This window comes from Nelumbo nucifera, chromosome 3 (assembly GCF_055504915.1).
Source record: "Nelumbo nucifera cultivar China Antique chromosome 3, China Antique-T2T, whole genome shotgun sequence".
NCBI lineage: Eukaryota > Viridiplantae > Streptophyta > Magnoliopsida > Proteales > Nelumbonaceae > Nelumbo > Nelumbo nucifera.
The window spans coordinates 103,788,258-103,917,888 of record NC_142651.1 but is presented as its reverse complement, the minus strand read 5'-3'; the positions used below and the strand labels follow the sequence as shown (position 1 = coordinate 103,917,888).

The 129,631-nt window shown below is 40.5% G+C and overlaps 2 protein-coding genes across 3 annotated transcripts; one reads left to right on the top strand and one right to left on the bottom strand.

Moving 5' to 3' along the window:
• The first annotated feature begins 30,584 nt into the window (after positions 1-30,584).
• Positions 30,585-33,258, top strand: LOC104599058 (MATE efflux family protein). Its single transcript, XM_010261427.2, has 2 exons — positions 30,585-31,142; positions 31,275-33,258. Exons 1-2 carry the CDS (start codon positions 31,095-31,097, stop codon positions 32,712-32,714), a joined length of 1,488 nt encoding a protein of 495 aa, XP_010259729.2. The 5' UTR covers positions 30,585-31,094; the 3' UTR covers positions 32,715-33,258.
• Positions 33,259-36,454: 3,196 nt separating this feature from the next.
• Positions 36,455-101,384, bottom strand: LOC104598905 (uncharacterized). 2 transcript variants are annotated; one of them, XM_010261194.3, is made up of 8 exons: positions 101,121-101,384; positions 91,585-91,705; positions 91,380-91,447; positions 40,861-40,958; positions 40,333-40,469; positions 40,036-40,103; positions 39,281-39,344; positions 36,455-36,763 (listed from the first exon to the last, which is right to left on the bottom strand). In XM_010261194.3, exons 1-8 carry the CDS (start codon positions 101,129-101,131, stop codon positions 36,746-36,748), a joined length of 585 nt encoding a protein of 194 aa, XP_010259496.1. In that variant the 5' UTR covers positions 101,132-101,384; the 3' UTR covers positions 36,455-36,745. The 2 variants fall into 2 exon arrangements, with proteins under 2 accessions (XP_010259496.1, XP_010259498.1); XM_010261196.3 differs by having other exon boundaries at positions 91,624-91,705; positions 101,121-101,380.
• Positions 101,385-129,631: the final 28,247 nt, after the last annotated feature.

Here is a 129,631-nt window from a genome sequence, read left to right as displayed (position 1 = left end):
AATGTGCTATGGGCAAAAACTCTACACACTCTAAAAGCATGGGAATCCATTTGCACATTGGGAACATCTCCTTATTAATTTAACATGCATCTAGGGAGATATTTCCAATGTGTGGCTAGATGCTATGTGAGTAGAGTTTTTGCTTATAGGAAATTTGAGCTTTGTGTTGTGAGGAGCAAATTTGAATTTGTTTCTTTAAGGCATTTCCTCCATGTTAGCATCATGTAGGTGTTTCTTGTATCTTTTATTTGGTTGAGCATAGTAGTTTTTACAAGCAATAGTCTCAGCTGAGACTATGTACATACAATTTTTGAGAAAAATGTCAACATGAAGTTTCCTGAATTGAAGAAAACATTTTCTTCTTTTTGACTATGTGGTGCCTAATAATGCTTGGTTGGCACCATATAACATAGGGGGTGCAACTTGGGCAGGCCCAACCTAAGCCCCCACTAACCTAACCTACAATTTTATATAGGTTGGGCTTGGACTTTTGGTCCTTGTGCTAGGCCTAGGCCCAAAAGTTTGGGCTTTTTATTTTTTTAGGTTGGGCCTAGACCTAGTCCTTAGGTAGCCCAAATTTGGCCCAAGCCTGACCATATCCTAACCTAAGCCTGGCTGACTATGTACAAACATATATGCATCAATAAACATGTACACATTTACTTGTATGCATATGCAAACACATATTTGTATGCATACATGTATTTGTGTACTTTTTCTTATATATATGCATACATTTATATTGAATTTTATTTTGGGCTCATTGACCAACCTGAACCCAGCCTGGGCCTGAGGGCATCAAATTTTAGTTCAGCTGGGCCTAGGTTGGACAGTTTGGGCTTGACCAAGGGCTTGGGCCTAAGTTACTGGCTGACCTTAAACCTGCCCAGACCACCTGATTTGTACCTCTAATATAATATTAAAAAAGTGCACATAACGGAAGTGTAGAATCAAATCTTGGGGTGATTGTTGATTGAGTGGTGAAAAAAAATAAATATGGCCCAAAAAGAATCTTGGGATGATCATGAGCTAGACTGTGTCCAAGCTGGGTCAAGTGGTAGAGTCCGGATCTCCTGCCCACGTCTGCCCACAACACACTACCCCCCGTAGTGGGCAGGAGATCCGGACTCAAGTAGTAAGTCTGCATTGACTCAGACCTATCGAGTTAAGATCGGATCAGCCTAATTCAACTCTCGAGTAGTAATTTTGGATGATTTAAACAAGTAAACTGTTTTTTTTTGGGTCCATCCCCTGACGCATAACCTCCCAACTTTGGTGCATGCAGGACCAACCAACCAGTTGGCACCTTGCTAATCAAGTAAGATGTTAAATCATTTTGGAATATATAATATCAAGGATTTAATTCATTAAGATGTTCATCCAAATACCTAATTGTCTCAATAAAGTCTTCGCCTCTTGGGCTGATTGTAGCCAAATTCTAAGAATTTTCCATCTTAGAGTATATGAAAAAAATTCTTATCCTAAACATTTTACACGAATTAAGGCTGCGTTTGGTTACAATGTATTTAGCACAAATATACATTCTAGTCGAATTTGAGAGCATTATGATGGATAATACGGTGGGATTTGTATTTTTTTAACAGATTTTCCTCGTATAGGCTCCATTTGGAAGGATTATAAATACAAATATGTATTGTGCAAATATATACAAAATACAAGGTTTTGCGCTTTACATATTTGTATTTGTACTCCTTCCAAACTGAGCTTAAATGATAGCAAAATAGATGCAAAATTTGCATTCTAAATTGAGACGAGGTAAACAATAAGACAACCTGTTGCTTCAATTTTTTGAGAGTGCATATCCTTTTTGCCGTTGGTGGAACCATTGCCATTCTCACATTGGTAAGCTCCCTTCTTCTAAATCTGTCCATGAGGATGAGTGATCTTTATCAGTTTTAAAATAATATCTCTTCTATGGAGTTTAACTCAACTTCTTCTCCCAGATTTTGTGAGTGTGTAGTCTCCAACAGCAACTGTAAGCAGGTGGACCATTGAAGGTTTAAACTCAGATCGTCTTGAGAGAGAACTACAACAGGGTTCGATTTAGTTCGGCTTTGCAACAATCATTTTCCAAAACCTGTAAATCTAGATCCACATACAGATAGTGATAGTTGATGTGCAAAAAACATCGTTTCTAAGAAATAGTATGGAACTATTGACAAACGTACTACCACCTCTCAGTTGTTGCAGAGGAAATTGCAGCATTTGCAACATCACTATACTACCACCTCTTCTTTTAGTTCTCTCGAATGTCTTCGTCTTGGAAGAAAAGGAATTCTTGTTTCAGAAGAGAAGTGTCACTGATAGTTCTATGTAGACCTGGTAAAAAGTTGACCTAATCTGTGAATCCGATTCAACCCAATTCGAAAAAGCAGGGTTAGGGTCTCATATTTAGTTACTTGAATGTGAGAATGACCTGACCTAACCCAATTCAAAAAAAACTGGGTTGGATTGGGTTGGGTCATGGGTTAACCCGCTGACCCGATTGTCAAGTCTAATTGGGATTATTTATGCATTGTTAGAAGTTTCTACTCTTTAATTTTTTCTATTCAGTCTTTACTCTTTATTGTTTACTCTTTAAATTGTTAAATGTTCATTTTTTTTATTTTATATTTGGAATTTTAAGGTTAATTTTTTTAATTTCGGCATTTTTGCGTATAGTTTTTCTTTTTCTTTTTTTAATTTCAGTTATTTTTAGGGATGGCTGAAATTGACCCATGGGTCAACCCTAACCCGGATATTTAAGGTTAAGGTCTAATATTTGAAAATCCAATCCGAAATTCAACCCATTCCAAAATCAACCCAAAAGGTCCCAATCCGAACCCGACCCACCCAACCCAATTGCCAGGTCTAGTTCTATGTAATTGCAGACGAGAAGACGGCCTGTAAAATTTCAGTCTATGTACTATTGATAGCTTGTCTCAATCCGTTCAAATGCTCACAAATTTACAACCTAAATTGCCATGTTCGAAACCAAATGAAATCAAGTGCAAAGTGGGAATGGAAATCTAGGCCCACTTTGCATTTAATTGAACCGGATACTTTTGCACCGTAAGTCCGTAACTGTACTAATGCATTTGCACTACTGGAATCAAATGCCGCATAACCTTTTTTTTCCTAGGTATATCCCATATGACAATTCTTACCAATCCCGATCAAAATTTGGGATTCCCAATAGAATTACAATTTGGGTAGGCTTTACACAGATTGAGCTTGAATGCTTGGGCTCCAAACCACTTAGCAGCACTCAGCCGAGTAATGTCAGGTCTTAGTGTTGGTCCAGGACTGGGCCAAGGTCTAGGTCTTAGTGTTGGTCCTAGACCCGCCCAACCCATCCAAGTTTCAAACTCCTAAGTTCTAACATGGGTCCTCTCAAAGAACCCTAGCTTCAACCTAAAAGCTTAAGCCTTGAACTTGTAGGTGAAATCTCTCAATAGGTTATTTATATATGTCCCATTGAGCACTAGACCATTTGATCAGATAGGTTCTGATGTCATCTTAAAAAATCATTCAACTTAAAAGCTTAAGATATTAAGTAAAATCCCCATATAAATTATTGTTTTCTATAATAGGCCCTACAATAAGTCGACTGATATTGAAGGGTAATTTGCAAGGGGCGCTCTAGCCTGGACGTAGGATACTCCTAGTCCTAAAGTAAAAATACATACATATCAAAGATTTAAAACGTAGCTTCATATTAGTTGCATTTGGAATGGTAAACTATTGAAAATTGAGACGTTTCAAGCTAAGAGCATAATTAGTGAACATGTAAACAAAGTGCTAGATCACCATTGGCCAGGTGGTTGATATGATAATCTCATTGGACAATAATCATATGATCCATTCTCAACAGTATCGATGGTTCATGGGTTATCTACCTAATTAATTTCATATCCCCATATCTCACTTTTCTTCAAATCAAGCTGTTCTGTTTCTTGGACCTGAGATATACTTGTATTTGTAGAGCAACACTTCTCTATGTTAATTTACATACAAATACATGCATACAAGTTCATTTTTCTATTTTGGTATTACCTGTTATACATTAAAGGGGATTAAGAGGTGGGGACAAAATAGGATATATGTGAGGTCATCTTACCATGGATAGCTATACAGATTTGATCTCACACCTGCATTTAGAAAGACACCAAATAATATAACTAGGGTTGTAAATGGATCGAATTCGAATCGAATAAGGTAATATTCGAATTCGAATCCGATTAGAAAATCCGATATTTGAATTTGATTTGATATCTGACAGATATTGAAAATTAATATTCGAATTCGAATCTGATTAAATGTTTGAATATTCGATTCGATTTGAATTCGATTAATTAATTATTTTATATAATTAATTAATATATAAAATAACTATTTTATTGATATAAAGTATATAAATATATAAATTATTTATATAACTTACTTATTATATATAAATTATTTATATATTATATATATGAATTAAATAATCGATCGAATTCAGATATTTTTCGAATCGAATAAGGATATATCCGAATTCGAATCGAATAAGGATATATCCGAATTCGAATCTGATTAACTATTCGGTAAGAATAGGACATCCAAATTCGACTGATTAAATATTCAAATTATCTGAATTCGAATTCAATTATACCCAATATCGAATTCAAAATCAGATTTTCGAGGACCGTTGACACCCCTAAATATAACTCAACTGTGGGTCATCGACAAATAAAATATTTAGGCCCCATTTGCCTTGCAGGAATAGAGGTCTGGAATCGGAACCGGAATGGGCTATTCTCATTCCAACTATTTGGTTGGACAGCATCAAAATCTTAATCCCATTTTTGTTGGAATGGCATTCCCCCATTTGAGGGAATGGCCATTCCCTACCCCTTCCTTGGGAATGAAATCTCATTCCTGTTGATTTCAATTCCCATTTTCATTCTTGTTTGAACCAAACAGACTATGGGAATAGGCCATTCCGATTTTGATTTTGAAGGATTTCGATTTCGATTCCGATTCTTATTCCAATTATGAACGAAATGAACCCTTAATTTCTGCATGATTAATCATGTACTTATATGCGGTTAATACTATACTAGAGGGTGGCATGTCTATGCTGCACACGAGTACATGGGAAAAGAATTGTATTGGTAATTGTCTTGAGCTTAGGGGTGCTCACAATTAAGTTAACCTAACTATGGACACTTTTTTAAAACCGAACCAATACCACTGATTTTTGAAAAACCATGAATCAAAACTGAACTGAAACCAATTGGTAATATAATATATAATATATGTATATTAATAAGAGTAAATTGTAGATTAATACCCTAGGGCTAGTCTCACTTTAGTATCCAAACTTTAAAACATACCATTGCATTACCTAGACTCCTGAAAACTACCAGTTTAAGCCCTGCCATTAGCATTCCGTCAATTATTTAATGCATATGATGTCACGTGCAATTTGAAATATTTCAAAATTCCAAAGTTACCCTTTAAAAGCACAATTTATTGTCTTTTTCCTTGATATTAAACCAGAGCAATGATGAATAGAATCCTAAATCCATCATTGATTACAATCATTACCTAAAAATGTTTTTTTCCGTGAATTTTAATATGATTTTTTAGCTCTTGTCATTTTCAAATAAATAAATTTATTAAAAAATAAAAAATAAAATTTATTCATTAATCACAAGGGCCAATTACAAGGCTTACTTTTGAAAGAGGAACAAAAAAACTGCTCACGTAGTGAGAGAATTCCATCAACAGGGAAATATTTAGAATGAGGGAGGGGCTGTTTGTTCTTGCAGCTGCAAGGACTGGTGCTGGAAAGACCCTTGCTGAAATACACATGTCATGTATTAATACACAACGCATAGTTGGATACATGTGTCACGTGTTGACCTCAGTTGGCTAAAGTGTCAGTTGAACTGCTCATTTGAACTGGATCTTTTCTATTTAGGCCCAAACAAGGCCCAAAATTTTATTTACAATTTCTAAAGGATTCGATATGATATGGAAAAGATATGATATCCGAAAAATAACTGACCAATAAATTGGAATCATAAACATTGCAGCGAATCAGGTGCTATTTATCAAAATTCATGGTTTTAATTGGTCAAAACTCTTTTCATATCATATCTTTTCCGTATCATAGATTTTCCCTTTTATAAAAAGATAAAATTATTTGAGAAAGGATTAGCTGAATTTAATAGCTGTTTTATGGGTTGTGGGATCAATCATTTTGCTCCAAACCAGCCATGCTTATGTATGGATCATAACCATTCAATCTCTCGCTTGCTTGTATGGTTAGTGTGGAGTAAAGTAATTGATCCCACAGACCAAACAATTATCAAATTCAGCTAATCCGCTGATTCCGCTCTCAGTTTATTAATCATTAGGTCTGTTTGTTTAGAATCTGGATTAATTGCACTTGATGACTGTATTAGATGCTTTGGAAGCCCATAATATGGCTTGGAACTTCAGAGAGTCTCCTATCATTATCGAAGGCGACTCCAAGCTCGTTATTTCTTGCCTCAACCAGAAAATAGTCCCTCCTTGGAGTATAACTAATAATATCAAAGAGGTTCATTTAGATGAAAAATATGTTTGACAAAGAGTTCATTTTGCTCCAAACCAGTCATGCTTATGTATGGATCATAACTGATGAATCGATTTTTGGTGGAGTGTCAATTTTGTGGCTAAGTACCTCGTCATTTGGTTTGCTTCCAAGTGGCCGATGACTCAGGCCGAAGTGGAGCTGCCTGGTGGCGAGCTGCCTAGGGGCAAGCTGCCTGGTGGCGAGCTGCCTAGTGCCGTGCTGCCTGGTGGTGAACTGCCTAGTGCCGAGCTGCCTGGTGGTGAGCTGGATTGATGAGCTTCATTGCTCTTTAGAGACCTGCAAGGAACCAAATGTCAGAGGATCCGGGGTGGCTAACCCGACGAGGTCGCTCCGATGCTTAAGTCAGTACTCTCATAGTAGACTGCGAGCTAAAAATCACAAAGTGTGAGAGATAGAATTTGCTTACTTGCTTACTTGCTTTGGGGGTTGGTGCCTTTATATAGGCATTGTTTGGCGTGGGCTTCACGCACCATATCCGAGATTTCTGCGAGATCGTCTAAGTGGTTCGAGATTCCTGGAGGTAACCGCCATGCACATTGACCACCCTCTGGATCGTTCAGCACGTGGGCCAACTTCCAAGGATCGTGGGAGTGTTAGGATATGCATGCTGAATTTTTTGGTGAGCACGTCTCGCAGGTCGCCAGGTCAGCGCCTGTGCCAGGCCGCTAGGTCGCGCCAGTGCCAGGTTGCCAACTCGTGCCTGTGCCAGGTTGCCAGCTCATGCCTATGCCAGGTTGCCAGGTCGTGCCAGGGCCAGGCTGCCAGGTTGCGCCTGTGCCAGGCCGCCAGGTGGAACACCATCAACTTGGCTAAGGCAAGTTGTTGCCAAAGTGGTTCCGAGTGTCACCTAGTTGTTCTGAGGTGCCATGTGTCATAATATCATTGGAGGGTCAAATCCGCCCTCATCATTTGTCCCCCCACTCCCGAGCTGAAAGTAACTCGATAAAGGGAGTAGATTTCTCCTTTTGGCTCGGAATGAATTATTCGATGAGCTCGTAAGCGTCGATTCAATTCCTTAGGCTCTGGGAGCGACTCACAGTCCGCTCCTTGATTTTGCCCATGCCGAAGAGGCGACTGGGTCTTATGTGGTGAGGAAGTCTTCGCTAGTTCGGTATTTCGGCCCTTAGGCTCCTTGATCTTGCCCATGACGAAGAGGCGACTGGGTCTTTGTGGTATTTTAGCCCTTAGGCTTTGGGAGTGACTCGTAGTCCACTCTCCTTGATCTTTGATTTTGCCCATGCTGAAGAGGCGACTGGGTCTTATATGGTGAAGAAGTCTTTTATCAATTCGTCAGTCCGCGCCTGGGCCAGGCCGCCAGGTCGAGCCTGTGCTAGGCCGCCAGGTCACGCCTGGGCCAGGCCGCCAGATCGTGCCTGGACCAGGCCTCCAACTCACACCTGTGCCAGGCTGCCAGGTCGCGCCAGGGCCAGGCTGCCAGCTCGTGCCTGTGCCAGGCTGCCAGGTCGCGCCAGGGCCAGGTTGCGCCAGCTCGCGCTTGTGCCTGCCCACACCAGGCCACGCCAGGCCGTGTCTAGGCTGCCAGGTTGACGCCTTAGAGCTATGACTGTGCTGTATCAGCCTCGTTAGTGACGTCGGTTATCCACTCCTGCAAGTAGCTACTAGGAGCTCGACTTACGGGGGCAACACTATTGACTTTAGGTCACCAGCTCGCACAAGAGCCTTGGAAGGCTCGACCGACAGGGGCGTCCATGCAGTCTGTTGGCCGCCTACTCCCGCGGAAGCCATGTAGAGCTCATCTTTGTAGAGGGTACCTCGCGAAGGGGACTGATGAGGTTTTATCTGAGTTGAAATAAAGTTGGTAGAGATGCTTAGTCTGTTGGCCATCAACTTCCTACATAGTCTTTTCATAAAAAATGAAAACTATAAAGCGAGAGATTTAGTTTCTAAAAAGTGAGGACTTAGCTTTTTGGAAGAAGAGGACTTAGCCTTTTAGAGGATGAGAACTTAGCATTTTGTAGTGTTTCCCACAAACGACGCCAATTGATGAATCAATTTTTGGTGGAGTGTCAATTTTGTGGCTAAGTACCTCGTCATTTGGTCTACTTCCAAGTGGCCGATGACTCAGGCCGAAGTGGAGCTGCCTGGTGGCAAGCTACCTAGGGGCAAGCTGCCTGGTGGCGAGCTGCCTAGGGGCAAGCTGCCTGGTGGTGAGCTGCTTAGTGCCGAGCTGACCAGGTGTCAAGATGCCTGGTGGCGAGCTGGATCGATGAGCTTCATTGCTCTTTAGAGACCTGCTAGGAACCAAATGTCAGAGGACCCGGGGTGGCTAACCCAGCGAGGTCACTCCGATGCTTAAGTCAGTACTCTCATAGTAGACTGCAAGCAAAAAATCACAAAGTGTGAGAGCAAGAATTTGCTTTCTTGCTTACTTGCCTACTTGCTTACTTGCTTACTTGCTTTTGGGGTTGGTGCCTTTATATAGGCATTTTTTGGCGTGGGCTTCACGCACCATATTCGAGATTTCTGCGAGGTCGTCTTAGTGGTTCGAGATTTCTGGAGGTAACCGCCATGCACGTTGACCACCCTCCGGATCGTTCGGCACGTGGGCCAACTTCCAAGGATCGTGGGAGTGTTAGGATATGCATGCTGAATTTGTCGGTGAGCACGTCTCGCAGGTCCCCAGGTTGGCACCTGTGCCAAGCCGCTAGGTCGCGCCTGGGCCAGGCTGGCAGTTCGCGTTAGGGCCAGGTTGCGCCAGATCCTGGCTTCCAGCTCGTGCCTGTGCCAGCTGCCAGGCTACCAGCTCATGCTTGTGCCAGGCTGCCAGCTCGCGCCAGGGCCAGGCCGCCAGCTCGCACCTGTGCTAGGCCGCCAAGTGGGACACCATCAACTTGGCTAAGGCAAGTTGTTGCCAAAGTGGTTCCAAGTGTCACTTAGTTGTTCTGAGGTGCTATGTGTCACAATATCATTGGAGGGCCAAATCCGCCCTCATCAATAACCATTCAATCTCTCGCTTGCTTGTATGGCTAGTGTGGAGTAAAGTAATTGATCCCACAGACCAAACAATTATCAAATTCAGCTAATCCGCTGATTCCGCTCTCAGCTTCTTAATCATTAGGTTTGTTTGTTTAGAATCCAGATTAATTGCACTTGATGGCTGTATTAGATGCTTGGGAAGCCCATAATATGGCTTGGAACTTCAGAGAGTCTCCTATCATTATCGAAGGCAACTCCAAGCTCGTTATTTCTTGCCTCAACCAAAAAATAGTCCCTCCTTGGAGTATAACTAATAATATCAAAGAGTTCATTTAGATGAAAAATATGTTTGACAAAGGGTTGAGGTACAGGCAAGTGTATCGGGAGGCTAATCAGGCTACAGATTGGTTGGCTTGTGAGGCGGTTTCTTTTTCTTCAACTTCTTTGTTTTTTAATCTTTCTTCCCTCCCCTCTCTTCTTTCTTTTATTTGTTTTGCTGATTTTTGGAGACGTGCTAACCCCCGTCTTGTGTAGCTCCTTCTGTTATCTTCAAAAAAGGGTAAATTTCTTAAACTACCCTTATGGTTTATCTAATTGACTAAGTATACCCTTACTGTTTGAAAATTGACTAACGCAATCCCTATCGTTTCTGACAATTGACTAAGTCTACCCTTACCATTAACTTTCCGTTACATATAATATCATGTGACTAATATATTGATAAAAATTCCAAAAACACCCTCCCACCTCCATTCCTAAAAATACTCTCTCTAGTTGTTGTTGGAGTACTGAACTCAGGTTTCTGCCCATCTTTGCAGTTGAAACAAACAACAAAGAAGCTTCTAGTTTAATTGAAATTTCAAAGCACAGATGCAATTTGTGGCATAAAGAACTGAAAGAATGAGGTGGGTTTGTATAGAAATCAAATGTGGATCTTTTGGAGAAAAAAATTGAGAAAATTAAGCTGATGGGTTCTTCAAGAAATCCAATTACAGAATCTCGATTCATTTCACTATTGTTTCTTTTCAAAGATTTTCCCACATGGATGAGTTCTTGTTCGTCGACGTGAGCGAGTTCTTGTTGTCGAAGCTGAGACTTTGAGAAGAGGTGGTGCCATTGATTCCACCGGTGAGTGCGAAGATAAAGACGATGTCGTGGCCGGAGAGTTGGTTGTTGTTTGGAGCAATGAAGAAGATGAAGGATCGCAGACATGTTGGGGGCCTCGTAGGTGTAATGCTCGACCAATGGTAAAGGCAGCAACTTTTCGTGCCAAATCCACCACTACAACTTGTAGCGGCAGTGGCGGAACAGGGATGGTGAAAGAGGAGGGGAGAGAGAAATAGCAAGAAGAGAGAGAGAGAGAGAGAAAATTGGAGATAGGGAGACGAGAAGTGGTGAGAGAGTACCAAATCCGCGGTGGTGGCGGAAATAGAGATAGTGAAAGAGGAGGGGAGAGAGAAAAAGCGAGATGGAGAGAGAAATAGTGAGAAGAGAGAGAGAATGAAAGATAGGGAGAAGAGAGGTGGCGAGAGACATCCATCATATGGATGTTGTTTAACCAATAAGGGTAGTTTAAGAAATTTACCAAAAAAAGGTTGTATTAGTATCAGATGTTGTTTAACCAATAATAAAGTTCTCTCATACGCATCAAATGCATACGCCCCACGTGAAGGGATGAAACATCCATCATATGGATGGCCGAATCCTACAAGAAGGTTGGGCGAAATTTCAAAAATTTCTTTCTCCCATGTGGGAATCACATTCTCTATTTTAGAAAACTGCATTTTCAATGATCAATCTTGAATCCAAACCAGGCCAGATTTGAAACCAAAAGGGAGTGGAGGGTTATACCTGATACGAAGTAACAATAACCTCCAATGAAGGTGTTCATGCCCAAGGAAAGATCCAAAGATTGCTTCCACCGAAGATGACACAATGCAAGATGAAGCAGAATCAACAGGATGGTTCTTCAGCAAGAACCCGATTCTTCAGCAAGAATTTGATGGAGGGCTGGTGAGCATGACTTTAGATTACATTTTTTGCCAAAAGGTAATATCAAGAACCCTTCTTGATCGCTCCCACAGGTGGAGATCGAACTGGTATGCCGGCAAGAGCAGGAGAGAGCAAGAGTAGAAGACAGAAGCAGTCAAATTGTATGTTGTCTTCTCTCTTAAAACAGTAGACTATTGGATAAACTGGAGGTTCGCCCTGCTCTTCTATTTATAGCCTTAAAGAGAGGTTCTCCTAATCCCATTAGGAATTTCCTAATCCAAATCTTGTATTTGGATATGGACTTTCTTTAAGAGATAAGGATAATCCCCTTATCTTATCTGTAGATAAAGATCAACCCTCCTAATCTAATTAAGAGTTTCCTGATCCAAATCCTTATGTGGATCTAGACTCTTTGAGTGGATAGGGATAATCCCTTATCCTATTTGCTGATATAAATCCCAAAACCGCCCTTATTTAATTAATCTCATTAAGCTAGTTCAAATTAGCTTTAGGCTCATTAAGTCCATCTTCTCACTTACCCTCCAAACTGCTATCCAGTTGGATATCATTGTATGGTGTGGGACCCAAACATTGATCTATACATCAGCCACATGGGTTCAGCCCAACCTCTGTTACAAGGCCTAGCTGAATTCACTGTAAGAGATAGTGAACCCTTGAGTCCATCACCATGGGCTTTTAAGGACTCAACATTTACACTAAATGGTCTCTAGGTCAAGCCACGTTATAAAAATCCAAGGACTGTGGGCAGATGCAAGATTAGCCTATCAGGTATTACCCTCAATGGTCTTACACTTAACCTCTTAGCCCATAATGATCAAACACTGCCCGACAAGAGATGACCTCTCCCTCGGCTGCAAGGTACAATGCTGCACTCTCTACTCACATGGATCCTGGGAATTAAAACCTTTTGCAAATATTTTGAAACCATAATATATATATATATATATATTATATTATATTAAAATATATATTAAAACCTTGATCATTCACTTTGTCCGACAAAGGGGCTGATCTTGTCACTATGATCACCCACTCAGATGAATTCTCGGACTGTCCCAACATACCCAGGTTTTGACCCCCTCTAAGGATCTCACTGATTGACATATCAAAGATAGCCCAATCCGACACCTAGTGCAGTATCATAATCAAGTGTAGGGGTTTGGTGTAACATTCTAGTTTTACCCATCTATCTCAAAGGTCCAGGGCAATACTGGAATTCTGGTTCGGTTCAGGGTTTCAAGAAAACCCACACTGCATGTACCTCAGGTCTCACCCTAGCAACTAAGACAAGCCACCCCAACCAACTTGGCAGCACATCAGTGTTAGTCTTGGTAGGATAAATCTCCCTAGATCTATCCAACGGCTATAAAGATTCTAAACTAACAAGAGTCTCATATGGGTATTACATTGAAACACACCATGATAACATGAATTAAATATGTACTTTATTCATTTACACTAGATGTCATAATGTACGTCATTCTGATTGGAGCTAAGGGCATACGCTGTCTAACAGTTCCCACTTGCACTTAGGTCCAATTTGGTATAAGCCGGAGTCCCATGCTTTCCACGTGTTTCTCAAACACTTTATGTGTCAGTGGCTTAGTCAATGGGTCTGCTACATTTTCCGCTGATGCTACCTTCTGAATTATGATGTCCCCTCTTCCAACTATCTCCCATAGTACATGGTAATTCATTTTGATGTGCTTTGACTTCGAGTGGGCTCGTGGCTCCTCAGCCTGAGCAATGGCTCCAGTGTTGTCACAGAACAATGGAATGGGTGATGTGTTGGATGGAACTACTCCCAATTCGTGAATGAACTTCTTCATCCATACGGCTTGTTTGGCTGCTTCACTTGCGGCAATGTATTCGGCTTCAGTTGTGAAATCCATCGTGGACCCCTGTTTGCTGCTTTTTTGGCAAATAGTACATGATCCTATTGTGAAAATATAACAAGATGTAGGCTTTCTATCATCTGAATTTGACTGGAAGCCGGCATCAGTATACCCCTGGATTTGTAGTGAACTACCATCGAATACTAAATAAAACTCTTATGTCTTTTGAAGGTATTTTAGTATGTTTTTCACAGTAGTCCAATGCTCCTACCCTGTGTTTGACTGGAATCTACTTACCACACTCACTGCCTGAGAGATGTTAGGATGAGTGCACAGCATGGCATACATGATGCTCCCTACGGCCGAGGCATAGGGAACGTCCATCATGCCCTCAATCTCTTCGGGAGTCTTGGGAGACATACCCTTGGAGAGAGTGACTCCATGCCTGAAATGAACATTTCCTTTCTTGGAGTTCTCCATGCTGTATCTCTTGACTATTTTGTTAATGTAAGTAGATTGGGATAATCTTATTATCCTCTTTGATCTATCTCTATAGACCCGAAGACCCAGTATGTGGGAGGCTTCTCCAAGATCTTTCATGGAGAATTGCTGTGAAAGCCACACTTTCACCGTATTCAACATTCCTACATCATTCCCAATGAGTAGAATGCCATATACATACAAAACCAAGAACGTAACCTTATCCCCACTGGATTTCCTTTAAACATAGATCTCATCCAGATTTTGCTCAAAGTCAAACTGTTTGACGGTAGAGTCAAACCGGATGTTCCAACTCCTAGAAGCTTGCTTAAGTCCATATATGGATCGATTTAGTTTACATACCATGTGTTCCTGACCCGCAGCTATGAAACCTTGCGGTTGCTGCAAATAGATATCTTCACTAAGATCTCCATTCAGGAACACAATTTTGACATCCATTTGCCAAATCTCGTAATCATGGTACGCTGCTACAGCTAGCAGGATTCTAATGGATTTAAGCATGGCCATCGGCGAGAAGGTTTCCTCATAATTGATTCATTCTTTTTGAGTGTACCCTTTCACCACAAGACGAGCCTTGTAGGTCTCAACCTTACCATCGGAGCCCTTCTTCCTCTTATAGATCCATTTGCAACCAATTGCTTTTACCCCAAGGGGCGGATCTACCAGAGTCCAGACTCCATTGATCTCCATTCAGTCTATCTCAGCTCTCATGGCATCTACCCACTTTAAGGAATCTATGTCCAACATAGCTTCTGTATAAGTCACGGGATCCTCCTCACTAGTGGTGGCTTCCACCAAGTAACTCTCTTGGTCATAGCTGAAATGGATTGGAGGCCTGAAAACCCGAGTAGATCTCCTAGGTTGGTCATTAATTGGAGCTTGTGGAACATCTCCCACTACCCCTGAGCTCTTCTCATCAAGAACAACTTCTTGACGATGATTGTTCAGGATGTAATCATCTTCCAAGAAATGGGCATTTCGACTATAGAACACATTCTATTCTCCTAGGTCATAGAATAAGTAACCCATAGAGCCTTTGGGGAAGCCTATGAATAGGCAATGACTGATCTTGGATTCCAATTTGTCCGTACTCGTTCTTTTAACATGTGCCAGAAAACCCCAAATTTTCAAGTGCCTCACACTTGGTTTCTTACCGGTCCAAAGCTCATAGGGAGTCTTCAGAAATGATTTGGTTGGAACTCGGTTCAGCACGTATATCGCAGTCTCTAATGCGTAACCCCAAAAGGATGTGGGTAATTCTGAGTGTACGAGAAGTGATCGGACCATATCCAATAAAGTCCGGTTCCTCCTCTCCGACACACCGTTTAGCTGTGGTGTAGTAGGAGGAGTTAGTTGTGATACTATTCCATTGACCTTTAAGTAGTCCATGAATTCGTTAGAGAGATACTCGCCACCTTGATCTGATCGAAGGGTCTTAATTTCTCTCCCTAACTGTTTCTCGACCTCTTATTCCTTGAGCTTTTCAAAAGATTTAGACTTATGTCTCATTAGGTACACGTAACCATACCGTGAATAATCATTGGTAAATGTTATGAAGTAAACGTGTTGGTTACGTGTCCTAACATTTATGGGACCACATACATCAGTATGTATAAAGTCAAGTGTGTCTGTCGATCTTTTAGGCTTATCGTTAAATGGCCGTTTCGTCATCTTACCCTGAAGGCAAGGTTCACAGGTTGGAAGATCTTCTATGGTTAGAAAATCCAAAGGACCATCCTTTACCAACCTTGTGATACAATTTATGTTAATATGGCCAAGTCGGTAATGCCACAGGCACATGAGATTGACTGTATCATGGGTTCTTTTCTTGGGGATATTATCTGACGTAGTTTCGGTTATGTTTGTTTCCAGAGAAGGATGGAGAACATAGAGACCATCCTCAAGTTCTCCGTATGCGAGGAATTTGTTATTTCTTTTAATAGTAATCATATTACTAAAGAGAACTGAATATCCATCCGCACACAATTTTGAAACAGAAATCAAAATTTTTCTCAAAGTGGGTACATAAAGAAAATCTTTTAATGTAATTAATCATTATCTGAAATACAACTCTACAGTCCCTATGGCTATAGCTGCAACACTTGCAGAAGTCCCCAAGTAAAGAATCACCTCTCCGCCACTCAGTCTTCTGCTTGTCCTGAACCCCTGTAGTGAGTTACACGCATGAGTTGAAGCTCTAGTCAATATACCAGGAAGAAGAAGTTACCAACAAATTGGTTTCTATGACAAAGGATTCAAAATTACCTTGTTTCTTGGTCTCCAGGTACTGAGGATAATTCCTCTTCTAGTGGTCGGCCTACTTGCAGAAGTGACAAGCATCTGATGCTTTGTCCTTCCTCTACCTTTTGGTCTTGCTAACTCTCTTCTGAGGCTTCTTCTTTGCCTTCCTATTCTTCTTGCCCGATTTTCCAACTTCAACAAGCATGGCAATGGGTTCATCCTTCTTTATCAGTTCCTCGGCCCTCTACAACATATTGCTGAGTTCCTGGATGCTAACATTTGGCTTATTCATGTTATAGTTCATGATGAACTGATTGAAGGAAAAAGGCAAAGAATTTAGGATGGCATCAACCTTGGTGACATGATCAAGCCCGGATCCAAGAGCCTTAAGTTCATTGATGTATCCCATCATTTTAAGACAATGGTCATGAACTTGTTGGTTCTTGGACATCTGCGCGTTCATGAAATGTTTCAAGACCTTCTAATAAGTAGAACGATTCTACTCCTCATACATCGTCCTTAGACTATCCAAGATATCCTTAGACAATTCGATCTGATTGAACTGTCACTGTATCGGATTATCTAAGGAGGCTATGATGTAGCAACGGGTAAGGGAATTTTTCGCTTCCCATTCTTGATAATCCCTCCTACGGGCCTCAGAAGCCCTATCACCCAGACGTTCCGGGGCAGGGTTTTTAGCTACCTTGTCCAATTTCTCGGACGTCAAGACCAACATAAGGTTACAGTACTAGTTAGCGTAATTTGGGCCCTTAAGTTTGTTGTCGTCCAACAATTTAGCGAATTGTCCGTTTGCCATTTTTGACAAAAAGCAAATATCAGTCCACAACCTTATTTGATTCATGTTATCTACATAAATATAACTTTTAATCTATGTTCCATTTCCATTTATTCATCTCTGAGATTTCCCTCCTATCTCAGTGATGGAGACTGCGAATTATGTCTCTGGAAATGTGGGAAATCACACAGGGTGCATGAAGCCAACTGTTTTAGCTGCATAACCCCACCACCTTTCTATGAAGAATCATATTCGCTCATCTTATGAGCTTTCCCTTTAGCCTCTGCCAGACAAGGTTCATTGTCATTTCATGTTAAACCTTTCTGTCTACTGAGTGCTCACCCATCATATTCGCGAATGCTAAGGTACTGTGAGAGAGTCTTCCATTTTAAGATAGGCCCCTCCCACATCGGTCTATGACGCCCCTATCATCTTATGAAATAATCAAACAGATACAATAGCAAATGGATAACCCAATTTTATGGTGTGTTTCCTCATTACTGAAGGACCCATCTTCATGCTAATGATAGAAGGCCTTTAGAGAGTTCATCATATAAATCTCCCTATCACATGCACTCATATTTCAGGAGGGAACGAGTATTACGCCGTAGTTTAATTTAAGTCAAACCAAAGTGGCTCCCACTGACTTTCATAAAGCCAGATTTAGATGGGCCCTAAACATCTAGGGTTCCGCACGGTTCCTCTTGGGAGGAAGCTGGTTTGGGGCCCACCACGAAGAGAGATCATCCAATGATCTTAAGGACACCATGGCAATGATGTGCATTCAGCCATTGTATGCGCAAGAGCCACTATCATATCAACATGGGCCAAGTACTTATGGCCCATGAACGTTGCACATCACATGTCCATACATCACATGCAGGAAAATCATAATTGATCCAATCAATTAAATAACTGTAAAACCCATAATTAAAGCCCATAAATTTTCATAATATTACTGATTAATATTATCTAGGTATATGGGCTGAATTGCAAAGAGCACTTCGGCCCATATAGCTTTTATGCTGAAATGGGCTAAAGCAGTTTTAACATATTAAAATTGGGTTTTACAGGTGTTGGCTGAATTGCATCTTGCAATTAACCATCAACTCTTGGACCCGTGAGTGAAAAATTAGGGCTGAGAACAACCCCCATCGAACCACAGATTTGGTCCAATCTGGTTCGAATGGGTCTAGGGTTTGATTTTTAATTCAAGAATATGATTTGAAATTAAATTACTGAAACAAGACATTCAAGAATCAGTAGGAGGGTTGTTCGTAGGACTACTACCATGCAAAACAAAAGTTAGATCGCAGCATGCAGTTCCAAAACTGCAAATCCCAGATAGCCGAACCCTAATCTACGAAAATCTCCTCCTTGCGCTTTCTGCTTCAACTTTGAATGGAATAAAAAAGAAAACCTAATTTCTATTAATATTACATTAAAATTGAATTCCTATACATTCCATCTAAAAATTAAAAATAATTAATTATAGACCAAGAATGAAAAAGAATAGCAGGTGCGCAGATTTCCTACGCCATTAAAGATTTCAATCACCATCATACGAACAACCAAAAAATGAAGAAAAATATGTAGAACAATTCTAAATATAATTCAGATTTATAAATATTTAATTTTAGATCAATCGCCCAAAATATATGAACAAATTTCCCAGAAAACGCTAATCTGTGCAAATTTGGTAGAATGCCTTCTGCCCATTTGCGCAGTTCTAGATCTAGTTAATTTTGGTTCAAGATTTAAACCTGGCTCTGATACCACTGAAGGGATGAGACATCCATCATATGGATGACCGAACCCTACAGGAAGGTTGGGCGAAATTTCAAAAATTTCTCTCTCCCATGTAGGAATCACATTCCCTATTTTAGAAAACTGCATTTTCAAGGATCAATCTTGAACCCAAACCAAACCAGATCTGAAACCAAAAGGGAGTGGAGGGTTATACCTGATACGAAGTAACAATAACCTCCAATGAAGGTGTTCACGCCCAAGGAAAGATCCAAAGACTGCTTCCACCGAATATGACACGGTACAGGATGAAGCAGAATCAACATGATGGTTCTTCTGCAAGAACCCGATTCTTCAGCAAGAATCTAATGGAGGGCTGGTGAACACGACTTCAAATTACCTTTTCCACCAAAAGGTAATATCAAGAACCCTTCTTGATCGCTCCCACAAGTGGAGATCGAACTAGTATACCGGCAAGAGCAGAAGATAGAAGTAGTCAAACTGTATGTTGTCTTTTCTCTTAAAACAATAGACTGTTGGATGAACTGGAGGTTCGCCCTTCTCTTCTATTTATAGCCTTAAAGAGAGGTTCTCCTAATCCCATTAGGAGTTTCCTAATCCAAATCTTGTATTTGGATATGGACTTTCTTTAAGAGATAAGGATAATCCCTTATCTTATCTACAGATAAAGATCAACCCTCCTAATCTAATTAGGAGTTTCCTGATACAAATCTTTATTTGGATTTGGACTCTCTGAGTGGATAGGGATAATTCCTTATCCTATCTGCTAATCTAAATCCCAAAACCCCCCTTATTTAATTAATCTCATTAAGCCAGTTCGAATTGGGCTTTAGGCCCATTAAGTCCATCTACTCACTTACCCTCCAAATTATTACCCAGTTGGATATCCTTGTATGGCGTGGGATCCAAACATTGATCTACACATCAGCCACATGGGTTCATCCCAGCCTCTGTTATAAGGCCTGGCCGAATTCACTGTAGGAGACAGTGAACCCCTGAGTCCATCACCATGGGCTCGTAATGGGCCCAACATTTACACTAAATGGTCCCTAGGTCAAGCCACCTTATAAAAACCCAAGGACTGTGGGCAGATGCAAGATTAGCCCATCAAGTATTACCCTCAATGGTCTTACACTTAACCTCTCAGCCCATAATGATCAAACACTGCCCGACAAGAGATGACCTCTCTCTCAGCTGCAAGGTACAATGCTGCACTCTCTACTCACATGGATCCCGGGAATTAAAACCTTTTGCAAACATTTTGAAACCATAATATATATATATATATATATATATATATATATATATATATGTGTGTGTGTGTGTGTATGTGTGTGTGTGTGTGTATGTATATCTCTATATAAATATATTTTGCAAAACAAATTTCAACGGTTGAAATCAACTACTGGCAGTTTTGGTTTCCATCAGAGAGAGTGTATCCCCGATCATTCACTTTGTCTGGCAAAGGGACTGATCCTATCATTATGATCACCCATTCAGATGAATTCTCGGACTATCCCAACATACCTAGGTTTTGACCCCCTCTAAGGATCTCACTGATTGGCATATCAAAGACAGCCTAATCAAACACCTAGTGCAATATCATAATCGAGTCTAGGGGTTAGGTGTAACATTCCAGTTTTATCCATCTATCTCCAAGGTCTAGGGCAACACTGTAATTCTGGTCCGGTTCAGGGTTTCAAGAAAACCCACACTGCAAGTACCTCAGGTCTCACCCTAGCAGCTGAGACAAGCTACCCAAACCAACTTGGCAGCACATCAGTGTCAGCCTTGGCAGGATAAATCTCCCCAGATCTATCCAACGACTGTGAAGATTCTAAACTAACACGAGTCTCATATGTGTCCAATTTAAGGGTATTACACAGAAACACACCATGATAACATGAATCAAATATGTACTTTATTCATTTACACTAAATGTCATAATGTACATCATTCTGATTGGAGCTAAGGGCATACACTGCGTAACACCATGACCACCCATAATCTTTCATTTTGCATGTATAGCTAATGGCTGACATGTGAGTGGTATAGTAGATTTGCTTGTTTTATAGGAAGGCTAACATCAAAGATCCATCCTTTTAGGCGATGTTTGGGATCGATGTTGTTTTCTCAAAAAATAGTACTATATAAACATTTTTTCAGATTTTCTATATAGTACCATTGCTTGGGGATGTCAATGGTTCGGGGTCCTACCTGATGAACCCGAACCGATTGGGCTGGTTCTGGTTCCAGGAACTGGAACTGATAGGTCAGCTTTGGGTTCTAATATAGTGTTCCGATTATTATCGGTTTGGAACCGGTTCCTGTAGTCCCAAACTGATTCAGATCCGACCCGATTGTCTTTGAGAACTGATAAGTTTGGTTCTAGGTCTAAGAATTACAGACCCTATTAGGTCTGGGTCAGTTCCAGTTCTAGCTGGTCCCAACCCAGACCTGACCCGCTGATAGCCCTACCATTGCTGTTGCTGCCACATAGACATTTTTTAATGCCACATCAGCACACCATTGCTAGTAACAACAGAAAAACAAGAGAACACCAAAAAGAGCATTTTCTCAAGCCACACCTTTCCCGATCTCCAAGGTGTGGTTTGAGAAAATATTTTTTGTAAAACCGGGCAACTAAACATAAGGAATTTTCTTAGAAAACAGATTTCTGATGTGGCACCATGAAGAAACGACATCGATCCAAAACACCTACTTAATCACAAAAAACAAAAAATCTAAACAGGGATTTCTCAGTAAAGGTAATTTTTCAACAGGGATATATTTCTGTGCAAATGCAAATTATGGAGTTAGTGGATCTTCATCAATTTTTTACATTGCTTGGCTGAATTGGCTAGCCTTTATGGTTTGGAGATGAAGACCAGGCACACATGTTGATTCATCTATTATCTCGATGATAGGCTCCCAACTTAGAGCCCATTTGGGAGGGCTTGTGCATTGGAGGCGAGCCGTGGTGGTTGAATATGTGAATGTGCAGGGTATGGCTGTGTACATCTGTCCCTCCCTAGATCATGTCTCGTGTTGCGGCATTGACAGGAGCCTCATGCACTGGGCTGCCCTTTCTAGTGTCGTCAGCTTTCCGGATTTTCACCAAGCACAATTCATGGCATTCTGAATTCTAATATTCTCATAAGGGGCCCAACTTGGAACGCCAGAAGCTGCGCCCTAAAAAGTAAAAACCCTCCCAAACAGGCACTTACTCTTGCACATGGCGTGTTAATAAGTGTTACTACTGCTAACCAACTTTTGAAGGACAAAATTCATCAAATGTCGCCGACTGTATAGCATGCTTCCTTGCTTTCCGTCAGGCTCCATTAATCTTCACATTAGGGATAGGGATCAGCCCTATGTGTACCAAATTCCTTGGTTTTGTATATTGGGTAGTAAACAAATGGAGGTATTCTGAAAAAAATGCATGCATGCATTTATGGGTCAACTTAACACAGTCTTGTGTGTGCCTTAATATATATAAATTAAAGCCCCACTCCACATGTTTGATGATTTGGCCCTTTCAAAATTGCTATAAACGTTTGTTTGGTTGGATGTAGTTGGATGCTTTATTTGCTAGTAGTAGGAGATAATGCAGATCTTCCACCACATCACCTCAACTAAAGTCATATATCGTGTTGGGAGTTGGGACCTACACCACCAAGATTATCCAGTCTCCTTCATCACAATTAATTTGCTTCTCTGAAATGGATCCCCATGTTTGTTTTAGAGCAATCAGAAATCCATTATCCCTTGTGTTCATTGTGATTATAAGGGAAATACGTTTGTTCCTCTTCTTCTTTTGTCAAATTCTAATCACTTATTTATTTAAAAGAGGAAGCAAGATGATCAGTCAGTTTAGCTGTTTCTTACTCTGTCTGATATGTTCATGCCCGACTGGGCGGGCATATGAAGAAGAAAGGGAACACCCAGCACGTCTGCTAGTGGTTCACCAACTCGGCGCAACATGTTCAGTTGGGCCCCAAGGAGAGCCCCATCTGCTAGGTATCTCTCTACTCTCTGTTTATGGGTGAGAGGTTCATTCAACCCATAATAGTTCTAAGCCGGCCACTTTCCTCAATGAAAACTGAATCTTTGGATGGATGCATGCCCATAGTTATACTACCCAGCAAAACTCACCCATATAGGGAGACATGAAGCCTTGTAACTCACCCTTAGCTATAGGGGTGTTCATGTAGACAAACATGGCCAATCTAGGGCTTCCACTATTTCTTAGATGGTCTGGACTGGTAACATCACTTCTAGGGGGTGTTCACGGTTTGGGTGGGCTCTTTTTTTAAACCAAACCAAACCGATACCACTGGTTCTGCTTGACTGATTATTTCGTTTTTTATATATTTATCATATATTATAATAGAAATATATATTTTTATATTTATATATAATATAGATAATATATGATATGTATGAAAAATATATATAATATACATAAAAATATATCTACTAATCAATTCAGTTAACCAATTTTTTTTTTCTGATTTAGGCTAACCGAAAATCAAATTGGTTCTTTAATTTTTTAAAAATACTGAACCGATCGATTCGATTAATTAACTGCATTTTTTCGATTTAGTCTTTTTTTCCTATGAAAAAAAGAAAGAGGTGGTTGCATTAGGATTCAAGAAATCATCCAAGAATTTGCTATAGTATATCAAGAAAGAAGGGTTTAATTAAACCTATGCAGATCAGGGAGTGTTTTGCCGATATGTATGATTATGTATTTGAAAACAAAAACAAAAGCAACTGATGTGACCGTCGTTTCGGCGAAAACCCCTTGGTTGGCATGGACGACCTTGTTAAAGCTATATGTTTCTGTTATTGGAGAGTTTCGTATCCTTAGATTGTCTTGTGTTTTGGAACATCTGTTTTAATTAAGAAATGGGATATCGCATTCTCCTGTCTATCCTTCCATTTAGGGGAAACTAATTCAGATAAAAGTTTGTTAATGAGATCAGCTGTGTAGCTTTAATGGATGACAGAATAAGATAGTATATATATGTAGCGATACTAATAAGCTATATATGATGTTGTGCAAGTTAATATAATCAAGAGGTCTAAGTAGGCATGAATTAACAGGTTAATTATATTATTAAACAAGAGGTATCTATATATACCAAACAGTTGGACTTAGGCTGAGATGATGATGATGATTTCAAGTTAGTTCTAGCCATCCATTTAATCTATCTTTTACTGGAATCAAAGAAGAGAATTTAATATTTACTTGAATGAGCAAAAGAACAAGCAATTACGTGAATAATGACATTCATCTTCACACTATAGTAGTGTGGTATTATATATAATACTCATATATTTTTCAAAGGCATGGTAATTTAATGGGGTGGGCAGAAAGGTCAGAAGGTGAAAGGTACTGGCCCTCGGAGGCATTTGGGAGGACTGAAGCTTTGATTGAGCCATTGAGCTGCTTTCACTGAGCTGTTTTAGAGAAGTCACTATAAGAAATTTCATCTTAAATCCCTATTCCTAGCTGGCTACATTCTGCAAGAATGTAAATCCAACCGTACATTGAGAACATCTTCCCATGATGATTCGAACAGTTCAATCGGCTGGATCAATGGTGGATTAAAAACATTACATAAACATTGTGACTGGATGCCAGATGAGTGGAGTTTTTACTTGTGGGAGATCCAGGCTTTTTTTGCCTGAAAGACAGATATAGGGTTTTTCACCGAACAGAACTTATAGACTATTTGAGTGGGATCTACTTCATAAAGCCAGATGTCAGTGCATGAAAACCCTGCCAAATGGGTACTTAGAGACCATTTGGGAGGGCAGACCTGAACATTCAGTTAAGCTGGTTCAGCTGTTTCAAGGTGCGCTGGATAAGCTACCTAAAAGAGGCTTAAGCTAACAGCTAATTTGGGATCTCCAAATTTTTCACCAAACAAGCTTAAAGTCTCTGTATAGGGCCCATCTTGGAAAACTAGAAGCCGCTGTGCTTCAGCCTTCCCAAACGGGCACTTAATGTGATGAGTAGCCCACCAATTCCGGGTAAAGTGAACTAGATGATAGATATATTGGAAGGAAGGAGATATTTGGTTCGAATTCAAACAGCTGAAAACTTTTGTTATTAAGACGAAAAGAACTTAGGCCCCATTTGATTCGTGGGAACAAGGGTCTAGAATCGGAATTGGAATGGGCTATTTTGATTCCAATTGTTTGGTTGGTTAGAATTGGAATCCCATTCTCATTTCTACTGGAATTCCATTTGAGGGAATGGTCATTCCTTACCCCTCCCTTGAGAATGAAATCTCATTCCTAATGATTTTAATTCTCATTTCCATTCCTATCTGAACCAAACAAATTATGGGAATTGACCATTTTGATTCCGATTCTGAAGGATTTTGATTCCGATTACAAACCAAAAGGACCCTTAGTATTGTGTCAAGGGATAGGAAAGAGAGTCCTAATTAACCAGGGATTAATATCTTTTGGCTAAATACACATTTTTAGGTTGTTCTTGGCTATGATTTCATTGGTATTGAAGGAGCAAAAGGCTTCTTAATTCTAATGGCTATTGGTGAATGACAAGAAAAATACTTGGCTCCTACCCTAGTCAGAGGATATGCATCCGACCAAAACTATCTTATGCTTTAGCTTTAGGGTTTTAAGATTTAGAGTTGAAATGTTAGGATTTACAGTTTTAAGGTTTAGATCTGAAAATCAAGAGGTGGCGGTTGCTCATGTTTGAAAGAGCCCTGTTGCCCACGTTTGAGAGATGGAATCTTCTAGATATATATAAACCTTTCGGTGCATGCTAACATGGGTTACAAAGTAAGCAAAAGTGAATCCCTGTTGACACAGTATGGTTTAATTTTCACCAAATTAAAGAACACATAAACCAAAAAGCAAACAGGCCCTGTGTGTGACATGAAAGGGAACATAATCTAACTAGCTAATGTCAACTTTTCCGGCGTGTTGGTGGTGGTCGCATGATTAGTTTGCATTAGATTACAAAAATGAGATTCATAATATTATATTATTTCTATTGGGCATTGATGGTTGGATTTTCTTCTCCCACCCATTAATGTGAAGCATTGGCCATGCAGCTTTGACATGAGAGAGAGTGAGAGAGTATTGGTTTTAGTTCTTAATACTCAGTCACAGTTTCTTTATATTTGGTTTGATAGCTCAACTTCCTGATTCTCTCTTATTTAATACTCAGTCACAGTTCTTAATACTCAGTCACAGTTTCTTTATATTTTGTTCCTTCTGATCATCAAGTAGAAGGTGTTATTGCAATTAAGAGAGAGAGAGAGAGGTCTGTGACGACAGAGATGATTTCATAATACACTACAGGTTGGCATTGATGAAAGATTTCATGCATGGAGCAAAGGTCATCAGGATATAAGCAACCTCCCCAACAGCGCCCTCCCTATTCCTTCTACTACATCTATGACGATTATAGGTTAGATGAGTTGATTTTCGCTCCTTTCACTAAAAAAGAACTGGTCCTATTCACAGAAGATGTTAAAATCCAAATGCAAAAGTAGAAAAATTTTAAGAAATAAGGTGTATTTAGGGGTCGATTTGAGTGGAGCCGAGCTGAATATCTTGTTATTCGAGTTTGGCTTATAGAAAAATATGAGGTTTAAGTTTGAGTTTGAGGCCAGTTCAAGTTAGATAACTGAATTCAAATTTGGCTCAACTCAAAAATTTATATATTTAATTTCACTCTGCTTGAATTTAATAGTGAGCCAAATTTCCTAAAAAAAATGAAAAATTATACATAAAAAAGTTAAAAATATCATGGTTTTTAAAACCGAACTGATCAGGGGTTCGATTACCGGTTCAAACGGTTTGATTATTCGACCCGAACAGCTGGCCTGTTCTGACAAAAAAATAAAAAAAATTGAAAAACGGTCAAAACCATTTGAATGGTTCAAATGGTTAATTGATCAGTTCAGCGGTTTTCTGACCAAAATCAACGGTTTTGGGGAAAAACAAAATCGGTCAGGTGACCGGTTCCTGGTTTTTCCGGTCCGGTCCGATTTTGAAAACCATGAAAAATATTATATATAATATAAACTTAATTAAATCCAACTCATGCAAAGGTAGAGAAATTTTAAGAAACAATATGTATATAGGGGTGAATTCATGGTTTTTAAAACCGAACCGGTCAAGGGTCCAGTTACCGGTCCGAATGGTCCGACTATTCGACCCAAACGACTAGCCTGCTCAGACCAAAAAAATAAAAAAATTGAAAAACGGTCAAAACCATTTGAACGATTCAAACGGTTAACCAGCCGGTTCAGTGATTTGCTGACCAAAATCAACAGTTTTGGTGAAAAACGAAACCAGTCAAATGACTGATTCCAGATTTTTCCGATCCGACCGTGAGGTCCGATCTGATTTTGAAAACCATAGGTGAATTTGATTCGAACCGACCTGAATATCTTTTTATTGGAGTTTGGCTTATAGAGAAATATGAGGTTCAAGTTTGAGCTTGAGGTCAGTTCAAGCTAAACAAATATAGTTTAACTCAAAATTTCATATATTTAAGTTCAATCCGTTTGAACTTAATAGTGAGACAAACTTTATAAAAAAAATAAAAAAGTCATAGATATAAAAATTAAAAATATTATATATAATATAAACTTAATTATGATAAAATAGTTGGTGAAAAGCTAGGTCCGTGTGGACTTATTAATCACCGTGAATAAAAACCATTTAATCTTTTCTGAAAGAAACCAAAGTTTGATATTGAGGTGAAGCAAATGCAAAGGAAGCACGTGGATCGATGGCTCGTGTTACAGGTTCTTAGTCAGACTTCCACTATTGGACCCATTCGAATATCTCTTTTAACGACAAAATTAGAACTTGCTTACACAGTTCTAGGGTTTCTTGGCCTTGATGACGGCAAATTCCTCTTCCATCTAAAGTAATGTATCGATTTTGTCCACTAAAAGGAAGAAAAAAGAATATATCATAATAATAAATGACAATTACCATAAACTTGCACCTGTTTCTCTATGAATTGGACGGAATTTTTTTTTAGAGTGAAATATTTCAACTATTGTTTTCGCCCCTTTTTATAGCTAAAACTTTATTTTCTGTCCCTTTTACTTTGTTTAGACGTAAATGGTAAGAAAAACAAAGATTTCAATTCAACACAAAAGAGAAGGAAATACTATTCAAAAATATTTAATGTTGAAAGTTGAAAGTTGAAAGAAACACCATGTTAGTAATTAAGGTTCAAAGTATCGATATGTATTGGCTTGCATTGGCTTATACATATTGTTTTGGGACCCCTCCGATACACCCCTATAGTGGGTGTATTGGGGGGTCTGACCGGTTCATGGGGTGGAGGAGTCCTAAACCACCCCCCTGAACCGGTTTCAAAAAAATAAAAAAAATGTAAAAAAAAAGGGTATTGATTCATCAGATACACTCCTATCGACGTATCAGGCGAATCGATATTTTGAACCTTATTAGTAATAGCCCCCGTTCTCTGCCTTTGAAATATCAGATTCATGGTGGAAGTTACCAAATCATGCGACCAAGTGTTTTATTGCCCATTATCATCATTATCATTATCATTATCATCATTAACATCATCTAAGCCTTATCCTTAGCATATGGGGTCCGCTACATGAACCCCACTTTGTTATTCCATTAATAGGATCCATTGTTAGAACTCCAATAGAAGTGCATCTTCAACAGGACAGAGTGCATAAATAATGCAACAATCTGTTCTGATACGTTTGAAGGTGTCTTGCTATTGAGGATTCGCTAGATTATGCTTATAGATTCTTTAATTACCAAAAAGGAAGAAAAAAAAAGATCATGCTGGTAGGTAACCAGCTGATATGGAGTGTTGAGGCAGGATGTGCTTCCAAGCTTTATAAGCATGCAATTTATGGAGGATGAGGTGGAGAGAACTGCCGATTGGCATGTCATGCATTAAATATTCTGAAGCTATCTTAGAAATTAGCTTTGAATCATTTCAAGGTTAGGTAGTAGGCTTCGTTAGATTAGATAATCCACCCCCCCACAACAAAAAAAAAAAAAACAAACCCGGTGACTTATCCTGATAAATGCATTTATTTATATTCTTTTATTTTTTAGATAAATAAGATAATAGAAATTTTATAAAAAAAAATTACTAAAATGAACAATTTTGTTTCATCAATGTTTTCACAACTTTACCCCAAGTGAGAAAGTTATTGAGAGAAAAAATAATTATAGACCCACATTAATCTGAAGAAAGAACATGTGTATCTTGGTTAATGGATTTTCCCCTTTCTCAAAATCCTCAAAATCCAGAAAAAAGAACATGCCCAACATGTACAAACATGGTTTTTAAAAATGAACCGGTGACTGAACTAGTCAGGGGTCCGGTTATCAGTTCGAATGGTCTAACTACTCGACCTGAACGACGGGCCCGATTTGACAAAAAAATAAGAAGTTTAAAAAATTGGAAAACGGTCAAAATCATTCAAACGGTTTGAACGATTAACCGGTTGGTTCAGCGGTTTGCTGACCAAAATCAACAGTTTTGGGGAAAAAGCAATTTTGGAGGAAAACAGAACCAATCAGGTGATCGGTTCCCGGTTTTTCCAGTCCGACCGTCCAGTCCGATCCGGTTTTGAAAACAATGTGTACAACAGAACAACATTTAAATATTAAGCTCTTAATTGGATTAGCTTTGGCTTTTGAACTTTGGGCTGTGAACCACAAACCTGAGATAAAAGTGTTTTGAGAATTTGGTAAGAATTGCTTTATAAAAACACTATCTGAAGCCAAAACACTTTTAAGCCCTGCATGGGATTTAAAAGTACAAATTCTAAAGATTATCCAAACATAGCCTAACTAAACCAAACATTCCACAAATTGTGTGAAGGTGGTTTGATTATTATTTGTGCGTGGCGGAAATCAAGGGCACCTCCCAAGCAAGTTTCAAAGTATCGACATGTATTGGCTCATCATATTGGGAGCTTCCTGATATGCCCCTACAGAGGGTGTATTAGGGTTTTGACCGGTTCAGGGGGTGGATGGACTTTAAACCAGCCCCTCTAAATCAGACTTGAAAAAAAAAACTACCGATACAGCCCGATAGGCCTCTATTGGCATATCAGGTGTATCGATATTTTGAACCTTGCTCCCAAGTTTCCATGTCTACTTCCTTGCCCAATGCCAAGCTATGGCCCGACCATTAGTGTTCTCATCCACATCCCCCACAAGGACTGAAGCAGGAACAATCGAATATAGAGAAAGGAATCGAAAGCCCTGTACTGAAGATATAGAATAGACCAACCATAAATCAGAATCGTTTTGATCATCGGTTTTCTTGTTTGACAATCCGGTTCGAACAGACGGCTCATTCTGATAAAAAAAAATAATTAAAATAAAAAACAGCCAAAAAACATTGAATGAATCAACGGTTCAATCACCTAAGTTATTGGGTTATTAACCAATTCAACAATTTTTTTATCAAAGACCAAGTTTGAGATAAAACAAAACCAATTGCTGGACGTTTACCAGGACGTTTACCAGGCCGAAGGATCCGACCGTCCAGGGTCAATGGCGGTTCGAAAACATTGTGTCAAACTATAAGTGGTCTGTGGCCCAGATTGTTCTTCTTAACGAAAGTTTGTACAATTCTGGTCGTTCCACATTATATATTTCAGTTATGATAATTGACTTGTCATCATATGCCAGAAGAATATATGATATCATGACAGGGATCTGTTCATGTAGCTTAGCGCTTCTGTGTGTTCCCTTGCTGGAAAAAAAAAATGATATTGCCAGAAAGGTTTCGTTCCAATGGTGTTTGATATACTGTCCATTAAAGCAGAATCTTTCTCTGGTTATATAAAAAACATGCATGGCAATAGTGAGTACATCGGCCTTTAATTTCACAAAAACAAGTAGCTCAGTTAAGGACGGAAACCACACCCCCAGCAATAGTAGTGGTGGTGCTGTCTAGGGTTTATTTTTGGGTTACAATTAAGATTCGTTAGTTTTTTGTGAAATCTCAAAATATTATTTTACATGGAAATAAAAAATAAGCATGAAGCATGCATTAATTTCTTTGGGTAAACGACGAAACTTAAATAGAGTAGATGGAGACTAGAGAGGCAACCCTGGTTTTTATCTCACATGGTTAAGACATGATTTGTGCATGCTCCATTGCTCCCAGTCCCAGCCTTATATATATATAAGTCTTCCTAGCTAGCTAGTTCCCATACTGTAAGGCTCACTGCATTCACTACCCTCTAGATCTCTCCCCTCAACCCCACTGTACTCCCCACCTCCCAAAGATCTCTTCTCTCCACCTCCTGTTCTATCCAGACAAAAAGAAAGGAGGAAAAAGAAGTAGGAGATGTTTGCAGGAAATCAAATAATCCAAAAGTGCCCGACAATGGCAGAGGTACAAATTAAACCTTTAAGCTCCAAGAGTAGTCTCTTCAGTCTTCACCACCCACTAAATTTAATCTAATAAATGTGCATTGTTGTTCTCCATTCTGACATGATCGATGATCGTCATTTTACTTTTTGGTAGGTTATAGAAGAGCTAAAGAGAACCAAGGACATAGCCCTCCCAATAGCTGCCATAGCCTTGGTTGGTTACCTTAAGAACATGATCTCAGTGGTGTGCATGGGGAGACTGGGCGCACTGGAGATGGCTGGAGGTGCGCTTGCCATCGGTTTCACCAACATCACCGGATACTCAATCCTCTCAGGCCTTGCCATGGGGATGGAGCCCATCTGCAGCCAGGGTTTCGGCTCTCACAACCTCTCCCTAGTAGTCATCACCCTGCTAAGAACTATTCTCATGCTGTTATGTGCCTCTATCCCCATCGGATTTCTCTGGGTTAACCTCGAACCCATCATGCTTAAGCTTCATCAGAACCCAGAAATCTCACAAGTTGCTGGTCTCTACTGCCACTTTGCCCTCCCAGACCTTATACTGAATAGCTTTCTTCATCCACTGCGGATCTACTTACGTAGTAAAGGTACAACCTGGCCATTAATGTGGTGCACTCTACCAGCAGTCCTTCTGCACCCACCCATTACCATCTTCTTAGCATTCAACCTCGGCCTCGGAGTGTCTGGAATTGCAATAGCCACGATCATCACCAACTTCAACACCCTTCTCCTCCTCGTATGCTACATGTTCTGCACTCGCACCTCCGACGAACCTCTGTACGCGCCACTGCTGTCACCTGCAGCATCTCCGCCTCCAACAATCTCACTGGTGGGAGGGGAATGGGGGAAGCTGCTTCGACTCTCTCTGCCGAGTTGTCTTGCTGTTTGTCTAGAGTGGTGGTGGTACGAGTTCATGACCCTCGTAGCCGGATATCTCTACAACCCTCGAGTAAGCCTAGCGACGTCAGCTATTGTAATACAAACAACATCTCTCATGTACACATTGCCTACCGCCGTCGGTGCCTCAGCCTCAACGCGCGTGGGCAACGAGCTCGGCGCAGGCAGAGCGAACAAGGCTCGTCTAGCAACAATAGTGTCCATGGCGCTGGCTGTTGCAGTTTCCGTCGTGGGGTTTCTGTGGTGCAGTCTGGGCAGAGAAGCATGGGGGAGAGTGTTCACCCAAGATGCACAGGTTCTAGAGCTGACCATGGTGGCCTTACCCATAATTGGTCTCTGTGAATTGGGGAATTGCCCTCAGACAACGGGCTGCGGCGTGCTCCGAGGAAGCGCCAGGCCCACGGTCGGTGCCGCAATAAACTTCTACGCCTTCTACTTGGTGGGCACACCCGTGGCCCTGGTGTTGACCTTCGTCTTGGAAATGGGTTTTACTGGTCTGTGCTATGGCCTTCTAGCGGCTCAAATTGTGTGTGCCTTGTCAATTGTCACAGTGATCTGCAGGACGGATTGGGACAGAGAGTCATCCAACGCCAGGGACCTAGTTGGGACACATGAAGACCAGACAACAACTTCCAGAGAACAAGATGCGTTTCTTAAACTAGCTTGTCTGACGTGAATGCATACAGAAAATGTAACGTTAATAATATAATATAGGTTGAGAAGAAAGGATCGATGATTCAGGATCTTCCACAAACCGGTCGTGTACAGTGGGCCACGTAACGTAATGTACACAATCAAGAGTGGATAACTTGGTTGGTTGGGTTACGTACCCCCATTGTACAGCTCTTGTTTGTAGCATATCCCACCGTAGCGAGAAGTACAACACCTCGTTTTTTGTAGTTCATATCAAATATCATGTATGTGGATATATCTTGCCTTTTGAAACTATTGCCACTCTCCCTCCATCCATATCAAATATCATGTTCATATCAACCCCATTGTACAGCTCTTCTTTGAACTTAATTGGGGCTGTAAAGAGTATCCATTTGTGTGAATTCAAATTCATCGCATCTGATTTAAACAACCTAAACTTGATCCACCAAAATGACTCCACTCCACCTATGTGCCCAAATATCAAATGTCAGGTTCACAATCAGAATTAAAAATTTTGTCAAACTGCTATCTATGAACATTGATCTTGAATCGTCATTTTAGTGAACAGAACAGAGTGGAACAGTGGAGCAAGAAGATATATCATATATGTAGTAGTTGGGATAATGCTTATTATATGATAATGATAATGATGACCAGAGTTTTTAAAATATCGCAACATATCACTGTGTATCGTACAATACATATTGATTTTAAGGGTCACGGGTACATGCAATACTTAGTTAGGTCGGTTTAATAGATTTAAATAGTAATAATTGCCTAACTGCACATATTTGCAAACTATCAAACCTAACAAGTAAAAATAAAAAGCAAAAAAAAAAAAAAAATTATCAATCTGTTTACACGTGAGAAGTGGACATTTTGAACATTGATGATGATGATGATGGATTGTTATCCAGTTATCCACCCAATCTAATCCTGATCTAACAATATTTTAAATAATAACAATGATAATATAAATATATACATAAAAGTAATATGCAATTATTTCTGAATATTGTATTTTTACTAAAGAGTGATAGCTGATAGGCTCAAGTCGCATAAAAATTATTTAAATCAATTTATTCACGATATTAATATTAAAAATCACTTTTGGTTTATTTTATTAACAATATAATAATTTTGTTAGTTTAACTTATTAATGATGCATCCAAATCTTGAACCCAATAGATTTAAATAGAATCTTATCCAAGTCGTTAATTTTATTCTGTGCCCATATAAAATTAATGCGGGATCGGTGATTTATGGGTTTGGACGTTTGGTTTGAAGGAGACTGTTTCCCTTTTGACTTGCCTACACTCCAAATATGAAACAACCAACGAGGAAGGTTCAATAGCGACTTGGGTTAATGGTATACCAAGGTCAAAAGGTATCGACTTATTTTATTTAGCTTTTGGGTCTCTCTCTCTCCTGTGTCTTTGCGTATGGAGAAATGTAAAGAGGTATTAGGAGTTGGGAGAGGACTATTGTAGTGGAAAGAGATGTGGGTTACCTTTTATGGAAATTCTTGTGGATTTGGCTTTTCTCCAAATGAAGATACAAGGCATAACCCCAACAAAATGAGTCGGAATGATGAGTAGAGGACAAATAAGCTTGCGTTCTCCAGAGTTTTGGATGTAAATGTGGATGGATTCAAGCACAAGCACAGTCCATATCTGCTGTTCTCTGCTCACGTATTGTCAACATTTATGTACGTTGCGTCTCCCTTTTGTTTGTCCACCAAAATCCACTCGCAGCTACGTACGGGTCTCTAATACTGAGACGCTTTATAAATTACAATGACAACTCACTTCACCAAATGAAAAAGTATTTTGCAACCAAACGTACTTACCAAAATTCAAATAATGATAAAGTCCCAAGTAGAAGATGAGAACCGAAACACTACCAAAGCATGTATCGACAAGGCAATTTATATTTTAAGAAGTTCCTCACTGCCTCAACAGATTTAGTTGTATGTTACACTCAATAGTATTTACTATTTAGTGTTACTCGTATTATGTACAATTGTTCACCGTCAAGTTCAGAACTTCAGAATTCAGATCCCATTGTGCACTGGGTTATCCCCAGTAGAGACTAGAGACGTTGACACCCCAGTTAGAAGAATCTAACAACAGCAAGATAGAGACAGCAAGGATTTGGTCGTAGCCACCTAGTTGGTTTAATGGAGCATCAAGCAACTATGGGTGATAGGACCAACCACTATGGTGCTAGGTTGTGAAGATCTAGCTTTACTAGAGGAGCTTCTGTGTCTCTTCTTGATTAGTAACATGCCCACAAGAAGGGGTAGCATGGGATGTTGCATGTGCAGGAAACTTGACCAAGATGCCAGGCAGTTCATGAAAGTGATTCTATATACCTAGTAGTTTTCTGACTTCCCCCTTCTTCCTTGCAAATTATTATAAGAATACTGAGATTTTTCAACCTGTGCAACCTGGAAAAAGTACCTAAAAACGATTGTTCACTTGAACTCGAGCAAAATACAAATCTCCTCCTGTGCACCTGTACTGGAACTCTGTAAGGTAGGCGGATGGGGTTGTAGCCTCGGTGCATCTACATATCTAAGCCTCTTGTCCTTCAGTGCTATGACAGTTACGAGCCACTAATGGTTTTCGGGAAAATAGTCTAACAGAAAGCATTGACTAGACAGGACTGAATCCTCTAAAACCTGTCCAGCCGAACAACAGATCTGTCCAACAAAGCATTGACCAAGACTACACATTGCTGCAGTTTGCATGGATAAAACAATAAAAAAGGTTAGGCAAATACTAGCCCGTGGAGAAACTTGCACCTAATAGCCTAATAAAATGCTTGTTGAAAACATCAGAAACCCAGACAAACTTGATTCATAAGCAGATATCACAAAAGTAATCATTGTGTTTTATGAACATTCTGGCTTACCAAACTTACTGTTAAGCCATGTTTTCTCATAGGAAAGCATAGCCATGTGCTACCCTAGGACCTATTCACAACCTGATCAAAACTAGATATGCTTATTCAGTAGGGTGCTTATTCAATGGAGAAATTACGCCCACTACTTTGTTGGGACAGTATGGATTCCCAGTTCCCTGCACGGTTAGGTTGATCCAGTTGATATCCCATTTGGGTGTGATTAATCTTAATTCTCTAATTTTACTCATTTATTTTACCATATTTATTATATTAGCCAGGCCACAATTTTGAACATTAAAAAGACCTCGTAGGACTGTCCATGGTTCCCCACCCAACCCCACATGCATTAGACAAGAGCTAGATGTCAAACAGTTTACCTTTATTTGAAAATGCACTATCAAAAAAGAATATTAACTCACCATTATAAACTCTTCTCATATCCAATAATCAATACTTTTAATCATCGGGGTTTGGCTGCAGAATAGGACATGGCTTTTTTGGACATATGGCTGATTCTCAAGGGAAATACAGGCTGCCAACTCCCATTACTGCATCATGTAGCAACTTCCCTCAATAGGAAGATGGATTTGGTAGTATTTCAGAAACATGAGATGAAGTTATTGCAATATGAAGTCTGTACATGGTTAGTTTTCCTATTTGTTGACTGGTCACAATCTACTTCAACCAAATTGAACCCATCCATTCAGCAAGCTAGGTGAAGAGCTAAAAATATAGTTCAGCCAGCCACAGCATTCAAAATACACAACCTTTGTATAGGAAATCAATGAAAGCTCATTTTGAAGATGAAATTATACTAATAAAGCTCTTTCAAATGTATACAGAATTAAAAGGACCTCAAAGAAAATTTAACTGTACCACTAATATTGAAGCAAAGAACGAACTGTACAAAGAGAAACCCATTCAAATATCTTCACCTTTTTCTATTTTTCTACCATAAAAAGATGGTCAAAAATCAACGTGGGTGTTTCAACATCTCTATTCTGTGTGACAAAATATCTGGATACTTGCTTAACAAGACAACACCACAAGCGTGTAGTAATCAAGTATATCTAATACAAAGACACCTGATTCTTAACAGTGGAGAAGTAGCCATTAATGCATTTTTTATCAGTGGCCAATGCACTTTTACTCCAGTCGCTCCATCTGCAAAATGACAAATGGCAATTTATACATCTAAGCTTCTAATTCCTTCATGATAATTTCAACTTATCGTTCCATTTTTTTGTATATGTAACTAAAATTTATTTGGGCAATGCTGAAACCATTTATAGCATATGAAGGGTGGAGAATTCAATTGGATGCAGGTGGGATACCCCGGTGAGCCTGGGGGGACCGTTTGATGCCTCCACATTCAGATGGCCAAAAAGAAGAGGAAGAACTCTATGGAGATGCACACACAGAATTTTTTAAGGGAAGAAAAGGTGTAAGGATCTACTGATAGAAGGGATTATGATTAAAGTAAGTTCATGGGTGAAATCTATGGACTTTTTTTCAGACTTTACTATGGATGATATAATCAGGAATTGGTAGACTGTAGCATCCTTGTCATCTGCAAAAAAGAAGGAAGTAAGAAGTTGGGTTCCTCCTGAATCAGGACTCCTTAAATTAAACTTTGATGGGAGCAGCTATGGCAACCCGGGTATGGCTGGAACTGGTGGGGTTATAAGAGATGACAGGGGGACAGTAGTGGGGCTGTACTTGGGCCCTATTGGTTGGGGAGACTCCATTACAGCTGAACTAAAGGCAGTGGTCTTCGGAATACAAAAAGCCATGGAGATAGGGATCAGGAAGTTGGCTGTAGAAGGTGACTCCAAAGTAGTTATCAGTTGGCTAAAGCAAAATGGGAAGACTCCTTGGGTATTCAGAAACAAGATCAAGAAACTTAATCATATTACAAAGGATATGCAGATATCATACCAGTGGACTCCAAGAGAAGCAAATGGATTTGCGGACCAGCTAGCGAAACAAAGGGCTAATAGGGAACACTGTTTCTGGGCTCAGTTGTAAGGATGTAAAACAAATCTTAGATGGATTCTTAAAGGAAAATGGGGTAACCGAGGCTACTCAATCTCTGTACTAATGTTCATATCTCTTTATTAATAAAAGCACTTTTACTGATAAACAAAGGGTGGAGAATTCAATGAGAACCTCACAAAAGTGGGAAGTCGGGAAATGTTCTAACATCTGATCAAATTCTGATAAAAAAGGAAAGATAAGTTAGACTGTGATCCTAAAACACCAAACCCAACCTTGTATTGTCATATGTCCCATCTGACACCAATATATTAGTGAAAGATTCCTTCTCATGCGACATATCCTTATTAGACCATGATCCTATATGAACTCCAACAAATTGATCCCATAAAATCTTGAAGTGGGTTGAGAGAGGTATACCTACTCAGAGTCTCAGACATGACTGGACATGACTGAACATGACTGAACTTATGATCATTAATTTCTCAACCAAGGTAGACAACAGACAGGAATTTACTTTTACAAAGATGAGAAGGTTTAAACTATTAGTACTGTTTCATTTGTGATGTGACAAAAGAAGGTATGGATGATCATAATGATGCTAATAATGATTTTTTTAATAATAAGAATAAGGTAAGGAGTCCTTTACACTATCATTTGTCCTAACAACAACAATAATAATTGTAATACATATATGGTAGACATAGTGATAAACCAAACATTGCTTCGTGCTACAGTAAAATCTTGGGCTGACAAAATTGAGAACATAGGATTAAAACTGAGATTGATCATTTTTATGCAAGAAAATGCAGAAGGTTAGGTCCATTTCCAGTCCAGCCCTCCCCAAATCCTAGATAGCTAGGATTAATACCACCATTGGGTAGTGATCCTTTTTATGCACTTAAGATTACAATCACATCTTCCCATACTGATATATGGTATACTTTTTTGTTTTCCTTTCTAACAGCATACACTTAGGAATGGCAACGGGGAGCCACTCCCCATCCCCATCCCCATGAAAATCCCTATTCCCGTCCCTGTCCTCGCTAGCGGGGACAAGGTTATCCCCATCCCCATGGGGATCCCCACTCCCCGTGATTTTTTTAAGATGTTAATCATTTTGGTTTATTTTTTTTTATTTCATTTAAAAAATTAAAATTAAAATTAAAATAGTTAAAATTTACAATCCTATTAAAAAAGATCCAAATATATTCAAACATATCCAATCATATTTTTTTAAAAAATATGTGTATACATAGATAGATATATAAGCGCAGATCCCCACGGGGCGGGGTGTACTCTCCCCATCCCCGCCCCATTCAGGGTGGCTCCCTGCAGGGATTGGGGAAATGGGTAAATTTTCCATCCCTACAGATAACACCCTCAGCTTGCAATTCAAAGAAGCAAAGCAGCTAATGGAAGCTCAAATTTCTACCAAAAAAAATGGAAGTTCACATTCTTAAATATTATACATATATTTTTTATTGATAACCATCAAATTTTGTTGATTATGAAAGAAAATAACTTAAATGTATATGTATTTGCAAGTGGCTATTGTAACCTATCAAGCTAAATTGAATTTCCACTACAAGATATTGTGTAAGACATTCTAAAGAGTAACCAAATGAGACTTGACAAATGCTCATACACTAATGTATATGTAATAGGTATTTGCCATGGAGTTACCTTCCAAAGACCATCATTGAGATAATGCATGTTGTCCACACCAATTCCTTTGTTGATGGTTCTTCTGCAATAAAAAGAAGACAAATTATCTCACAAATACTTTGTGGTTTGAAGGAGCTAGCCAAAAAATAGGAAGTTTCATATGGTCATATGGTCAAACGTTCAAGTGGATCCTATTTGCTCTAAACTAGATATACTTCTCCTTTGTGAGGACTGGGAAGACCACTGGACAGGCCTCCTATGCATAGCTCTACCTAGACCAATATTATATCATTGCTCCATCTTAGTTCCTCAAAGAGTTCTGCCACAAGACAATCTCCCTTTAAATTTGTGAACATGTGGCTAGACGGAAGGGTTACAAATTTTGCAAGGAGTTACAAGAACTGAAAACAAAACTGGAGGGTTGGAACAAAGAAGTGTAAGAAAAGAATGAACAAAGGAACTTATTATCTTGTCAATTAAAGAGTTGGACTAAAAGGTTTAGTTGCTGATTGGAAGTGTTTTATTTTTCCCCCAGTTTGATTATTGGATTCGTATGTTTGAGGAATGATTGTTTGTGCTACTGCTGTTTTAAGTAGTGTCAAGTAGGCTGTATTGAGGTCTGAGTCTTTTTATCTGGTTGTCTGTGTTCTTGTTGTGCATTGATGATTAATGAAATATTCCTCTTACCAAAAAAGATTATTACCGAAAAAATATGCAATAATACTTCCTAAAAGGATAGGAAACCAGTCACAACCAAAGTAAAGAGAACTTACATGTCTTTTGCTGACATTTTTGTAAAACCAATGGCAAGAGCATGCTTTTTCCCTTCAGCCATAATAGCCTGAAGAAAAAATATTTATGATTCTAGAAATCAACAAAACTGGGAAATATAAGTTTCAGTTTCCTTCAAAAACTTCCTGAACAGAAATGAAGTAGCTAAGGTAACTACAACAAAACAACTCTACACTCCAAAAAATGGTGAGGGAATCCATATACAAGTCTGGCCTAATAAACACATGAACTTATCATTATTCAATTGTAATAAATGGAAAAAATGCAAAAGCTTGTACCACAGGAGTTTCCTGCAGAACATCATCATCCAAGGCACCACCAGGAGATGTAAGGCCAGGACACATTATGTTTGCACCAGCAAGGACAAATTTAATTGCACCCCTATCCACTTGTAACCTTTTCATTATATCAGGATCTGAAAAACAAAGAGAGCATAAGATCAAGAAAGTGGCAAATATGAACTATTTCTCAATATCAACTTCCTTGGTCATTAACCAAAAGCCTCTTCATAGCTTCTAACATCCAATTGTTACAATTAAAGCCTTGCTAATATAGTATTCCAGGGAAAATCACCAGATCCTATATTGTGTGTGTCCAACTTCAACCGTTTAAGACATCCAAAATGGAATCTATGAGTTTTTCCTATCTAGAAACATGAGAATCAAGCTACTACTGCTCACGTATGAACTTATCATCCCAGTGTAGATTTCAGAACAAAAACAGCAATTCAGTAATTAAAGCTTAAAGAATGTTTAATATATAACATACTATTTATAAATAAGAGGTTAGCCAAAGGAATAAATTACATTGATGAAGAAGTCGCAATGTTGGCATGTAGGGGCCATCACGAACATTGAAAAATAAAGGCACATTGTTCAACAGAATCAGATTCAGGTGGTTTTGACTGGAAAAATTAAAATGGAGTCATATGAGCACAAACAATGTAAACATACAGAATGCAAAGGAAAACATAAAAATAATAAAAAAAAATAGAAACAGAAGATATCACAAGTCTAGACTACAACACTCTTAACAATCAGTTGTAGCATGTCAAGGGTGGAAGGAGTTCAAGATTTTACAAAGGTCAGACATGCTTTCTTTTCAAACTTTAGACCCTAAATTATGTTTTATACAGAACAATAAAGTAAAGCTCAAGAGCTGTAAACTGCGGTCTTGATCTGCTACACAGTTGCTGTACACAATCATTGTGAGACATATGTCTGGCAACCATGTTTAAAGACCTATATGTGCAAGCCAAAAGCACCTTACTTTTTTATTTTCAATGTTGAATATATATGTATATGCAACAAGAACAAATAGGTGATTGTGGTGCGACTGGTGCTGTTCAGCTTCTAGTTGAGAGCCTCAACAGGCACAGCAAGAAAGTCATTATTATAGGAAGGTATAATTAGGGTGCAACTTGGGTTGGATTGGGAATTTCTCAAGTTTTCAATTGGCCTGAACCACCCTAACCCAACCTCAATGTAATTGAAGTTCTTCAAGTCAGACAACCCAATCTGCAGCCCTAGGTATAGTAGCATACAAGCCAACCTTGATGCATTGATACAGTCCACAACCTCTCAGTTGCTTCACCTGGTGTAGTGTTTCCCATTGTCCAGCTCATATAGCTAGCTCTGATAAGGCACCCAAGTTGGCCGAGAAAGTGTTGCAGTTACTTGAAACATCACTTCATCACCAGAGGCTGCAATTGATGAGATTGCCAGTACCTGAATGGGGATCCTGGCACTTGTGGAGGCAGTTGAGGGGGATTCCCAGAAGAGAATGAAGAACATAGAGAACATGCTTCTATCAATGTGTAGCACCTATAGGGAAAAGTACAGAGGATAAATTTTGAGAAAAGGACCAAAACATGGTCTACTTCTGTTGTGCATTGAAAGAACTACGATACTCAAGGATATGGCTCAAGATTTGTTGTTTCTGCAAGGAATTCAAATTCCCATGACCATTGTTTTAGAACAAAAGTGCCTCAGAATGGCTTTTTGAGCAGACTTTTGAAGATATTGATTAGTGTTGAACAAGAGAAAGGGAGAGAGGAGAGGCGAGAGGACTGAGAGCCCAAAAAGAATTCCTGCAGGCGTGCAGTATGTTATTATTTATACTAGGATGGCCGTACAACTTAAAGAATGAAGAAATTACAAAAGTACCCTTGCAGTACCAAACATATATACAACAACATCTGTCAACACTCCCCCTCAAGTTGGAGCATAGATATCAATCATGCCCAACTTGTCACAAAGATCATGATGTCTTGAGTGGTGTAGTCCTTTTGTAAAGATGTCTGCAAGTTGGTTCTCAGAGCTGACATAGGGAGTACACACTTCGCCTGTGATGACTTTCTCTCTGATAAAATGCTTGTCAACTTTGATGTGTTTTGTTCTATCATGTAGCACTGGGTTAGCAGCAATGTTTATGGCTGCTTTGTTATCACATAATAGAGTCATAGGCTTGTCCACTGGGAAACCCAACTCACCCAACAAATTCTTTATCCACATACTTTCAGCTGCTCCGTGAACCATTGCATGACATTCAACTTCAGCACTGGATCTAGCCACCACATTTTGCTTTTTACTTCTCCAAGTAACAAGGTTCCCTCCTATAAAGGTGCAATATCCACTAGTAGACTTTCTGTCATTTTGAGATCCAGCCCAATCTGCATCTGTATACACTTCAACTTTCAAATGCCCGTGTCTTTGAAATAACAAGCCAGCACCAGGAAACCTTTTTAGATATCGGAGGATTCTTTCTGCTGCTTCAAGATGAGTGGACCTAGGTGCATGCATGAATTGGCTAAGGACACCAACAGCATAAGCAATGTCTGGGCGGGTCATAGACAGATATAACAATCTCCCTACAAGTCTCTGAAACTGTTTCACATCCTTGAGAGGTTCACCTTGGCTATCACCTAATTTATGGTTGGGATCAATGGGAGAGTCAACTGGCTTCACTCCCATCTTTCCAGTGTCCTGAAGTAAATCTAGGACATATTTCCTTTGGGAAATGAAGATACCCCTTTTTGAGCGGGCAACTTCAATTCCAAGGAAGTATCTGGGAGGCCCTAGATCCTTCACTTCAAACTGAGTGGCAAGGAAACTCTTCAACCTCTAGATTTCATCCTTCCAGTCACCAGTAACAATTATATCATCAACATATACTATTAAAGCAGCCATTTTACCTTCTCCTATTTTCACAAACAGTGTGTGATCTGATTGACATTGCTTGTATCCTTTCTGCTAAACCGCAACATGGAATTTGCTGAACCAAGCTCTTGGTGATTGTTTCAACCCGTATAAAGACTTCTTCAACTTGCACACCTTCTATTCATTGCCTTGAGCTTGGAAACCAGGAGGTTGTATCATGTAAACTTCATCTTCAAGATCACCATTCAACAATGCATTCCTGATATCAAGCTGATGTAGATCCCAATCTAGATTAGCAACAAGAGAGAATAGAACTCTAATGAAGTTCATCTTGGCAACAGGAGCAAAAGTTTCCGCATAATCAACTCCGTACACTTGAGTAAACCCCTTTGCCACTAAGCGAGCTTTATACCTCTCCACCGTTCCATCAGCCCTATGTTTGACAGTGAACACCCATTTACATCCAACTGGATCCTTTCCCTTGGGAAGATCTACAAGTTCCCATGTGCCATTTTTATGAAGGGCATTAATTTCTTCCTTCATGGCATCTGTCCATTCAGGTACTGAAAGAGCTTCTGCCACATTCTTGGGGATAGGGACACTGTCAATAGAGGTAAGAAAAGCACGAAAAAGATGGTGAAATGTTCTCATAGGAAACAAAGGTGGAAATGGGGTGTTTAGTGGTGCACAATCTAACACCTTTCCTGTGAGCAATAGGGAGGTCAAGGTCATTAGCAGCAGAGGTATCAATTTCAATAGAATCAGGAACATCATTGGGAGACAAGTTACCTGAGTGGATATGATCCTCCCCCGAGGAGTTTGATGGCACTGGAGGTACAACTTCTAGATTCTCCATAGCTCTTGAATTTGGTTGGCCTTTGCGACGACGGAAGAAGACACGAAAGGGAGGAGGATCAGAAAGAGGAGGGAGCTGAACCAGTTTCTCCTCATGCCTATATTCCCCCTGAGGAGAAACAAGAAAGAAAGGCCCATCCTCAAAGAAAGAAACATCCATGGAGACATAGAATTTCCGAGAAACATGATCAAAACAACGGTATCCCTTTTGAGTGAAGGAGTACCCAAGGAATATGCAAGGAATAGCACGAGAATCCAATTTCCCACGAGTGGGAGACAAATTTTGGACAAAGCACCGACAACCAAATACACAAGGAGGAATGGGAAGAAGGGGGGCCTTAGGAAAGAGAAGCTGATGTGGGGCTTTGTACTCTAACCAACGAGAGGGCATACGGTTAATGAGGTAGGTAGAGCAAAGAACAACCTCAAGCCAAAAACGTTTGGGGACATTCATATGGAGTAGTAAACCCCGAGTCACTTCAAGGAGATGTCGGTTCTTCCGTTCAGCCACACCATTTTGTTGCGGTGTTCGGGCACAAGAGCTACGGTGAAGTGAACCACGCGAAGAAAAGAACTCCGTGAGATCACTATGAAAAAACTCTTACGCATTGTCTGACTGAAAAATTTGGATTTCAGTCTGAAATTGAGTGAAGACCATCTGCTGAAAATCTTGGATAATTTTTGGTACTTCCTCCCTTGTTCGCATAGGATATACCCAAGTATATCTAGAATAATCATCAATGAGGGTAATAAAATACTTGTAACCACTCTCAGATGGTAAAGTAACAAGGCCCCATACATCAGAATGAACAATGTGAAAAGGAAATTCAGATTTACTATTTTTTTGAAGAAAATGAGTTCTACAATGTTTACTTAACTGACACGTTTGACAAGAGAAATCTGAAACGGACATTGACTTAAACAGTTCTGGAAACACAACTTTTAAAGACTCAAAAGACAAATGACCAAGGCGACAATGCCATAAATAAACTTGACTCTTACAGGACTGACTCATAGACTCTGTAAAATGAAGACCAGCCTTATTCTCCAGCATGTAAAGTCCATCAACCATACGTTCCCTACCAATCGTCCTCCCCGAGGCCAGATCCTGAATCACACAATGAGAAGGGAAAATGGTCACTGAGCAGTTTAAGGAATTAGTAACACTACTAACAGAGAACAAATTAATGGAAAATTTTGGAACATGTAGGACATCAGAGAGGGTAAGGCCAAGGGGAAGAGAGATGGTTCCTTGACCAGCTATGGAAGTGTATGATCCATCAGCTAGTCTCACCTTGTCTCTTCCAGAAAGAAGGTGATAGATTTGAAAGTAAGAGGACGTACCAGTCATGTGTTTTGACGCTCCAGAATCAATGATCCATGGAGAGCCAAGGGTGTGAGAAGCAACATGGAAAGTTGTGGCAGAGTTACCTGACGTAGATGCAAATGAGGTTGAGGGAGGAGCATCCATCTGACGAATTGCTCTACCATAGAGCTCTAAATGGTCACGGAAGGAATTCATAATATCCTCCCTTGGGTCAGATCCAGAGAGATGTGTCTGAGTCACAATATGGATGGAGGGCTGATTCTCCCGAGTAGCCATGTTGGCCATAATGTATTTCTTTGGGCCTTGCTGTCCTGACCCTTTTATTCACATCTGAACCTTGCTTCTTATTCAGATCTTGAGCCCATTTTGGTTTCCCATGAAGATACCAGCATGTATCTTTGGTGTGTCGGGGTTTCTGGCAATGAGTACATCACAATTTGTCTTTATCCTCTATTTTTTTCTGGAGATCTCCTTTCCTGGAAGAATTTCCCACACTAGTAGAGACACCCCCTTTTGCTGCCAACACAACTGCATCTCCATCAGGGCTGTTCATCAAATTCCTTCTGCTCTCTTCAGATTGTACAAGAGCATAAACTTCTTGAACTGATGGAAGATCCTTAGAACTGAGAATCTGGACTCTGATAGATTCATATATAGGGTTCAAACCATGTAAGAAAGCAAACACTCTCTGCTGGGAGACAAGTTTCTTGTACAGTTTTGCATCCTCGTCACACTTCCAATTCACATTCTGGTAATGGTCCAACTCCTTCCAGACAGAAGTCAAGTCAGAGTAATATACCGATAAACACCTCTCCCCCTGTTTACAAGTAGACGATTCTGCCTGTAGTTGATAGATCTTGGCATAGTGTCGCAGTTCTAAATATGTAGATTTTGCTTGTTCCCAAATCTCATATGCTGTTTCAGCCCACATGCAATTCTTCCTTATTTGAGGTTGCATGGAGACTAAGAGCCAAGACATAACCATGCTGTTCTCCTGATTCCATCTATTATATTCAGCACTCCCAGAGTGTGGTTCTTTAATTCTCCCATTAATATAGCCTATCTTCCCCCTTGCAGTGATGTACAACTTGATCCCTCTTGACCACTCTAGGTAATTTAAACCATCAAGAGGGACAACAGCCATGGGAAAGGATAGGTCACCACCCCCACTCATTCCATTCAGTATTGAGGAAACTCCAGATGTGGCAGAATCTTCACCACTCATGATTTCAGATTTAAAAACAACACCCAAAGGAGGAGCACTGCCTCAAAAAAAAAAGACTGTTGTTGCAGCACACAAACAGGTCCTTATGACCTACGGTTTCATAGGGATCCAAAAACAAACACTGTTGTTGCAACACATAAACAGGTCCTTATGACCTACGGTTTTACAGGGATCATACGACCCCACAACAGAATGGAAGGAGAAAGGTGAAGTTCACCACACACCTAATCGGCAGACCTGGTACAGATCCAACTTCAAGGCAGCCGAACAGTCAAATGAGAGCAAAGTAAAAAAGGTTACTTCAGTCCATCAACAGGGGAGCCGAATAGTCAATGAGAACTAAGTAACAAAAAAAAGGTACTTCAGTCGAATACCAGGGCAGCCGAACAGCAGATGAACAGTAGATGAACAACAGATAATACCTTCGTGAACATCAGATGATAGCCTCTGAAAGTTTCAATCGAACATCAGGGGATGAAAACAAAACTTCTCCATGAAAGTTTCAGTCGAGCATCAGATGGAAATTTCTCCATAAAACAGAACCTTCTCCACGCTGGAAGATGAAAAGTCAGACAGACTTCTACTTGCTGAAAGCCGAACAACAGATGGACACAACTGGAAGATGAAGGAACAGACTGCTCGACTTTGGAAGATGAAAAAAATCAGACTGCTCGACATCACCCTTCAGGCCTGGACGACCTGCTTTGATACCATGTTGAACAAGAGAAAGGGAGAGAGGAGAGGCAAGAGGGCAGAGAGCCCAAAAATAATTCCTGCAGGCGTGCAATATGTTATTATTTATACTAGGATGGCCGTACAACTTAAAGAATGAAGAAATTACAAAAGTACCCTTGTGGTACCAAACATATATACAACAACATCTGTCAACAATTAGAAAATGAGAAGGATGCCTTGCAGCAATAACATCACTCGAAAAGGTGATCACAAAGTTTTTTGGAGAATGATCTTAGATCAGCTTTTGAGGAGTTCCACAGGAGGGGTGTAATAAACCCAGGCTTGAACTCAACTTTCATTGCTTTAGTCCCAAAGAAGAAAGATGCTTCTCAACCAAAGGATTTTAGACCTATTAGTCTGGTGACTAGCTTGTACAAAATCATTGCAAAGGTGTTGTCTCTCAGGATAAAGAAGGTGCTCCCCTCTATTATTGCACCCAACCAAGGTGCTTTTGTGGAGGGAAGACAGATCACCGATCAGATTCTCATTGCAAATGAGAGCTTGGAGAGCTTTAGGAAGTCAAAGAAGAAGGGAGTGGTTTGCAAATTGGATTTGGAGAAGGCTTATGACTTGGTTGATTGGTCTTTCTTGATGGAGGTGTTCAGGAGTTTTGGTTTTGGAGACAGGTGGTGTAAGTGGATTTGGGGCTGTGTTAGGACTTGTCATTATTCTATCCTGGTGAATGGGGCTGTGCTTGACTTCTTTCCTGCGTTGAGAGGTCTAAGACAAGGAGATCCTCTTTCCCCATTTCTTTTCACCCTGATTGTTGATGTGCTTGGGAGATTGACCATAGAGCAGACTCGAGGAATTTGATAAGAGGGTGGAGAGTACGAAGGGAGGTTCCCTTAACACTTCTACAGTTTGCAGATGATACTATCATTTTCTGTGAAGGAGGGAACATCAATTGGATCCGGAATCTAAAGTTGGCAATACAACTCTTTGAGCAGATATCTAACCTCAAGGTAAACTTTGATAAGAGTTGTGTGGCGGGAGTGAATGTGAACGAAAGGGACGTAAGGGAATTTGCAGGTGAGCTAGGTTGTGCAATTTCGGACTGGCCCCTGACATATTTGGGCCTCCCTTTAGGAGATAATCCTAAGAGTGTTAGCTTTTGGGCTCCGGTAGTGGAGAGGTTTGAGAAGAGGCTGGCGGCCTGGAAGAGAAATTATCTTTCTTTAGGTGGGAGAGTCTCTCATTAGGTCTACCCTAGCTAACCTACCTGTCTACTATCTGTCAGTGTTTAAGATCCCCTCAAAGGTTTCAAATCTTTTGGAAAAAATAACAAGGAACTTTCTCTGGGAGCCTGGAGAGGAGAAGAGAGATCATAGGGTGAGTTGGGAGGTGGTCACTAGGTGTAAAAAACTAGGAGGTCTTGGGATTGGTAATTTCAAGAAAAGGAATATGGCTCTACTGGGGAAGTGGTTGTGGAGGTTTTCATTGAAAAGGGATAAATTGTGGACTAAGATTGTGGCTAGCATTCATGGGCTGGAAGACAATGGCTGGGATTCTGGAATCTTGGCAAGGGCTTCAGCTGCTTCTCCTTCGAAATCCATTCACAATCTGCTTCCAGTTTTCTCCCCTTGGATCAGGTATGGTCTAAACTCTAGTAACCGAATAAAATTCTGGGAACAACTTTGGGTCGAGGATTCTCCTCTGAAGGACCAATTCCCTTCTTGTATGCTCTATCAGACTTGAAAAATGAACCCATATCTTCTTTCTTGGTCCCTTTAGCCTCCACTTCTGGCTTTGGATGGAACCTTGGCCTGTGTAGGGCAATTAGGGATACAAACTTGGATAGCTTGGTAACTTTGCTAGCCTCCCTTGAGATTGTCTTCCTAAACCTTGCTAAGGAAGACACCAGATTTTGGACCCTTTCTAGCTCTGGTACCTTTTCTTGTGCTTCTTTCTTTGAAACCTTAATTCAGCCTCCTATCCCCTTTGGGTTGTCCTTTCCAGTTAAGGAAATATGGAGCAGGCCTATTCCTCATCGAATTGTTTTTTTTTGTTGGGAAATTTTCCTGGAAAGAATCAACACTTTAGACTTACTTCAGAGAAAGAGACCCAACTATTGTCTACTTTCTAATAGATGTGCTCTTTGTAAGCTGATGGGGAATCTGGCTACCACCTCATGGTCTCTTGTAAGGCTGCTAAAACTGTTTGGGAGTGGGTTTTCTCCCGTTTTGGGTGTTCTTGGTATCCTCCGAAGATTGTCCAAGGTTTGTTTTCTCCTCCTTTTTTCAGTTGGCCTAGGAAGCGAGGGAAGACTATGTGGAGGTGTATTAGGGCAGCGGTATGCTGGTCTTTGTGGGAAGAAACTCATGCATTTTTTCCGACAAGGAAAGAACATTGGAAGAATTGTTAGATCGAATCCTTTTAAGGGTTGTCCACTGGCTAAAATCTATGGAGTTGTTTTCAGATTTTCCTGTGGATGACTTGCTAAGAAACTGGAAAGAGATTGCTTCCATTGCTAGATGCAAGAGGACTCTTTGTCCGTTTTGGTCTCCTCCCCCCTCGGGCTTTATAAAGCTGAATTTTGATGGCAGCAGTGTAAGGAATCCAGGGCCCTCTGGGATTGGAGGAATCTTCAGGAATGAGGAAGGGATTGTTATTGCTTTATTCTCTGGCCCTATTGGAGAAGGTGACTCTCTTAGGGCTGAGATCATTGCAGCGCTTGAAGAAATTCGAAGAGAAAAGGAATTAAATATCAGCCGTTTGATCCTGGAAGGTGATTCAAAGGTGGTGGTCAGTTGGTTGAAGACAGAGGACAAGGGTTTGTGGAACTTTAACAATGAAAAAAAACAGTTCTTATGGCTGGGTAGGGACATTGAGATTCAGTACAGGTGGGTGACGAGGAGTGCCAACTCATTTGCGAATGGGTTGGCCAAGCAAGGAGTGAATAGGGAGTCTGTTTTTTGGGCTAGTTTTTAATCTTTCTTCTTTGCATTCCCTTTGTTTTCTGTTTTTGGGGAGCTAAGTTATTTTGTCTCCCCTTTTGTATCCATATTCCCTCTTTTCTTTTAATTTAACAAAGATGGTGTTATTGATCAAAAAAAAAAAGGTGATCACAAAACTCATCTTACTCATCTAGTCTTTTCCTTCTTAATGATGGTGATGAATGTAGTAGCAAAGCCCAGGTCTTTGTGTGTGAACGGGCACACTTCAATCTTATCATTGTGAAGACACTTTCCTGTAATATGGTTTATGCATACACAAATATAGTAACCATGAGTTTGGGCACTTTCACTTTGTTGACAGATGTTATTGTATGTACTGTACACAGATTTAGTGCCCGTAGGGGTATTTTTGTAATTTCTGTACCACTTGTGTTGTACGACCAGTATAGTATAAATACAAATGCTTCACTCGCATGAAGCAAGTTCTTTTGAGGCATTAAATCCGCCAGCCTCTTCTCTCTTCTTCCTTCTTCCTTCTTCTCTTCCTCTTCTTTCTCTTGCTCAACATGGTATCAGAGCGGAACCATCCAAGCCTGGAAAACAACCAGCTGAGGTCACTATATTCCTGATGTTCGAAGGCAAGGAAGAGAAATCATTCTCCAGTGCTGCGGTTAGTCTCCAATGCCGAGTAGAATCATCTTGACTGTTCAACTTCCTAGCGTAGAAAAGGGTTCTGCTACGAAGTTTTTTTTCATCCTCCAACCCAGGTGCTGGTATCTGTAGTTGCTCAGCTGAGAAGATTGTAGAAAACTATCACCTGATGTACGAAGAAGGGTTCTGGCTTGTAGAGAAGATGGTGTCCAAGAGTGTACTGCCTATCCACTGTTCGGGTGACCTGGTCATTCAGACCTGGTTACACTACAAGTGCAGTGTTCGTATGTTGTTCTGTGGACTCCTACAAACTGTAGGTCATACAAACTAGTACTGCAGCTGCAGTGTTTGTGCTTGATTCTCTTTGAAACCAAAAATCAGCAAGTGCCTAGTTGTGGACTGTAGCAGCTCTGTAAGGCAGTGTGTCGTGGGTTTTGTGTACTCCTAAACCTGGAATCATGAATAGTGAAGATTCAGCCACATCTGGAATCTCCACAATGCTTAATGAAATGAGTGGGGGCAGTGACCTATCCTTCCCTATGGCTGTTGTTCCTCTTGATGGGTTAAATTACCTAGAGTGGTCAAGAGGGATCAAGTTATACATAACTGCAAGGGGAAAATAGGCTATATAAATGGAAGAATCAAAGAATGTTGACAGAACAATTTAAGGAATTTGTAACACTACTGACTGAGAACAAATTCATAAGAAATTTTGGAACATGAAGAACATCAGAAAGTGTAAGGCCGAGAGGAAGAGAGAGAGTTCCCTGACCAGCTATGGAAGTGTATGATCCATCAGCTAGTCTCACTTTATCTCTTCCGGAAAGAGGGTGATAAGTTTGAAAGTAAGAGGACATACCAGTCATGTGTTTTGACGCTCCAAAATCAATGATCCATAGAGAGTCAAGGTTGTGAGAAGCAACATGGAAAGTTGTGGCAGGATTACCTAACGTGGATGCAAATGAGGTTGTGGGAGGAGCATCCATCTGGCGAATTGTTCTACCATAAAGCTCCAGATGGTCACGAAAAGAGTTTACAATATCCTCCCTTGGGTCAGATCCAGAGTAGCAATGTTGGTCATGTGGTGTTTGAGTCACAGTAGAAGTGGAGGGCTAATTCTCCCGAGTAACCATATTGGCCATGTGGTGTTTCTTGGTACCTTGTTGCCCAGGCCTTTTAATTACATCTGAGCCTTGCTTCATAGGCAGATCTTGAGCCCATTTTGGTTTCCCATGAAGATCCCAATAAGTATCTTTGGTGTGTCGGGGCTTCTGACAGTTAGTGCACCACAATTTCGCCTTATCTTTTGTTTTCTTTTGGAGATCCCCTCTCTTGGAAGAAGATCCACCACTAGTAGAGGCACCCCCTTTTGCCGCCAACACAATTGCATCCCCTCCGGTGCTGTTCATCAAGTTTCTCCTACTCTCTTCAGACTGGACAAGAGCATAGACCTCCTGAATTGATGGAAGATCCTTAGAACTAAGAATTTGTACTCTGATGGATTCATAGATAGGATTGAGACCATGCAAAAAGGCAAACACTCTTTGCTGTGAGACGAGTTTCGTATACAATTTGGCATCTTCATCACACTTCCAATCAATATTCTGGTAATGGTCCAACTCCTTCCAAATAGAGGTCAAGTTAGAGTAATAAACTGATAAACTTCTCTCCCCCTATTGACAAGTAGATGATGCTGCTTGCAGTTGATAGATCTTGGCATAGTGTCATAGTTCAGAATATGTGGATTTTGCCTGTTCCCAGACCTCATTTGCAGTTTCAGCCCACATGAAGTTCTTCCTTATTTGTGGTTGCATGGAAATCAAGAGCCACGACATAACCATACTATTCTCCTGATCCCATCTATCATGTTCTGTGACATTTTTTCCTTCCTATTGTGTGATTCAGGATCTGGCCTCGGGGAGGACGATTGGTAGGGGACATATGGTTGATGGACTCTGTATGCTGGAGAATACGGCTGGCCTTCATGTTACAGAGTCTATGAGTCAGTTCAGAAAGAGTAAAATGTATTTGTGGCATTGTCGCTTGGGTCACTTGTCTTTTGAGTCCTTGAAAGTTGTTTTTCCAGAACTGTGTAAGTCAGTGTCTGTTTCTGATTTCTCTTGTCAAACGTGTCAGTTAAGCAAGCATTGTAGAACTCATTTCCTTCAAAAAAATAGTAAATCTAAGTTTCCTTTTTCACATTGTGCATTCTGATGTGTGGGGCCCTATTACTTTACCTTCTGAGAGTGGCTACAAGTATTTCATTACTTTCATTGACGATTATTCTAGATACACTTGGGTATACCCAATGCGAACCCGTGAGGAAGTACCAAAAATTATTCAAGATTTTCAGCGGATGATCTTCACCCAATTTCAGACCAAGATTCAAATATTTCAGTCAGACAATGCAAAAGAGTTTTTTCATAGTGACCTCACGGAGTTCTTTGCTTCACATGGCTCACTTCATCGGAGCTCATGTGCCCGCACGCCACAACAAAATGGTGTGGCTGAACGGAAGAACCGACACCTCCTTGAAGTGGCACGGGGTTTACTACTTCATATGAATGTTCCCAAACAATTTTGGCTTGAGGTTGTTCTTTGTTCTACATACCTCATTAACCGAATGGCCTCTCGTTGGTTAGAGTACAAAGCCCCACATCAGCTTCTCTTCCCTAAGGGCCCTCTTCTTTCTATCCCTCCTCGTGTTTTTGGTTGTCGGTGCTTTGTCCAATACCTATCTCCCACCCGGGGGAAATTGGACTCTCGTGCTATCCCATGCATATATCTTGGCTACTCATTCTCTCAAAAAGGGTATCGTTGCTTTGATCCTATTTCTCGGATATTCTATGTCTCCATGGATGTTACCTTCTTTGAAGATGAGCCCTTCTTTCCTGTTTCTCCTCAAGGGGAGTGTAGGCATGAGGAGAAACTGGTTCAGTTTCCTCCTCTTCCTAATCCTTCTCCTTCTCCCCCTTCTCTTCCTGATCCTCCACCTTTCCGTGTTTTTTCTCGTCGTCGTAAAGGCCAACCAAGTTCAAGAGCTGTGGAGAATCCAGAAGTTGTACCTCAAGTGCCATCAAACTCCTCGGGGGAAGATCATACTCACTCAGGTAACTTGACTCCCAATGATGGTCCTGACCTCCCTGTTGCTAATGATCTTGACCTTCCTATTGCCCACAGGAAAGGTGTTAGGTTGTGCACCACTAAACACCCATTTCCAACTTTGTTTCCTATGAGAACATCTCACCTTCATTTCGTGCCTTCCTTACCTCCATTGACAGTATCCCTATTCCCAAGAATGTAGCAGAAGCTCTCTTAGTACCAGAATGGATAAATGCCATGAAGGAAGAAATTGATGCTCTTCATAAGAATGCCACGTGGGAACTTGTTGATCTCCCTAAGGGAAAGGATCCAGTTGGATGTAAATGGGTGTTCACTGTTAAGCATGGGGCTGATGGAACCGTGGGCTGAAGCAATCACCAAGAGCTTGGTTCAACAGATTCCGTACTGCAGTTCAGCAGAGGGGATACAAGCAATGTCAGTCAGATCACACATTGTTTGTGAAAAGGGGAGAAAGTAAAATGGCTGCCCTAATAGTATATGTGGATGACATAATTGTTACTAGTGACTGGAAGGATGAAATTCAAAGTTTGAAGGGTTTCCTTGCCACTCAGTTTGAAGTGAAAGATCTACGACCTGCCAAATACTTCCTTGGAATTGAGGTTGCCCGATCAAGAAAGGGTATCTTTATCTCCCAAAGGAAATATGTCCTAGACTTGCTTAAGGACACTGGAAAGATTGGGGTTAAGCCAGCTGACTCTCCTATTGACCCCAACCATAAGTTAAGTGATAGCCAAGGTGAACCTCTTAAAGATGTGAAGCAATTTCAGAGGCTTGTAGGGAGATTGTTGTACCTCTCTATGACCCGTCCAGACATAGCATATGTTGTTGGTGTCCTCAGCCAGTTCATGCATGCTACTAGGACCACTCATCTTGAAGCAGTAGAGAGGATACTGCGGTATCTTAAGAAGTTCCCTGGTGTTGGCTTATTATTCCAGAAGCATGGACATTTGAGAGTTGAAATTTATACAGATGCGGATTGGGCTGGATCTCAAAGTGACAAAAGGTCTACTAGTGGTTACTACACCTTTGTAGGAGGGAACCTTGTTACTTGGAGGAGTAAGAAGCAAACAATGGTGGCTAAATCCAGTGCTGAAGCTGAGTACCGTGCAATGGCACACGGAGTAGCCGAAGGTATGTGGATAAAGAATCTGTTGGGTGAGTTGGGTTTTCCAGTGGACAAACCCATGACTCTACTCTGTGATAACAAGGCAGCTATAAGTATTGCTGCTAACCCGGTACTACATGATAGAACAAAGCACATTGAAGTTGACAAGCACTTTATCAGAGAAAAAGTCATCACAGGCGAAGTATGCACTCCATATATCAGCTCTGAAGACCAACTAGCAGACATCTTTACAAAAGGGCTAAACCATTCCAGACATCAAGATCTCTGTGACAAGTTGGGCATGATTGATATCTATGCTCCAACTTGAGGGGGAGTGTTGCTAGATGTTATTGTATGTACTGTACACAGATTTAGTGCCCGCATGGGTATTTTTGTAATTTCTGTACCACTTGTGTTGTACGGCCAGTATAGTATAAATACAAATGCTTCACTCGCATGAAGCAAGTTCTTTTGAGGCATTAAGTCCGCCAGCCTCTTCTCTCTTCTTCCTTCTTCTTCCTTCTTCTCTTCCTCTTCTTTCTCTTGATTCAGTTGAAGGCACTTTAGTGTCAATTATAGTGTTGGCATATCGCAGTTGCAGACTGGGGGAGGAGATAATGAGATGGCAAGGAAGAAGTAGGTGAAGGGGCAGTGGCTGGTGGGAGAACAGGATCTCCGTGAAGCCTTGATTAGGGCTTTGGGAGAGAATCTTGTAATTTTGAAAACAAAAGATAAAGAGCAAACTAAATTAAGCCCCTCCACTTGCCTTGCACATATGGGTCTTTAAACACAGTTGCTGGACAGGTGTCATGATTGTGTTCACAGAAATGGTGTGTGTGTGTGTGTGTAATTACTGATATCCACAAAAAAGTAACTATATATCATCATTCACTATACTCGAGTCAAAAGATGATGGACACCCACTCATTCCTGAACTCGTTGATATTATATGAGAATGCCACATAATATTTAACCAAGTGGAAATTAGAAGGATCAAGTTGTTCTAATGTATAGAAACAATGAAAATCCAAGGGCTTCTTCCATGTCCAAAGAAGAAGAAACTTCTTAAAAAAGATGGGCCTAGACAAAACTAAAACAGCATAGATTTTTTCATTATCATACTCTTATGCACTTCTTCATACTCGCTCAGGATTGTCAATGAGATTATTTGCCACATTATGAGATTTTCTCTCTGATTAAAAAGTAATTAACCAATTGTTGGTTCTCAAGAGCCCGTTTATCCTAGCAGCGGACTCAGCTGGGGGCAAGAAAGGTATTTAAACAGGACAATGCACTAAAAATTTGATATAGCCACAACGGAATTGTAAAACAGCAACAGAATAGTTGAGTGCTTCTATTCTTCTCTCTGCATCTATATTGTTATTTTTCTGTCTAGTCCCTGAACTTTTGTATTTTACATTTTTATCCCTGTCAAGGGCCATCTCATTATTGTAAATATTTTGGCCCTAACATTATACTTGATCTTTAGGGTGGGTCATTCACATTCTTGACAATTTACATTACAAGGGACCTGATTCTTGGAAACAGCTTCTGAGCTTCTCTGTATGTGCAGGGGTAAAGGCTGCATACATCTGCCCCTCCCCACGCCCTGCATTGGCGGGAGCATCGTGCATTCAGCTGCCCTTTTATAGAAGGGACCTGATATACTGTGGACTCTGTTTATTGAGAAGACACAAGGGTGTTATCATGTATAGAAGAATAGAAGCTATTGTTGGATCATCCTAATTGTACTATCTGAGGTCAGTTTCTTTTGAGCATTCAATAGAGAAAAATAGAACAGCGATATTAGAATTTTCTAGAAACTTCAGAAGCTGACTGTTCCAATCAGTCTTTCGGTTGAATCATTTCTGAAAATCAGTGGCCAAATTTCTGGTCTCCACTATTGGTTTTTTTTTTTTTTTGATAAATGTTGTCTCCACTATTGATCTTCTCGTTCGTATTCAGTTTGCTCTTGAAGTAAGAAGATTTAGTGCCATCCAAATCATACTTTCTGCCTACAAAGTGCTGATTTTGGTTCAGGTTTTATTTGATAGCACAACTCATTTAGATCCATACTTGGATGCCTCAGGAAGACGAACTATTTTTGGTATAAATTCTGATTACTGCACTATAGAACCTTAGTTATTGCATGAATCCAATTTATTCTACATCATGGTCTTGCCGCCCGGATAAGAGTGAAATTATCTTCTATTAAATTTGATGACTTGAGCTTTGCCATTTAGAAGTAGAAGTTAGGGCCTATGGGCATATGTAGATGAATTTAAAATGAAACCAGATGCAACTGATTCCAGATCCATGCAATAGTGGAATATAAATAACACAAGGATCAGATGTGACTCAGACCAATAAAATTAGCAGAAATATTTAGATTAGAGCAGAAAGAAGGAAGAAGAGGAAGACAGCAAGAAGAAAGAAAAATGGAGAAGAAAGGAGAAAGAAAGGAGGAGTTCGATAATCTCCTCTTCCCCCTACTCTAATCTTTTATTAAACTTACTTAAGTTACATAATTTACAATAAGGCCCTTAAGTAGGCGACCACATCAGCAATACACTTAAAAAACAAAACAAAAGCTAAAGGCCCAAAAAGAAAACATAACAAGAAGGAACTAATAAGAATGACACTAAAGGACTAGGGCCCATTCGGCCCAGTCTCTCTACACTCCCCCTCAAGCTGAGCATAGATATCAATCATGCCCAACTTGCTTATATAGTGAACCAGCTTTCCTTTAGGAACACCTTTTGTCAAAACATCAGCCAACTGTTCTTCAGAAGCAACAAATGGTAGGGAAACTTCTCCTGAGGCAACTCTCTCTCGTATAAAATGCCTGTCAACTTTAATGTGCTTAGTTCTGTCATATTGAACAAGATTATGTGCAATGTTGATAGCAGCCTGGTTGTCACAATATAACATCATTGGCTTCTCACAGTCTATACCCAATTCTTCTAAAAGTGATCTCAACCACAAAAGTTTAGAAACTCATTGTGCCATTGCCCTGTACTCCGCTTCAGCTGAGGATCTTGCCACTACAGATTGCTTCTTACTCCTCCATGATACAATGTTCCCTACTACCATAGCACAATAACCTGAAGTGGATCTCCTATCATCAATACATCTGGCCCAGTCAGCATTAGTGTATGCTTCCAACTTCATGTGACCATGCTTAGCAAACAAGATACCTTTCCCTGGAGTCCCTTTTAGGTAGCACAGAATCCTCTCAGCAGCTGCTAAATGTGTATCTCTGGGAGAATGCATAAACTGGCTAATTACACTAACTACATAGGAAATATCTAGCCGAGTCATACAAAGGTATAATAACTTCCCAACCAGTCTCTGGAACACTCCCTTATCAGGCAATAGTTCACCTTTAGTAGCTGACAACTTATGATTTAGGTCTATAGGAGTAGAAGCAGGTCCTTAACCCCCTTTGAGTCTTGTAAGGCCTTGCTTGAGGTAGTTGGAGAGGAGTTACAACTCTATGCCAGGAGTCACCTCAAATCATTGGCCGATAAGCATTAGAACTAGGAATTTCTTGAGTGGGCCTAAACCCTTCAGATTTGAAAATATGTGGTTAACACATCCAGACTTTACCCTTAAGGTTAAAGAGTGGTGGAGTGAAGAAGTGGTAGGTACCCTTGGGAGGGGTGTCAAATTTCACAGGAAAATTCAAAGGCTAAAAGGTAAAATTAAAGAGTGGAACAAGGAGCATTTTGGGAGAGTGGAGGAGAAGAAATTAAGTGTCATTTCCCAGATTGAATTTTTGGATGAAAAAGGGCACAACTCTCTCTTAGAAGAAGAAAGGACCTTAAGATGGACTCTTAAGAAGGAGTTGGAAGAGATAGTGCTAAGGGAAGAGATGTGTTGGAGACAAAAATCAAGACATCAATGGATTAAGGAAGGGGATGGTATTACTAAATTTTTCCATGCAATCGCTTATGGAAGGAGAAAATATTTTGTGGAAAAGTTAGAGATCAATGGCAAAGTTGTGGATGATCAAGAGGAGATTGCTAATGTCTTCACAAATCATTTCAGGACAGTTTACGAAAGACAAAGGGATGTGAGGCTTAGAGTGGATGGGTTAGAGTGGCCTAGTTTGGACTCAGAGGTGGCAAATCAGTTGGAAAAGGATTTTGAATTGGAAGAAATAAAAGGAGTGGTGTTTTCAATGGATAGATCTAAAGCTCCTGGACCTGACGGTTTCACTATGGCTTTTTTTTAGGATTGTTATGTTAGAGCTAGCCGAATAAGGGTAGATTAGTCAATTTATTTTTGTTAAGTTATGTGCTTATGTGGCAGTCTTAATAGAGACTTCCAGTCCCATACTTAAGTGGGGGCAGTTTAGTCTTTATACCACTAATTAGAGGCTAATCCATATTAAGGGTCGATTGATAGGGTTTAATCTATTAGGTTCGACTGTTCTCTTCATCTCCTGGTTCGGACTACTGTAGCTACAGAGATAACATGGTATCAGAGCAGGACGTTGCTCTCTAAATCTCCTCACAGATTCGTGACCTGATCCCTTTCTGTTTGTGACCTTATTTTTTTCTTCTTTCTGGGCTGAAGAATGGAGAACACAGATTCAACCTACGTCTGAGAACACCCCAGTACTTCTTTCTCTGTGCAGAACCTGACTTTTTTTTTCAAGAGAACTTCAGAAGTGGATGGTCGATTGAAGCTCTCCATCGAAGGTTGGTTACCTCCTTTTTTTTGTGGTGTTGGTATTTCTGGGTTGAAAGCCTTCAAAATCTGCGAGACTGATTAGAACCTAGAGAACTAGGTTGTTTATTGCCTTGGTTCTTGGAAAAATGTCCAAGAACAGGCTGTGTTTACAGTGGCCGAATGGTATAAGGGTATGTTTGACCCTTTTTTTGTTGGTCTGTAGTTGTTTTGAAGCCCTTGTTGGTCACAAGTGACCTGAATTGAATGACAGGTTACTGCAGTGGCAGTAGTTGCTGTTTTCTTTGGACTTGTAGTGCCCTCTGAAAAGGTCAAACAGACCTGTACCATGTGTGACAGCTATGGTTGTGCGGTGGTGCTTGTGATGCTCAATCTCTATTGAGCAGCTTTAAGAGGGCTTGTATGCAATCAGTGAGTCGCTGAATTAATGTCAGTGTGATTCATGATTTTGTGAAATCAGTAGTGGTGTGAACAAGAACAAGAACAAAAGTTTGTGTACCTATCAACTGTGTTTGGGGACTGTTGTAGTGTCTAGAACATCAAACTCCTGATAGCAATACTTGGTTGGCTACCGGGAATTCAGATTAGAAGTAGCATTAGAAGAGAATCATGTCAACAACTGGAGATGGTTGTAGTGATCAGAAACCTAGTGTGGTGATTCCCTCTGACTATCTGGGTGTGCAGATGACTTCAAATAAACTTAATGGTGAGAACTATGTACTATGGGCCAAGTCAGTGGAAGTTTTTCTCAAGGCAAAGACGAAAGTGAAGCATGTGAAGGAAGATAAACCACCTGCTGACTCTTCAGGGTTTGATGACTGGGAACAGGAAGATGCCCAAATCATCACATGGTTATGAAATAGTATAGAACCCAAAATAAGTGTCAACTTTATGTTCTTAAATACAACTAAGGACATATGGGAACATGCCTAGAAGCTTTATTTTGGGCAGGATAATACTACAAGGGTATATCAGCTCTATCAGGAGTATTTCGATCTGCAGCAAGGGAATAAAACCCTAGAAGAGTACTATGCCAGTATGAAGAACCTCATAAATGAACTCAATGTCTATCATCCCCTCACTCTAGATGTTAAGGTTCAGCAACAACAGAGGGAACAACTAGATGTCACGAGGTTCTTAGTGGGGTTGAAATCAGAATATGAACCAGTTAGGGCCCAAATATTAGGGGCTCTACTCTTCCTACACTTGAGGAAGTGTTTGCACGGCTTCGTAGGATTTCTTTGGGGCCTACAGAGAATCCCACACAGTCTGACAGATCAGCATTTGTGATAGCCAGAGGAGGTGGACGTGGTACTAAAGGGGGAGGACATGCATCCCGAGGAGGTCGTGACTCAGGAGGAGGCCGTGGTAAAGGAAAAAGTAACTCTACAAGGAAGTGTACCCATTGTGGCAGGGACGGACATTTGGTGAATTTCTGTTATGATCTTCATGGCCCTCCTTCTACATGGGCCAATCATGCAGTAGCTGGTGGGGTTGATGTCAGTGATAACCAACAGGCAGGTCTAACTCCCTCCACATCTACATCTGTTTCCGGGAAGGAGATGGTGAGTGTACCGCGTGAGGAGTATGAGCGGTTCCTCCAGACTACTTCACAGCATACGACTGCCACCCTTGCCCACTCAGGTATAGCTTGTCTGTCATCCAAACCCTCTCCCTGGATTATTGACTCTGGAGCCTCTGATCACATGATCGGGACTCCAGGTGTGTTCCCTTCCCTCTCTGAAACTTCCACATCTCAAACTGTTACCCTTGCCAACGGTTCCTCTTCTCCCATCTGTGGTGTTGGTAATGTTGACACGGCTTCTCTTTCTTTATCATCTGTTCTATATGTCCCCAAGTTTCCATTCAATCTTATGTCTGTTAGTAAATTAACCAAGACTCTTAATTGCTCTATTACATTTTTCCCTTCCTTTTGTGTTTTTCAGGATCTCAAGACGAGGATGAAGATTGGTGGGGGGCATGAGGCTGGTGGATTGTATTACCTTGACGGTGGTGGATCGTCAGTTGCACTTCAGACTTCACTCACTCCTCTACAATGGCATTGTCGACTAGGACATCCATCTCTCAAGGCACTCAAGATACCAGTTCCGTCTTTGAGTCATTTGTTGTCTTTATAGTGTGAGTCGTGTCAGTATGGGAAACATCGTCGTGTTCCCTTCAGTCCTAGAGTTGAAAGTCGTATGTTGAGTCCTTTTGCTTTGGTTCATTCAGATGTTTGGGGCCCGATTAAAATAGAGTCTTATAATGGTTACAAGTATTTTGTCACTTTTATTGATGATTGTTCAAAGATGACATGGATTTATTTAATGAAAGAAATGAGTGAATTATTTTCCATTTTTCAAAAATTCCATGCTGAAATACGTACACAATTTGGTGTTCCAATCAAAGTTCTTCGTTCAGATAATGGTCGTGAATACTTTATTACTTCCTTTCAACAGTATTTAGAACAACATGACATCATTCATCAAACTTCATGTGCATCCACTCCTCAACAAAATAGGGTGGCTAAACGAAAGAGCTGTCATCTCCTTGAAACTGCTCAGTCTATTCTTCATCATATGAATGTTCCTAAACGTTTTTGGAGTGATGTTGTACTTACTATGTGTTTCCTTATTAATCGGATGCCCTCCTTCATTCTTCATGGTCGATCTCCCTTCTCTATCTTGCTCCCCACCTTGTCTCCCTTTCCATTAACACCTCGTATCTTTGGTTGTGTGCTTTGTTCACAATCTGAGTCCTGGAATAGACAAGCTGGATGCACGCTCTATTAAGTGTGTCTTTCTTGGCTACTCTCGGACTCAAAAATGGTACAAGTGTTACAATTCCATTACTTTGAAGTGCTATGTCTGTCCTGATGTCACCTTTTTTGAGTCTGCCCCCTTCTTCTCGGGACCTGAAGTATCCGTGTCACCACCTTGGTTTCCTCTTCTTCTTCCAGTCAGTGATCCTGTTCCGGGTGCTCCAGTTGGGGTTGACCCTTCACCTCCTCCAGTGCAGATCCCTACTGAACGACCACCGATCCGGCACGTGTATACTCATCGAAAGACACCGGCTCCTCCTCCAGCTTCTACCTTGTCTGTGGATCCTGTTGTCCCTGAACCTTCAGGACTTGATCTTCCCATTGCTTTACGAAAAGGTAAGCGTAGTTGTACCCACCATCCCATTTCCAATTTTGTTTCAGTATCTTGCCTTTTCGCTTCACATCGCCAGTTTGTTTCACTATTGTCATCTATTTCGATACCTAAGAATGTCCGAGAGGCTCTTAGCTCACCTGGGTGGCAACAGGCAATGGAGGAGGAACTCTCTACCCTTCAGCATACTCACACGTGGGAGCTCACTACTCTTCCACCTGGTAGGCATGTTGTGGGTTGTAAATGGGTGTATACTGTTAAATACTTGCCAGATGGTAGTGTGGAGCGTCTGAAGGCCAGACTTGTGGCTAAAGGTTACTCACAGTTGTATGGGGTGGACTATATGGAGACCTTCTCTCCAGTGGCTAAGATTGGCTATGTCCGTGTCATAATTTCCCTAGCAGTTATGTATGATTGGCCCTTGTTTCAACTTGACATTAAAAATGCCTTCCTTCATGGTGACTTTATGGAGAAGGTATATATGGAGCAACCACCTGGATTTGTTGCTCAGGGGGAGGATGGTAAGGTGTGCAGATTGAAAAAGGCAATTTATGGATTGAAACAATCGCCTCGTGCTTGGTTTGGGAAGTTTAGTGAGGTGGTGAAGAATTTTGGAATGAAACAATGCCAAGTTGACCACTCAGTGTTCAGCTATGATTCAGAAGCCGGAAAGATTTTATTAGTGGTCTATGTGGATGATATTGTCTTAACTGGTAGTGACAAATTGGGGATCGATAAACTAAAGGTCTTTGCAAAATCAATTTCAAACAAAAGACCTTGGAACATTGAAGTATTTCTTGGGTATAGAAGTTGCTAGATCAAGACAAGGTGTAAACCTGTGTCAAAGAAAATATGTTCTTGATCTGTTGGATGAAACAGGACTATTAGGTACAAAACCGACTGAAACTCCCATGGAACCAAATGCTAAGTTGAGCAGTGACACAAGGGAATTATTTGATGATCCTGGAAGGTGTAGACGGCTAGTGGGGAAGCTGAACTATTTGACTACCACGAGACCAGACATCTCCTTTGCAGTTAATGTGGTGAGCCAATTTATGCAGAACCCTTGGATACCTCACTGGGATGCAGTTCTTAGAATTGTAAGGTACCTGAAGGGAGCTCCAGGCCGTGGGATATTGTACAAACCAGGAGGAAAACTTGAAGTAATTGGGTATACAGATGCAGATTGAGCAGACTTTGTGTCTGATAGAAGATCTACTACAGGTTATTGCACATTTCTTGGAGGAAATCTTGTGACATGGAGGAGTAAAAAGCAAATGGTTGTGGCAAGGAGTAGTGCTTAAGCCGAATATAGAGCCATGGCACACACTACATGTGAATTAGTATGGCTGAGGAATCTCCTACAAGAAATCGGGTTCTCCATGGATAGACCTATGAAATTGTACTGTGACAATCAAGCTGCACTCCACATCTCATCCAACCCTGTTTTTCATGAGAGAACAAAGCATATAGAGATTGACTGCCACTTTGTGAGGGAGAAGGTCCTTACTGGAGAGATAAGCACAGAACATGTGGGCTCAAGTGATCAGTGGGCAGATTTGTTTACAAAAGGCTTAAGCTTAGGGAGAGTACTATATATGTAACAAGCTGGGATTATATGACATATATTCTCCAACTTGAGGGGGAGTGTTAGAGCTAGCCGAATAAGGGTAGATTAGTCAATTTATTTCTGTTAAGTTATGTGCTTATGTGGCAGTCTTAATAGAGACTGTCTGTCCCATACTTGAGTGGGGGCAGTTCTAATTAGAGGCTAATCCATATTAAGGGTCGACTGATAGGGTTTAATCTATTAGGTTCGACTGTTCTTCTTCTTCCTGGCTTTGATCCCTAAAAAGGGAGAGGTTGTTCAACTGAAAGACTTTAACCCATCAGTCTAGTGACTAGCATTTACAAAAATTTTGGCCAAAGTGTTGTCCTTAAGGTTAAAATCAGCCCTGCCAACTTTAATAAGCCAATCACAAGGGGCCTTTATTCAAGGAAGGCAGATCATAGATCAAATCTTGATAGCAAATGAATGTGTGGAGGACTTCAAGAGAAGGGGGAAGAAAGGTTTTGTATGTAAACTGGACTTGGAGAAAGCGTATGACATGGTCGATTGGTCTTTTCTGTTGGAATCCCTAAGGACTTTTGGGTTTGGAGAGAAGTGGTGTGGCTGGATTGAGGCTTGTTTAAAAACTTGCCATTTTTTAGTTTTAGTTAACGGAGTGGTTAGAGACTTCTTTCCAGCCGCTAGAGGGCTGAGACAAGGGGATCCTCTTTCTCCTTTCCTTTTCACCTTGGTAGCCGATGTGTTTAGTAGGCTCATTTCGAGAGCTGATGGGTTGGATACGTTTAGAGGATGGAGGGTAGGAAGAGAGGGTATTGTGGTGTCACACTTGCAATTTGTGGATGATACAATCATTTTTTGTGAGTTTGGAGATCCCTCAGAGGCTAGCAATTTGAAAGGAGTAATAAAGTTGTTTGAATGTGTGTCGAAGATGAAGGTCAATTTTGAAAAGAGTTGTGTAGTGGGGGTAAATTTGGAGACAGAGTTGGTTGAGGTAGCAGAGTCCTTACGATGCCTTATATCTAGCTGGCCCTTGAAGTACTTAGGTATGCCTCTAGGAGATATTCCAATAGAAGGAAGATTTTGGAATTCAATTGTAGAAAAATGCACAAAGAAGCTGGCAATTTGGAAGAGAAACTACATTTCCCTCGGAGGTCGGATCACTTTAATTAGAGCTACTCTTGTGAACTTGCCAACACACCTTCTTTCCGTCTTTAGAATGCCACAAAAGGTGATTTTGGAGGTAGAGAAAGTCGTGAGGGATTTCTTATGGGAGTCAGGGGAAGGGAGGAAGGATCATGTGGTTGGGTGGGAAATAGTATGTAGGAGGAAGGAGCAGGGGGTATGGGATTAGGAAATCTAAGGAAGAAAAATACAGCATTACTAGGTAAATAGTTGTGGAGGTGGCCTCTAGAAAGGGAGAGGTTTTGGCATAAAGAGGTAAGGAGCGTGCATGGTGTGGCAGACAACGGATGAGATGCTGGTGTATCTTGGCGTGCTACGCTAAAATCCCCATGGAAGGCTATTCATAGTATTCTTCCCGTTTTCCAGAACGTGATTAGGTATGATGCTAGTACTGGAGATAGGGTTTTGTTTTGGGAAGATGTTTGGATTGCTGACTGTGCCCTCAAGGACCTCTTTCCCTCCTTGTATTCCATCTCGTGTTTTATAAACAAGTCAATTCAAAGGTTCGTATCCTCTTCCTCTTCTTCTGGCATAAACTGGAATTTGGGCTTTAGAAGAGACTTGAGAGATTCCGAGCTTGACCAGGTTGCTTTGCTCCTTAAAACCATTGATTTCGTTTGCTTAGACCCTCCTTCTGTAGATTCCCGTATTTGGAAGCCTTTACCTTCGGGTTCCTTTTCTTGTGCTTCCTTCTTTGCTTCCTTGTGCTCCTATCCTTTGCCTCAACCTTTTCATAGCAAGGAAGTTTGGTCCAAACCTGTCCCTCCTAAAGTTGGAGCCCTTTGTTGGGAAGTCTCCCTCGAGAAAATCAACAATTTAGATGTTTTGCAAAAAAGAAGACCTAGTCTTTGTATCTCTCCTAACTGGTGCACCCTTTGCAAAGCAAACGAGGAAGGTTGCTACCATTTACTAATCAATTGCCCTTTTGTTGTAGGCCTTTGGGAAAAGCTTTTTGATCTTTTTGGGTGCAGGTGGACAGAACCGGTGCAGATTTGCAATCTTTTTGATCCTACAACTTTCAGGTGGCCAAAGAGAAGAGGAAGAGTTTTGTAGAGGTGTGTGAGAGCTGCTTTGGTGTGGACTGTGTGGGAGGAACGAAATGCTAGAATCTTTAATGACAAGGAGCGGGATCAAACTTGTGTGTTTGAAAGCATTTTATGTAGGGCCATAAGTTGGGTAAAACCTTGGATTTGTTCTCCTCCTACACTTTTGATGACATAAGGAGAAATTGGGAACTGGCCAAAAGTTCTACGGTCAAAAGCAAGCCAGTGGTGGATTGGAAAGTTTCCTGATGAAGGCATCATTAAACAAAATTTTGATGGCAGTAGTTTGGGCAACCCGGGGCCTTTTGGAATAGGGGGAGTTTTTAGAAACAAAGAAGGTCAGATTGTAGCTCTATTTTCTAGTCCTATAGGGTGGGGAGACTTAGTAAATGCAGAACTCCAAGCTGTGTTACAAGGAGCAGAATATGCAAGAGAGTTGGCAGTGGAGCATTTAATGATTGAAGGTGATTCCAAATTGGTTGTTGGATGGCTAAAAGAACCAAAGACGGAAGCCTAGCCGTACAGGGGGACTTTGAGATGATTTAAGTGGCTGACTTCAAATATTTCAGTCACAATTCAATGGAAAAGAAGATCGGCAAATAGGCTGGCAGACCTCCTAGATAAACAAGGAGTACATAGGAATCAGCTCTTTTGGGCTCAATTGTAAGCTTGATGATGTAGTTAGGAGGTTGCACCTCGTGCCTCTTAGTGGGGAATTGTATGATATATACTTAGTTTTTTAATCAATAAAATTATCATTTCCATTATCTATCAAAAAAAAAGCAGGTCGAGCACCCAGTTTACCAATATCTGCAAGAAGATCAAGAACATACTTCCGTTGAGAAATGAAGAGACCATCCTTAGATCTGGCAACTTCAATTCCCAAGAAATATCTGAGTTCCCCCAAGTCTTTAATTTCAAACTCAGTGTTGAGAAAACTTTTGAGATGAACAACTTCCTGGGTGTCATTACCAGTAACCACAATATCATCAACATAAACAATCAAAAGGGTCACTAAGGAATCTCTCCTCTTAACAAACAAGGTATGATCCGATTGAGTCTGTGTGTACCCAAAAGCAATAAGAGAAGCCCGAAATCTGTGTACCCAGGCTCTAAGAGATTGCTTAAGGTCATAAAGGGACTTCTTTAGTTTATAGACCTTTCCTTGCATCTCCTTCCCATACACCCTTGGAGGTAGACATATAGACCTCTTCTTGTAGGTCCCCGTTCAAAAAAGCATTCTTTACATCAAATTGATGAAGAGGCCAATCAAAAGTAGTAGCTAAAGATAGCAAAACTCAAACTGAAGTCATCTTGGCTACTGGGGCAAAAGTTTCCAAGTAGTCAAAACCATACATCTAAGTATACCCTTTAGCAACCAAACGGGCCTTATATCTCTCAACAATACCATCAGAATGATACTTAATAGTGAACACCCACTTACAGCCAACTGGTTCCTTTCCCTCAAGCAAATCCACAATTTCCCAAGTATTGTTCTTATGCAAAGCATCTAGTTCAGTCATCATAGCATCCCTCCATTCTGGTTTGGACAAGGCTTCTAGGACAGATCTGGGAGTCACGTGTGGAAACAGAGGCAAGGAAGGAATAGTAGGAAGGGGAAAGAATGTTGTAGGATAGGTGTTTGGAAATCCAATGAGTTGTACATTTCCATTTGCCTTTGCGAAGGGCAATAAGGAGATCAAGGTCAGGGAAGGTATCCGAAGTGGTAGAAGATGACTGACCTGTTACCTCAGTAGTGATGGGAGGAGCAAGAGGCACATCTAAAAGCGTGGAAACAACTTGCATGTCTCTGAGCCTTTGTCTCTAGTACCACCTTTGGGTAATAGGAAAGGAAGGAAATGTGGGAGGATGAGCAGGAAGAGGAGGGGGAGCAGGAACATGAGAAGAAAAACCAATAGAGGACTCGATTGGAGGAGACTCCATAGAAGGTTCAATGGGAATTGGAAGAGGAACAGATGGTGACAATGCAAACAATTCCTCTGAGTACTCCCCCTCAAGAGATGTACCAAAGAAAGGAACAAACTTTGCAAATGTGATATCTCTGGAAACAAAGCAAGTGCCACGAACCGGATCAAAACAGCAATATCCCGTCTGTGTGGAGGCATATCCCAAAAAGACACACTTGTGTTCTTTAAGCTCAAACTTATGTCTTTGATGACTGTGAACATGAACATAGCAAGTGCACCCAAACACTCTAAGAGGAAGAGAGAAGAGATCCTTATTTGGGAAAAGCAAGCTAAAGGGAGTTTTAAACCCCAGAACCTAGGAAGGCATTCGATTTATAAGTATGTAGCTGTAAGGACAGCATCCCCCCAAAACTTAACAGGAACATGGGAAGCATAAAGGAGGCTCCTCGCAACCTCAACCGCATGTTTGTTCTTCCTTTCTGCCACTCCATTTTGTTGAGGAGTGTAGGAATAGGAACTCTGATGAATAACTCCAATGGTATCTATAGAGAAGATGAGCTGAATGGCCCATAGGCTGTTTATCCTTTTTTATCTTTTATTTTCTTTGCTGTAAATGGCCTTAATCTGGGCTTATTCTTTCTTACGTTATGTCTTTTTAATTTTTTGCCCAACTAGGGGCTTCTCTGTAAATTACCAAAGTTTAACTTAATAAAATAGAATTAAGGGTGTAAGAGAAGAGATTACGTTCGAAAATCTCTCTCTGAACCCAAATTATCGCCACCTTCTTCTTCTTCTCTCCTCTTGAACTCTGATTTCTACTACTTTCTTTTGAACTTTTGCATCTTTCTAAACAGTCCTTTCTTCTCAAAAGGTTGTTTTTCTTTTTGGTATCAGAGCAGGCTCGTTTTTTCCCCTTTTTCACCTTTTTTTCCCATACACAGTGTGTATGGAGAACTGAATCGTATGAATAGTTAAAGACACCTATTTCAGCCCAGTTGTTAGTGGTTTCTGGAGAGAAGAGGACTGGTTTTGTCGTCCCCTTGACAGCTTCAAGTGTGTTGCCCGAAACCCTAATTTTCTGGAGAAATCTGATTGCGGGCCCCACAGGGAGTTTGACCTGGGTGCTCAGTGACTGAAGGCTTTCTCATTCTCCTTCTTGAAGATCGAAACAAGTGGATTGGTGTTCTGTGAAGTCTACAAGGAGCCGCTGATTTTTCTCCGTTTCTCCCAGCTTCCGGGTGTGATGCAGATTACTGGTACGGCTGCATAGAGGTTGGCTCACAACACAGTTGTTGTTCTGTCTTCATTTGGTGTTTTTTGAAGTTGTTTGAAGTCATTTTTGAAGTGGTTAAGAAGATGAACTCCTCAGACTTTGAAAACAAGCATGTTGTTGAATCCGGACAGGTTTCGGGAGCCTCTATACTCTCTATTGGCTGTGACCACAGTCAAGCTGGATGGAACTAATTATCTGGCTTGGTCACAATCAGTAAAGATTCATATTTGTAGTAGAGGCAAGTGAGGTTTTATCTCCGGGAGAAAAAAGGCTCCTCCGGAAGATGATCCATCATATGCAAAATGGATGCAAGAAAATTATACTGTTATTGGGTGGCTTGTGAACTCAATGCAACCACAGATTAGTCAGCACTATTTGTGGATGAATTCAGCAAAGGAAATTTTGGATAGTGTTGCTGAAACCTATTCCCAAAAATTAAATGTGGTCAGGGCTTACAAGTCGTGAAGAATTTGAGACAGGGGGAGAAACCATTAGTTGTATACTTCTCAACACTAAAGTCCTTATGGCAAGAAATAGATTTGATAGAAGCTGTAACCTGGGACACCACTAATGATGTTGAGACCTACAGAAAACTGGTTGAGAGAAACAGGGTGTTTGATTTCTTAACAGGGCTAAATCCAGAGTATGACATTACAAAGCAAAATATTTTATCCAATGATAGTGTCTCACTGTCTCAAGCATATGCCTTGGTAAGTAGTGAAGAAAGCAGAAGACTTGTCCAGGTCCAACGGGCTGGTCTAAATGATCACTTTGCTAATATGGGAGTGAAACCCAAGGGGGTTGCAGGGACTCCAAGTAGCTCAGGGAAGAAAGAGATTATCTATGAGTACTGTAAAAAGCCAAAACACACTAAAGACAAGTGTTGGAAATTGCATCCTGAGCTCCTACCACTTCGGTTTCAGAAGAAGTCTGATAATAAAAAGGCAGGGAGTGCTAATATTACTGCTGGTCAAGATAGTGACAGATACCAAACTAAAAAGATGACGGCTAGTGTGCAATTAGCAGCTATGAAGGCAGAATATGAGAAGTTTGGGAGGATGATCAGTCACCTAGAGGGTGTGACCTCTTCTTCCAACCCTTCAGAAAATTCAACCTCTTTTGCATTTGCTCATTCAAGTATACGGGCTTCTGCCAATCATGCAACCATTTCAGGTAATCGTAGGATCCCTTGGATTATTGATTCTGGTGCTTCTGATCATATGACCAGCCTTTCTACTTTGTTTCATATGATTCACTTCCTGGACGTGACAAAATCACCGGCAAAGGAACCATCAAGGCTACAGACTCCTTGGTTCTTCCTTCTGCTCTTCATGTACCCAGACTAAATACAAACTTGTTATCTGTAAGTAGCCTAAGTAAGTCATTAAACTGCTGTGTAACCTTCTTCCCTTCCTACTATGTTTTTCAAGATCTGGAGTCTCAGAAGGTGATTGGGAGTGGCCGTGAGGCAAATGGAATATATCTGTTGGATACTCCTGAACAGTGCCATGAACAACCTGGAAAAGCTACTTTTGGGTCTACATCTATAGAGTCCATCAGTCGAGTCATGTTATGTCATTTTCGTTGGGTCATCTTTCTTTTTCTGCATTAAGTCATTTATTCCCATAACTGTTTAAAGGAATTAGTTTATCCAGTCTTCATTGTGAATCTTGTGAACTGTCAAAACATTGTAGAAACAGTTATCCTCTGAATAATAAAAGATCTCCTTTTAATATTGTGCACTCTGATGTGTGGGGGCCTTACCACTTACCCTCTATGGGTGGTTACAAATATTTTATCTTGTTCATTGATGACTTTTCTCGGTTCACTTGGATATTTTTTATGAAGTCCCGTGATGAAGTTCCCAGACTTGTGAGGCAATTCCATGAATTTGCCCTAACCCAATTTGATACCAGGATTAAAATTTTCAGATCCGACAATGCAAAAGAATATTTTGAGAAAAACTTGACCTGCTATCTCACTGATTTAGGGGTTATTCATCAAAGCTCTTGTTTTATGACCCCAAAACAGAATGGAGTTGCTGAAAGAAAAAATAGACATATTGTTGAAGTTGCAAGAAGTATTCTATTTGCCTCACATGTCCCTACAAAGTTTTGGGGCGATGCTGTTCTCACTACTACCTACCTTATAAACCGTATGTCATCTAGGGTTTTAGGGTTTAAGTCTCCCTTCAATCTCCTTCATCCTGACAATGATCTTTTTCCTATTCCTCTTTGTGTCTTTGGCTGCAGCTGTTATGTACATATCCCAAGTGTCCAAAGACATAAATTTGAACCAAAAGCCCACAAGTGTATCTTCCTTCGTTATTCCCCCACACAGAAGGGTTATTATTGCTTTGATCCAAAGACTGGCACTCGGTATGTCTCAATGGATGTCACCTTTGATGAGCTTTCTTCCTTTTATGGTTCTTCTCTAGAGAGACATTGTCCAAAGGGGGAGGATTTGTCACAGGTGTTTGCTCATCCTCTTCCTATCCCAGTTGAGTCTTTTGTTGAGTCTCTTCTTCCTTCAAATGAATCAAGGGAGGATCAGTCACTTCACTCCCATTCCAGTGTTCCTATTCCTCCTCCTTTACCTCCTCGCCCTCTTTTTAATCACAGGTTGTATCAACGGCAAACAACCAGAAATGAGCAGGTTGTTTCCCCTACAACACGAGCCTCATGCACTTCCAGTTACAGATGAAACAACAGGTACTATTACAGCCCCTTTGGAGCCATCCTTCCCAGACCTTGATATCCCCATTGCTATTAGGAAAGGAAAAAGGAAGTGTACTGCACATTGCATTTCCAAACACCTTTCTTATAGTTTGCTCTCTCCTTCATATTTTGCCTACCTTCCTTCTGTTGCCTCTAACCCAATTCTCAGGTCTATGTCAGAAGCTCTTAATATTCCGGAATGGAAGGATGCTATGAGAACAGAAATTGATGCCCTGCACAAGAATGACACTTGGGAAGTGGTTGATTTGCCTGAAGGGAATGATCCAATAGGTTGTAAGTGGGTTTTTACTATCAAATATCATGTTGATGGCACCATTGAAAGGTACAAGGCTAGGCTGGTTGCAAAAGGCTATACACAGACATATTGGATTGATTATCTGGAAACCTTTGTCCCTGTTGTCAAGATGACTTCTATGAGAGTTCTGCTATCTTTAGTTGCACACTCAGACTGGCCACTTTATCAACTGGATGTAAAGAATGTATTTCTGAATGGAGAATTACATGAGGAAATCTACATGTCTCTTCCTCCAGGGATGTATGAAACAGATATGAAAGGAAAGGTCTGCAGGCTGAAGAAATCTCTTTATGGACTCAAACAGTCCCCTAGAGCATGGTTTGAAAGGTTTAGGGCTGCCCTTGTTAGCTTTGGCTATGTACAAACACAGTCTGATCATACCCTCTTTGTGAAGAGGAGAGGATCCTTGGCCGTTTACCTGATTGTGTATGTTGATGATATTGTTGTGACTGGTAATGATGTCTCATGAATCAATGATCTCAAATCTTTCCTTCATACAAAGTTTGAAATCAAAGATCTAGGGGAATTGAGATACTTTCTTGGCATAAAAGTTGTTAGATCCAAGGATGGGATCCTTATCTCTCAGAGGAAGTATGTTCTTGATTTTCTCTCTGAAACAGGGAAGATGGGTGCTAGACCAGTTGCTACTCCTATCGATATTAGCCATAAACTCTCTGCTTCAGATGGAATATTGTTAGAAGATAAGGGAGCCTTCCAGAGACTACTTGGAAAACTTCTTTATCTATGCATGACTCGGCCAGACATTGCATACGCTATCAGTTGCATCAGTCAATTCATGCATGCTCCCAGGGATACTCATATGGCAGCAGCAGAGCGGATTCTGTGTTATTTGAAGGACTCCCCTAGAAAGGGAATTCTATTTGCTAAGCATGGCCATATGAAACTTGAAGCCTACACAGATGCTGACTGGGCTGGAAACATTGATGAAGGAATATTGTCTCTTGGAGAAGCAAGAAACAATCAATTGTTGCTCAATCTTCAGCCGAAGCAGAATACAGAGCCATGGCTCATGGAGTTTCTGAACTATTGTGGCTTAAATCCTTGATGGAGGAACTGGGTATTGAGCATGATAAGCCAATGATGTTATATTGTGATAATCAGGCCGCCATCAACATTACTCACAACCCAGTGCAACATGACAGAACTAAGCATATTTAAGTTGACAGACACTTCATTTGAGAAAGAATGGCTTCTGGAGAAGTGTGTCTACCTTTCATCACCTCTGAATGACAGTTAGCAGATTTCCTCACCAAGGGCATTTCCAAGGCTAAACTTCAGCATGATACTGGCAAGCTTGGCATGATTGACATCTATGCTCAGCTTGAGGGGGAGTGTAGAGAAGATGGGCCAAATGGCCCATAGGCTGTTTATCCTTTTTTATCTTTTATGTTCTTTGCTGTAATGGGCCTTAATCTGGGATTATTCTTTCTTATGTTATGTCTTTTTAATTTTCTGCCCAACTAGGGGCTTCTCTGTAAATTACCAAAGTTTAACTTAATAAAATAGAATTAAGGGTGTAAGAGAAGAGATTATGTTCGAAAATCTCTCTCTCTGAACCCAAGTTGCCGCCACCTTCTTCTTCTTCTCTCCTCTTGAACTCTAATTTCTGCTACTTTCTTTTGAACTTTTGCATCTTTCTAAACAGTCATTTCTTCTCAAAAGGTTGTTTTTCTTCTGTATCAAAGTAGGAGGAAAGGCTCTTCTCAAAATATTCCTTTGCATTATTAGATCGGAATATTTGGATCCGAGTGTTAAACTAGGTAAGTATAAGTTCATGAAATTTTTGTACAATATTTGGTACTTCATCCCGGGATTTCATGAAGTAAATCCAAGTGTAACGAGAGAAATCATCAATGAAAAGAATGAAATATTTGTAACCCCCCATAGCAAGTAAATGATATGGCCCCCACATATCAGAGTGCACAATATGGAAAGGAGAAACAGATCTTTTATTACTCACTGAAAAAGATTGTCTACAATGTTTTGCAAGTTCACATGACTCACAATGAAGTCTCGATAGGGATATTCCCATAAACATTTCTGGAAACAAATGACTCAAAGTTGAAAAAGACAAATGACCAAATCTGAAATGACATATCATAACTCTATCAACTGACTCCAATAAAACAGACTCCAAAGCTACTCCACTAGGTAATCCAGAACTTTGATCAAAGACATCCAACAAGTATATCCCATTCGCCTCATGGCCACTCCCAATTGTATGCTAAGACTTCAGGTCGTGAAAAACACAATAAGTAGGAAAGAAGGTTATGTTGTAGTTCATTGATTTTGTTAAACTACTAACAAATAAAAGGTTAGTGCTAAGTTTGGGAACATGAAGGACAAAGGATAATACAAGTGAGTCAGAGGCTCTAACATCCCCCTTGCCAGAGATGGGAGCAAGAGACCCATCGGCAAGAGAAATCTTCTTTCTACCCGAGAGGAGCTGGTATGAACAAAAAGGTTGGGTATGCTAGTCATATGGTCTAATGCACTTGAATCTATGATCCAAGGAATTCTACGATTACCTGAGGCTGTAACATGATTTGCAGAAGCATGAATACCCGAATGGGCAATGGTGGATGTAGAGGGGGTGCCTGAGGAGGAAGATGCAACAGTAGACTCCAAGTGATGTATCAACTTCCCATATCTCTCAAATTCTGCCTTCACTGCTGCCAGTTGTTCCACAGCCAAATTTTTCTTCACTTTCAAATATTGTAGCAACATTTGCATTCTTGGGATTTCCAAACTGACCACCCTTCTTAAAATTGTTGTTGTTGCGAAACCTTTCTGGAAGAAGATCTGGATGAAGTTTCCAACAAGAATCCTTCATATGTTTCGACTTCTTGCAATATTCGCATATCACCTCCTTTTTTTCATTTACTCCCTTTGGTTTTAATCCAGCATGTGCAAAATGTTCTGGGGGAGGTGGGGTCTATAGTTGTACTTGTTGCCTACTCTCTTCACTGCTCACCATAGAGTATGCCTGAGCAAGTGACACTTCATCCTTGGCCAGAATATTTTGCCTTGTAATATCAAATTTAGGATTGAGTCCTGTAAGGAATTCAAACACTCTGTTTCTTTCCACAAATTTCCTAAAAGTTTCTGCATCTTTGGTGCTTTCCCATACGACTGCTTCCAATAACATCTATCTCCTACCATAGTGACTTCAACATTGAATGGTAGACAGCCACACTCTTCTCCCCCTGTTTTAAAATTTTCACATCATTCTTCAATTTATAGGCCCTTGCAACATTTAATTTCTAAGAGTATGTTTTTGTAACACTATCCCAAATCTCCTTGGCTGAAGTCATCCACAAACAGTGTTGACTTATGTGGGGCTGCATAGAATTTACCAACCACCCAATAACTATGTAGTTATCCTACATCCATTTCTCATATGTAGGATCATTATCTTCCGGCATCACCTTACAACCCGTGAGAAACCCTAGTTTACCTCTACTACAGACATGGATCTTAATAGATTGTGCCCAAGCAAGGTAATTTGTTCCATCAAGTTTAATTGTAGTCACTCCTGTCAGAATGGAATCTACAAGACCAACCCCCAACACTGGAATCTGCTTCATCTCACTTCCAGATTGCTCCATCAAGCAAACAAAAATCAAAAAACAATCTTTTCAACCTTTATAGACCTAACTAAGGTCAGCCAAACATTCAAAAGTCCCAAAACTAGGGTTTCAGCATACCTAGCCTCCGGGGAGAAAGAGAGAAGAGGTAGCCACTCAAACCAGAGCAATCCAAACCACTTCCAACTGCAGCCGCTCACTTTTGGAGATAAAAAGGAACCCTCCAAGCCTTGAGCGCCACACCCAAACTGCCTCTTCAACCCGTAACTGGAAACTCTCTAGTCGGCTAGGGTTTTGGGAAGAATTCTGCAATCCCACTTTCTTGGCAATCTTCGGCCAGCTTCTGACTCTCCAAACCCTCTACCAACTAGGCAAACAAGATCTCTGATTGATCAACAATTTATCTCTCCATACACCTTTCGATTAGAAAAAGTGTATGGGAAAAAAAAGGAAAAAAGGAGAAAACAAAGGAAGACCTGCTCTGATACCAAGATGTGATTCAGACCAATAAAATTAGCATAAATATTTAGATTAGAGCAAAAAGAAGGAAGGAAGAAGAGGAAGACAGCAAGAAGAAGAAAGAAAAATGGAGAAGAAAGGAGAAAGAAAGGAGGAGTTTGATAATCTCCTCTTTCCCCTACTCTAATCTTTTATTAAACTTACTTAAGTTACATAATTTACACGAAAGCCCTTAAGTAGGCATCTACATCAGCAATACACTTAAAAAAGAAAACAAAAGCTAAAGGCCCATAAAGAAAGAAGGCCCAATAAGAAAGCATAACAAGAAGGAACTAATAAGAATGACACTAAAGGACTAGGGCCCATTCGGCCCAATCTCTCTACAGGATCATCTCCTGGATCCTAGTTTCAGTTAATCCTAATATTTGGGTGGCTATGAGAGGGTTCCAAACTGCCCAAGAGATGTGGCAACACCTTAGAAGGGTATATTTTGAAACAGGTAAAGTATTGAATTCTATTAAAGTATGAGGAAGAACATAAATAACAGCCTATGTACAATGAGAGCCTGTACAATGGGAATATACAAAAATGTGTCAACAAAAGAAAGGTCCAGCTTGCAAAAAGGAGAAAAGCTGGACACCCCTGAATGCCCTGTGTACACTTAACCAAGATCACAAAAAAGCCTATAACCTTGTTTTAACAGGCTATATTACCAACAATCCAACTTGGCTAGGAATTCCAATTGAAGATGAATATCATATCCTAGGGTTAAAAGTGTATAAGGAAGCATTATGCAGGGTCTTTAACCTGTGGACTGAATATGAAATGGCCAACATTACAAATGTGAGATAAGAATTTTCAATTCAGACAGTGGGGAATTTTAGGATTAGAAGACAACTATGCAATTTCTCATGAAATTCTTCCTAGACTATGAAGTTGTTAGAGGCTTAGAGCTACTATCCTGAACCAAGGGACTTTACCAGATCTTGATGCAATCCTTGGAGAACTCCTTAACATTAGGGAGGAAAAATAACTATCACTTTGAGTGGGTAACCTACCTCTTAAAGACCTCTTTCCCTCTCTTCATTCTATTTCTCTTTATAAAAAAGAGCCAGTTTCTAAATTTCTCTCTTCTATGGTTCTTCCATTGTCTCTAAATTGGGACTTTGGCTTCCGTAGAGGGCTGAGGGTGAAGAATTTGCTTGTGTTTCTGAGCTGTTGCTTTTACTTGAGTCTATTTGCTTGGATCCCCTTAAACTTGACAGAAGGATCTGTCTTGAAATAAATTTTATTACTTAATGAAATTAGAACATGTACAAATCATGGGTAGCCTCGCCAACCCCCCCCCCCAGCTGTAAAATCAAGACTATCAAAAAGCTATAAAACCTTTTACTTCTTTAGCCTTACAACTGAGCCCAAAAACAATGTGCCCTGTTAACCCCTTGTTTTGCTAACTGGTTTGCTAGACTATTAGCCAATCTTGGAATCCACTGAATTACCAAATGCATGTCCCTTGAAAATCAATCCTCTAAACTTTTTAATTTCATTTGTGAAGTACCAAGGAGTCTTTTCGTTCTATTTCAACCAACTTATCACTACTTTGGAATCTCCTTCAACTACCAACTTTCTCACCCCCAATTCCAAGGCCTTTTGCATCACAAAAATCACTGTAGCCAATTCTGCTGTTATGGAGACACCCATTCCAACAGAGCTTGAATACAAACCCACATTATCTCCACTATTTTTTATCAATAACAGGAAAGTTTCATTAATGAATATGAATCATGTACACAGGTGGGGAGAGGCAAACTCTCTTAACTCTCCCCCAAAGAAATACAAGATTACAATGAAGCCCAAAACAATTGATTTCTTCCTACCCTTGTTTAGCAAGAGTATCTGCAATGGAATTAGTGCATCTTTTTACCCACTATGGTCTCACCTCAACACCTTGAGTCAGCCTCAAAAAGTCTCCACTCATTGCTGTAAGTCCACATACTATCTTCTTCCTTCCCCAACCATCCTATTACAACTTTAGAGTCTCCTTCAATGATCAACCTGTTAACATTTAGTTCTTTAGCCCTTTTCACACCCTCCATCAAAACCAAAATTTCTGCTCTCAGCGAGTCCCCATGACCAATTGGGCCAGAAAACATAGGTATAACTGAACCTTCCTCCGACCTAAAGACTCCACCAATCCCTGAAGGTCTAGGGTTACATTCACTGCTACCATCAAAGTTTACCTTCACTGCCACTTCCTGCCAATTATTCAGTAGAGTCCCTATGTGGATGTCATTAAATATCTCCATTGTTTTTACCCAATGAATCACCCTAAAAGTGACCACTTCTATGACTGCCTCTCTACTTCTCTCCTTTTCAGGGAATATTCTTTGATTCCTTTCCCCCCAAATTGTCCAACAAACTGCCACTCTTCTACATCTCCGTTATATTCTGCCCCTCTTCTTTGTCCAGCCACCAACAGAAGAGTCAAAGAGGCTTTGTAGACTTAGTGGGGGAGTCCACCTGCAACCAAACAAAGAGAAAAACCAAACCCAAATGAAAGAAACAAAGGGACAAGAGATTAATAAGTGGTAACAAGACTCACCATTGACATTACAAAGAGTACACCAGTTAGAAGGCAAGCACCAAAGTGACTTCTTCCTTTGAAGGCAGCTGCAAGTGTTAATTCTTCCCAGGACTATCAGCATAATGCTCCAACCCTTGGCAGAACCGGTTTCCCCCACACTTAACCGAGAAAGAAGGCCCGGGACTATTATAAGGTTGTAAAAGGGCTTTGAATAAAGAGGCACATGTAAAGGAACCAGAAGAGGAGAAGGTCCAAATCCAAGAATCCAAGTTGGATTGATCCAAGACAACTTTATGAAGAATTTGAACCAAAGCCAAAACATTATCCACATTTGACTCTTTGATTCCCCTTCTAAACCCCAAGTCCCAATCAAGTTCAAGCCCTAGACTAGAGGGGGATAAGAAAGTGGAAACAAGTTCATTTTTGCATCTAGAGAGGGAAAATAAAGATGGAAATTGATCTTTAAGTGGTAAGTCCCCCACCAACACATGTTCCCAAAACCTTACCAAGTCCCCAGAGAAAAAGTTATACCTAACAAAGGGTAGAAAATACAAAAGGATAGCATGAATAGCTTCCCAAGCCACAACACTAGTTGCTCTATTCGATATTCCCGCATCCCAACCATTAGCCACAAGCCCATGGATGCTTAAGATCACCTTTGTCCATAATTTATCCTTGTCCCTCAGTAATCTCCACAACCATTTTCCTAACAACACCATATTCCTCTTATTTTTTATCAATAACACCAATATTCCTCTTCATGATGTTCCCAATCCCTAAGCCACCACACTCCTTGCTTCTACTTACCACTTCCCACTTAACCTATGGTCCTTCCTCTCCTGCTCAAGTTCCCACAAGGCCCTCATTAACTTCTCTAGGCATCTACAAATCCTCCCAGGCATCTTAAAAACTAACATAAAGTAGATGGGTGGCCAGAGTTTACTTGATCAATGTTATTCTTCCCCCCAATGAGAGACAGTTCCTTTTTCAAGAGGCTAATCTTTTTGTAAACTTGTCCACCATCGGGTTCTAGAAAGTCACATTTCTCGGGTTCCCTCCCAAGGGTAATCCTGGATAATTCATTGGCCACTAGGAAACTCCACAAACCAAAACAATTGCACACTCTAACACCTCTCTTTCATTCATATTGATCTCCACCACACAGCTCTTATTGAAATTTATTTTCAAATTTGACATCCTCTCAAACACTTGGATCACCAATTTCAAATTACTCACCCAAGCCATATCATCTCCTTCATAGAAAAGTATGGTGTCATCAGCAAACTACAAGTGGGTAATAGGCACTCTTTCCCTACCCACTCTCCATCCTCTCACCAAACCCCTCAGATATACTCTTTGGATTAGAATGCCTAGCACATCAGCTACTAAGGTGAATAGAAAAGGTGATAAGGGGTCCCCTTATCTAATTCCTCTGATAGTTGGAAAGTGGTCCACAACTGTACCATTAACCAAAATTGAATAGTAACAGGTCCTTACACAGCCTTTGACCCACTTGCACCACTTATCTCCAAACCCATAGTTGCTCATCCCAATAGAAAGTCCTAGTCCACCAAATCATATGCTTTCTCCAAGTCAACTTTACAAATTATCCACTTCTTTCTCATTCTTTTCATCTCCTCCACACTCTAATTGGCAATAAGGATTTGATCAATGATCTGCCTATTCATGATAAAAGCTCCTTGATTTGGGGAAATAATGGTAGGAAGCACAAACTTAATTCTCCAAAACAGCACCTTTGCAATGATTTTGTACAAGCTATTTACCAAGCTGATGGGCCTAAATTCCTTAGGATGAATTGCCCCAACTTTTTTTGGAACCAAAGCAATGATTGTGGAGTTCAATCCTGGATTTATTACCCTCTACTAAAGAATTCATTAAACACCCGTAGAATATCCTCTTTTATTTCTTAACACCCCTCCAATTCCAAACAGACCTAGATTCCCAAAACTACTCCCATCAAAGTTTGTCATGAAAGGTTACTTGTGCTTCTTTCTTCAAATCACTCTGTTCTAATTCCGGCCCTTAGGTGCTCCCAATCAAAGAAGTTTGGACTAGGCCCATTCCCCCCAAAATTGCTATTTTTTTGCTAGGAAGTTTACTATGGTAAGATTAATACGTTGGACAACTTTGAAAAGAAGAGATCTTTCGTGTGCTTATCCCCAAATTGGTGTCCTCTTTGCAACGCTCAGAATGAGAACTGTTACCACTTATTGATATCTTGTTCTTTTGCTGCAACTATTTGGATTTGGATTTTTGGTTTATTTGGGTGTAGATGGAACCTGCCATCTGAAGTGAGTTTGTTATTTAAGCCGTCTACCTTTGGGTGGCCCATGAAAAGAGGGAGATTTATGTGAAGATGTATCAAAGCAGTTGTTACATGGACTATTTGGGAGGAAAGGATTGCCAGGATTTTTCAAGAGAAGGAAAGAAGTTTTTCTGAACTCAAGGAGTGCATTCTGACAGGGACAATTCATTAGTTGAAAACTTTAAATATCTTTGATAACTTTTCATTTGATGATGCAAGAGAAGGAAAGAACTTTTTCTGAAGTCAAGGAATGCATTCTGACAGGGACAATTCATTAGTTGAAAACTATAAATCTCTTTGATAACTTTTCATCTGATGATCTTTGGAGGAATTGGTTAGCAGTGGCTAATAATTTTTCTAAGAAGAGTAGAGCTAAACCAGGGTGGACACCTCCTTTGGAAGGCTTTGTTAAGATGAAGTTGATTGGAGTAGTCAAGGTAACCCAGGACCTTCCAGGATAGGAGGGATTTTGAGAGAAAAGGGCAATAACATCTTATCCTTATTTTCTGGACGAGTGGGAATAGGTGGCTCTACAAGGGCTGAGTTGCTAGCTGCTATGCAAGGGGTCCAGCTTGCAAACCAGCTTGGAGTGGAGAATTTACTAATTGAAGATGATTCTAAGGTGGTTGTGGGATGGCTGTTGGACCCTGATTCTGTCATTTGGTGCTTCAGGGATCTTCTCAAAAAAGGTCAAATGGCTGACTAGTAAGTATGACAGTTAGAAGTCAATGGGTTGGCAGAACATCAAATATTTTAGCTGATTCATTTGCTAAACAAGGGAATTCCCGGGATTCCTTATATTGGGCTACTTTGATTAGCTTTGAGATTTTGTAATCCTTTTAAAGGAGAGGTCACATCTCGCACCACTTCTTGGGATGCTTGTATTTTCTTTATCTATTGATTAATAAATTTAAATTTCAGTTATCAGAAAAAATAACTATGACTTTGGAAGCCTTAGAGGGAAAGAATGGTGGCAAGACGTAATAAATTGAAGGATAAGGGTTCACTCAAAAATCCATCCATGTTCAGTGTTACGAGTGCAAGGAATTTGGACATTGGGTGTCTCGTTGCAAGAAGAACTTGTGTCTACTGCAAACGACAAGGGCATATCCTGATAGAGTGTGCAATTCAACCACCCAAGAAATTTGATTATGAAGCCAATAAGGCAACTACTAAAGTGTCCACCAGTAGATACTATTCAAGATACATCAACTTCTTTCACTAATCAATCTATGGATATTTCTAAGGATATGATTCAGCTAGTCCAAAGTACTGTATATTTTGCCATTAGAGCCTTTTCTACTAAAGGTCTGTCTAGTAAATCATCTTCTTCTAGTAGTGGGAATGATGGAAGGAAGGTACGAAGTTTATAAAATAGTTGAAATGGGGACACAGAAATTTATAGAGAGAAGGCTGTAATAAGCTCAATAAAATTAAAAAAAGAAACAAAGTTTAAATAAGATAAGGGTGGGAAGCTCCATTATAAATTAATAAAGTAAGTCAACAGATTTTTTTGGACAAGGTGAAGTATGAATGTATTAGAAGAATAACAAAACATGTACAAAAGGATGATGTACACAGGAACTGATCAAAAAACTGCCCTGGCAGCACTATACCCCCACGTTGTTTACGAAAAGATCTTCATGTACAAAAAGGGAGCTGAAACTTATATTCTTAAAAAGCAAATGACCCATGAGCCAAGAATGCAAGGTGCCAACCAGCTGGTTGGTAATGTCTCCTGCTGGTCGTAGCAGAGACTTGGGGATCGAATCCCACCTGCACCTGGGTTGGTGGATGGGCTACCCCCGGTTGTGTAGCCCTTCAAAAGAAATCAAAAATATTCTTGTGTTCCTCTCCTGCCATAAGCACCAAAACACTGCCATTAGGACTATGTTCCAAATCAGTTTTCCTCTTTTGATCTAGCGTTCCACCCTCGAACCTTTTATAAATTCCACTACTGACCCTGGACAACAGCTTTACACCTCAAAAGGTTGAGATATTCTGGACCATATCTCATGAGAAAAGCGGCAATGTAACAGAAGGTGATCCACAGATTCTGAGTAGCCTTCGCATAGAAAGTTGACATATTAGAAATGAATTGAGTACCAGTTGCAAATTTTGTATGGATTTTAAAATTAATAATTGAGAAAGTGGAGTTGTCATGAAGGTTAGAGTGCCAGATTTCAGTGTATCCAATTTTTCTTTATATCAAAGGTTTCTCTTTGAGTTCATTACTTGACTTCTGCTTATGTTCCAGGAATGGTGTGAGTTGGTGGTTTGGAATGTTTGTATCAGCAAGTTCTTCACTTTTTATTGCTTGAGTGCTTTCCCAGCACTATTTCTTGCACTTTCTTTTATTTAATAAAAATTTTCTTTTAATTTTATTCTCCAAAAAACTCATAGCCCATCATAAACCAACTGTAGTTGTTGCTCAAATACCAAGTTAAAACTCACCAACATGTCAAAGGAGAAAATAAAAGGATAGAGATATTTTTTTCTTTTTTTGAAGAATAAGAGTAAAAAATTTTACTAAAACGAAAACCAGATACAAGCTGTTCAGGTGTCAAGATGACACCCTTAAACAAAGCAAGCATACATCAAACATCAGTTCAGACTAACTGATTCACATTACAAGTTTGGATCTCTAACAATTCCCAAAAAGTATCAGCAAAATCCAAAGGACTGATTTGCTCAAATTCTGGAAGAGTAGTGACCCAATTTGTGATGAGTTTGCCAACTGAAGCCACATTCTCTTCAGTACTTTTCCTTTCCTTCAAACAGCCTCCTATTTCTTTCCCCCCACAAAGACCAGCACACTGCGAAGGGAATACAGCTCCAAACAATTTTAGCTCCTAGACTTCCTCTGAACTTTTGCCATGAAGAAAAGATCTCTGCTGAAGATGGTTGAAAGATGGGCATCCCAAAGAGGAAACAGTAGAAACTCCAAATGCAGTTTGCTAAGTGGCAAGAGAAAAACAAGTGTACAGCTTTCTCATCTAACTTGCACACGTAGCAGTAGCTAGCCAAACAAAACCCCCTACTTTTCAGATGAGCTGTTGTGAGGATGCTATCCATTGCAGCCAGCCACACAAAAGCTTCAATGCTTGGTGGAACTGGGTTACTCCAAATTCCACACTTGATCATTAATTACACTGTCCTTGATGAGAGTTACGTAGAATGATTTCACTGTGAATTTTCCATCCCTGCTCTCCTTCCACCACTGTCCATCTTCACAAGTAGAGATTCTGGTCTGCTCCAGTCTATTCAGCAATAGAACACATTCCTCCAGCTCTTGGTCATGCAAAGGTCTTCCGAACTTAGGACTCCAACCACCTTATCACCATTGTCTTCATAACATTGGGCCACAGAGACCTGATGATCAGTCAACCTGTACAGCCTTGGGCAACCATCACAAATTTTCACAACCCCACTCCAATCGTCCTCCCAGCATCTCACTCTGGATCCAGCTCCTACATTGAAGCTAACCAGGCCTCTAAAATCCTGGTTAAAGCTCATTATACCCTTCCACACTCCCACCCCATAGGAGTTAGATACCTCCCTTGGTTCCCACCCAAATCTCACCACTCTTCTCCATAATGAGTCCCTTTCCTTATCCAGCCCAAACCTCCATAACCATTTCATCAAAAGAGCTTTATTGAGTAATTTTATTCTTCTTAAACCCAGCCCCCCTAAAGCTTTCGGCCTACAAACTTTCTCCCACTTTACAAGGTGAAACTTCCTTGGACCTTTTGCCCCTTCCCAAAGGAAGTCCATCTGAATCTTTTCTATCTTATCAGCAACCGAAGTTGGTATTTTCAGCAGTGAGAGGTAATAGGTTGGTAGACTTTGAAGCACACTTTTTATTAGGGTAATTCTGCCCCCCAAAGAGAGAGGTCTTGCCTTCCAGCTTTCCAGCCTCATTTTCACTCTCTCTATGAGAGGTTTCCAAGTGCTTGCAGACCCAAACTTAGCCCCAACTGGGAGTCCTAAGTAAGAAAAGGGAGCTCCCCTATTCTGCACTCTAGGACTGCCGCAAACCTTGACATCTGTTCTTGGCTGATCTCTCCAACAGCAATCAAAACACTCTTCTCCAGATTCACCTTCAAACCTGTTAGCAACTCAAAATTTGCTAACACTGCCCTTAGGTTCAGGACTTGATCCTCCGCAGCATCTAGAAAGATAAGGGTGTCATCTGCAAATTGCAAATGTGAGATGCAGGGGCCCTCAACTCCTACACTGAAACTTCCTAGCCATCCTCCCTGGACACCCCTCATCGTTAACAGATTTAGTGCCTCCATAACTAAAACAAATAATAAAGGGGACAAGGGATCCCCTTGTCTCAGCCCCCTTGAAATTTGAAAGAACTCTGAGGAGATCCCATTAAGGATCACAGAAAGTGACACTGAAGAAATACAGCCATACATCCAGCCTCCCTGGACACCCCTCATCATTAACAGATTCAGTGCCTCCATAACTAAGACAAATAATAAAGGGGACAAGGGATCCCCTTGTCTCAGCCCCCTTGAAATTTGAAAGAACTCTGAGGAGATTCCATTAAGGATCACTGCAAGAGAGACTGAAGAAATACAGCCATACATCCAGCCCCCCCACTTTTCTCCCAACCCCATTAGCCTTTGAATCTCCTCCAAGAATCCCCATTCCACATGATCATATGCTTTCTCTATGTCTAGTTTGCACACTAAACCAGGTCTTCCACTTCTTAGTCTTGAATCTATACATTCACTTGCCACCATCACCCCATCTAGAATTTGTCTTCCCTCCACAGAGGCTATTTGTGTTTCCCCCACTACTCCATGAAGTACTTTCTTTAGTCTCATTGATAGAACTTTTTCCAAAAGCTTGTAGGGACTGCAAATTAAGCTTATTGGCCTAAAGTCCTTTATGTTTGTAGCCCCCAACTTCTTCTGTATTAGTGAAATAAAAGTTGCACTTGCTCTCTTATCCACTGTTTTGTTCTCACAAAACTCATGGATCATCTGCATGAAATCATTCTCCAAGAAATGCCAGCATTGTCTTAAGAAGTTGAAATTGAAGCCATGAGGCCCTGGAGCTTTGTCTCCATTTATCCTCTTTAAGGCCTCCTTGACTTCTCCTACTTCAATCTCCCTCTCCAACCACCCAGCTGCCCTTTCACTCAATTTTCTTGATTCTACATCCCCCAAGGATATCCAACACCATTGCCTCCCTGAGTACAGCTTTCTATAGAACCCCACCACTAGCCTTTGAATGCTTTCCCAGTTCTCAGCCTCCTCCCCTACCTGAATTCTTGAAATCAGGTTTCTTCTCTTCCTTCCACATGCAAAGGCATGGAAGAATGTTGTATTTTTATCACCATCTTTTAACCACAAAACCCTTTATTTCTGCCTCCAGCTCACCTCTTCTCTCAGCAGCAACCTCTCTAGCTCCCTCTCCAACCCTTCTTTCTCCAATCTAGCTTCTCTAGGAAATATCTCTCTCTCCTCCTCTAACCTGTCCAGTCTAGCAATCATCTCCAACACCTTTTTCCCACCTTCCTCGTTCCCAATCTCTTCCTATCTTCTTCCCCTCAACTCTTCCTTAAGAAATTGTAACTTTCTCACTACCCTGAAACCAGATGGCCCCTCAACCTGAAAAGATTTCCATTTTTCTTCTGCCCAATCTACAAAGTTAGGTTCAAGCAGCCAAACAGTTTCAAACCTGAATGGCTTCAGACCTGAAATCTGTCCAACCTTCTAAGAATAGCTGGAAATTGGCCGTTTGACCAAGTAAAGTTTCCCCCATTCAAAGGTAGATCAAACAATTCCAAAACATTAATGAGCTCCTCAAGTCTCCTCATCCCCACACTGAATCTTCTCTCTCTTCCCCCTTTCATCTCATTCCTTCTCCTAACAATGTTGAAATCCCCTCCCACATACCATGGACCCCCCAGCTCTGCCTTACCCTTCTCCACTCCTCCCAGAACTCCGCTCTTTCTCCTTCCTCATTCAACCCGTACACATTCGTCAGTCCCCAAACCCACTCTCCATTTGTCTCATGTAAGCAATTTGATACCAAATATCTCCGAACCCACTCCCCAAATGTTTTGGAGGTCCCTAGATCCCATAGTATGACTAAACCACCTAGCAACCCAACCGCTTTCAGCTCCATCCACTCTCCCCCATCCTTCCTCCACAGTTCATGCAACAGATTTATATTGAAGGCCTCCAACTTTGTTTCCTGTAAGAAGACTGCATCAGGCTTCTGTTTTCTTATTAGATTGTGAACCAATCCACTCCTCCCAGAACTCCGCTCTTTCTCCTTCCTCATTCAACCCGTACACATTCGTCAGTCCCCAAACCCACTCTCCATTTGTCTCATGTAAGCAATTTGATACCAAATATCTCCGAACCCACTCCCCAAATGTTTTGGAGGTCCCTAGATCCCATAGTATGACTAAACCACCTAGCAACCCAACCGCTTTCAGCTCCATCCACTCTCCCCCATCCTTCCTCCACAGTTCATGCAACAGATTTATATTGAAGGCCTCCAACTTTGTTTCCTGTAAGAAGACTGCATCAGGCTTCTGTTTTCTTATTAGATTGTGAACCAAATCCCTCCTCTTTTTCTCCCTCCATCCCCTGGCATTCCAACTTAACAGCTTCATCTTTCCCCACCCCCCTCCTTAAGTTGCTTCCCTCCGACTAGTGCTCACTCTTCAAGCACAACTTGGTCTTCCTCTATTCTTTCTTCGTTCCAACTTTTCTCCTTCTTGCTTTCTTCTCTTTTTTTGGACTTCTCTTCAATTTTTCTTCTTTCAAACTGTTCAACTACAATCTTGACAAAGCCTTCTCTTCCCCAAAAGAATAGTCCGAGAGACTTCCCTATTGTTACATCTCTGTTAACTATCCTTCTCAACTCCAAGTCCTTTCCTTCAGCTATCACTCCACTTCCTTTCCCTGCCTCCCCTCCCTCATCACACCCACTAATCCCCAAGTCCGCCAATTCCTCTGAAGTCATTTCCCCTCCTAATAACTCCTTCTCCCCCCCTTTTTCTTTAAACAGACCTGACAATCTCCTCCTATTATACACCCTCTGCTGTTCCCTGGAATCCTCTGCTTCCCTGTCTTTTCCTTTTCCCCTCACAACCCCTATTACCACTTCCCCTCCCTCTTGCTGACTCTTCTCACTTCAGTTGGGGTTGTTGAAGAAGAAGCAGTGTGACTTACCTCGTCTGTTTTGTCTACTGTTTCAGAATCGATAGACTGAGGCACAGTCGCTACTTGTTCAGTTCATTCCTCCCATCTTGGAGTCTCTGCACACACTGCTTCTTCAATAGAAGTATCTCTGACTTGTTGGACTTCGACTACTAGTGTCAAGGCTGAAACTTGTACTGTGCAAGGTCCTTGAGGTTCTTCTTCTTCTTCCTCCTTCCTCTCACCTCCATTGAAGCCTTCCCGTCTTTGCTAAATGTCGTTATCACCCAAACCCACTCCTCCCTCCCTTTCTTACTCTTTGAACACCTGTCTCTTTGCTACTGGTTTTCTTCTTTCCAATTACACCCCTCCCTTTCTTTACACCTAATCCCATAGGACGAGGATGCTTTGAGTTCCTCGAGCCACCATGGGCCCCACCCATAAAGTCCTCCTTTCCCCTCCCTTTTGTGGCATTATCTCTTCACCGCTCCTTTTGTCTTTTTTTTTTTGTGGCTTTCCAGCTCCCTTCCCTCCTTCCTCTCTATGTACCACGTCAGATGACTTAAAAGTATTGTCTTGCAAAATTCCATTTTTACCCTTTGACAAGTTCTCTTCGTCTTCTTCCTTCTCCCCCCGACTGTTGATTCCTCTCCCTTTCTTCTTACTCCCTCCCCTGCTTTGACTAAGAGCTTTGGCCCTTCCTTTGTTCCTCTGCTACTCTAGTCTGATCAAAACTCCTCCAACCTAAGAACGTGAAATCGTCAATGATGAGGGGTAATTTGATCCGACCTGTTAGCACGCGGACACGTGGATCAACCTAAGGACATGGATGACGACTCAGCATTTCCTGCCACCTCAACAGGCCAGATCAACTCGGGCACCTCGGCCAAGACCGAGGTCCGAGCAGCCTGTGATGGCCCAACTTGTTGAGGTGACACATAGTCAGCTTCTAGAAGCTAGCCAGTTGTTTCCAACCTCTCCAGGATCACGCTACACATCCACAAGCCTTATCCTTATCCCGCCCAGATCAGACGGACTCGATAAGCCTTATCAGCTCACACGAAGTCCACCTCCGAGTGCGGAACGGACTCCTGGTAGCACGGGTCGGGGATCTCATAGGTGTTTCGTAAGACTTACGGCAGCTCACCTATATAAGGACTCCAACCCCAATGCTACAAGGTACGCGCGATTATCGGAGTGTCCATGCCGGGTAAACCACCTTGGGTCCTCTGAAGCATACTTTCCTTGCAGTTTGACCGGCCAACTAAGCAGACCAACGTCCGAGTTGCCATCCATCTAGGAACGTCCAGATCGTGCACCATCAGTCACCTTCGACCAGAATCCTCAGGTCATACACATCACCTGTGAACATCAAATTCACCAGATTTGGGACATCTGAAACTTCCTCCACCGCTACTAGAATTCTTGCCAAGTCTAGGTTGTCCCAAGATCTATCCCTATCATCAAATTGCAGGAACTCCCTGCAATGGTTTCCTATTGCCTCAAAAGTCACTATACTCCAAGCATGCAAAGGGATACCAGCTACATAAATCCATACGGCCCTTTTCTTTCTTTGATATGACAAAGCTCCAGCCATTGGGAACCACCAATCAAGTCTAAGATCGAGCTCCCTCTCCTTCGCTCTCTCTTGATTCATAACAAGCTCTGCCATCTCCTTGCTGTGAAACATAAATAGGAATAAACCCCTGTTTAGCTTCCTCACTCCCTTTAGCTTCTCCTTCCCCCACTCTATAATCGCCCATACTTCCACCTTCTCCACATCTATGTCTATAACAACAAATCTACCCACTAAGCTTGCTCCCAACACCTACATTCTCTCCACCACCTTCTCCACGTCCACCTCAATTATTTGAACTCTGCAATAAGTTCATCCACTACTAAGCCAACAGCAAGAATCCCTTGGAAGCTGCCAAATAATTTAAGTAAGCAAATGTATCCAAACAACTTAAAGTACAAAGCAAAATAAAGAAAACACTTTATTTGATGAATAAATTGTTACCTCTCTTAAAAAAATGAATAAAGAAAGCTTTCTTCTTATGCAATTGCAAGTAGGTTTAAACTATAAAAACGGTCACAAGCCATCTTCAGTAAATAGGACCATACCAGCTCTATAGGATCAGAAACTAAGATAATATTAAACTGATCAGTGACTAACAAATCGTTATCCGAACTAAGAAAAGAAAATAAAAAGATATGAGAGATAAACCATTTTGCAACAATCAGAGGTGATTTCTTTGGTAGCAGATCATCCAAAATTGGTTCCAGGCCTGGGTACTGCAACATAGAGGAACTTATATCAGCACATGACTCAATTAAACTTAGCTCAACCATAACCCAACCATTTGGGTTCAGACACATGAAACTTGTCCTGCCATTCTTCTCTTAAAACCATGCTTTTACATATCTAATACCAAAGCAAGGAAAAGTGCAAGGCCAGCTGCAATCTGAACCTCATCTGCAATACTTTGCCGGATCTTCCGTTGTACAGATGCTTTCACTTGATTTTGTGAAGATATATCTTCAGAGGAGAACCTACCAAAGATAAGGAATAAATTTGTTGAGAATAAAAGCAGTTAACAAGATGGAGCCTAAATGGTTTCAAATTATTTCCATGTTGCTTCTTTTTTTTTACAGCTTGAAAAGATCAATTACTCTTTTTTTCCACCAAGTGGGCAATGGTAATTAACCATTAAAAAATAATCATAACAAACAGCATGATCACCCATCAGGTAAAAAAACAAGAACTCATACTGTTTAACAAATATGAATTCTGAAGACTGGGTTCTACTTCTTTTCCAAAGTTTCAAGTCTTTTATGGACTTATTAACCAAACCTTTATAAGTTCTAGGGTCTCAAAATTTCAAGTAGTCGACTTCTGTCACATATTAATGTTGTTAAAATCTTATGGTTTACGATGCGATTTACAATTTGAATCATGACTCCCAAGGGTTTCAGTTCGAATCTTATACATAAATCCTTTTCTGCAAAAATCTTACAATTTTTGTTTGAAACTTACGATTTGATACATAAATCTTATGATTTATATGATTCCTATGATCATTGTGATTCAAATCATTTCCATTAAAAAGTAGTTATCTACTTTGTCATTTTTGTTTTGATTATATTTAGTTTTGTCAAGGGTGACTTGTTTTAAAGACTTTATTAGAAATTGATTTATTTACAGTATTTAAGTCCATATATTGAGTTTATTTTCTATCAAAGATTGAATAAAGAGCCATTGTATGGGGATTATTTGACTTTCAAGTCAAACTTGATTATATCATCTTAGACTTCTATTGTATAAGTGGTAAATTCTGTTGTTTTAGGTACATATATGGTAGATATAAAACTTAAATATAGGATATAACACTTTTTTAATATATATTTAGCCTTTTTGCATATGTATACTTAATTTTTTGACAAATTTGTAAAAAATAGAAATAATCTTACGATTTACGATATGATTCACGATTCAAATCAATTCAATTTTCTCATGATTTACGATACGATTACGATTTTCAGAACATTACACATATGTGAAACCTGCATGCATGGCAACCCAGATGTGTGATGATTTGAGTAGGATCATCTTGGCAATTGCTGGCCTCTTAGAGATTCTAACTCAATTAGAACTGAGGTTTAAACCTTCTTACAGTCTACCCTTCCCAAGACTCAAAATAGCCAGGAGTGACAATGGGTTAAAAAAAAATATTGAAGGGATTTACTCTCTTCTCCCCTTAATTTGGAGAGGTTCATAATAGAAAGTGACTCCTCTACCAATAATTTTGTTTTTTGGCAAATAATGTAAAAAATTATACCAATAAAAGGGAGGGGATGTAAGATTATACCAAAGCTGAAACAGACCATTGTCTATAGATTAATTCATCCCAACCCCATATTAAGCCATAAAATATAACATTGTTGAAATCTTTCAAAACAGTGGACCAACTATAAAGGATATATGTCACTAGTTCTGTCCACCACATTGATCTTTCAAGTTGGAGACCCTCAAAAGTCCATCAGAATTTGTCCATTCCATTCCTTCAAAGTAGTCAACATGCTGCAAATGTAACAACTTCTACAGTCAAAGCTGAGGCAGACCACGGTCTATAGATTAAGTCATCCTAACCCCATACAAAGGTGCTCAAGCCATTGCTTGCTGGCTGAGAGCAGCGAAGAAAACTACAGGGTGCTCCTGCACAATCTGGCTTGAGATCTGTAGTTTGCACCGTTTGCTGGGTTGCGTGCAAGCTGCCCCATCTCCCAACTCATCTGGAGAATAAATTGGGCCCTGAGTTGATGATCTACTTAGTTGATTCAAGATCTGAGTGACTCGCCCCATTTCAAAACAGTGGACTAACTATAGAGGATATATATCTCATGGACCTTATTTACCACCTTGGTCCTTTCAAGTCGGAGACCCTCAAAAGTCCACCAGAGTTCGTCTGTCACATTCCTTCCAAATAGTCAACACACTGCAAATATAGCAACTTCTACAGTCAAAGCTAAGATGAAGTGATGAACCCCATAGATAGCCATGCAATGTAACATTGTTGAAATTTTTCAAAACAGCAGACCAACCATAAAAGATATATCTCACTGACTCTGACCATCACCTTGGTCCTCTCAGATTAGAGACCCTCAAAAGTCCACCAGAGTTTGTCCATTTCATTCCTCCCATGTAGTCAACATACTGCAAATGTAGCAATTTCCATAAAATCCTTCTTCTCAAACAAAATTTCTATGACAACCATCTGTCGGGGGGAAAATTGACACCCAAACCAATAATATATCACTTTTTTTTAAACTGTAAGGTAAAGTAATTTCATTAATAATCTTAAAACCATACAACCATGGAAACCCCTGTACAAAGAGAATCTGTACAAGAGGAAAGAACCAGTATACCCAGTACAACCAGCCCCAAACCAAAAAGACTATAAGCTCCTTACAAAGAGGAAATCTTGATCAAAAACAGAACATGAATGTCCGTTTTTGAACAATGAGTGATTTGCCAACCAGGAATGCACCATTCCCAAAATCCTTCTATACACCTCTTCTTTTGTACTTTGTCTCTCTTCAAAATTCTATTATTTCTTTTGCACCACACTGCCCGGAAAACTGCTGAAGGGAGCATGCTCCAAGCTAATTTTCCAGCCCTGCTTAAGCATCTTATGAACCAAGCCCCTATGAATCCCTTCACATCAGCCGGGAAACACATTTTAACGCCAAACAAATCCAACAGTCTTATCCAAACCAGTAGGTAAAATCACAATGTAGTAACAAATGGCTAGAAGATTCCACACTTCCATTGCATAGTGTGCAAGCCATATCCACCACCTCTATACCTCTTCTAACTTTTTTTTTGGATCAGTAAAAGAGAGTTCCATTAAAATGAGAAAAGAATACAGATTATGAGTAGCCTCGGCTACCCCACTAAAACTTAAGATGCCACCTATCACTTTTGGTTTTTCATCCTTACAACTGAGCCCAAAATCAATGATCCCTGTTTGCCCCTTGTTTTGCTAGCTGGTCTGCAAATCCATTTGCCACTCTTGGAGTCCATTGAAATAATAACTGCATGTCCTTGGAGAGGCTTTTAACCTTCTTGATATCGTTTCTAAACAGCCAGGGTGCCTTTTCAGTTTTCTTAGCCAACTTATCACTACTTTGGAGTCGCCTTACACAACAAGCTTTCTCACCCCCAACTCCTTAGCTTTTTGAATCCCAAAGACCACTGCCTTTAGTTCAGCTGTAGTGGAATCACCCATACCAAAAGGGCCTGAGAACAGCCCCACTACAATCCCCTTGTCATTCCTATATACTCCTCCGATTCCAGATCTTCCCAGGTTGCCAAAGCTGCTTCCATCAAAGTTTATCTTGAGGAAACCTGATTTGGGGGGTTCCCATTCCTTTAAGACCTTCTTCTTAACAGCTGAAGAGGAAGCAACTTCTCTCCAGTTTCTGACTATATCATCCACTGTAAAGTCTGAAAATGACTTCATAGATTTTACCCATGGTGTTACCTTTATCAAAATCCTTTCTATTAATTCTTCCTTGCATCTTTTCTTCTCTTCAAAAATTCTCAATTTTTTCCTCCCACAGCACCCAAATTACTGCTGCCCTTGTGCATTTCCATAGTGCTCTCCCTCTTCTTTTTGGCCATCTGAATGTAGAAGAATCAAACAGCCTTTCCAAGTTCATCGGAGTATCCCACCTGCACCCAAAAAGATAGAAGAGCCAATCCCAAATACTGTTAGCAATAGGACAGGAGACAAGGATATGATAAGCAGTCTCACCATTCGTCTCACACAAACAGCACCAATTAGGTGAAAGGCACCAGCCAGGCCTCTTCCTCTACATCAAATCATATGTGTTGATTGCACCATGGTGTTTCCCACGGTTATCAACCCTAGAACTAAAGGGAACACGATGGTGTTTCCCAAACTGACACGACTCACAATCCAAAACAAAAAGCTGACTCAAGGATGGAACCAAGGACTTCAAGACTTTGAGCGACGGATGACCAAATTGGCAGTGCCACTGGAGAGGAGAAAGAGATGACTGGAGAGCTGTTGAAGTTCTACCACCACCACCGTCAAGATAATACAGTCCACCTGCTTCATGCCCTCCACCAATCTTCATCCCCGTCTTGAGATCCTGAAAGACACACATAGAAGGATAAAAGGTAATGGAGCAGTTAAGTGATTTGGTCAGCTTACTAACAGACATAAGGTTAAAAGGCAATTTAGGAACATACAGAACTGATGAGAGGGATACAGGATCTAGGTCAACATTACCAACACCACAAATTGAGGATGTGGAACCATTAGCAAGGGTGACAGATTGTGATGTTGAGCAATGAGATAAGGAGGAAAACACACCTGGAGTTCCAGTCATGTGATCGGAGGCTCCAGAGTCAATGATCCAGGGATTGGGTGTAGATGCCAGACAAGCCATACCTGAGTGAGCAAAAGTCACCGCGTTCTGCTGTGATTGGATAAACCTCTCATATTCATCACGGGGAACACTCACCATCTCCTTCGTGGGACCATCTGTGGATGTAGGAGGCAACTGGTCAGATGAATGATTCTCCTGTCTAAAGCTGGAACTTGAGTCACCGGTCGCGTTGGCTCAGGTTGAGGGAGGACCATGTAAATCATAACAATAGTTGATGGTATGTCCATCCATACCACAATGAGTGCACTTCCTCGGGCCTGAGCTACGTCCTCTACCACGGGCTCCCCCTGAATCTCTGCTCCCAGTACGACCACCACCACGATTATAAGTAGACCCACCATTGCCACTTCGGCCATATGCAGAACCACTACAAACACCACGGCCAGACTGAGCTCCCCGAGCTCCACCTCTACCACCACGGCCTCTCGATGCAGCAAAGGCAGATCTATTTGAGATATTAGAGTTCTCAGTAGATCCGATAGAAATCCTCCGAAGTCGAGCAAATACCTCTTCTAGGGACGGAAGAGCTGATCCCCCTAATATCTGAGCCCGTACTGGTTCATATTCAGACTTTAGTCCCACCAAAAATCTAGTTACATCAAGTTGCTCTCTCTGTTGTTGCTGAATCTTGACATCAGAAGTGAGAGGATGATAGACATTCAACTCATTACGTATGTTCCTCATGTTGGCATAGTACTCCTCAAGACTCTAATTGCCCTGTTGCAGATTAAAGTACACTTGATAAAGCTGATAAACTCTGGTTGTATTGTCCTGCCCCGAATACAATTTCTTCGCATGGTCCCACACATCTTTGGCAGTATCAAGGAACATGAAGTTCACACTAATCCTGGGTTCCATACTGTTCCACAACCATGTGATGATCTGAGCGTCCTCTTGCTCCCAGTCTTCATACTCGTGAGAGTCAGAGGAGGGTTTCTCCTCTCTGATGTGTTTTACCTTCTTCTTTGCCTTCAGAAAGACTTCAACGGATTTAGCCCAAGGCACATAATTCTCTCCATTTAACTTAATGGAGGTCATCTGAACATTTAGGTAGTCTGTAGGCACCATCACACTAGGTTTATAATCATTATTATCTCCCATTATGTTATCACCAATTCTGCACACTTGCTGAATTCTGTTATCACTGAGATCTGCACACTACACACCACTAGGTCACACCCGTCACACTGATTGCAGCACTAATTGTTGCTGGAATGTGTGCTCTTTACACCACAAACCCTAAATCACACCTGTCACACTGATTTCAGCACTTGTTGTTGCTGAAAAGTGTGCTCACACCACAAACCCTACTCCTACAACTACCTGAAATCTCACCACTATATGATCATATCTCTTCCTTCAAAATGCACAAAGAAACCAGCATAAACCCTAGCACTTACTGGGCGAAACCCTAGCAAATGGTCTGAAACACACCTCCTATTTAATCCATAACAGATATCATGCACGGAAATCTCTTACCTTATCGTTGAAGTAACACCCATGCGAGCAGGAGAGCAATCCACACACAACAGCCGCTTCACACACAACAGCCACACACAGTTCGGCCCTCTATTCTTCCTCTACTAGGAGAGGGCGATCTCAGAAATCACAGCAACCGACCACATACGACCTGACTGGAGACATAAAGACCCCCAAGGGAAGAGGACGATCACTCCTTTTCAGCCCTTTCCCTTATCTCCAATCGAACACAGAAAAAAAGGAGGAAAACCCTAGATAGGGTGCGCAGAGAATGAACCCTAGGCAAGCAGAAATCTAGGCAGATTTAACCTAGCTCTGATACCATGTTATAATTCAAGTCTGCCTTAGAGTTCGGCCTAACTGAGTTCAGTTATGTAGAAGAAGAAAAAGTGATAAAAAAAGAGAGAAAGAGAGAAAGAGAGAAGAGAGAATTCTGGTTCGAACTGAAAGAGTCAACATGACTTCTCCCAGTCAGCCAGTAAGTATTTATATTATTATTAAAACATAACTGAAAAGACCTATGTGCCCTTACTTAAGTTAAGAGCACATGTTTCAACACAACATTACAGATCAGCAACATCAATCAAGGTATAAAAACAGAAATACCCCTACGCTAACAGTCTGCTTCATACTTTATACCTTTCAAAAACTGTGGATGAATTTTCTTAATTGCCTTCCAATTGAACACCCATAAGAGGACCTTCTTCTGCCTCCCACTCCCTGCTACTGGAACCATACTTGGATACAATAACCTTCTCCATAGACTGTCCGGTTGGTCATTGAATCTCCACAATCACTTCCCTAACCAGGCAATGTTGACCTCTTTTACTGATCTGATCCCTAAACCCCCATTTTCCCTGGAACAACAAACTTTATTTTGACTACTCCTTCCACCCCCTCCATAAGAAGTCTCTCATCATTCTTTCTAACACAGCAGCCCTACTTGCCAGAACTGGGAAAGTAATAAATGGGAAGGGAAGACAAAACACTTCTAATTAGAGTGACTTTGCCCCCTTTTGATAAGTATTTGATCTTCCAAGAAGCCAATTTTCTAGCCACCTTTTCAATGATGGACTTCCAAATGGTATTGAATTTACAATTTTCACCCAAAGGCATACCCAAGTATTTTGTTGGGAGTTTACCAACTTTGCAACCCCAATCATCAGCCCACGCTTCCAAGTTTATAACTTCCCTGGCAGCCAGTATTTCACTCTTTAGAATATTAATATGCAAATCAGTGACCACCTCAAACCATCTTAAAATTGCCTTCACATTCCAAATTTGCTCCCAAGAAGCATCACAAAAAAAAGAGTGTCATCTGCAAATTGCAATAGAGCAATCTCCACATCCCCATTTTCTACTTGGAAACCTTCCACTAGCCCTCCCAGTTGGGCTCCCTCTACAAGCCTAGAGAGGGCTTTTGTCACAGAAATGAATAGAAGTGAGGAGAGGGGATCCCTTGTCTTAGACCCCTAGAACTCCAAAACAACCCAAAAGAACTCCCATTTACAAGCACTAAGAATGATGAGGAAGATGAGCACACTTTTATCCAATTTCTCCATTTCTTGCCGAAATTCATCCTCTTTAACATGTAGTCCAAGAACTTCCAATTCACATGGTCACAGGCTTTCTCCATATCCACTTTACACAGAAGACCTGCACAACCACTTCTTCTCCTTGAGTCTATTATTTCATTTGCAATGAGCACTCCATCCACAATCAATCTTCCTCCAACGAACGCACCTTGAGATTCAGCAATCAGACTTGATACTACTTTTGCATTCTACTTTCCAAAAGTTTTGCTAGTATCTTGTACAAGCTGCTCACTAGACTGATGGGCTAAAACCACTCAACTCCACTGCCCCTTTCTTTTTTGGAATTAAAGTGATAAACGTGTGGTGTAATTGTGTAAACTTCTTTCAAGAGCACCCCTTTCATGAAACTCCCTTAAGGCATTCATTACATCTTGCTTCACGATTCCCCAACATTTCTTATAGAATAAGAGTGTGAACCCATCAGCATCAGGGCCTTAATCCCCCTCTAAACCTTAGATCACTTCCCACACTTCTTCCTCAGAAAAGGATTTCTCCAGGTCTCTAGCTTGATCAGCCAAAAGGGATTCGAACTACAGGCCATCTAAAACAGGTCTAATCCTCCAATCTTCCTTATAAAGAATAAAGATTCTCATAGAACTTTGCAATGTCTTTTAATCTGCCCTTCCTCCTCAATTTCTACCCCTTGGACCTCAATCTTTTTTATTGTGTTCTCCCTTCTTCTAGCACTTGCCATTATATGGAAGGATTTGTGTTGTTGTCTCCGTCCTTCAACCACAAACACCTTGACCTCTGCCTCCATTTGATCTCTTCTTAATAAGCTAGTTTGTCGAACTCCCCTTTGGCCAAATCTTATTTTCTTTCCTCCCTACTTATGCTACCATTCTCCTCTGCCCTATCGATTTCCAAAGATCATATTCTTCCAGAGTCCAGACTAAGGTTCAAAGTTGTATCGTTCCGGGACCCCTCCGATACGCCCCTACAGTGGGTGTATCGGAGGTCTGACCGGTTCAGGGGGTAGAGGAGACCTAAACCAGCCCCCCTGAACCAATTGCGGAAAAAAAATTAAAACAAAACAGATCCAAAATGTGTATCAATTCGCCCGATACGCCCCTATCGGCGTATCGGGCGTATCGATATTTTGAACCTTGGTCCAGACCCATCTCTCCTTTGGCTAAGTTTGGGAAGAGTGCATATACAATATGTTCAGTGCAAAACCTTGTATACATACAGTATTTGTAAAACTTATATTTGCACTTTTCTTATTTGTATTTGCCTGTTCCCAAATTGAAGACTTTAGTTCAAGAATTCTTTCTCTATCAAGTTTGTAGGGGTTGAATTATTTTTTTCCCGTATGGGTTGAATTTTGGAGGTCCCAACTTCTTGAACTACAGGATCCTTGTTATACTCCAGTTACCTCTAAGGAGCAAGGGCAATGCCTGCTTCAGTACCAAACTGCTATCATTTGTTTCTTGAAGTTTTACAGAATCAGCCCATAAAACTATGTATCCAGCTTTTACTTCCCTCTTTTTCCTCCAAATAGTTCGTACTTTAAAAATGCTACAGCCAACATGTTATGCTATAAGGCATGCTCATATAGACCCTGAATAGAAATAAATAAGATATGCAACTTACTCCAAGCATGCAAAACATACCCACTCGTTTGGTAATTGGTAATCGGAAAAAGAATGTACGGTGTAAAAATATTTACAAAACATAATGCGGAAAAAAAAAACATGAAAGTATATCCCTTTGAAACCCAAATTCGTTGATCTAGATACAATTCAGTCGCTCATATACCAACAAGTTTATCATAAAACATAGATCTGTAAACCTAAAACTAAGCAAATCTATAAAGAAAATGAGGGGCCAATAAATGAATATTTATTTTCAATACTAATTAACAACAAGCTATAGAGAGACACAGTAAGGGAGTTCGAACTTCGAAGAGCACTCACTTCTTGAACATATTTGCCAATGCAGATAGAAACGAAGAGTTGTCGATTCCCGCGCTCGGTAATAATTAATTAATTAATTGACGAGTCGTAATGGTTTCCACACATGCGGGTTCGCTTCGAGATCGTTCAACTGGTTTCAGTGGAATTCTAGGCTTATTGCAACCTTGTTACAGGTCAGTGATCGAGCGCCTCAGGCTCAGGCTCAATATTTGAAAATAGAAAACGAAAGCGGAGCAACTCTTGACGCGTGATTCTTAAGCGACGAAAGTGAATTAATGATTTAATGTTAATTAATTAATAGGGAAAATCTTAAAGCATGGATGATACTTTCACAAATCAAAATCGTGGTATGATTTGCGGATGGTGGGCCGGGCCCAGTGGGGAAGGTGGTTGTTTCCAACATATCAACTAGTTGTTTCTTGTGTAGTGTCGCCCATGGGCTATGACCCACGGAACCGCAAACTCTACGGCTAAGCCAATGCGCCTCACGTGATCCATGGCACCGAACAGAACAGGATCAAATCCGGAATGTTTTTTGGGGAGTAGTATGAAATGACAAAAAGTATTAGAACGTATTTATTTGGGGTGTTTTTTATTTTTAAAATATATCAAATAAAAATACAAAAAAAAATGAAAAGTACAAATTCAATTTTTGATAATTTGTGATTTTTGACCCTCACATATTTTATTCTTACATACGCGATGATATTTATACATCCCACCATATGGTATATTATATATAAATGTCATATAAAAATATATGCACATTAATATATTCAATGACATGTGCCATGCCATATGACATGCATTAATATGTCATTGATACAACATTCTTATGCCACTTTGGCATCCAAAAATGATGTCACATGACATATATATGCCACTACATGACATCTGATTATAATTAATGACATGTATATGCCACATGGCATTCATCTATATTGCCACATTGCATCTATATATTCCACCATGTAACATTTATATGTCAATTACCCATATTCAAATGCGACATGGCATCCGTATATAATGTCATATAACATACACATATAAAACATTTTGTTGTATTCAAATGGCATCATTTATTTTTACTTTTAAAAACATGTTTTTGAAATAAAAGTACGAAACCAAAAATATACTATACGCTTTGTATTTTGGTGTTGTTAAAAGTACAAAGCACAAAATATTGTCAAACAGAACTGAAGGCTTTCTATGTTTTGGTAAGGGTGCAAGTTGGGTGGGCTGGGTTGGGTTTAATGTCAACCCAGGCTCAATCCTAACAATTGCGCCCATATATACTAAGGTCAAGCTTGATATGTTCAACACTTCAACCTGGCCCTCAACCCTTGGTCCATGTTAAAATTTGATGTATTCGGTTTGGCCAATCAATCCATAATAAAATTTGTATATATACATACATATATATAGACTAGGATTGTGCAAGATTGGGATAAATCGGTCCAGGGCTTGGGTTGGGCCCGCCCAAGTCGTTCCTCTATGATGGGCCTCATGTGATTCATGGCACAATTTTAACATCTTATAGGGTGTTCAACATAGCCATGCTATCACTCGCATGCAGGGGATACAAGTAGGAAAGTTAAATTCATGATTTAAAATTAGAAGCCCAAAACAATTCAGGACCTAAACATATAGGGTGTTCAATAACATAATTGGTTATGTTTTTGAAAACAAAAACAACTCATGCATTAGCAAAATTGTATTGTTTTTAATGATGTGATAGTTATTTTTGTTTTTCTTTTTTCATAATAAAGTGAAATGTGTAGTTTTATTTTCATAAACAAAACCAACGATGTTGTTGAATACCCCTTGGCTCTCTTTTTCCTTCATTTGTTGATGGTAAAAATAGCCAACAAATGCAAGATGCAAGAAAGGAAATCATTTCCAAATAATATTCTTTTTCCTTATTGTTTTCTCTTTTTCATCACTTTTTAATAGGCAACCAAAGGGAACCTGGGATCTAATGCAATCATCTAATCTTATCTCTAATTTGAATAATTTATGATTCAATTACCTTTTTAAATATTTTTCACCCAAAAAAATAGTTTTTAAAATATAATATTGAAATCCTCTTGGTTGAACTAATAGACCCTGATATATTTTTTACCAGGTTCAATATTCATATGAAATGGTAGAGGTTTCTTTGATATATATGAATTTAATGTTCTCTTAAACCTCCCCAGAGGTTTGTCCTAAATAATGAGAACCCCCCCTCCCCTTCACTTTTCAAATTGGACTAAAACCTCCTCTTTTAAAATTATATCTAACAAAATCATCAAAAAATCTATTTTACCTTGGTTATTTCTTCAAATTTTCAAAATAGTGGAATCCAATAGCATAATTGTTGACTCCTTTGAGACTTGATTGTCCGAAACTAAAGAGCTTGTCAACATGTTTGTTCATAGTGTTACCACGTCTCTCTACTATGAACCCAAGCATGTCACCAGTGGTTGTGAATCTTGTGATATTAAGATGTGTTTGGTTTCAAGGAAAAAGTTGGGAAATGAAAGGAAAGGTAAAGAAACCTTTACAAACTTTGTATGGATTTGTTTCTCTATCTTTCCCTTCCTTTCCCTATCTTTTCCTTCAAACCAAACATAGCCTTAATGACAACCAGCCCTCTCGAAATTGTCGTCTTGGAAACAATGAGGAGAGGTTGCAATGGCGTAGTATGTATTTGGTACTTTGGTTTGTTTGGTATCGCTTTTCTTTTTTAATACAATTGAATTGAAAAAGAGAATCCTAACGGAGCATAGTATGCCTCATGTTTGGTATTGAATATTGATAATTTGCTATCATGAGTAATCTTCTATCTTTATCTTAAGGGAAATGGTATATGGGTGTATGGGGCGGGGCTAATCAAGGCTCTCCTTGTGCCCCTTATAGGTATGTAAGATCTTAGGTTGAGCTAGAGGTGTAAAGTGGGCTGTGCTAGACTGGGATGACACGGTCCGTGTAAAGTGTGGGTTGTGCCATGTTGGCCCGTGGGTCGTCACTGATCGTGCCACCCTTCTTGGTGAAAATTTTGGGGGTCAGCCTAGGCCCATGCCTGGTCCGTGGGCCAAGCCTTGGCCCAAGTCAGGCCATGGACTGGGCCAAAGCTATTTTTGCTTATTTATTTAAAAAAGTTAAAAAAAAACTTAAAATTTTAATTTTATATAAATTTTGATATATACAATAACTAAATAAATTAGTATAATAAAATTGAAAACAATTGTTTATTTTATTAATATATTATATACTATATATTATTATATAATTATAATTTACATAATATATAATATTATATATATAAATGTATAAAACATATAAATATTATGTATATATAAATATAATATATATATATATAAATAGTATATAAAGGACGTGTTGGCCCGTGGACTTCAAACCCCAGGCCCAACACGGCACGAACCATTGTGTTAGGCCTGGCATGGCCCGTGGGCTGTCATGCCATGTTGGGCCGCGGGAGGCACGGCCCAATTTACACTTCTGGTTAAGCCATTGATTTAAATGAGAGGGGCAATTTAAGGGAGGTTTAAGTCTTTTACCCTAATTTTTATATTATAAGACATTCATGCCATAAAACAAAACAAGAATTTAAAGAAATGCATTCTTCTTTGCGTGTGAAATGGTACTTGTTAATTTTAGCTAGGGGGTGCAATTGAGTCGAACTCTAATAAAATAATTTGGGCTCGAGTTCAATTCTAATCGAGTTTGAATATCAAGGCAAGCTTGATATAAGGAGAGTTTGGGGGATATTTTGTTAATTTAACCCATTTTGTCATCTGACTTAACGATTAGGGGTATTTGTTAGAAAGTGAAAGTTTAAATGTGTCTTTGTTGCAATGAAAGTTCAAAAGAGTAATTGTCATTGACCAAATAGTACAAGGGGATTTTTATATTTACCAAAAAATAAAAGGTAAATTGTTGAAACCTCCCGTGAAGTTCCTTACAATTTTTAAAGCCTCTCCTACTTTTTGCTAAATAGAAAACACCTCCCTTGAAGTTTATGACACCATTGCTAGTTCACCCCCTCCGTTAGAATCCACTAACGATAGAGATAGAATGACCAAAATACCCATATATTGACTTTTGATCAACATTTTTGTTTTCTAATATTGCCACATGTCTCATTTCACTATAAAGAAACTCACATGTGCAAAACATCTCTCCCTCTCCTCTTTTTTTATCTTGATAATCTCCCTCTCCCCCCTAACTATTTCTCCCCTATTTTGCAATCCGGCCAACACAACACTATTGCCCTCATTTTCCTCTCTCTCCATACTTCTCTTTTCCTTCTTCCCCTTATCTTCATCTTTTCGGTTTTTCTGTGCCCCCCACTTCTGCAACCCAACCAAGTCAAGTTCAAATCTCGGGTTTCCTTAATCTCCCTTTATCACCGAATGACTATTTCATTAACAACGAGGCCCATGTTCGCTTTTGGAAGTTATTTACCTGGGAAAATGTTTATTTTCCAGGTAAATAAGACAATGAACGTTGTAGCCTTAAAAAATCATTATTAAAAAGGGGCAATTTTGCCTCATCCAAGTGTTCTAAGGAAACACTTAACTGAGTAAGTGTGCTCATCCATGTTCTTTATTTTTCAAGTAAACAAGATAATAACTATTTTAACCATAAAAAAAGTCATTATTAAAAAGGGACAATTTTGTCTCGTCCACGTGTTAGCACTTTTCCCCTAGGTGGGAAAGTTACTTACCCACCTAAGAGATGGGTATTACTTACCCGAATAAGTAATACACAAGTAAAATAAATTTCCTATGGACCCCACATAAATTTGCAAAAAGAACATGGGTATCTTGGTCAATGAGAATCAAAATCCCATTTGGCTAGACCATTGCACTTCCTGCAACCGACCGCCCCTTCTTCAATAACTGGATCTCGTCCAAACATCATCGTCTACACTTATCTACCTAGCCCACCTTGCTACCTCCATCAACCATACTAGACCAGAACTTCCTAAAGCCACAACAACCCCATTGAACAGCCACTTATCTCACTTACCACATCGAAACCACCTCCATTCTTGTTGGAAATTCCCAAATGGTCTAAAACCCGATCCTTTCCTCTTTCATTTTTATACTCTTTTTGATTTGCCCACATTGCAATGAAAGGGATCTCTGTATTACCAGTATAACAAGTATTAAAAGAGATGAAAGGAAACAAAAAGATGAAATTTATACTATATATAAAGTGTGTATGCAGTTTGAAATTTTTTTAGACTAAAATTATCTTCTATTTCTTTGTTTGAGAATAGTATAAAATTCATTTTATTATAACTTTATTTCTAGATTTAATGGCTACTAAAATGCCCATATTTATGTATTTAATCCATCTATAATTGTAAAGATTGAAAACATAACTTCAACTATTACAAGACCTGGCAATTGGGTTGGGTGGATCGAGTTCAGGTTGGGTCAAGACACTTTGGGTTGATTTCACATCGGGTTAAATTTCGGGCTGGACATTTAACAATTAAAAGAATTAACCTTGGAATACATGAAAATAAAGAGAAAATACTTGAAAATGCCAAAATTAAAGGAATTAACCTTAGAATTCCAAAAATAAAATAAAAGGCTTGAACATTTAACAATTCAAAGAGTCAACTTTTTGTCAAGTCTAATTATTACTTCACGTTTCATTTAATTCCCTCTCATTAAGTCTTATACTTAAAGTATTAAATCCCATTTTCTCTATTTAAATCTTATACTTAAGTTATTTTTTACTAATAAATGCTATTAATTAGATCTACGTCAATATTTGTAACAATATAAACCCACATATTTAAAACTAACTAAAAAAAAATCATTCTTTATCCAAGTGGTGGCTAAACAATTCAACCATTTGAATCAAATTGATCAACCTATGAAGTCATACTTAGGTAATAAAATTTTTAAAACAGAAATAATATAGAAAAATGTAAAAAAATGTAAAAAAATAGATACATTTATGATATTTCTATTAATCAAATAAAAAATAAGTGTAATAAACAATAATTATTTTTATTGATAATGAAAATGAAATACATAATTTAGAACTAGTCAAAAATAAAATATAAAAGTTACTAATAAATAGTTCAACTTTTGGGTTAAATGTTTTAACCTTAATGTCATAAACAACTAATAAAAAATAATAATATATAAAATATACAAATTAAAAAAAATATACATAAATTTTGCAAAAAAAAGAAAAAGCATTTAGGCACATGTATAATATCATATTAAATGAAAAGTAAGTGTAGCATATCAAAATTATTTTTACACATAAAAATATAAAAAGGTATAGAAAAAAATTCAATACATCTATAATTCTATACACTACTATTAAAAATATGAATAAAATTGGCAAACTTTCTTTTGACTAAAATGCGTACTCATTTTTGAATTTAGTCCATATTTAATTGTAAAGTTTAAATTGTAAATTGAACTACTACTTTTCACCTCATTTATTTCCCTCTATTTAAATCTTACATTTTTTTTTATAAATGAACAAAAAAGATACACCGGAAAGATAAAACATTACAAAAGGAAGAGTTTATCCAAGTAAGTAGGGCTGCCAATGATACTTGAAACTTCACAATTCGATCCGATTATCACATATTTGGATGAGGTGTTTATCTAATAAGATTTGAATTTTGCAATCTGCATCTAATTAATAATAAAAAGTAAATATAAGAAAAAAATAAAAATACATAAAATTTATAGAAAATTTTGGATATATTATTTTTTATCATTATCATCATCTACAATTCCCACGTGCAAAGCACATGCACACTTACTAATAAGAATAAAAGAATTGTAGAGACAAAGGATAGATTCGGAGAATGGGTGAATTGGCAGTGGAATGGGGACGAAAGGTTAAGAGTGAGGATAGCGCGTTACCACTATGTTCAAGAGGTAAGAGATTCAAGAAGAAGTTTCTCTTATGCCCTGAGGGCTTTTATAGGGACACTCACATTAGGTCGGGCAAAACTGCCACTGGGTTCCTGCCACAGCCGTTACCTGCCAGGGCTAGGCAGGTGGCCGTTGTGGCGTACGCTTCGCCCGGGTGAGTGACACGTTTCCAAAGTGGCAGGCACACATTTTCCTGTTGAGAGACGTGGACGCAAACTGCCGATAGGACTGGGACTGCGCCGTTAGTAGAGGATATGGCGCAGTCTTACCGGTATGGTCTGTTAGTCGGAAGCTTCCTGAAGAGCGCTAGTGCGGCTCGTTCGCGAGCTATTTTGTGGCGAGCTTGAAACACTCCAGGATCACCCTTGATGGAATTGGTCCTCGGAATGACTCGTTCGCTAGGGGCTCAGGCGAGCTAATAACTTTAGCTCGCAAGCTACAGTTGCCTCGGAGTATCTCTTTAAAGATAGCACGGGGAGCCCGAAGTTCGCGTCGCAGCGGACTCCTCCCCTCGTGAGCTGTAACGTAGTAGACTGTTTCGTGGGCCCGTCACCTGGGCGCACCGGGCTTCAACGCTGGGCTGTCGCTCATGCTGAATCAGCGTCTACGTGCCACCTTTTCATAGGTTGGGTCAAATCATCCTTCATCACCGTAAATTATGGAAAATGAATAGAAATTTCAGAATAAAAAAAATTATAAAAAATATAAAAAATGAAGAAGAAATATAACAAAAATTACACAAAAATACAGAAATTTCATTCCATGGGCACTAGACATGTTTGTCAGTTGGACCCATGTCTTATAAGGGCATTTGGCCTATAGGACTATATGTTATCATGTGCAACTCATGTCCTTAGTTGTAGGCAACATTGTGACACATTATGCATCGTTCAATTGTTTTTTTCTTGGACAAATGTGTAGAGGTGATCAATGTGCCTAGAAGGTGTTTGCATACATGTTACTCTAGTGGTTGGTTGATAAATTTTGCTTCCAACTAATTTAGTAAATTAACATAATAGCTTAGTTTACTTCTAACCATTAATAGTAATTATTTTCATAGGTTTTAGGTTATCACAAAACAAGAGATCGGTTAAGAGTGACATCTCCAATTCTCCATAAATTTTGTGTTTCATTGGGATGAACTGTATCTATATATAATGTTGTTGAATGTAATTTTACTATTGATTTGGTGCATTAATATTTCAATCTGATGCATTTGCAATTAACATTTCATAAATTATAAAATTTAGATCTTGGCATTTTGTGAGGATAGTCTTTTTTTATATATTATATAATTGTCTTAGAACTTAAACGGTATGTGAACTTTCATCTATGCCCGATATGTAAAAGCATAGTCAAACAACGTCCTCTAGTTTTGCAAGTCGTATCACACAAAAATCCTAGAAGCTATATTTGGTAAAAAAACACTTAGAGAGCCCAAATATGATCTCATTCAGCCAAGAAATTGATTTTTTACATTAAAACTGATTTTAATAACTTATATAATTCATGCAAGGTACCCAAGTCCTCACTCAAATTAATTATTATTGAAAAAACATTAATATAACGAGTTCTGCCCTTTACTATCTAACTTAGATCATATATATCACATGAAATTAGTTAAAACTTGATAGTGTAAATCATAAAATATCTGAAACGAATCCTTCTACAGCACTTACATGGAAACCTCACGAGAAAGTGGTTGTACACATTTTACCGAGTCTAGATTTCCAATCCAAACAAACTCTGTTCATGTCTACTTACATAACATCGTAGCCACACATGGAGAACATCGCATCCTCCTGCATAGTATTATTCAGGGAGAGATATTCCCAATTCACGGGGGTAGTGTGTTGTGAGAAGACATGGGCAGGAGATCCGGAGTCCATTTTACCTCTTTTATGCCCCCACCTTTTGTTGTTTCAAATCCATATATAGGAGGATAAATTCTCTAGAATCTTGACTTGAACTGGGATTTGCTCCTCACACATCGCTCCACACACCGGTTTCACAGAACATCCCACCCTTTATTAGGAACATCTTCCCATGAATAAAACATACAAGAATGGGAGATCTTCTCAATGTGTGGCTCTAACCTGCTATTAGATTGGTGTGATGGGTGCTTTGTGAGAAATATATTGAGACTCTCTTGACCTAGGGGTTTATATAAAACGCGGATTTCATCCTCACAAAATTGGTCATGACAACATTTTAGTCATGCTTTGGGAACACTTTCCTACAAATTAAAACATTCAAATACGAGATGTTTCCAATGCATACACTACAATTCGTGTGAGGATGATGTAAGGACAAATTTTGTGAGGACAAAATTCGATTTCATAGATATAATTTGTGATATTACAAAATCTAGGTTCATTGATATAATTTGTGAAATTTGGATGAACAACTAAAAAATATGAATATAGGTATAAGTATCAAAGGCAATCAGGCAAGTTTTATCCAGATTTCAGTCAGAATATATTCCCTCAAAGCAAATACAAAGGCTATGAAGGCCTGAGTAGGGAAAGATAGGAAACCTATACAAGGTTTGTAAAGATTTTCCTACCTTTCCCAACTTTTTCTTTCAAATCAAAAACAGCCAATGGGATCTTGATTTCCTCTTCACACCCACGTGACAACACTACCCATAGTCTTGTGAGGTTGGTGTGAGGACCAATTTTTTGAGGAGTAAATCCAAACTCAATGCAATGGTATGATTAAATGGTTTAGATGGTAATAGCAGCAGAGAGATATTTCTATCTTAAATTTATCATAGTGTTGTTTAATATTTCGTTTTATACATTTATGAACTCTCTTGGTGCATAGACTCCATTGACCATTCCATAGTCTAGGACTCTTCACGTCTTTATCAACTCAATATAACCACCAAGAAGAATATTTTACTAATTTTTTTAAAGTGAAAATTATATTTTATTCAAACTAAGAAATTTGTATGAATATAGAGAAGTAATCATAGTACCAAGCAAGAAAGCGCAGATACAATTTCTTAGAAAGAACAAATATAGACGGTGAATATAGGAGAAAAGAAAGAACTTTTGCAACCGATATAAGGTGAGGTAGAATCACCAACAGAAGAAACAATTGAATGCATCTCTAACCATTGAAAGTGACGGATCAAAACAATAGCGACTCACAAAGATAAAGACAAAGAGTCCAAAAAGGCATGAGAGGTGAAATGCAATTGCCACCAAGAACTGCAACTATCACCAAGAAGCTAGAACCACCCGGAACTGTAGTTATCAGAACTATAACCATTGGAACTGTAACTGTCGAAACCATAACCACCCAAAACTGTAACCATCGGGACCGTAACCTGGAACTGTAAAAGCCGGTGAAATAATAGTCGAGAAAGAGCCATCGACAGTGAAATCCAAAGTAGCAACGATGGCCACCACCCAACACCAAATTCTTCAAGGAAGAGTCAGCCTCCTGTACCAAAATTCCTGCAGAAAAGAACAAGAAGAAAAAACTAAAAAAATAAAGGAGAAGAATGAGTGAGAGGAAAGAACGAGAAGTGGAACAAGTTAATCAAGGAGAGAGAGGAGTGGGGGAAAGGGAGAAGGGGAGAAGAACGGAGAAGAGAGAGAGAGAGTGGAAAGAAAAGAAAGGGGATAGGGATAACTCTCCGAGGGGAACCACCCCAAAAGTGACCGATGATGGAAGAAAGAAGACGGAGGGTGGATGATGAGAAGAAACCCGAGATGGAGACTCTCTCACAGTAGAGAGAGAGGGGAACCTCTAGAAACCCAGAGAATATTCTACTAATTAATGTACTTGTTTTTTTAATATTAATCTCTCCTAACATTATTTCTAATTATTCCGTATAAACCTTTTCCCTCTACCTCTTTTCAGCATAGTTTTTCTACGGTTAGTGGTGGGAGGGCTAGCCCCTGCTATGCACATCTGCAACTAAAAATAAAAGCATAAAAAGAAAAAAAAAACATTCAAAATTTGAAAGATTTTAGTGTATTATAAATCACTGGACTCGTTAATTAAACCAAAAGATTAAAATATTTGGACAATTAACCTTTGTAAGCATTATTATTAAAATATTATTACAGCCTGAACATGAAGCCGAAACAAGTATCGATATTATATAGTAAAGATAATAGATAGATGTCTAAGGCAAAAGGATAGTATAAAAGTATAGTTGCTGCCCAAGCTTCGATGGGTTGAGATTGGTGTCTTTTCTGTATATGTGTGTGTGAGAACCATGACAATGGGGTAAAATAGTAATTGCCCCTATTTCCTTTTGATCATAAACATAGATATAGGCATGAATTGGTGAATATGTCCAGCCCAAAAACACTTTCAACAGCATAGGCTGTTGCTTCCTCAACAGCCAAAGTTATCCTAGAGAGAGGACCTAGGGGAGATTTTTTTTGGATAAATTGCTGAAACCTCCCCTAAAGTTTATTGTCATTTCTAAAACCTCCCCTAAAGTTTGGGAATTTCAATCACTTCCCTTGAATTTTTTGACAAAGTTGCAAGTAGACCCCTATTGTTAGAATCTTCTAACAAGAGGCACAACAATGTCCAAAATACCATGCAATTACTATTGAGGCTGGTTTCTATAGAAAAACAACATGAAGTTTATAAGCAACAAAAAATAAAGAATTTAAAATTGCAGCTTTACCTTTAAGTGATTGATATGAAGGGCAAATTTGGAAAATAAATCAATTGTAGAAAAGAGATTTGAAGAGCTTGGAGTGATTCATATGAAGAGAAAATTTGAAAATTAAACATTTTGGTCAAAAGTAACTGCATGAGTATTTTGAACATTTTTATACCTCTTTTTAGAGGATTTAACAAGGGTGGTCCACTTTCAACTATGTCAGAAAGTTAAGGAGAAGTGATTGCAATTACCAAACTTCAAAGGATGCTTTAATAATAACTAAAAACTTTGAGGGAGGTTTAAGCAATTTATCTTTATCTTTTTTTTTTCTTTTTTTGGTATTGAGTGAGCCTTAGTTCCCCCATATGCCTTCTGATTTGTATTATTAATATAATAGACCAATAATCTTTTTTATTCCTCTTAAAAAAGAGAAAGAAAAACTCAATTTCAATCCTTTATTTAACTAAAACTGTTTCAACTTTAATAAAGTGAGGAAAAAGTGAAGAAAATAATAGAAGAAAGAAAGAGAAGAAGATAGGAAGAGAAAGGGAAGGGAAAGAGAAGAAAAGAGAGAAGACAAGTAAGGAGAAATTTGTTCTATGCTCCTTACTATCGACCTAGGTTGTATTAACATTCTATTAAGGCTGAAATGACTACAATACCGTTAGAAAAATTATAGCAGATTTGAGAGAGAAAGATTAACATGAAAATGACAATACTACCCCTGTTAACTACTTCTAACAATTCTGACACTCCCTCTCAAGTTGGAGCATATATATCATAAAGTTCTAACTTGTTACGAATATAATCCATCCTTGAGCGACCCACATTTCTAGTAAAAATATCAGCTACCGGTCTTCATATTTAACATAAGGTGTAAAAGCCTCTCCACTTGTCACTTTCTCTTTCACAAAATGGGAATCAAATTCAATGTGTTTAGTCCTTTCATGAAACATTACATTAGAGGCAATATGTGTTGTGGCTTGGTTGTCACAAAACAATTTAATGGGTTGACAAATTGTGATATTCATCTCTTAAAGAAGATGCTTCAACCCGACTAGCTCACAGGTAGCATGGGCCACTGCCCTGCATTCAGTTTCAGCGCTACTCCTAGCAATTATTTTCTACTTCTTGCTTTTCCAAGTAATGAGATTTCTGCACAAGAAAGTACAATAACCTATAGTAGACTACCTATCCATTGGAGAGCTTGCCCAATCTGCATCTGAGTATCCTACTAGAGACATATCTCCCCCTTTCTTATATAAAAGTCATCGACCAAAAGCACCCTTTAAATACTTCAGCACCCTCACAACACCATCCCAATGAGAAGTTGTTGGATTTTGCATGAATTGAGCGAGGACTCCAACATTAAAGGAGATGCCAGGCCTAGTGATGGTAAGATACATCAACTTGCCTACTAGTCTTCGATACTTTGTAGGGTCTTCTAATGGCTCCCCCTGAGTATCAGTCATCTTCACATTGGAATCCATGGGAGTTTCAACTAGCTTGGATCCTAACAATCCGGTTTCATCTAACATATCTAAAACATACTTTCTTTGTGACAGAGAGATTCCCCACTTCGATCGAGCTACCTCCATTCCAAGAAAGTACTTCAAGGTTCCTAGATCTTTAGTTTGAAACTATTATTGTAGAAACCGTTTCAACTCATCAATTCCATGTGTATCATTGCCAATGAAAACAATATCATCAACATACATTGCTAGAATGATCTTCCCAAATGACTAGTCTCTACTAAACACAAAGTGATCAACATTGCATTGTTTCAATCCAAAATCTTGCACTACACTACTAAAATGACCAAACCATGCCCACGGTGATTGCTTCACCCCATAGATAGCCTTCTTTAATCGACACACCTTTCCTAACTCCCCTTGAGCAACATACCCAGGAGGTTGCTCCATATATACCTCCTCTTGAAGATCACCATGGAGAAACGCATTTTTGACATCAAGCTGAAATAGGGGTCAAGCAAAGTGGGCAGCTAAAGAAATGAGCACTCGTATAGAACCTATTTTAGCCACAGGAGAGAATGTTTTTGAATAGTTCACGCCATAGGTCTGAGTATACCCCTTTGCAACAAGTTGATCTTTAAACCACTCAATACTACCATTTTGACGATGTTTAATTGTATATACCCACCGATAACCAACGACCTGCTTTCCAAGTGATAAGGAAGTGAGATCCCAAGTATTATTGGACTGAAAAACATGAAATTCTTCATCAATCGCCTTCTTCCAATTAGGAGATGAGAGGGCTTCCTATAGAGAACATAGTAGAGAAATAGAGGATAGAAGGGAAATGAAATATTGATGTAAGGGAGACAAGTGAGCAAAGGAGACATATCGAGAAAGGGGGTGATTTGTGCAAGTACGCTTACCTTTCTAAAGGGCAATAGGAAGATCAAGATTTGAGGATGGTGGATCTATCAACAACAAAGACTGGTGGCATGTCAGAATCTAAAACTGGATCAACTACTAGCAACAATTCTGGTTGTCTATCATGTCTAGAGTACACTCTGTGAATAGATGGTCGAATTGGCTCCTCTATAATAGGCAAGAGAATAAAGACATCACCAGATTTAGAGGGAAGAGGAATAGAAGGAGAAGGTTCATGTCCAGAGAAATAGGGTAAACTCTTAAAGAAGGTAACATCTAGACCAACAAAAGCTTTCACTAAAATAGGGTTATAGCATTTTGAGTACGAGAATAACCAAGAATAGCTTTATAATCAAGTTTCTTATGGCCTGAACCTAATTTGTGAACAAAACACACACAACCAAACACATGAGGAGGAAGAGAGAAAGGCAAAGGTGGAAGGAAACAAGATAGAGAAAGGTGACTCGCCGTCTAGGACTGAAGAAGGCATATGATTTATGAGACAACAAGAGGTGAAAACTACATCACTCTAATAGATTTTAGGAACTGACATTTAAATCAACAAGGCCCGAGCAGTTTCAATCACATGGCAATATTTTCTCTCATCCACACCATTTTGCTGAGGAGTGTGAGAAAATTGACGCACTGAATTCACTTTTGGGATAGGGATATCAATAAGATTAAAAATAATAAAATTTGAAGGACAAATACATCCAAAGTAGATGGAATGGTAGTGATGGGTTCTAGAGTCTATAGACAGTTTGGTTGCAAATTAATGGAGGACTCTCTCTTCACCCTCCACCTATATGCATGGATCACATCCATATATATGGAATGCCTCCATTGTCCCCTAGTGTGTGGCCCTATCATTTGTCATGAATTGGACCATTTCCTTTAAGGCCTCGTTCACTTTTCGGTAAGTTATTTACGCGGGTAAATGCAATTACCTAGGTAAGTTTTTCCTAAGAAACACGTATACCTGGGTAAGTTTTTCCTAGGAAACACTTACCTGGGTAAGTGCATTTACCCATGTTCTTTTATTTCTCATGTAAATAAGGCAATTATCATTTTATCCATAAAATTCCATTATTTATATACCCACCTAGGAGATGGGTATCACTTACCCGTGTAAATGATACCCCGAAAAATAAACTTTCCATGGTCCCCACATAAATATGAAAAAAGAACATGGGTTTCTTGGTCAATGGGAACCAAAATCCCATTGACCAACTTTCCCCCCTCTCAAAATCCAAAAAAGGAGCGCCCCCTAAGAGTACAAATACCAAGATTTTTAAAATCGACCCGGACAACGAACCGGTCAGGGGTCCAGTTCCTCGGTAAAATAGTCCAACCGTTCGATTACCCATTCCAACAAAAAATAAAAAAAATTAAAACGGTCAAAATCGTTGAACGGTTCAAATAGTTCGAATGGTTCAACCGCCTGAGTCAGCAATTTGCTGATCAAATCAACGTTTTTTGGAAAAAAAATCCAGTTTTGGGGAAAAAAATCCAGTTTTCGGTCTAGTCCAGTTTTGAAAACCATGACAAATACAAATATGTACAGTGTAAATACATACAAGATAATACAAAATACAAGGTTTTGCACTCTATGTATTTGTACTCCTTCCAAAATTTACAAATACATATGTATAATGCAAATACATAGAAAATACATACAAAATAATACAAAATACAATGTTTTGCACTCTACATGTTTCTATTATATTTATTGTCATTTCAAATTGAGCCTTAATACAAATATATACAATATAAATACATACAAAATATAAGGTCTTGCATTCTACGGTCCTTTCAAACTGAGCCTTAATACAAATATGTACAATGCAAATATATTCAAAATACTAGATTTTATACTGTAGATATTTGTATTTATAGTCTTTCCAAACGGAGCCTTAGGAGAAATCGGTTTTTTTTCATTTGAGCTACAGTACATCCGCAGGAGTAGGACCATATCCCTTCTGCCTCTGGTCATCCTGATTCAGGTTCAGGTTTAATTGTTCCTCCCTTATTGGACTGTTCATGGTGAGCCCAGATCCTGTGATGTACAAAATCATGGGCATGTAGCGAGGACACTGGACTGCATTTCTGCAACATTAGATGTTGTTGTCTTAGATAGACCCACCACAATTGTCTAAGGAGAGAGAACCTTATACTGGGTTAAATCTATGATGCCGGAAATGCACGACACTGAATGAGATTTGACCAATCAAAACCTACCCACCTCTAGTTACCACTTATATTAAACCCGTTCATTGGTTGCAAACATACAAAGTTTTTCCGATTTCGAACCCTTTGTACTGGCTTAATTAATGGGTTTGAGACTTGAGAGTTTCAAATTTCAATATGGTTAATAATGGGCCAAACACGTGTCACCATCTTTTTGGGCCAAGCCCATTGTGGTCACATGCATCATTTGCAAGTTGGAACCGTCCAATGATGATGGCGACAATTAATGATGCCTCTGTTTGCACAATTACGGTTCACACTTGGACTTCTAGGCCCATTTAGCAAGACCATTTACAAATAGATTGGGATTCTGATGGCTTGCATTTCCCTGCTGACTGAGAAAGACATCAATATAACTTCACCACCCAATAACAATACAACGATTTACGATCGACAGTCGGTTTTTGTCCTCGTGGCCGCCCATGACTCCGGAGGTGGACGGTGGGTCCACCGGGATGAAGAGTGGTAGATGATGCCACAGGCCCACGGCCCACAAGTTTGTTGGCCGCGTGTAAAAGGGTGAGTAGGTTGATGGATGTGATACTGAAATTTGACGGTCAAATGGTCTCCGACACATATCAAATCCGATTCTCCAGGTCCCACTGCTCTCTCCTCGATTGTTCCTCCAATTTACACTTGGCAAACAAATAGCGCATTACGTGGTAAATAGAATTCATCTATTTTGAAATTTGAGATAGACATGCAAGCTGACCCTGGGCCCTGGGCCTGCCTGGACCTGGAAGAGCCAGCCTTTTTTCATGAAGAATCTTGTACGATTCTTAGCGGAAAAGAACCGTATCGGCAACATGTCGTGTCGGATTCAGTATACTAAAAACGTTTTGGTTTGCGGTAATAGAGGTAAGAGATCCAATCAAGTATGCCGGTAGGGGCATATCAGACTTGTATATGGGGGGCCGGGGGGGGCTCGTTTTCCTATGAGCCAAAAGTTAAACCCTGAAACACCCTTATAAAAGCGTATAAAAAAGCCCTTAATATAAGTCGATAGGTATCGAAATTTTAAACTTAGGTCTTTGATTAAAATCAAAATTTTATTCCTCATGTATCAATTTTTGTTTATTTATCAATTTTTTGGTTAAGTATCTCATCATTTGGTCTGAGCTGGGGGCAGATTAAGTGCCGAGTTAACTGGGCCGAGTTGGACAGGTTAGGTGTCGAATTGACAGATCCGAGCTGCATATTAGGTGACGAGCTGACCAGAGGGCCGAGCTACCTATTAGGTGATGAGCTGACCAGAGTGTCGAACTGCCTATTAAGTGTCGAACTGACCAGAGTGCCGACCTGCCTTGTGGCGAGCTGTATTGATTGTTGAGCTTCGTCGCTCTTTAGGAACCTACGAGGAACCAATGTCAGAGGACCCAGGGTGGCTGACCCGGCGATGTCACTCCGATGCTTAAGTCAGTACTCTCATAGTAGATTGCGAGCTAAAAATCACAAACTATGAGATCTAGAATATGCTTACTTGCCCCCCTCATGTCAGTGGGGTTGGTGCCTTTATATAGGCATTGTTTGGCGTGGGCTTCACGCACCATATCCGAGATTTCCGAGAGGTCACCTAAGTGGTCCGAGATTCTCGGAGGCAATCGTCACGTGCGTTGACCACCCTCCAGATCGTTCGGTATGTGGGCCAACTTCCATGGTTCGTGGGAGTGTTGGGATATGCATGCCGAATTTGTCGGCGAGCACGTCTCACAGGTCGTTAGGTCAACGCCTGTGCCAGGTCGCCAGGTCGCGCCAGGGCCAGGCTGCCATGTTGCACCTGGGCCACCAGGTGGGACACCATCAACTGGATAAGGCAAGTTGTTGCCTAAGTGATTTCGGGTGTCACCTAATTGTTCCGAGGTGCCATGTGTCACAATATCATTGGAGGGCCAAATCCGCCCTCATTAATTCCCATTCCTGATTCCACCCTGGGAATGAGAATCCAATTCAGCCAATTCTGATTCCCATTCCGACTCTGAACCAAACGGACCAAGAAGTGAAGAAACCTCTACATGGCGAAAGAAGATGCATTTGGCTAGCAGCCAAGGATTTGTACATCAGTGCCTCGTTGGAACCTTCCATTTGGAATCATTAATTTCAGGCCTTCCTAATTTCTATTAATTCTTATTAATTGAGGGGAATAAATTGAGAGATTTTGTAAAAAAAAAAAAAAAAAGAAAAAGCGAAAAGAAACGTGGCAACGTGTCTCTAAACAAGCACTACAAGCTAGATCGTCCCACTTCGCCCAATCGTCCTTGCTTCTGATCTTTCTGCTGTTGCTGTAGAATGGGACCCACCTTTTCTTTTCTTTTTTTTTTTTTTTTTCTTTTTTTTATTAAAAACCGAAGTTTAACATTCCCAGCAGCACAATCAGTCAATCACCGCCTGAGAGAGGGAGAGAGACGATGAGAGATGGTGGGATTGAGTATTCTCCTCGAGGCCCATAAAAATCTTAACAAAAGCCCACAGGTCATCAACAAAATTACGATGATCATGAGACCCACGCCGCCACCACCACCACAACCTCCTCCTCCTCCACCTCCATCTTCGTCGTCGTCTTCATCATCATCGCTAGCGCTGTGTTCTTCGTCATCACCTCTCCCGGAGATTTCGTTTCTCGACGAATGTTTTCTCTGTAAACAGAGGCTTTTACCCGGCAAAGACATTTACATGTACAAGTGAGTGAAGTCGGTGTCTTTGTTCTTCTACTAACGACTTCAAGTCTTAGTGGGTTTGTTCTTCTTCTTCTCCTCCTCCTCCTTCTTCTTAAGTCAGATCTTGGCTCCGATCATCGCAACTACAAATCTTCTGGGTTTCTTTAGTAAACCATTTTGTTTCAGACTTTCAGTGTTATAAATATAAGCATTTTTTTTGAACAGTGATCAGAGTTGGTTTCGTTGTCATATTTGATGCCCAGATCAGAGTTGCTTTTGTAAATGATCTAATTAATTACTGGAGATGGTTTTGGTTGTTCACTTTTCTCATTACAACCGCTCTCCGTTTTCTTCTTCGTGTGCAGAGGAGATCGGGCTTTTTGTAGCGTGGAGTGCAGATATACGCAGATCTTCATGGACGAAGAGAGCGTTAAAAGAGAAAACTGTTCTTTTGCTGCCATGAGACCTACATCGTCGTCGTCTCGTCATCGCAGAGGCACCAGAAACCGAGCGGGTGGATAGATAGGATTTGAAGTTTTGCTCTTGCATAGTCTGAGAGTCTGAGAGCAAAAACGCGGACACGGTTGTTTCTCTTTTTGTTTTCTTCTTCAGTTTTACGATTTTACCCTTCTACAGCAATGTAATTACCTGAGAGACGTCTTTTTATCGTTTTCTTTGCTTCCTTGTAAGAAACCAAAAAGTTCCTGAAACTGGCCAGTTCGTGTTCACTGTTTCCCCTACCGGAAGCCGAGACCTTTTTTTTTTTCTTTTTTAATTTGTTTTGTGTTTTTTATTAACTCGCCACCGGAAACGCACAGGATATTTGATCGCCGGCGAAGTATGTTTTGCTGCTCTTAAAATCTTAAAATCTTAATTAATATCTGATTAATTCGTTCATGCAAATAAATTTTCATTGATACTAAATTGTGGTAGTACAAATGATTTGAGTGTAAATTCTGACCTATTTTTACCTTATTTTGTTTGATTACAAATGAAATAAATTAAGACATGTAAAACCCAAAACAAAATCAAATAAGAATTTGTATCTTTTTTTATTTGCACTTCTCATACAAGTGTATTAGTGCAAAGAAAATTGCACTACAACCAAATACAGAGTTAATTCTTGATTTTAGCTAGGAAGAACAAACAGCAAGGAGTGTTGACTATTGACTATGTTAATTGAGGTGTATTTTAGCGAAATAGTATGAGGAAGATCTAAGTTGCACGCCGAGACACCGAGTAAAATAAGCTGCAGCTTGTATTCGTTCAACTCCAACCAAGTCCGTTCAGACTGAAATACCACTACTCACCACATGGTTGATTGGGATGCGTACGGGTGGGAACCGTGGGATATGGTATGGGTTCGGTTCGGCCCAAACCCAACTCGCATAAGAGATGCCAATTGAAAGTACTTGGTTCAATCCGATCCGGATCAATATGAACTCATTATAAATGAACCAGGTTCAATTCAATCCAATGAATATTTTGGACCAGTCAATGTTTGGACCATCTTATCTGTTTAAATTGTTTTTAATTTGGATTGTTTCTAATCCAAACCTAATCCATTTGCATCTGTATTCTTCTTCCATCAACCCAATCCAATGTATATACCAGGACCAATTCAAATCCAATCAGGGGTGCAACTTTTGTGGGTTAGAATTGAAATTTTCTCAAAATTTCATCGGGTCTAACCCGAAGCCTGAGACCAAAACAGTGTAATCCAAACCTAGTCCATTTGCATCTGTATTCTTCTTCCTTCAACCCAATCCAATGTATATACCAGGACCAATTCAATAATCCAATAAAGGGTGCAACTTTTGCGGGTTATGATTGAGATTTTTTCAAAATTTGATCGGGCCAATCTGAAGCCTGAGACCAAAACAGTGTAATCCAAACCTAGTCCATTTGCATCTGTATTCTTCTTCCATCAACCCAATCCAATGTATATATCAGGACCAATTCAATAATCCAATTAAAGATGCAACTTTTGCGAATTAGGATTGAGATTTTCTCAAATTTTCATAGGGTCCAACCCAAAGCCTGAGACCAAAACAGTATAAACTGTTAACTTGCGTCAATATCATAATTCCAATAAATACTTTAAACCATTAAATTTGAACTGGCCCAATTCAATCTATTTTGATCCATCCAAACCGTCTAAATTGATTTAGAGATCCAACCCTAAACCGTTAATTGACAATTTGGGGGGTTCCATTTTCATGTGAAGAAAAGCGATTTTCTATCGGAATGCATCTGACGCACTTGCTAACTAATCCGCTAATATGGGAAGTACATTGGTAGAACCCATCGAGAGTTAATTTAATCCCTTGAACGTGTGAATAGGAGACGCGTGGACAAGTTTGAGGAACCCAAAGGCTCAAACTTCAAAGGCATTATATGGCTACGAGACAATGCCCCGACCAAAATGTCACAAAAATAAGTAACTAACAAATTATTAATATTAGAAGACAAAATAGCGGGAAAAAGTGGAAGCTATACAGCACAGGACCAAAATAAACAAAGGGACAAAAGTTGTCGGTTGCATTTTAGTATGCTACAGTTCTTTTGTATTTTAGGAATGTATTGATCGGTTTCACTTGTAAACCCACAACTCAAGTAGTGACCATGAGTTAGGGGTGATCATGGGCCATTGCGGGCCCCAGGCTGGAATTATCACCTATGAAGGCTATAGCCCGGGTCTATATGGGCCGGGGCGGGCTTTGGGCCTACGCCTTTAATATATTAAATATTTCACGTTATATTGCATATGTTGTACGTATAAAGTAATGTTATGATTTCTATAAATATCAGATATATATAACTAAGAAAAATTTAAGTACATATAAAATATATATGCAATGTATAAATACATTGCGGACCAAGTCGGGCTATAAATAATCACCCCTTAGTATTCCACCGCACTTCTATAGTTGATATCCTCGCGGCTTTCACTTTGAGCAGCTTTCAGTCAAGTGGTATATGGTTCTTTCCCTCTTATGGCTTTCACTCTACTCCAGGTGGCCTTTCTCCTAAGTAGTCGTTTCTATGATTCAAACCTAAAACATGGGATAGGCTTTGATATTGTGATACTTGATGTGGGCGCATTCGGCTGGGCTAATGGCGAGTTTACATGTGTCAGGCGGTGAAGCACAGAGTGGAACCAATCGAGTCGTAGGCAAAGCCAAAGTCAGCACCTCGTGCTGGATCAATTAGGGTGCACACTAGGCTAGGCTTGGCAGGTCTCACGAAGCCAATCACGCACCCTCACCTGGTTCTCCCAAATGATCGCGCCCTCAGTACGGACTGCATCCAGGCCATCCGAGGTCACCTGCCCCCCTGGCGGCCTCAAGTATAAATATGAGGCAACCACATCCAGGTAAAGGATCGAACACTCTAGCTTTCTAGCTCATTGTGGACATTTCTTGTTGTGACCTCGTATGGGTGTTCACACCTCAGACCTCGTCCACCTCGTACCTTCTAGCTAACTTGACCATCGGAGTCCTCGCCATGGGTCTTCACCTGGGGCCTCTGACGTTACCCTTCCTTGCAGAGCTAAACTCAGGATCCTTATCTACCCCGGATACCAGATGTCGCAGAACTTAGGCCTCGGATCTCCCCCATTTCGGTAGTTCACACCCAGAACTCGGGCCTCGCCTTCCAGCACCTCGGATCCCCTCGGGCTTAGGCGTGAATTGATAGTGTTGACCTCGGCCAATCCGAGCATCAACAATTGGCGTCGTTTGTGGGAATGTTGCTAAGACTTCCTTCAATCTAACTTGCAATCAAGAACATCCCTAAGCTCCAATCAACATGGTACGAAACACCAGGAATGCCCAGAACTAGGTCACCAAAGAGCCATTCCAAGCGATCCTAAACCGATTGGACCACCTCATCCGGCATGTCGAGGAGGTGTGTCCTCAAGCAAGAGGTCGCCCTTAGGGTGGCCGCCCCACCTAGGCATCGGCCCGTCCCACCGTCGAGGAGAATGGGATGAAGCCGAGATACCCATCGGCTAGAAGATCGCCGACATATAGGCACAGCTTGGCGTGGTGAAGGACGAACTTCGGCAAGTTAAGGAGAGCCGAGGTGACACCTCAGCAAGACAGTATCCCTCCACTAGGATGGACACCTTCACCGCTGCCAGCACCTCGGAGCCTCTTCCACAACATTTTAAAGCTCCCATACTAGAGACTTACGAAGGCATCTCCGACCCAGACCAAAACCTGGAGAGTTTCCGGGCACTCATGCTCCTATACGGGTACTACAACGCATTGATGTCTCGAGCCTTCCATGCAACCCTTAAGGGGGTAGCTCGGCACTAGTTCTCCGGGCTCCCACCTTGCTCCATCAGCTCCTGGGACCAGTTCACCAACCTCTTCCTCGCCCACTTTATCAGTAGTCGATGATGCCAATAGAGCGTCATCTCATTCATGGTCGTCTGACAGCAACATGACGAGAGCCTACGGTCCTACTGAAATCCATCATATGGATGGCCGAACCATGCTAGATGGCTAGGCAAGATTTCAAAAATTTTATTTTACCCTTCCGAAAATCGTATTCCTAGTTTTAGATAAACTCCATTTTTCAAGGATCATTCTTGCACCGAACCAGACCATATCTGAAACCAAAAGGAAGGGAGAAATATACCTGATATGGAATCCACAAGTGTAGCTCCCAATGTGGTAGTTCACACCCAAAGAGTGTACCATAACCAGCTTCCACTGAAGATGGCGCAATTTGAATTGAAGTCGGTTCAACAACACAGTTTTTCAACAAAAACTGTAATCCAACAACTTGGATCGAGCAAGGGTGGTGAGCACAAATTGAATCTAATATTTTCTTGCAAAACTCAGAAATCAAAACTGATCTTTATTAGTTCAAGAACTGGAGGTCGAACTAGGGTTTATGGGCGGCAAGAGCAGAAGGAGAGAATTGAGAGCAGATTGATAACTGGAGCAGTTTGCCCACCTTTTATAAGCCTTAAGAATCAACACTCCTAATCCAATTTGGAGCGTCCTAATCCAAATCTTTATTTGGATTTGGACTCTTTAAGTGGATAAGATTTATCCTCTTATCCTAATTGCTGATCCAAACCCACCTCCATACCCATATTCGCCCATGTCACATGACTGTTTAAGCTGTCATGTCACCACTTGATTAATCTAATTAATCATGGGCTTTAGGCCTATTAAACAAGTGGCTCACGACCCTTGATAATTGTTGGCCCATTTGGTTCTCTTTGTATAGCGTGGGACCCCAACAATGACCTCACATAAGCCCATATGGGTTCGACCCAACTTCTGTGAAAAAGCCTGGCCGAATTCACTATCAAGTATAGAGAACCCCTAAGTCCATCAGTATGGGCTCTTAATGGGCCCAACATTTATATTAAAAGCTCCTTAAGTCCAACCATCCTATGAAGCTCAAGGACAATGGACTTAAGTGAGATATAGCCCATCAGGTAAAATAGCCCTAAATGGTCAGCCCATAATGATCAAACACTGCTCGACAGGGAAGGACCTCTCCCCTAGCTGCTGGCTGCAAGGTGTAGTATCGCACTCTCTACTCAGAAGGGTCCCGGGAATTAAAACCTATATATATATATATATAGTTTTAATTTCCATCAGAGAGAGTGCAGTCCCGATCATTCACTTTGTCCAACAAGGTACTAATCCTGTCACTTTGATCACCCACTCGAGTGAATTCTCAGACTGCCCCAACATACAAAGGTTTTGACCCCCAAAGGATCTCATTGAATGGCATATCAATGACATCCCAATCCAACACCCAGTGCAGTACCATAATCGAGTCTAGGGGTTATATTTAACTTTCCAGTTTTTCCCACGAATCTCCAAGGTCCAGGGCATAACTAGAAATTGGTCAGGGTTCAGTGTTTCAAACAAACACACACTGCATGTGCTTTGGGTCCAACCCTGGCAATTTAGACAAGCTACCCCAACTTTCTTGGAAACACATCAATGTCAGCCTTGGTAGCATAAATTTCCCCAAGTCAGTCCAACAACTAATAACATTCTAAACTAACACGAGTCTCATAAGTGTCCAGTTTAAGGGTAATTACACAGAAACACACCAAATATAACATAAATCAATTATGTACTTTTATTCAATTACTATAAATGGATATGTACATCAATCTGATTAGAGCTAAGGGCATACATTGTCTAACACCTACACCGACCGCATGGTCTCCATGCATGCAACAACTCAAGGCCTCCTCCCCGAGTCGACCCTCAAGTGCTCTGTCGCCAAGACACCGCCCAGAACCAAGGTAAATTTTTTGAACAAGGCATAGAAGTACACTGCCGCCGAGGAAACCTCGGTCGGTGAGCCCCAAGGTGGAGAGGTCGACCTCTACCATGGCGACCACCGACATGAAGATAGTCGTGGTGACAACACCAACAGGAAGCCGTTGGTCTCATCCTACGACCAGTACACGCCGCTCAACTCCACCCGAGCACACATCCTCATGCAAGTAAGAGGGGATGAGTATGTGAAGTGGCTTTGGAAGAGAAAGAGGAACCTTAAGAGAGGTAACCCAACAAGATACTGCATGTTTCACTGCAGCGCCAGCCACGACGTCGAGAACTACTACGACCTCCAGAATGAGATCGAGTCGCTCATCCATCGCGGGTATCTGAAGCAGTACGTTGGCACCGACCACATCACCTCGCCCCAGAACCAACTGTTGCACTCAATCATCACCAATGTTTTGGCCTCGGTTGTACCCACAGGCTGAACTATGTAACCACAAGAGCTCGGCTTCGTTCCACCATGTACACATTTTGTAATAAAGCAAGTTTCTCTTACCTCACCTCAAACCCTCAGCGTATACGTTCTCGTCTCGACTAAGCGTCCTTCCGCAGCATACAACCTTGCCCAATGTTACACGCTCGGACTGGACCTCGGTTCAAGGCACACGACCCAGGGAGGTTAGACGCCTAGTCGCCAGGTCCCTCACCATGCTTGACCGCCTGGCTGCAGTATACAACCTTTGCCAAGGTTACACGCTTGGACCAGACATCGGCCCAAGGCATACGACCCATTGAAGGTTACACGTCTGCTCATCCCTTTTGACAGGGAACCTATTGGACCTCGGCTGCAGATGACCAGTCGGCCATTGATTTTGGCATCGACCTCAGAGAGACCCTCCAAACGAATGAGTCTTCTTCCAGGCTTGAGAACTAGCATCGACCCACCGTTCAGCTCAATTCATGGTAGAACAGACATGCTAAAGGGGACAACACCACCTCGCTGAGACCAGGGCGTTCTGTGACGCCGGCCGAGCTCTACACAACCCCGGCCTTGTGCGAGTTTACACACCCTGTCCCAATAGGATGGGTAGCCAGGACAGCTATAGTGTGCGCCTCCCTCTCCTCGTTAAGGAAGGGAGCCCTGTGTTTTCGGTGGCGAAGCTAGGCCTCGACCTTACCCACTTGGGCAATTGAGCAGATGGGTTATTGAGCGATGAATTTTTGCAACTTGTGACCTCTCAGAAGGGGGCACTGACCCCTACACAAGAAACACGAATAGAAATGCAACCACGAAAAGGCACAAGATACACAACTTGGCGACCTCTTCGACAGCTTAGCTTGTCGACAACTACCAAAGCTCACCTCGCTTCATCAGCTCGGACATTGTCCCCACCTTTGCTGAGAGCGCGCCCTCCACTCCGGTGACCTTGCCCCCTCAACTCGGGGCTCCCTCACTGCAAACACTGGCCACACATCACCACCCCAGCTTGGGGTAGATTCACCTCAGAACATCCTCACCGCGGACGCCTATCATACCTCGCCACGAAGCATCATTACCTTGGGTGACAACCCCACCTTGACAGCTCCCTCTCTCTGTCTGCCTCGCAACGGGCGCACACCCCTCAGCTTGAGGCAGCGTCACCTCAGACGCCTGCAACTTTATGTCTGCCACCCTCCTCTCATAGAAGCTGCAAGCCATAGTCAACGCACCAAGCCTATAACGAATGATAGACTTAAGCACTGCCAAAAAAATGAGCTAGGTCAGCCGAGGTATCACACATCTCCCAAAGCCTCGGCAACAGGCAACCACCTTGGCTCCACGATAGCGTGACAAGGGAAAGAGAATTGTAACCCCGACCGTTCTGATGGTTCACCTGAACACATGGCCCCAATCACCTCGGAGGTCCACCTCGGCCTTACCTAAGGAAATAAGTGTGTCAAGTGAGCTACACCTCGAAGGCATAGCTCGGCCTCGGCCATGCTCTCTAACTTCCTAATGCAAGCGTCTAAGTAACGAGCCACTTTGGGTTATTTTTTTTTACTTGTGAGCTTTTAAAGGGAAGGGACATGAACCCCTCGGTAAGAGAGAGAGAGAGAGAGAGAGAGAGAGGAAAAAGTAAAGAGCGACAAAGGCAAAAACTATACAAAAACTGCTCATTTCATTTCACAGTTTAGAAAACAAAACTTTTGGCCTTCAAGGCCGAGCACATTTATAACAAAGACAAAGACATGGAGAACTGAAGTCGATTAGGCCTCGCCCTCGGTTAGAGAAATGGCAGGATCCTCGATGCTTGCATCTGCAACCTCGGTGGGAACCTTGGCCTTGTCCTCAGGAGCGAGAGAGTCAAGGAGCACATGTAACTGGTCAATGGGGAAGTCCAATGCTATCTTCAGAAGAACCTTCTTTGTGTCATCAATCCCCTCCAAGTAGGCCGCGGATCAATAGTGCACAAGGCACTGTTGGTACTCCGGAGTCTACTGCCAAACAACGACAATGTCCCGTTATTTTGTCTCGGGCTCCACTGCCCAACCTCAACCTCTATTGCCCAAGCCTTGGTGTCTGCAGCCTCCCTCTGGACTTCGCGAGCAACCTCATCGAGGTGAGTCCAATCCTCCTCGACTGGTCTTTGGCCCTGGTGATGAGAGCCTTCTCGGCCATTAAGTCATCCTTCAGCATCTACCGGAGTAGCTTCTCCTCCTTCAGCAGCACGAGGGTCTCGTATCAGCTGCTCTTCGTCGAAGCCACCCGCACCTGAAGCTGTTTATTCTTCTTCTCAAGTTGTACGCTCAAGGAGGTTGACATGGTCATCGAGGCCAACATAGTGACAACAAACCTGCACCAGACACACCATCAGTAAAGTTAGTAAAAGCTAGCAAGTAGCAAGTCAAAAAGAGAAGGAAACTCACCTCGGCCAAGAAGTCCATTCCCTCGTCGACGATGGCAAGGGAGTCTGTCTGCATCATGTCGAAGCGGTCCCCCGAAGGGACCATCCCCTTGACGAGGACCCTGCTGACGCCCTCGGTATCAATGGATTCCCCCTCGCAGACACCCCACTTCAGGCGGAAGAGATGGTTCAAGCACCCCCCCCATCGGCGGGCTTAGAAGCAGAGGGAGGAGCAAATGAGGGCCCGGTGGCAGGCCCCTTTGTTGGCGGCCTCCTCAGAGCAGCAGGAGTCCCCTTCCTCGGTACACCGCCCTCGGCTAGGCTGTCCTTGTGCGTAGTTCTCTTCACTGGAGGTGCTGGCGACACCCCGACTGGCCTTTTCTAGCCAATCTTCCTTGGTCTTCTTTTTCCCTCTGACGCCCCCACCAGCAGGAGCTTGTGGACATGGGGTCCCCCCGGCGGGCAGCACCTCGACCACTCTCTTCAAAATCCCCT

What these genes read in the sequence shown, in the direction of transcription:
- LOC104598905 (XM_010261194.3), bottom strand. An exon ending in ATTGCGACTTCTTCATCAAT is followed by an intron (nt 40,470 to 40,860) that starts GTAATTTATTCC and finishes TTTGTTTTTCAG; the next exon opens with ATCCTGATATAATGAAAAGG. An exon ending in TTCTGCAGGAAACTCCTGTG is followed by an intron (nt 40,104 to 40,332) that starts GTACAAGCTTTT and finishes TTTTTTCTTCAG; the next exon opens with GCTATTATGGCTGAAGGGAA.
- LOC104599058 (XM_010261427.2), top strand. Translation starts at nt 31,095, where the DNA reads ATGTTTGCAGGAAATCAAATAATCCAAAAGTGCCCGACAATGGCAGAG. An exon ending in AGTGCCCGACAATGGCAGAG is followed by an intron (nt 31,143 to 31,274) that starts GTACAAATTAAA and finishes ACTTTTTGGTAG; the next exon opens with GTTATAGAAGAGCTAAAGAG.